The following is a 144,179-nucleotide window of genomic DNA, read 5'->3' as shown; positions in this document are numbered from 1 at the left end:
CCTGCTGTGTCTCAGCGGTCCAAGTTTTAATCACATGTTGTTTTAATCTGCCTGTAGACTGGGGGGAGACGAAGAGGACAGTGGACAGAGTGTCTGAGAGCTGCGTGGTGCCGATCTTTCATTGCTTTGGAGAAATAGGTCAAGATATGTCCCTCTCTGGTCAGGTGTTTCATGTGATGTCTGTGTGTGGGTAGTTCATGTAAGGATGGTAAGAAGGGAGTCTGTCAGTCGTAATGCCTAAATCACACCAGCATGTGGCAGAATATACACACTGAATAAAGAAACTCTCTCTGGATAAAACAGTTTGCAGTTCATTAAAAGTGTCTCCGAGTCAGGTGAGCAGTCACTTCTAACACTGTGACTTCAGGACGTCAGCCCTGACAGACGTAGATGTCACCTCCTCTCGTCTCCTTCGTCACGGAGACGGCCCGTCTGGGATGAGCTCGTCCAGGTTTCCACGAAGCAGAGAGCAGCACAGTGAGGAAAATCCTCAGATCCACAGAGGAGTCGGTTCATCCATCATGACGGATTCAACGTCCCATGATGCAGCTCCAGCAGCACATCGTCATCCGTCTGTCCCTCCGTCTCAGTCAGAGAGTTGCTGCTGCGACTATGGAAGAGAAAATGTCTTGCCCATGTCCAACATCTGGGACACGATAACTTGTCTTGTGCATAAAAGTTCTTCCCCTGAGTAGCGGTGAGGGCAACCAAGAGGACAGTGGACAGAGCGGTGAGCTGTAATCTGCTGCACTGTCTTCATGCTGATGAGTGTCCAACATTAAAGAATGCATTGAGCCGCTGTTGGCCCAGAGGATAACTCACAGGTCTCAGAAGAGCAGACACAGTCTGTGGTTTCATAGCAGCAGCTGACTGGAAGGAGGCTTTTTCATCAAATTCAACCTTGATGAACTCCAACTAATAAACCTTCAGTGACCTCTGAGGAGGTGTCGGGCCAATAATTAAGGTCAGCAAGAATTGATTACAAACTTTACTTGTCCACATATTTTCCTTTAGCATGGTCACATCAGCTGTGAGGTGAAGCTGGAAGTGTCCCTGGATGTAGACCAGTGATGCAGTGAGCCGTGATGTTCCAGGAGCGGCCTGTTTACTGTCAGTGAGATTAATGAGGGCTTCCTGTTTGTTTGGAGCTCTGCAGGAGGCTCACTCATCCTTCACTGATGATTGTTTCGTGCAGGTCCTGGTTCCCTCCGGTGTGCAGTCTGCATTCAGTTATCAGAAATATGGCAGGTTGATACAAAGTGGAAATGTCCTTTAAGGTTAGGGTACCTTCGTTGGATGACAGGAATAATAACCGCATGATACTGGAACAGTCATGGTCAGAATTACAGAATCAAATGTTGACTGTCAAACAGCAGTCCGTGTTAAAGTGGGACATTTTTCTGGAGGACGGACCAGGTTTCAGTCTGCAGCCTCCTTCTCGGACCACTTAAGAGTCCACCAGAGAATATGTGCCGTATTCCTATCATAATTTTTTTGTCACCTCGCTCACCGAGGATCCCGTGTCGACCACAAACCAAAACCACGAGAACCCAATATGCAGCGGACGCAGAGTGGATCGAGTTTGATGCACATCCAATACACGTTTGATACGGCACGAAGCCGAGGCTCGCCGGCAGCCCTTCCAGCATGCAAAGTAATTCAGTTTTACATTTATGTGATGTTGATAACACAAACATGTTCATTTAAAGAAGAATAATTATTATAATTCTGCCTCTCTGGTCTGATCTGTTGGCCGATGGATCATTTTCACGGTGAGCTCGCCACATTTGGAGGTTAATGTTTTATCGGATGGTTTTAAAAACGGGAACAGACTGCAGACAAAATTCCAGACCAGAGACTTAAAGACTTTGTCCCTGCTGCCACTGGCCTTTTAAATAAGTTCATGTGATTTTGATGCAGTATTGATTGTCCTTTCATTATTCTTTGTTGGATGGTTGTGTAGTTACTGTTGACTCTATGAAAAAACTTTGATGTCTTCAAGTTTTTTTTATTACAGTTTATAGAAAATACCACATTTTGTTTTACATTTAAGACACATCTAAAGTCTTCATTCTGAATTTGTAAAGGCGTCTAATTTAATGGCGATCAAAACGGATTTTTATTTCCGTCCTCTCATTGTTGTATTTTTTGTTTTCTGTCTGTTAATAATGCAGTTCCTTTATCGACAGCTCTGTCCACGTTCATAATCAAATATCCACCGCCAGGGTGTCTGTTTCACAGTAACTACATGGGCTCTTCAGACTCTTTAGAGTGATGCTCGAGCCGCTTCGGAAGTTTTAATACAGATAATGAAAGAAGATTTGGATAACACTCGAGGTTAAAGCTCAACAAACAAACTGTGCTCTGAAATGTCATCATGGAGCAACAGATCCCAAATCTGCATGACTAATTCTGAGCTCTGTGTTCTCATCACTTAATGCCTGCAGGTTCAGATGACAGTTTCACATACTGGGTACTTTGTTAAATCTGATACAGCAAGGACGTGTTTTGATTTCATTCATATTGTCTCAATCAGTGCAAATATAACATCCGTGCTGAGCTTAAAAAAAACACTATTGTGGTTCATTTCTCTGCATTATTTACGTGTAAGAAAAGAATGAACAGTAAACAATACAAAGTACATTACAAACAACTCTCTGAACGTACCTGCAGAGTAGAGAGGAGGACCTCTAATCCGCTGCAGGAGCTCAGGGCGGCCGTCATAGCTGGTCGACCTCGTTCTGAACCGGACAGCAGTCGGTCAAACAGATAGACAAATAAACAGGCAGAGAGCTGAACACACTGTTGAAGAGGTACACACACACAAACAAATGACAAGAGGAGGACTTGGACAGACAGAGACTCTGCCCCTCGGGGTGGACGGTGTGTCCTCAGCACTCAGCTCACACTGCAAGCATCTGTCTCTCGTCCTCTCTCACACCAACACAGACGCGCACGCTGCAGCAGCGCGGTGGTGTGTGAAGGCAGCGACACGGAGACTCTCCCGGACTTAACTGGCCTGGGAATACCCAGTGGGGCCGGTGAGGGGGCAGCGGAGGGCGGGGAGAGAGGGGGGGGGGGTTATGTTTGTCATCGCTGCACGTATGTGTATAAGCCTGTACTGCATGTGTTTGTAGGTGTCCTCTTAAGAGTGTGTGTGCTTCCTGCTCCATCTTTTCCGCACCATCTTAACGCACACAAGAAAATCAAAATACTTTAGTGGCAAATTATCGGAACAATGTTTTTTTTGTTCATTAACAGATAACAGTGCTTGAATGTGTACGCTGCCGTGCACACACGTGCCTGCGCATGTGTAACCCTACCCCTGCAGGATAAAGTGCTCCAGAAAACATTTGTGAGGTGGTGTTGAGAAGACGGCCACTATAAAAAGGCCTGGACAAGACCAACTGGGCAGCTGCAGCACAAACTATATTCAGTGCAAAACAAATAAGAGGTTTGGAGCGGAACACCAAACTTCCAACTCAGAAAAATCACAACAGTTCTCTTCTGAACCCGAAGCTGAGTGATCTCACCAGGAAGACAGCACCGTGTTGTTCAACTGTTCTTTTATTCAGCTTCAGATCAACTCTCCATCTTTGATTTGCCTCGATCTGCAACCTGCGAACCTTCGTGCCTCACTGACAACAACACTCACGTCAGCTTTGATCATTCCTTTAAAGCTGCATGAAACATCACGTATGATAGCACACTCACCTTGGAGCGTCACAACAGGTAACACGAGGGAACAGCAGCGACCTGCTATTAAAGACAGCTGAGCATCTGAGGCTGAACACAGAACATGTTCTCAGGATGTGGTTTCATCACAGCAGGCTTTTTCAGACAGGTGAGCAGGAGGATCAGAGGTATTACTGTAACGGCATGAACCTTCAGGTCCACCGCTGCAGGGTCATAACACAGAACTCTGATTTAACTGATACTGTTTGAGGAGAACACAACATTGCATATCATCCACTCCCACATTCAGATGGTGAACTTGTTAAGAAACAGCTGCTTATTTCCACATCCAGCTCTTACAGCCAGGTGACAACCAAACAAAAAACACATACATGGAGTATGTATCAGAACGTTTCTGTTTAGGATTGATTTTCATATTAAAAGATCTTTATATAAACTCAGGGATCTGGTGTAAATGTGAATTTTATCTTCAACAGATCATTTTGACCAGATTCAGACTAAATAATATCCGATTGATAGGAACCACTTTTCCTTCCACCTGTCCCACTCGTATGCAAACTACAGAACTTTTTCAGTTCTTAAATCCCCAACAACACTAAGTATGTGTGTGCGTGTGCAAGGACAGCGAGGTGCTCTGGAACATTCTGATCTTTAATCATGACACAGAACATGATGAGGTTCTGCAGCAGTGTCTGAAGAAGAGGAGGAGCTGCTGAAGGCTGAGTCCTGTCAGTGGCAGGAGGCAGCAGGTATACAGAGAAAGAGAGCCTGGGTCTGACTAAGTGTCAGAAATCAGAAGGAAATCAGGCGGATCGCAAATCTCTAATTCAAAGGCTTAGAGGAGGAATATAATTAATAAACATATTAAACTGAATTACCTTTAAAGAAAAAATGTAAAAGGTTGAATTGTCTTATCTGCATTATAAGCTGCGGCAGACATCAGCCTTTTCAACTCACTTCAGGGTCGATCAAAAGTTCAGAGGCTGCTCCTGTGCAGGAACACGTAAGCAGCACAGCGAAGCTGGAACCTTCATGAGGAAAGTACTCCAATTTCCATCACTTCATCATCATCATCGTCATCACAATCAACTCAGTACCACACGTTTCTCTGAGTAACAGGAAGTGAACAAGAGCAGGATTTGTGACATCACAACTACCTTGGATATATGTGGGGGACGTCCTGCTTCTCCTGATGTGGAACACACAGTGACGTAGTTTGATTAAAACCAGCTGTTAAAGTTAAAGCATCACATGTATGATCCGAAATGAAGATCACATGTTGAATTTTAGACATATAAAGGCTTTCCTCTGAGGTGAATCCAACCAAGTACAACCACCTGAGGGCGACATAATGACTGTGTGAGTGAGTGGGAGACAAGAGAGACATCTCTGATAGCATCTGTTTTCTCACATTGTTCAGTTCGGATGAACATTAATGTACTGAGGATCTGTGATGTTAACAAAAAGAGAAGTTGTTTTTGTGTGTGTGTGTGTGTGTGTGTGTGTGTGTGCGTGCGTGCGTGCGTGCGTGCGTGCGTGCGTGTGTGTGTGTGTGTGTGTGTGTGTATACATGTGTGTGCCCTCATGACAACAGCCAGCATGCTGTAAAGTTCATGTGGGCTGGAAAGCTGGCTTTGAGCTGACTGGCTGAAATTTAGGATTAACGATGGGTATTCTCAACCAGTGTGTGTCCTTCAGCGTGACCCGGTGAGTCTCACACACGCACAAACAAACACTGATGCTAATCCACATGTGAAATCATACACCCGCTGCCGCTCCAGACAGGATTCCCCCGGCTCGACACACACACACACACACACACACACACACACACACACACACACACACACACACACACACACACACACACACACACACACACACACACACACACGTCCCGCACCCTCACCCTCACACAACTTAATTTCCTCGGTAATGAGGGAAGACCCTGTGTGTTGCTTCAGCTGTGTGTTCATTGATGCCTCCAGACAGCAGGCTGTGACAGTGACGTGCATCTATTAACCATCACTGCTGCTTCTATCGGCCACATCTTCAGGGGACACCTACTCAGCGGCGCATGTACGGTCACTGCTTTTATTTAGGAACGCAAATAAATCTATTGTGGTGTTGCCATGTATCCTGTGTGTGTGCGTGTGGCAGCTGTGTCTGTTTGCCTCTCATCCATCAGGTCAGAGCTCCTCTCTCAGCTGTTGCTTTGGTCCACAGAGATTACATTCAATCAGACAGGGAGAGTCTTGGTCCGAAGGCAGCATCTCAAATATCAAGTGTACAATCCTGAACATGAAAAGAAATGCTAACAGGCAGTCGAACATTCAGTGAGACAGAGAGTGAATCCAAACAGGAACTAAAATCCAGGACAAAGACCAAAGAGCCGACAGGGCCACAGGACGTACGTGAAACGAACATGCACAGGAACGAACAGGCAGCTGAGACGAACTGAGACTGAAGGGAGAAGGTGAGCTCCACAGTGAACACACCAGGGAGAGGAGGACAACGAGAGACAGAGGAAACTAATCAGGGTGGAACAGGAAGGTCAGTGGACCGAGACATAGCGAGGGAGTGATGACAAAGTAGAGCAGGAAACACAAAACTCATGCTGCGTTCACTCACATTTAGTACTACAATGTTAGTTCTCCTACACATGTTAGTACTCCTACATGCAAGTACTCCTACACGTTAGTACTACAACATGTCAGTATTCTGACATGTTGTAGTACTTGGCTATGGACAGAGTAGTGTTGTCTCAAACTGCCGTTCTGCACTGACTGTAAATTAACATAACATATGAACACATCACCTGCCAATATATCTGCAGCTTTAATTAATTTACCCAGAAGTCAACGTGTTTTCGTGCCAACACACAGTAAACACACTGATTCTTGCCCTGTGTTCCAAATGGCGTATTTATGTACTAATAATCAGTATTTTGAGTACATCAGTGTGTTCACACTGTCCAGTACAGAAACATCAGAACACTACAAGTACCAGGATGATGCACTCAAAACGGTCCAAAATAGAAGTGAGAAACTCTGGACACTTTCCACCCTAAAACTGCCATCGTGGTACGTAGAGGAAGGGGGCGGGGCCATAAAGGATTTTCAAATTAAAAGCTCTGATGAAGCTGCAGCTGTTCCTGAACACTAAAGTGTTTCTTTTCCACTGCTGCTGCTGGACAGAAGAATCAGTGTGTTTATTGAGTGTTAAACAGAGGACACAAACACACGTTGATTTCTGGATAGAATAATTAAAGCTGCAGATATTTTGGAGGGTGATGTGTTCACATGTTGAGGTCATTTCCGGTCAGTGAAGAACGGCAGTGTGCAAATTGAAACAACACCACTCTGTCAGAACTCCTGCTCTACACAAGTGAGAGTCCTGACATGTAAGAACACTATGTTTTCGTGTACTACGGGAAGTATTTCATCCGGAACACAGCATTGTGTTCAGCAGCAAGATGGTGGTTATGCTGTTGTACAGTTTGTTGTTCAGAAACAGCTGCAGCTTCCTCAGACACTGCGGTTTGAAAATACGTCGGTGGTTCCTCCCTTTCTGCTCCGTAGCCGTGATGGCGACCGTTGAGTGTGGAGATTGTTCAGCGTTGTACATTCAGTTTGTGGATCATTTTGAGTGCAGCATCATCGTGCACTACGCGCTTCCATAACTGACTGAGTGAACGCACTTATGCTGCATGTTTGCATCTAGTAAGATGTTATAGTGTAAATCAGTTTCAACAAAAACCAGGCACCAGTGAATACGTGTGAACACGCACCATGTTGACAGCTGATGACAGCTCTGGTTGCCATGGCACTGACAGAGAGCCCAAAATCTGCATCTGCACTGACTGCAGACGCTTGACTGTAGCTGACAGACAGGCTTCTACTCATACCACACTTTGAATGTGTGTGGATGAAGATGAAAAAGCAGCACACACTTATGAGAAGCCCCACCGAGGACACAAACATCTCTGATGGAGACGCTGACTCGGCAACGAATGCTGCAGAATCAGGAAAATGTGCATGAAAAAGTTGGCCTTTGTCATATCGCCCTCACATGCTTCTGTCTGCCCTGTTTTTAAAGTCCTCAGGAAGTGAAAAGGATTCAGTTATTTACAGTCACAGACTTTTAAAGAGAATTATAGAGAGAAGTGTTTTTAGTGGTAATGGTTGTTTTCATCAGCTTTCCTGTTCATCAAGTGATAAACCTAAATCAGCAGACTGACAGTCGGCTGGTCCTTTGATGGTGCCGTGTAAAGAGTATTTCAGCCTCTAGAGGATGATGGTGTCCTTTCAGACGTGGCGCCTGGTTTATTTATGGTGCGACAGCTCCGTGGCATCCTGCAGCATTTCTGTTGTAAAACCGATGCCCCCTCTGATGTAAATCACACTGCAATTGAAACTTGAAGCATGGGAGGCCCTCTGCGATTAAATGTACCCATAAATCAGCAGCCGCTTCCATGCAGGCCAGAAGATCTGGACAGATACATGGACAGGAGGGTGGACAGACACACTTTGTCTCTAACTTTGATCTGAGATCGGGTTAATGTTAGGCTCCGACAGACAGTTCTCCCCTGAGACACTGATATGTATGAAACACTTGCAATGCACCAGAATGATCTGCAGAACAGTTTCTATTCAATAATCATCACAGAGAAAAACATTGTGTGACTCAGGAGTGTTCTTTTAAGTGCGGGTTTCCATCCACTGAGTCACCGAGGGGTCAGCAGTAAAAAAAGCACTCAGCTGTTGTCAGCCTCTGTAAAGAGGCTCTCAGTTTCCCTGCAGTCACCATCGCTCACCACAAACCACTCATCGCGAACCGCTCACCACAAACCGCTCACCACGCACCGCTCACCCCGAACCACAAACCGCTCACCCCGAACCGTTCATCCCGAACCGCTCACCGCAAACCGCTCACCGCAAACTCAAGTGGTGCCATGAAAACAGACTTTCAAACATTCTGCAAATCATGGACTCAAACTGACCCTCTGCACAACATGGATATCAGTCACTTTACAGTCGAGTTACTTCAGTTTGGAAGAATCTGCAGCTCTTTTTAAATCTCTGACAGAATCAGATCTTTAGATCTCAACATGATGACATCACACACTTCAACAACACAGAGAACGACAGAGCCTTGATGTCAGAGGTTTAAATCAAACAGGTTCCACCTGTCAATCAATAAGGAGGTTCTGATCACTGGAACCTAATCTGGAACCCTGATTCTGATCTGATGGATCTGACTGTGTGATAAATGTAGAAGTGGGCTTACTTTTCTATGGAATTGACCTGTTTTTTATTCATTTAAATTTTGGATATACTGTAATTCTAAAATATAATTTGTATGCGTGATTAGTGTGAGTACGTCACCTTTATTAACATGTTGAAAACGTCTACTTTTCTATGACACACTGATGTTTTCATGACCATACATGGAGTTGAAATTCCTCTTCATCACTGGTCATATTAACTGGAAGTTATGTCAGTATTTGCTCATGTGTTTCCAACCTGTTGACCCAGTGAGTGTTTGCTGATAGAAACCAGCCCTCTATCTCCTCTGCAGATGGTTTTATCGACATCATTCTGTGGCGACTTGGCCAAATCCAATTATTCTATTTTGGTGCTAGTGGAAGTTCAGTAGAGGCACAAATGCTGGACGATGTCCACTGGCTCTGATGCACTTTCTGACCAACATGCATCAGATCTGAGTAATAATCTGTATAACTCCAGATATACACTGAGTGAGTGAGACGTGAACGTAACTAAACATGAACTATTTCTTCCTGAAATAAGCTGAAGGTGTCGAGGACAGGGAAAAGCCTCATGAGGATTCAAGTACAAAAGTAAATTATGTCTGTTATGCTCAAATTTCCAAAATTTTACATCAAAAACTCACTTAAAACTCCACAAATTATATCAGAATGTTTGCAGCAATAATCAAACTTTTTTTTTTTTTTTTAATCAAAACAGTCCAAAACGAACTCTGGACAGACTATTTTACCCATAATTCAACATCCACGACTGACATTTGGATTTCCTCAAAAGGTGTAACCTTGCAGCTTGGAGGTACTGCTGCGGGTCAAAAACACTCAATTATATTTAGATTTTATATGAAAGACTTTGATCGTCATTGGCTGTCAAACTGATCACAGCTAAAAGCCAAGACTACAAAGCTCTGTGCGGTGATAAAACAAACAATAGCTGCTACAACATGCCAAGATTTAAATCTTTGGGTTCAAGTGCAAAGTGATCTATGTTTAGTTTCACCTTTCTGTCCAACAATAATTTCCAGTTCAACACCTGTCTGAATACTTAAAGCAGCATTTCTCTTACTTCTATTATTAGATACAGATCTAATGAATCATGATGTGTTCAATCTCCGTCTGATCAAAGCAGAAACAATGCGGAATAATTTGAATATCAACATTAACTGGACCTGCTGCAATTTGCGTACCAGCCTCGTGTGGGAGTGGACGACGCCATCATCTACCTGCTGCAACGAGCTCAGTCTCACCTGGATGGAACCGGTGACTGTGAGAATCACTTTCTTTAATTTCTCCAGTGCATTCAACACCATCCAACCACTGCTGCTGAGTGAGAAGCTGCGGGTGGTGGGGGTGGACACGCCCACCGTCTCCTGGATCAATGACTACCTGACAGGCAGACCACAGTTTGTCTGTCTGGGCAGTGTGCTGTCTGATACGGTGGTCAGTGGTACTGGAGCTCCTCAGGGAACTGTTCTGTCTCCCTTCCTGTTCACCTTCTACACCACTGACTTCCAGTACAAGTCAGAGTCAAGACATCTGCAGAAGTTCTCTGATGACTCTGCAGTGGTGGGATGTATAAGGGACGGACGGGAGGACGAGTACAGGACAGTAGTGGAGGACTTTGTGGAGTGGGCGGGAAGAAATCACCTGCTCCTGAACGTGGCCAAGACCAGAGAGATGGTGGTCGACTTCAGGAGGAAGGCGACGGCTCCACAACCGCTGAGAGTTCTGGGAGAGGAGGTGGACCTGGTGGAGGAGTACAAGTACCTGGTGTCTCCATGACAACAAACTGAACTGGAAGACCAACATCAATGCTGTCTACAAGAAGGTGATGAGTCGACTCTTTTTCTTGAGGAAACTTCGATCCTTCAATGTGTGCAGCAAGATGTTGGAGATGTTCTACCATCTGTTGTGGCCAGTGCTTTGTACTTCACTGTGGTCTGCTGGGGGAGCAGCATTGGAGCCGGAGACACCAACAGACTCAACAAACTGGTTAAGAAGGCCGGCTCCATCATCGGCTACAAACTAGATAGTCTGGAAAAGGTGGTGGAGAGGAGGACGCTGAACAAACTATTATTATTATTATTTTTTATTTTTTTTATTTTATACACTTTATTAATCCCCGAGGGGAAATTTCTTCGCTACAGCAGGGGGGCTCTCAGGGGGGAGATGCTGCAGCAGGCTGCCACTAGCGCGGCGCCAGGTAACCTGACCTGAGGTGCATCTTGGATAATCCTGTCCACCCTTTCCACCACCTGCTGCAGGGACAGCGGAGCACTTTCTCCAAAAGACTCCTTCAGCTCCGCTGTCACAAGGACAGATACAGGAGATCATTCTTGTCCACTGCAATAAGACTGTACAATAACTCACCTCTGGCAAAATCCATCACACAACAATAACACTGTTGTCTGTTGTTCTTGGTTGTTTAAATATAAAAAAATATAAAAAAAACTTTGCACTATTGTTTAGTTAGTTTTAATTTAATTATTCTATTCTATTGTATATACTGTGCATTTTTATATGTAATATATATGTAGTTATTTTATTTCTTTCCTGTATCTATAAATGCTGCTGTAGTGAAAAAATTTCCCCTTGGGGATTAATAAAGTATCTATCTATCTATCTATCTATCTATCTATCTATCTATCTATCTATCTATCTATCTATCTATCTATCTATCTATCTATCTATCGTCCAATCAGAAGTGACCTTCAACGAGTCTCGTTGGTTGAAGCCTTTATTGTCCAATTACCATGAAGGACAGATTAATGAGAGCTCTTCTGACTCCCATCAGCCAGGGAAGACAGTGTGGGACTGTGTGCGTGCAGAAAGTAACAGATCAGCTGAGTTATGATGTCCACCTGTGTCTGTCACACACACTCGAACACACACACACACACACAGAGAGAGAGAGAGAGAGAGAGAGAGAGAGAACTTCCTGGACACCTGTCCTAACCAGAATTATTTCTAGCCATAACCTTAATGTCCTGATTTATGTTCTGGGAACTTTTTGTCCCCCAAATGAAATGAGTCGCCACAATGTGACTGTAAACGGACTAATGTGTCCATGTTAAGAGTTAATATGAACACACACACTCACACAGTAGTCACAATACGTGTACAGTATACTCATGGACTCAAACCCAGCATCTCTTTCACAGCGTCTTGTGTAACTTCTCCGTGACGTTGCCGTAGTAACGAGGTGTGTGAGGAACGCACATGAAGTAACTGCCGAGGTTGGGGTCAAACCACTTTGCATGCCTGTGTGGCTAAAGGAATGCCAGAAGAGCAGAAATCAGTGTAACACACAATTGGCCTTTTGCTAATCCTGCGGTCACGAAGCGCTCATTCAGTAACCCAGATCATAAACAGCTCCTTCCAAACATAGAAGCTGCTCACTAAATGTGCCGAGTGGAATAAAAGTATCCTCTCACCCTGCAGAGTGACCGTCACTGTGGGATTTAAACTGCTCTGCAGATCAGCAGACTGAAATGGCTGACTCGAACTTTTTCCTGTTCGGGGTTCTGGCTTCAGTCAACAGCGGAAGTTCTGGTGCTGATATTCTCATTGATTATTATCTTCTTCTTGTTTCATCATTTTTTTTATGTGTCTGGCGATGACAGCCACAGCCATGATCCCTGCGTTCCCAATCGCAAACAATTTCTTTTCACTTTTAGTGTGTACTACAACTACCCTTAAAAAGTATGTACTGTTGCATGTATGTGTACAATTGGGTCATACTACTTTGTCTTAAAAACGCACCTTCAACTTTGACCCACTTACTCATATCCGTCGCAATCTGTAGGTCGACATAAAAACAAAAAGGATGTGATTTGGAACGAGTACGCTTCCTTGTAATTCATCTTCTTCTCCTCCTCCTTCTTCCTTTTGTGGTCGGAGCATGAGCACCACCAACTGTCTCTGCAGCTCAGTCGAGGTGACTTATCTTCCACCGCGCAAAGAATTGTGGGTCAGAACAGCCGGAGTAGCATGCCGCCCTGCAGACTGTAAAATCCGACTGGATGCTGTCGAACATCCTGGTACTTTTGGCTTCCTACATTTAACATACTATTTATTGGGACATATTAAATCTTTTCCTGGCATACTAAATAGTCTGGTTGGTAGTATGGAAGTTGGAACACAGGTTATGTTTACGGGTTGTCTGCGCGTCCTTTAATCTGTCTGTCTGTCTGTCTGTTCCATCTTTGTAAACGTGAAATGTTAGGAATGCCGTGAGGAAATTTCTTCGCTCTTGAAAGAAAGATTCACTGTTTTTTTTTACCCAGTTTGACTGTTGGTTTTGAAGGTTTTGGTCGTCCTGCTCGACACACCTGAGGCAGTGAAACGTTTGGAGCATTTCCTGCAGTTGTGCACCTGTCTGCTGAAAAAAAAAAAAAAAAAAAAAAGACGGAAGAATGACACAGACTGAGTTTACTGAATGACTGTAAATGGACTTTTGTCCACAGCTTGTGTGACATTTTAACCTTCTGATGGAGGGCTGAGTGTCCTCTGACCATTGGGGATTTTTTTTTTGCTGATCCAGCAGTCTCAGTCCACCTCAGCTGTGGATTTCCATTGGACAGAAGAGCTTCACATCTTTTTGAACGCTGTGGCCGGGTCACGCTGTCTCAGTGTTAATGACAGTGAGAGATATTTACTGGGTTCACCCTGAGGTGCTAGTTTTTCTACAAACCTGCTGACAAACAAACAAACAGTTCCCAGGCTGAAACTAAACACTGCTGTGTTTTATGTGCCCACTGGCAGCCACTGGAGTCGATGTTACGAAACCCTGCACAGCAATGATATGTGCTCGCAGGGAAATGTTTGATATCAGCAGTTCCAGCCCGCTGCCACTGTACAACTATTATAATTTGATGTGCTGGGCAGCGTTTGTGTGTCTGAGAACAGCTGAGCTTGTGCACGATGTCGGTTTGCGTTGTTTGCATGTGAAACTAGCTGAAGTGGTAAAGAAGCTAAAACAAGATCGGAGATTTAAGTGGTCAGAGGTCTGATGACAGAAAGAATTTGATACAAGAGTGAAACTGTGGATCCAACACGCACGCACACACTAACACACACACACACACACACACACACACACACACACACACACACACACACACACACACACACACACACACACACACACACACTTAAACCAATGAGATGCTTCAGAACTCCAACTGAGATAAACTACTCATAAAATTCTTCAGTCCTTACATTCTGTCTTTAGAGGAATAAATATTCCTAATGTCACTTTATTTTAGGGTGACGAGATGTCCCGCGTTATGATTGAAGACTGTTTGATGTCAATCAAACTTCACATGTGTCATGTGCAGGTTAGTCTGTCTCCATCTTTGCTGCCAAAACAGGCTTCCTTTTATCCTTCCTGTACAATTATTAACATAGCAAGAGACTTGGAAAAGTCTCGGACTCAGCCTGGAACCTGCACACTCTATCGAGTGGTTTATTTCGTAAGTTGAGTAGACGTGAAAATTCTAGACGACCTCTCAGCTTTGGTTACATGTCCCACACAAACGTACTCTTTGCCCCACATTCAGTTTGTTGGGATCTGGCCACCCTACTTCATTTGCTTTTTCCAAACCAAAAATCACAATTCAGGTCAACTATTTAACAAAGTGCTCAGTGTGTAGTCGTCCACTGCTGTCAGTCTTCTTGTTTTACAGCGGTTGGCATCAGGCTTATTGGTGTATTACCGCCCACTACTGTTGCTATGGTTGTTATTTTGTGGGGTTACAGACTTCAGGGCAGACAAGTCCACCGTGTGTCCTCCCTCCAGGATATTAAAGAGTTGACAGCAGCCACTACCTCTGTGGTCTCTCCTGCAGAGCACCATATCAGCTAACCTGAACGGATATAAAATAGTTCAATGATGCGTCTCTTTTAGACGTTCCACAGGTTATCGGATCACATGGATAAAATTCTGACACTTAAACAAGTCATTTCCCACTGAGAACATCTGACCCTCCACTTTACCGCTGCAGTAGCAGTGATGGAGTCGGTTGCCACGGAGGCCGTGATGTCAACATGCGGTGAGTGTCTCAGTAAGTCAGTCTGTCATCGCTAACACACCTGTGCTTTTCCAGCTCTGCAGGACGGGTTCATCATCAGGCGTCACCACTGACAGGTGAAGCTTCACTTCAGTGAATCAATAAATCTGCTGCAGTGCATCATGGGATTGTTTGCAGTGTACATATCATGGACATAATTTGTTTTGGGGGGAGGAGTTCAAACACTGAAATAAATCACTCCACAGTGAACGCTGTGCTTCCTGTGGAGCTTCCAGAGATTGTGTTCATGATAAATCTACCTGCTGCATTCGGACATTAACACTCCGACAATCACACACGCCCTGAATTTCCTTTGACTTGATCATGTCTTGTATGTGTCAATAGACCACTGGATGCTACTCTGCTCCTCCCTGGTATGCCTCTGATGTGACATCTCATTACGGTGCAATGCCAGAACGCGGACCGCTCACTCACATTCAGGACATAACAGAACCACATAGCTGGGATAGCGTTGCAGTCCGGGCCGCACTGTGCACATTAGCACTGGCGTGCAGGTAACCGTTCTATGACAAAGGAGGCAAAAGTTGCTGTTATTCTCTGCATCCTGTCAATCTGTGTATCTGGTCTCCGCCAGCAGCAGTTTGTTAGATTGTCTGCTTCTCTCAGTGAAGACAACTGTTAACGGTGAAGATGACTCTGTTTGGTTGTCAGAAAATAAAAATAAATGCACAATCAAGGTCCAAATGTTCAGTCCTCTCTCAGCTATACAGGAGGAGGCAATATGACCCCTCAGCTGCAACTGTATGCTGCTGCTGATATGCCAAGTCAAAGTCCTGCTTGGCCCTGATGTGCAGAAACAGTCACTTCTGCCAACTTCCCAGAGGCTGCCAGGTCGACGTTACAGTCCGCCTCTGAGCTCAGAGGGTAGGGGCTCATCATTGCAGCCAGGAGAGTCTGAGCCCACATTCATCCTGCAGCAGGACAATGAGCCCAGACATCTCCAAAACAATCTGCAGCCACAAAAACAACAGGAAGTCCTGCAGCAGAACCATCAGAGTCCGGATCTGAGCACCATGGAGTCAGTGTGGCTAACATGAGGAAACAGAAGACTCCAAGACAGACTGAGTCCACAGAAGAAGAACCATGGAACTGTTCTCCAACATGCTGCAGAGAACCTTGAAGAACAGAGTGCAGGTGCATGAGGAGAACTGGTGCTGTTTGAAGGACAAACTTATTGATCTGATTTACTTTGTATGAAAATAACTGAGAGGTAAAAACTGTTCATGGTATAACTCCCCCACTAAAACCCGTGCACAAGTTTGTATACTGCATGTGACACACACATACACACACACACTCTCAGTCTGCTCATACCTGTGCAGAAGGCTGGGTAGCTGCCCTTCAGCTCTCTCAGAGTTCCATTCCAGGTGAAATTACTGCAGCCGTAAGTGAACATTATGGCTGCTTCCACACAGTTCTCACAGGTGTATTTACCTCTCACCTGCCTGTCGGTCTGCTTTTGTGTTTGTTGAGTCTTATCTACCTGGTTTAGACTCTAAATGATAGACAGGCTATAAAAAGGGCTTCCTGCCTGCGTTAGCTCCTCCTCTTGAAAGGGAGTGGAGAGGAGAGGGAGTGTGTGAGCAGCAGTTACAAGCACCTGGCTGGGCTTTAAAAATGCCTGTGTGCCTCCTGCATGCCCATTGGTCGAAGCCAATGGCCAATGGGGGGTATTTCAGGGGTTGAACGTATAGCTGTTCTCCAAGCAAGTGAAATTATAGAAGGAAGACTGGCTAGATCAAGGGTGAGTCTCCAGGAAGTGCAAGTATCTGAACCAATGGGAACACAGCCGTGTGTGTGTGTGTGTGTGTGTGTGTGTGTGTGTGTGTGTGTGTGTGTGTGTGTGTGTGTGTGTGTGTGTGTGTGTGTGTGTGTGTGTGTGTGTGTGTGTGTGTGTGTGTGTGTGTGTGTGTGTGTGTCCATAGGCAATGAAGTAAAGGAACTTCATAGACTCCCATTCAACTGGTCTCATAAAAGTCATAAAATTTCTCCACAAATTATCTCAGTGTTGTTAGCTAAAGTCGCTCGTTCTTTTTTGTTTTCTGACAGTCCATCTGAAATTAATCCCGTCATTCATTATAAAATAAGCTTCGAAAAGATGTGGTTTTTTTTTTGTTTTTTTTTTTTTTTTTGGGGGGGGGGTCTGTTTGATTGACAGGCCTGTGGTGCAGTCAGGTTACAGCGGAACATAGTATGATTGGGTTTCCAATCAGATCAGTCAGATCCACCGCTGGCTCCTCCCCCAGCTCACCCAAAATTGGTCACCTCCGGCTCCAAACTGCTCCGAACTAGCAAGATGTCGCCAAAACTCGAGGCTTCACATATTGAGCTGCTTACATAAAGACTCAGAGGAGGTTCAGTTCCGTTTTGTGTGGAACATATTTATCATCTTGATTATTATCTTGTGCTGAAAAGTTAAAGATGCCCACATGCTTCCACATTCACACTGAAACGTAATGGTTTGTGGCACAGAAGGAGCAGCTGTCATAAATGGAGTCATTCAGCAGTGATTCAGTCTTTACCACATTAAAACGTTGACCTGATGATGGCGCTGATAAAAAGCCAGAGGACCACTAAAGTTCCTACAACTCATCCTGAGGTGAGTGTAAATGTGTGAAGCTTGTTTATCGACAGTCCATTCAGAGTTTAGAGACATTTCAGTTCCTGACATTCTCCTCTCCTGCACACCACCGACCGTAAATCCATAAATACACAGCATGTTGAAGCTCACTCATTCTGTTGCTGCCTTCCTGCTGCCTCAGCTCTATTGCTGCTGTCCGTGCCACATTTAACATAACCCCGAGCACTTTAAAGCAACCTGCTGCCACAAGCCTGATCCGTGTGCAGCTGAAGGAAACAAACACACCCGGTGGGGCCGAGGCTGGAGCTCCCCCACAGCGGTGGTTTCCATTGCAGTGTGGACAGATTGTTCCATCATGCCAATAAAAGAGAAGGACGATGTGAACTCTCCGAATATCTCTCATAAATTATTAAACTAACAAGACAGAAGTCTCTTGTGAGCTGAAGAGTCCTGACATGAGAGGGAAATTATAGCCAGCCATGAATCAACTGTGCTACCCTTTGGAGACTTTGTTCAGAAGAAGAACTGAAGACTCTTCATCCAACAAACTCAAACTGACGTTATATTAAACAAAATCATCAGAAATAAAAGAAGTCTATCTGTTTCCTCTATCTTCACTCTCCCACACACACAAACAAAGGGTGTCTGCATCCAGTTGATCTTACCTGAAACATAAAATGTCATTCCCTGAAATCTGCCGGGCCCCGAACACGTGACTCTTTTAGAAGGCAGCTTCAGTCTCAACTGACCATTTTGACTTTGGGAATGGTGACCCGGTCTGTTCTGGACTACATTCACACTGTGTGCCTTAGTGTCACAAGGAAGCTGCTCAATAGCTGACTCAAAGGGGACCTGAAAAACAGAAATGGATGTCAAAATGTTAGAAAGTCCAAAAAACTCAACGAAGACACCATGTGAGTTTGCACTCAAGCCAAGAGCTCTCTCGGAGTTGGACCGATGGACAGCCACTGGATTTCTTTAGTTTCCTTTGGATTCTGCACCTGTTGCACTAAGAGGCGCACTCCCAGCTGCACTATGTAGCCACGCCCTTTTCCATAGAGCTATATATCATGCTGTGCCCAACCTTATGTTCCCACTACAGTAGAAATACTTTTCCTGGCAAACTCCTCATAACACGTGGTGTGGCCACACTGCACCAGAACGTATCTTGTGTTCAAATATAGTAACCTGCATCAAACTCCATTAAAAACAACTCACTCTTAAAACATCAAACATTTGACTTCTTACCACAGACAGACGCCTTCCAACAGCCATGACAGAGGCCTGTGTTTTCTCTGGCCTCCGACAGAGCAGAACTAATCACAAATCACACACCTTACCTCCTTCGTTAGCTCATCCACCAATCAGAAAACAGGAAACAGGAAAACCCCAGATGCCACAAGTTACATGGGTTTACATGATTTGCAAATCATTGCATTCTGTTTTTATTTACATTTTGCACAGCATCGCAACTTTTTTGGAAACGGGGTTGTAATTAATTCAGTATAATTTGTATTTATTGCAGGGATGCTGCCAGTATTGATTTATTATCTCATTGTGTATCTTCCACCAACTGAGGTCTAAATTGACCCATGTAGTTATTGAATGTGTTCACTATATACAGAACTCCCTATGGGGGTTAGTGAACGAGTGTACCATTCGAACACAGCCTGTGATTCACCAATATCAGAACAAATGAGCGAACAAATCTGCAGTTTAAGAACAGGAATCTGACGCAGACTTTTTTTTAGGACCTCTCTCGTGATCAAATCTAAGACAACTTTAACGATATTAGTGAATGAGGCCCAATGTGCTGATCAGAATCACAGCAGGTGGCCGGACAACTGGTGCAGTACAGTCCTCGTCCTTTTTTGAACTTAATGAAGCCTTCTCATGTTGAGACTGAATCAGTGGCTCAGCCAAAGCCTGCTTTTACTTTATCTTGTTCTATAAAAGTTCATATGTGTCCAGTTAACATCCAGTCTAATCTGTACCTCCCTGTCATTCAAAGGGACGTTTCACTGCTATGCTGAGGAAATCCAACTTAAGCCAAACAACTAAAAGCAGTGACAGATGTGCTCCTACTCTGACAGTCCCTGTTTGCACAGAGTTCAGATTATATCGGACCAATTATCTCTAACACACTGTGTGGTATTGCCCAGCTGGAAGCCTAATGCCTTTCTCGTGTGTCTCTTATCAACACAAAAAAGATTTTAGTGCCGTGGAATCGTTGAAACACCAACAACTGTCTTTGTTACAGTCGTAGCATGTTATGTTTGGATTTTCAGAAGTCCAGCTGCAGAGATAGAGAGTCATACTGAGACATACTTGTCATCTCCTAGGCTTAAAAGAACATCATCTCGGTATGTGAATCATGCTCTGGCCTTGTATCTTGTTGCCCGCTGCACACAGTTTGGCTCAACAGGTACAGATCTGATGCCAAGTTTCAGTCTGAAATCAAGATGAATGGTAAATCTGGAGATAAATTCAGAGATTGTTATAGGACTGTCAGACCAAAGGATCCGTTGTAAACATTCGAATACTGCATGTTACTACTTGTGCCTCAACATTCAAAATACGTTTGTCTTAGAGAGATCATTTTGGGGTTTACAGAAGGATGTAACACTACGAGCTGCGTTGAGGATATTTCCAACACAGAAACTGTTACCTACTGCTGGCTTCCAGTAGCTCTCAGTGGGCTAAAGTTACTGAGCAGTAAAAATAATTCCTTCCACTGAACACAGTGTTCAGGGTAACATGGTTGCTGAGCAACAATGTCTCTTATGAAATGTGTACTGTATGTTGTGCAGGGTTTTCAAAAGGGTGGAGACCTTTTCATTTTATTCCTTCAGTTGAACCACTTGGTTTGACTGGACAGCATGAGAGGAAACGTGTCTGTGAACAGCATGTGAAAATGTACAATTAAGGTTAAGATTTGTATCTATTTCAGATGAGCTTATCAATTATTTCCATACTGAGTGTTTATGATCATGAAGTATTACCAGGTATGTTTACTGATCTAAGTGTTAAAATGGTTGACAGATAAAGGTGAAGATTAGTTTAGATGTCCTCCTTGTCCTCTTTCATTTGCACAGTTCATTAGGGGGACAGTTGATGGTGCCTGAAATAGCTTTTAGTGTAACTCAGTCCTGAGTGAAAATACTCAGCTTCATCACTTCATCTGGATCGTGGTCAAGTGGATCAAATAAGACGGTGTGTGAGCCAACTTTGAACACAGTTAGGAACGCAGTATGTATATGTGTCCAAAACATACATGGTGAAGTGTCAGCAGTAAGTCATATTCAGTACAAATGAGGATCATAATCCATTATTTAAGGATCCAGTGTGTTCACCTGGCTCTACCACACTGTCGCTCAGTCATTACAGTCTGGAAACTGTTAACGTTCTCTCAGGCGCTCTGAAGGCCGGACCAATCAAAGACCAGCATCGGTGGACTATTCACAGACCGGTGTCGGTGTCTCACTTTAATCACATTGTAGTACAGCATTTTGTTCTGTCGTTGCAGCGGTTGTACAGTTTCTGTGTTCTGATTGGTTAAAGCTGCATCACTAGTTACTAAATAAACCCGAGGTCGACGCCCAGATGGATGGAACGACTGTGGAGCGTATCAGGGTCGGCCAACACCAGGTTACTCAATGAGTAGGATTCAGGAGGCAGAGATGAAATCAAATATTCATAGTGATGTTTTCAAACTTTCTATGAAGTTTCATGGCCACAGCCTGGATGCGTGTGTGTGTTCCTCCTATACATATTTGGAGATCTATGTGGATCGCTGCTTTATCCTCACAGCTCAGTTATTTTCTTGGGAGAAAACAACCAGATCCTCTTGTTGTTTTTAACCCTCGTGTTGTCCTCGGGTCAAAATGACCCGCAGCTGTGTTCAACCAAGTTCTATTTTATTTCTATATTTTTATATTTTTTGGGATCATTGGTCATCATTCTTTAAAGAAACCCTCACAGCCTCCTTGTCACCAATGATCCCAAAAAATATGAAAATAAAATAGAACTTGGTTGAACACAGCTGCGGGTCATTTTGATCCAAGGACAACACGAGGGTTAAACTTCCATGATCTTTAATCCAGAGAGTTGTGCATTATGGAATCCTCAGGGGCCTGTGGTGCAGTCAGGTTACGGCTATCGGATGTAGGTAGGTAGGTATATACTTTATTAATCCCCGAGGGGAAATTTTTTCGCCACAGCAGCATACATACAGGAGCAATAATAGAAACAATAGAATAAAATAATAATAGAATAGAATAATAGAATAGAAAAGCAATAAAATAAAAAATAAATATAAAATATAAAATGCACAGTACATACAGTATATATACAGTACATTAAATATCTATATATATTATATACAACAAACCAATAAACACAGTCAACATATATATATATATATATATATATATATACAGTATATATCTATATATATAATATACATACAATATACAAGCAAACAAGAAACACAGTCAACAGTGTTTTGTACTGTGATGGATTTTGCCAGAGGTGAGTTATTGTAAAGTCTTATTGCAGTGGGCAGGAATGATCTGATCTGATCTCCTGTATCAGGAATGATCTCCTGTATCTGTATCCTTGTGACAGCGGAGCTGGAGGAATCTGTTAGAGAAAGTGCTCCTCTGTCCCTGCAGCAGGTGGTGGAGAGGGTGGACAGGATTATCCAAGATGGACAATAGTTTGTTCAGCGTCCTCCTCTCCACCACCTTTTCCAGACTATCTAGTTTGTAGCCGATGATGGAGCCGGCCTTCTTAACCAGCTTGTTGAGTTTGTTGGTGTCTCCGGCTCCAATGCTGCTCCCCCAGCAGACCACAGCGAAGTACAAAGCACTGGCCACAACAGATGGTAGAACATCTCCAGCATCATGCTGCACACATTGAAGGATCGAAGTTTCCTCAGAAAAAAGAGTCGACTCATCACCTTCTTGTAGACAGCATTGATGTTGGTCTTCCAGTTCAGTCTGTTGTCATGGAGACACCCAGGTACTTGTACTCCTCCACCATGTCCACCTCCTCTCCCAGAACTCTCAGCGGTTGTGGAGCCGTCGTCTTCCTCCTGAAGTCGACCACCATCTCTCTGGTCTTGGCCACGTTCAGGAGCAGGTGATTTCTTCCCGCCCACTCCACAAAGTCCTCCACTACTGCCCTGTACTCGTCCTCCCGTCCGTCCCTTATACATCCTACCACTGCAGAGTCATCAGAGAACTTCTGCAGATGTCTTGACTCTGAGTTGTTCTGGAAGTCAGTTGTGTATAAGGTGAACAGGAAGGAGACAGAACAGTTCCCTGAGGAGCTCCAGTACCACTGACCACCGTATCAGACAGCACACTGCCCAGACGGACAAACTGTGGTCTGCCTGTCAGGTAGTCAGTGATCCAGGAGACGGTGGACACGTCCACCCCCTCCACCCCCACCACCCGCAGCTTCTCACTCAGCAGCAGTGGTTGGATGGTGTTGAATGCACTGGAGAAATCAAAGAAAGTGATTCTCACAGAGTCACCGGTTCCATCCAGGTGAGACTGAGCTCGTTGCAGCAGGTAGATGATGGCGTCGTCCACTCCCACATGAGGCTGGTACGCAAATTGCAGAGGGTCCAGAGAAGATTTCACCAGCGGCCTGAGGTGGGCCAACCAGCCTCTCCAGCACCTTCATCACGAGATGTGAGGGCAACCGGTCGGTAGTCGTTGAGGCCAGATGGAGTCGTCTTCTTGGGGACAGGAACCAGGCAGGACGTCTTCCACAGCACCGGGACCTCCTCCTGCTTCAGGCTCAGGTTGAAGAGGTGTTGTAGGACCTCAGCCAGCTGGACGGCGCAGGTCTTCAGGACCACGGGGCTGATGCCGTCAGGTCCTGCAGCCTTGCGCTGGTGGATTCTCTCCAGCTGTCTCCTAACCTGGTCAGTCGTCACAGAGAGGGGGGTGAGGGGTGAGGGGGGATGGATGGAGGAAGAGCCCTGTGAGATTGAGGGCTCTATGCAGTTCACCAGGGGGCGCAGAGGGGAGAGGGGGGGAGGCAGCAGAGGTGTTTGGGAGGTGTGAGGTGTGGAGGAGACAGATGAGGGCGGTGAACTAAACCTGTTGAAGAAACAGTTTAGTTAATTTGACCTCTCCAGGTTCCCCCTGGTTGTTCCTCTCCAGGTTCCCCCTGGTTGTTCCTCTCCAGGTTCCCCCTGGTTGTTCCTCTCCAGGTTCCCCCTGATTGTTCCTCTCCAGGTTCCCCCTGGTTGTCTCTCTCTCTCCCCTTGAACCCAGTAATCTCCTTCATACCGGTCCACACCTCCCTCACGTTGTTCTGCTGGAGTTTGGCCTCCAGCTTCCTCCTGTAGGAGTCCTTGCACTCCCTCATCTTCTCCTTCAGGTGGCGCTGCACTCTCCTGAGCTCCTCCCTGTCCCCAGACCTGAAGGCTGCTTTCTTCTTATTAAGAAGAACTTTCAGGTCACTGGTGATCCATGGTTTATTGTTGGGGAAGCAGTGTACAGTCCGGGATGGTACGGTGGTGTGTTCACAGAATTTGATGTATTCTGTGATACAGTCCGTCCTGCTGTTGATGTCCTCCCCATGTGGTCCACACAGCACATCCCAGTCCGTGGACCCAAAGCAGTCCTGCAGGGCATCTTTAGCCTCCTGTGTCCACCTCCTCACAGTCCTGGTGGACACAGGCTGCCTCTGCACCAGGGGACATACCTGGGAGTCAGCAGGACCAGGTTGTGGTCTGATCTACCAAGGGGGGGAAGGGCAGTAGTACTGTATGCATCCATGGCATTAGCATACAGTAAGTCCAGAGTTTTATTGTTCCTTGTGGGGCAGTTCACATACTGGTGAACAGTTGGCAGTACTTTATCCAGACTGGTTAAAGTCTCCAGTAACTAACAAAAATGCACCGGGATGCTGAGTCTGTAGTTTAGCCACCGTGGAGTGGATGGTGTCCACTGCTGCCTCTACGTCAGCTGATGGAGGAATGTAAACAACGATAACAATGGCGGACGTGAACTCCCTCGGTAAATAATAAGGGCGCATCCCCACGGCTAGCAGTTCAATGTCCGAGCTACAGAAACGTTCCTTCACACACACGTGGTCGGGATTGCACCACCTCTCGTTCACATAGACTGCAATCCCTCCACCTTTCTTCTTGCCGCTCCGAACAACGTCTCTGTCCCCCCGAACAGTCCTGAAGCCGGGTACGGCCGCGCTGTGGTCCGGGAGATGTGAGTGCAGCCATGTCTCGGTGAAACACGTGATGCTGCACTCCCGGTACTCCCTCTGGGTCTTTACCAGCGCCGAGCTCGTCCGTCTTGTTGGCCAACGACCTCACGTTCCCCATTAAGATCTCCGGTACCGCTGGCTTGTATTTCCTCCTCTTCACCTTTAGCTTAGCTCCAGCTCTGTAACCCCGCCGTGTTCTCCGAAGTTCATCGGGGATCTCAGGCCTCGCTCCGGGCAGCAGCAGTAGAGGGCTACTCAGCGCGATCAGCTGATCACGCGAGTAAACAATAACAGAGCCCCCAGCCAGAAACGTGGAAAAATTACGGTCCATTACGGACCGTTAACTGAACACGAGAGAAAGAAAAAAAAAACAACTCCGAAGAGAGAAGAAAGGCTTAAAAATACTAATAATACTAATAACAAGGGGAGGGGAGCTGCTGCAACAGGCTGCCGCTAGCGCAGCGCCATCTTAGCTTTTGTAGTATCGTCGGTTTCCATTCAGATCGAATCAAATCCGACTGCTCAATCCTCCCCGGCTCGTCCAAATATGGTCACTTCCTGCTCCAAACTGCTCCTAACTAGCAAGATGGCGCCGGCCAAAATCCGAACTCGAGGCTTCATAACGGCTGTTCACAAACCAACGGGTGGGTGTGATATACAGAATTAGTATTGTGGACTGTATTCAACTAATGCACTAATAAAATACAACAGTGTGTCATGTGTTTTTATTGGTTCAAACAAAATGAAGCAGCCTGGAACTTTAAATATGAACTGTGTTGTTTGTTATTGTTTGCATCACATAATAATTTCATGGCAGCATTTCATTGTGTTGGTTTAAAGTGTGTCTGTGCGTCTCATGAAGCCTTTTGAAGTGAACTGTTTCCTTGTTGGGGTCCTTCAGGAGACACATGAGAAGACATGTTGTCTGTGTCCTTTTGTTTGTCCACAGCTGGTTAAATATTCCACTGGGCTCAGCTCTGGGCTGAAAGTGAGCGCTGCTCCATGCTGGCTGGACAGCAGCTTCTCTGACGTGCAGCTATCTATCATCCCTGAACGCACAACTTGAGCCTGCATTAATCGTCTCGGCACTTCACATGCCGAACATGGCTGAAATAGCATTTTATAAAAGGCCTGAAACCCAAGCTCCTCTCCAGGCGCATAGCCCGGCTCTAATACACACACTTCAAACACACACACACACACACACACACACACACACACACACACACACACACACACACACACACACACACACACACACACACACACACACACACACACACTCACTCACACACCTCACACACATACACTTCAGGTTCAAACCATGTGGCGCCTAACAATGTTTCTCTGCTCACGTTGATGGGAGCAGAGAAGAGAAGTCGGTAAAAGTGTGTGTTGATCTGTGTGCACACTTTAGGAGTGTGTTATCAGTTTTACAAGTATTTTATTAAAGAAATGTAAATCTGGAAGTGAAAACTCCAGATGTGTCAAAGAATCTGTACATTCATGCATTAAAAAAACAAACGCACAAAACTCTTTATATGAAGCACTCAGCTTCATGGTAATTCTTCATCTTCAGCACAGGTGTGTCTTTTTACACTTTTTCAGACTTCCTGAACCGGGTGTTCTTTCCCCTGAGCTGTGGCTCATAGGCTCAGACTCTGAATCAGGATCAGATTCATTGCTGAACAATTTACACATTTGTCATATTGCATAACAGTCAAAAACTAAAAAGGAACAGAAAAAACATAAAGTGAGGCAAATACAGCTCAATAATTATGTTTGATTTATGAGAAGAAGTCCAAAAGTACGTAACAGCTGTGTACAGCAGAACCAGTGCGCTTCATCACACCTGTCATCATTTAGCTTTTTATACTAGGGAGTTTTTTTATGGGGAATAACCAGATCTGTTATTTTTTATTATTATTAAGATCAATTCACAAACATGACATTAATAAGTATGTCTACACATTTGCTCCTGAGTTTACGTGTGTGTTGTTGTTGTTGTTGTTGTGTATTAAAATTGACCCGACATGGCACTGAAATGGAAAGTGTTCCATCTGCAGGTGTGTTTCCAAAGAGGACCGTTGTTTTGCACTTTGACAGTGGTTAGCTTCCTTATTCATTCAGCATTTGACTGCCTGCACACACAGCAGCTGCACACACTCTGATCAGACTGTGATGTGACAGGTGGGTAGTATTGTAATTGTATGTAGTGTGTGGATTGTCTGTGTCACTATTGGGGAACATCAGAACAAAGAACATGTGTAGGATGATTGTTCATGATGAAGTACGGGTGCCCTGCTGGGAGCCTTAAAGGGCACAAGAAACCCAGGAAGACGGGAGCGTTGTCAGATGATAATATAAAGAATGTTGGCATGAGTGTAATGAGCTGCGTTAGATGTGATGAGATCGCATGAACAATAACATAATTTCCAATGAGTGTGATGTGTGTAGCCTCTAAGGGGGACGGGGTCTCCTGGACCGCGTTGATGAGGCTTCAGTCGGGAGGAAAGACATCAGGCCTCTGAAGTCCTGCTGGTTCCAAACTTCACCCTGGATCACTGCATCACTGTACCGCCCTGCACACACACACACACACACACACACACACACACACACACACACACACACACACACACACACACACACACACACACACACACACATCTGTGCATAATGGCCTTCAGAAATGTCACCACCAAAGTTAAAACCAATCCCGGGTCCTCGGCGGCGTGTGTAAATTAAAGGATTGCATCCTCCATGTTTGTATGTTAAGAGGCAAACCTCTGGACTCAGCTTTCCCCTGCAGCCCCTCACAACCTCGGGGGTCTGTACTGGAGACAAACACACGGCCCATGTGTATCCTCTGAATGCTCGTGAGGCTGCGTGCCTCTTGTGACCCTTCATGATTTCTAGCTGGTGTCACATTTTAGGTCCAAAGGAAGAGGAAGGAAAGAGGGAACAACGCCAGCGAACCCCTGCTTTAGAACTCAGCAGGGAGTCGGCTCAAATCTGACTCCCCAAAATGGCTCTGATAACAAGGCACTCATGAGCACACGGAATGCCAAATGGCAAATGCCGAGGACAGTTATTCCTGAAGACAGGCAGAGGGTACACTACTGCCCCCTGTGTTCACAGACAGCCCTGCATGTGGATGTTGAAGACTGAATAAAGACCGTTGGACTCTTGCCAGTGTAGTGCAGAAATTTTGACCTGCTGCAGCTTCCTCAGACACCTTAATGTGAAAATTCCTCTATGCAGCCAAGATGGCAACCTTTTAGGGTGGAAAGTGCATTTCATACTTCTTCCTTCTTCCCATCAGGATGCTTTAAAGACACACAGAAAAAAACATGAATAATGATTATAGTAACAAACTGCACATTTTTCATTGTGTGTTCAAATGTGGAATGCATCCAGTAATAAGTGTCAAATACATGCAGAACATACACCATGCAGAATATACATCCCCTCCACCAGCTGCATGTCAGGTTCAGAGCAGTGCAGGAAGCAGGTCTGATTCAATTTATGTCATTACATTTCTTTTAGGTGACGCTTTTATCCAAGGCGACTTACAACATACTGATGGTACACCATCGGGAGCAACTTAGGGTTCAGTGTCTTGCTCAAGGACACTTAGGCATGTGGAGAGGAGGAGCTGGGGATCGAACCACCAACCTTTCGATTAGTGTCCAACCCACTCTACCGACTGAGCAACAGCCTCCCTGTCATAAAAGTCAGTCAGTCAGCATCCTTTAACTTAATCTGTAAAGGCAGATTATTTTATCAGCCCCGGCGAGCCACTGCTGATTTTAACTACATGAACGAGTTAAAGATCAGGAGCAGTGTATGGAAATCGCATTGAAGAATAATGGTGAAAAAACCTGAGTAATCTGTATACGACTTGGACATAAACTCGACTGAAAATAACTTTATTGCAAATTAAAGCTGATGTATCTTTTACAGGTATGTGATACCATCCTGTTGCATGCCAAGGAGCAGTTCTCCTTCACCCAGCATCTCCTCAGCACAGCAGTCCTCTCAACATTCCCACTCATATACCAACAGCAGAGTCGGAGAGATGTGTGTCTTCTGGGAAGATGATTGAGATCTTTCTGAGAAACACAGCGGGCACTATTTTAAACTCAATCCAGGCGTAGCACAAATTTAGGTCTCAGTTCTGTGTGCTGGGAGCGCATGTAGGTGCAGCCAACTTGTTTTTGATGAACAAAAATGCAGACACATCTGTGACACAGAGTTTTAAAACAGCCCTCATTTCCCTGCTTCCAACACATCAACTTTAAAAAAACACACTGTTCACTTGCTGCGTAATGCATCAACATGTTGTTACTTCACCTCTCAGTGGTTTTAATGTGCCTGATTGGTGTTTATATGTATTTTCTTGATTGATTGACCCGTGAGCCTGCAATAAAAGCTGGACGATGTCTGGAAGTTGGAGGAGCAGCTCAGCTTGTTGCCACCTCCTGCACAACATCCGTCTCCTGGAAATAACTTGAATTTCTCGCTAAATTGTTATAAACTTTAGACATCAGCACTTTGTGAAGTTAATAGAAAACATGCTCATCATGTTTCGTTCAGATTATAAATGCTGTTGCAAGTTAGCCAAATATAAATGTGATTTTAGGAGACAGGTTTGTTCAGTCGGCACATTTCACCATCTGATGACCACGTCTTGAGTCCAACTGGAAAGACTTCCGGTGCCTGTTTCTGCAAGTCTGATCAGTCTGACGTCCTGCACGGGGTGATTATGCAGCATCATAGAACAGGAGGAGGGACCGGTTCCAGACTGCTTTGGTAACCTCTGACATCTGCATGTACACCGCCCCCTGCTGCCGGCGGGGCTGTACTGCACCTCTCTTCACTCAGAGCTGCTGCTGCTGCTGAGGGATTAAAGGCAGCGGTTCCTCTGGATGAACAGACGCAGAGATGAGCTGATCCTGCGTCAGCAGTGGATTCAGAGGATGATTCATGGAAACGTCTCCGTCTCTCTGAGGCTTCACGCGGTCACGGTAACTTTAGTTTGTGTGGTGTTGTGTGTTGTTGTGTGTGTTTGTGTCACCCAAAATAGACATGACAACCATAATCCACCGTGCCTATATCAAGAGGTGACATGTTCAGAGTATCTATCAGCAGGTTCACGAATAGACGATAACACTTATCTGTCATCAAACTTATATCAACATCAGTGACATCAATGAAGCGATCAGGCCGAAGAGCCCAGTTTAACAAAGTTAAGCTGTGAGCTCGATAATGGCAGCGACTCCTGTCAGTCAGTCTCACTTCCTTCCTTCACCGGTGTCTTCTCCTCTTTGAGCCACTGCCAAAGGACAAGATGCAACTGTCCAACTGCTGAACAACTGACATAGTTTCCTCAGTACACGAACAAAAAGTACTCACACATGTCAGGATTCCTAATTGTGTAGTGCAGGTGGTGTTGTTTCAAATCATAAACTGCTGTTCTCCACTGACTAGAAATAACCTCAACATGTGAACACATCACCCTCCAAAATATCTGCAGCTTTAATTATTTTACCCAGAAATCAACGTGTTTTCGTGTCCTCTGTTTAACACACTCAATAAACACTGATTCTTCTGTCCGGCAGCAGCAGTGGAAAAGAAACACTTTGTGTTCAGGAACAGCTGCAGCTTCCTCAGACGCTTTAATTTGAAAATAATTACCTTCCTGTAAGTACGCAAGATGGCGACCGTTTAGGGTGGAAAGTGTCCAGAGTTTCTCACTTCTTTTTTGGACCGTTTTGAGTGCATCATCCTGGTACTTGTAGTGTTCTGATGTTCCTGTACTGGACAGTGTGAACACACTGATGCACTCAGAGTAGTGAGTGTTAGTACACAAGTACAACATCTGGAACACAAGTACAACACAGCAAAGATTCTCCTTCATACTTCCAGGACACCACTGAGCCCCAGAGCTCCATTTTTTACTCCACTACAGTACTTCAGAGCAACAGGTAGCAGTTACCTCGTAAATTAACATCCAGATAAACCAACCAAGCAAATACACAACAATGTTCAGTGAGTGCATCTCAACCAGCTCCAACATTAACGTGGATGCATATAAAACACACACAACACTCCAAACATCCTGCACAACTTGAAGGCAGTCAGCCGGTTTATTCCAGACAAGAAGAGGAGGCCAACAGTCTAATGTGTGTGATGATAGAAACCTCTGAACCAACCTTCCTTTCCAACGGGGACTGTTGATTGCACATTTAGTGTGAGCCTTACATGTGGTGATTGACAGACACACAACACAGAGATACTGCTGATAGATAGTTAACCCATTCATCTCCACAGTGCATTTAGCTCAGCATGAATCCTTTGAAATGATCTAAGGCTCTACATCTTAACATCCTGATTTTAGTCGTTAATGACAGAGGGTTTCTCTCTTTGTTGTTTTTCAGTGAATAATTGATGCTATTAGTTCCTTTGTGTGCACTTAATTGGCCAAAAGGACTCACGTTAGAATTTAGTATATCGAGATTTTCCAATGCACTTTCTGCCACAAATCATTTCATCAAAGCGAAGGTTGTGGATGTGAGGTTTTTTCCTATTAAATTGAGCTTCTCTACCCTTTGACTCACTGCCTCTCCTGATGGCGTTGTCTTTGACTTCACAAAATAACGCCAGTTTGGCTTCGTTCAACTGGAATGTGGGTCCTCTAAACTAAAAGGGAGTTGTGCGTTTTTACTAACAAATGCAAGGACAGCTGCTCCTCAGCTGGATGCAGCGGTGCGACTTTGATGTGTGGATGCAGGAGGATTACCTTGTGCAACAGACACACAAAGATCCAGAGGTACAAAGAGCCATCTGTGAACAAGCTGACCATTTCTTTTTTCTACACATACTGCAAATGCAGTAATACTTTGAAAAATGAACTCTGAAAAATGAGCAGAATTCTTGAGCTTCAGACAAAAATATAAGTAAAACATTTTTATCTGTGACACTGTTATGAACTGTTGTGCAACTGTGTGGGGAATCAATTAAATACGTTACTTTAACAGTGAAGTGATTCATGTTTTCATCTCAGTTTTGAAGGCCTCTCATGTCCATCTAACTAACAGTTCCTCTCTCTCCTGGTGGTGGCGCTCTCTCCTGTGTCGTCCATTTAGTCTCAATTAACCCTGTTTTTGAACTCATATTTTAACAATTTGACTGAGTAGGTGCTACTGCAGATGGCTGGTTGATGTTGCAGGTATCAATCACTGGTCACTGCCATGTTGCTCAGTCAGGGTGTCAGCTGGTCCTGGTTGTATAATGAACCAGCAGAGAGGTCAGAGGTGAATGTCACCGCACCAGGTGGGGAACCACGGCTTTCATTCAATCTGTGAATACCTCAAGGAGAGAAGTCTGCACCTGTGCAGATGGAGGCCGGATGAAATGATGATAGGTTACTGTATATGTGTGTGTTTGTGTTCGAGGAGAGTCCCTTTAATGATTCCACAGTATTTTTTGGGGAGTTTGCCTGTTGGAAACTCAAGTCAGTGCATGTTTATCATTTTTAGGAATATTTCATAACCTAACCCATTGCCCGGTCTCCACCATTTATTACATGACGTCTGCTTCTCACATCTGTCCAGATGTGGGCTGGCTCTGAAAAAGGACCTGGAGCCTCCAGCTCTAACCTTCATATTTCATTTTTTGAATGTGATAGATTTGTCCGTCCTTCTTTCAGTTAGAAAAAGATCAGGAAGTAGTTTGTGTGTCGGGTTGTGTGAGCTGAGAGCCAATACGCATCAGTTAGTTGTTTTTGACAACCACCATTGAATAGTGATCTTTCCTACACTCTGTGAAGGCAGCAGCGATACGGCGCATGCGCTGTCCGTGACGTTTCGACTCAATTCAAATAAACCGGGAAGGCAGCGGAGGACGCAGCGGAGCAGACCGACAGCACAGCCCCGGGTAAGTGACCTCCGGTAAACCTACCGACGTGGTGTCCGGACACGGAGGAGACGGAGCGGGGTTTTAATGTGATCTAACGGAGAACCGGGAGGACGGAGACCCGGGCTGTCTTTAACGGCTTCAGAAAGCGGTGGCGAACAGACATAAACACAACACCGGTCTGTGTTCACGGTTACACATCCGGTTTGATCTTTTTTTATTTATATTTTTTTACATTTTAAGATGCTTTTTTGAATTATATCAGAGTAAAATTGCAAGAAACACAAATACATCAGAAAGGAAGATGGAAAAAAAACCCAAGACGTTGTAACGCTAAAGGCGATCCAGATTTAACCTGATCTAGTTTTCAATGCTTTTTGCTTCAGTGTTGAATGGAAGGAACACATTATGTAGCGGAGGTTCCAGACGGTACTGCTTCAAAAACCTTTGCGTAATCCCCAAATGTTACAGGGATATTGTATTCTGACAGAGAAGAGCATTCCTATTAAATAACTGATCAACCAACACAATACTATGATGAAATCAATCATCCATAAATATAGATTTGTGTTTGTACAAGATGTCTTTGTTGTTCCATATAAAGGAGCTTTGAGGAGGGAAATTCGGATTATTCTCTGTATTATTTTGCAGAGTCTTAATAGCTGTAGAAAAATAATGACCAAAGCCAAATTTCATTAAACACGGTGAAATAATCTGATACTCCCCAGTATCAAAAGCTTTATAGAAGTCAAAGAATAAAATGAAGCCATTATCGTCCATCGATTTTGAGTAATCCAGAATATCGAGGACTAGTCTGATGTTATTTGTCATGAAATCTGATTGTGTTTCTTCAGTAATCGAGTTCATCACTTTCTCAAGTCCTTAAGCCAATATTAGAGCAACTATTTTATACTCATTATTAAGCAAACACATCGGACGCCAGTTGTCAATGAATAAGGTGTCTTTGTTGGGTTCAGTCTAATTCAGTTTAATTTAGATAGAAATCAAAACCAAAGTCATCTCGGGGCTCTAAACACAGAAACGTCCTGACAACAGAACCTTAGAACATCACAGAGAGGAACCAAACAACTCAACGAGCCACAGCTGGAAGGAAAAAACTCCCTTTTACAGGAAGAACCATCGAACAGAAGCAGACTCAGCGGTGGAGAACGTCTGCCTCGACCGGGTGGAGAGAGGGGAGAGAAAAGAACAGCATAGAGAGATGATAAACTGTTGGTGGTTCAGTAAGCACAGACCAGAAACATGCAGCTGCAGAGATACCTGCAGGAAGGTGCAAACAGAGAGGAAGAAGAACAAACTACAGCAGAGACGGCAGAAACGGGTGGCATGTAAACGCATTGGGAGTGAGAGAGAGAGAGAGAGGAGCAGTGCATCATGGGAGCTCTGTATGTGCTCTGTAAAAGTGCAACAAAAGGCCAAAATGAACAAATGAATAGACAAGCACTGACATCTTTACTTCGCTGACCTCATCAGTTGTGTTTATGTTGTTTGTAATTGTACAGTTAGATATAACTGTGTAACTGAGGCATTAACGCTGTATTTCCTCCCGTTCTTCTCGTGTAGTTTGGTCCATGAACGAACCTGGTGACTGTTCCAAAGTCTCTGCTGCTTTAAAGTTTGAAGGTCTCCCGTTTCAGGAGGATGAGCGACCTGGAGGACGTCAGCCAACACCTTCATGACAGGATCACCTCCTTACAGCGCATGCTGGACCTGTCACTTGTCGGTACGACACATGAAGTATATGAGAACAGACTGGAGGCGTCTCTCCTGTTTCATGTTGATGTAAAGTTACAGTTGTGCGTCTTTTGTCCCCTTCGCATTCAGAACTGCCTCAAAACAGGATGAAGAAACTCGGACAGGAGCTGTTTGCAATCGACCGACTTCTGGATGAGTTTGAAAAATGTCTCGGCCAGCGGAGAGAGCACCTGAAGCATCTGAAGGTGAAGCGGAGGCCTGGAGGTTGTGCAGCATGACATCAGCGCTTCATCATACAGCTGCTTACAGATGTGCACCAGGCGCTCTCAGCCACAGCTCTGTTAGTCTGCTGCATGCATGGCCTGATTGCTGCAGGTGTTTCATACCAGTTGCTCTCCATAGATTTTTATAGCATGAACATGCAAAACAGGATGTGTTAAAGCAGCAATGCAGAGTTTTTTTTGTCTCCCCCTGCTGTTGTGAGAGTAATTACAAACAGAGGGCTGGTGGAAGTGTGCGGCGCAGCGCTCTGACATTTACCCGCTGCTTTAATCAGCTCTGGGTCAAATGTTTTGGACGCTGTGCACCGCAGGTTGAAATGTAAATAAAGAAATCCTTCTGAGTGAAACACGTCTTAAAAAGTAAAACTGCACTTGATGACACCCGTTTGTCCGACTTTCAGGAACTTGTGGAGCTCTTCCAGGAGGATCTGGAGGGAGTCCAGCACATGAAGGACAACATCCCTGCACACATTCCCAGGAAGAAGGGTCCGGGCAGGTGAGAACACCATGGAGGGAGGGGGGGCATCGGCTCGGGTTTATTATGAAACTGTTGGAGCAGCTTTAACCAATCAGAACGCTTCCACACTCTCCCACCGCCGCAGCTACATTTAGAAGAAAAAAACCCGCTCAACTTTATTGTCGTCGTACGTATGTACTCCGGCCTCTGATTGGTCCGTCCTGCAGAGTGGCTGAGTGAACGTTAATGACAGTCCTGTTTCCAGATGACATGTTGGGATCAAAGAGTTGATTAACTTCAGTAAATCCACGCGGGGGTTTGTTCTGAGAACAGAAGCAGCTCGTTCATCTCTGCGTTGAAGTGATCAGGGCGACTCAGCACCTCGCAGCTCCTCCACACCTGCCCAGGTGTCTGAATCCTGACTGGCTGTCATGTCAGAAAATACAACTTTCAGTAGGACCAGTAGTCTCCGGATTCTTCAAACAGCCTTTAATCAACAGGTGGTAAATTTGATAAATTTAGACAGATTACATAACAAGATCCCTTTTTCCTACCTCCCTTTTTATCCATAACTTCCCACTGTGATTTACGGAGGCCTTTTATATCCGCTGATGGCCACGCTTTGTTTGGGGTGTCATGTTTCATTGTATCACCACATCTGTGCATCTCCGTCGAGCTCACTGTTGACCTGTTCTTGGACCTACTAGCGCTCCACTGTGCTGATGTCTCCCAGAGAACTGATTTAAATGCATTTAACTTATTTTAAAACACTCTAATTTACCAATATTTCACTGAATCCACCGTTATTTTCAGGACTTCCAGGCCTTAAGATGACAGAATAAATCCTGTACGGCCTCATTATGGGTGTATTTTCAACTTTGATCACATATTGAATCTTCAAAGCTCGATCACACCTTTTAAACTGATCACTGGCAAACGAGTGTATACATATACATGATCTCCCATGTTTCAGTGGGAAGGAAGCTGCCGCGAGCCGGAGTGACGCAGCAGACGTTCAGAGAGCCCAAACGGAGAACGCCAGAAAGAGCAGCCGGAGCTTCATCAGAGAGATGGAGGTCATCACCGTGCCGGAGTTCGAGAACATCCCTCAGTGAGTCGTCCTCCCGCACTCGTGATGTTCTTCAGACACTCTCCCAACAGCAGGGTGTTAGTAACTGTCCTGTGTCCCTCAGGTACATGAAGGGACGCGTGTCGTACGACCAGCTGAACGCCGCGGTGAGCTGCATCAACGCCGCCGTCACCGCCAAGTACAAGGTCCTCCATCAGCCGGCCAGAACGCTCAACAACCACGCACGCAAGCTGCACCAGCGCTTCAAGGAGCAGGAGACCAAAGACACCAAAGGTACACGTTGTTACTCAGGGTGCACTTTATTAGGAACACACTACACCATGCTGTTATCCTGTCAGCCAATAAAGAGAGAGAGCACATCCTCACTCAGTCGGGTGCAGCGACCGCTCTGCTGCTGCTGATGCTGCTGATGCTGAGTTTTTAAAGCCCTTTAAAGTGTTTCATTCGCTGCATTCTGAATTCGGTTCTGGTCCTGGTCCTGGTTCTGGTCCTGGTCCTGGTCCTGAGACTGACAGACTGACTGTCCTGTTGAAAAATGTCTTGCAGGTCAGTATTTCGTGGTGGAGGACGACATTCGTGAATTCACTCAGACGAAGGTGGACAAACGCTTCCAAGGGATCCTGAACATGATGCGACACTGCCAGCGGCTGCGGCAGCTGCGAGGGGGGGGGCTCACCCGCTACATGTTGCTATGAAAAAAACAAACAAGATGGCTTCTTTCTTTCTCTTCATCGCTATGGTAACACAGTTAGCGTTTGTGTGTGTGAGTGTGAGGCAGCTGTCAGACGTGCAGATGACCCAAACCGTGTGAAGCTGCCGTCGTCGGCCGCCGGTATGTGCACACGCACACACCTGTATGTGCACAATGTGTGTATGTTGTAGACACGTGTTGCGTGCAGTATCACATTGTTGTATTGTTGCTGATGCAGTGAAAACACCTTCAACTGTGTAAAGTCACTGCATTCCTCCGGTGTTTTATTATTAAAGGTGCAACACGTGATCAAATCATATAATTCAGTCATTACTAAGTTTGTATCCGCAGAGAGAAACAGGAAGTTCAGTGATCATGTTGTAGATTTACTCTGAAATGGATAAATAGCATTAACCTGAATTTAATAAACCTTACTGTAAATGTAAAACAGGTTTTTAGAAAGTTTTTGTGTTCAAAATTAAAAGTAAAATCTGTCATTTCCACCATGAAGGAATCTCCTCTCTGTGGCTGACCCAGAGTCAGTCTGGGGTTCGATCCCCATCCTGGCTTCGTTACACGTCCTTTGCACATCCGGCGTTTGACAGCAGGACGGTGAAGAAGATGTCCTGATGAGACCGGAGATGGATTGGCGGCCCGGTTACTGAGCTCATAGTACCGGCTGCATGATGGTGATGCTCTGGTGAAAGCGTGTTCGGTCTGCGGGCGACGTGTGGTTCCCCGTCCGTGTCCTCCGTTACCGGCGTGTTGCATGATGGGAAATCCAGTGTGAGTCAGACCTGTCACGATGCGAGGAACCAACGACACACTTCCTGATTTCAAACGGATCAGAACATCTGTGTCTGTCATGAGGTCAGATATCTGGCACGTTTTACTACAGAACTAATGACAGATGATGCAGATGTTTCAAACAAATAAGTAACTTATTGCCATGTGAACACTTTGGCGATTCGACCCCTCCGTGATGTCATCATCTTATTCTGAAAGGGTAGAGCGTTGAACAGGAAGCAAGAGTCAGGAGAGACATGTCCATCTTATTTGTTGTCATATGTGGTCTTTTTCTTTTGTTGGGTTAGTGACCGAAAATGAAATCTTGGTCTTATAACTCGTACGTCGGAGTACGACACTGTCACACTCAGCGGTGCAAACACTGTAAATCTTCTTCTCATTTATTTTTAGGAAGGTTTGAATAGAATTCCCAACATTTGAAGATACAGAGACAGAATTTCTTTTTTAAATTCGACTTTCTTTGACATTGAAAGAACTGGTCTGTTTGGTGGGAGACATTTCAGCTTCCCTCTGGTGTGTTAAATCTGTTACCCTGCAGAGTTTTACTGCCCTCATCTCTTCTGACCCTTCAGTCCTGATCAGAGGAAACACCTCATCCTCCTATTTACTGCCGCACATATTCCACCCCTCACCTCAAAACAATAAGAAAACCAAACGTTACTGAACTATAGCGTTCATCAGTGTATTGCTTCATCTTCCTCTTCCTCCTCCAACTGTAAGCAGGCCATTATTGTGGCGGTTCATGTGACATCAGTCCGTCAGAGCGTCTGACTGCTGCCTTCAAAGTCCAGCGTGGTTCTGCTCCTCAGATCCTGCGGTTCACCTGCTGGTGTCAGAAGAACCGGCTGCAAAGAGCTTCTGCAAAAACAACTTTCATTTGGTTTTTCTGGACCAATTTCAACGCAACAGGCCGACATGGAGATAAATAAAGGGGGAGAAAAAAAAGTTGCAGTTAACCCGTTGGATGACGTTTATAGGAGGATTTAAAACGCACGCGTGACCATTTTTGCTGAATTTGACTTTATTGTACTTGTATATACTGTAGATTTGTATACTATGTTTCTAACCTATGCTGCTGTAGCAAAACAATTTGGCTTTGTGGGATCTGTCCGTCCGTCCGTCCGTCCATCTATGCTGAGTCAAACTTCTCTCCATATCAAACGCGTGCTGGTTGTGAGAGATCTGCTGCACACCTGAGGTCAGAAGCCGCTTCATCACCTGGAGGGTCACATTTTGCAGAAAACAAGTAACAACCTGTAACATCACCGTGCTTTAAGGTGTACTTTGACTCTCCGTCCACCAGAGGTCATCCTTTCTTCTTCTAACCACCAGATCCAGTCCAGCCATCACCGTGTTCACACCAGATTCACACCACAGCAGAGATCTTCACCGTGAAATAAACAGGTGAACTGATGAATCACAGGGAAACACGTCACGGTAGGATCTAACAACTCATTATGATCGTTATCGGTTCGACAGGAGAACACCAGAGGGAACATCCTGTCCCCTTCAAAATAAAGTTGTAACCCAGCAACCGAACCGCGGCTGCTCCCACAAACCCGCTCGGTAGTCTCCGTGCCGGGTACCGGGAGCTCTTGTAACTCTGCTCGCGTCCGTCGGTCTGCGCCTCCAGTGCGTCACTATAACTTCAGGTTTGACTTGAAACATTTAACCGGAAATGTCGCGCGTCCCTTTCGTGTAACTTGACGCGAGGAGCTGCGGGACTGTGAGCACCGACCCAGGACCTTCAGCTCGTGACGGGATCTGAGGATGTGTGTGTGTGAACCCCATGGAGCCGTGCAGCAGGGTGGTGTGTGTGTGTGTGTGTCGCCCCGAGTGCGCAGAGAGGAGCTGTAAACTGTCTCCGGACGAGACCGGAGCGAAGTGAGAGGAACACCGCGCCGAAGGGAGTCAACTCTGTCCGCCTCCAGTCTCTGCAACAAGGTAAGAAGAACTCCCAACAAAACTGCGGAGCCCGTCACGGCGGGTCTCCTCCAGCTCCCTCCCGGCCTCCCTCCGCCGATCGGGGCTCTTCGTAACTTTATTCGTGTCGGAGATCCGCGAGGCTCCGCGGTTCGGCGTGAGAGGTTGTTTTTACTGTTGGTGAAGTCCACGTCACTTTCAGAGCACACGACGAATCGTGAAGAAGCTTCTTATAGATAGTACAGAAACCTCGGGCTCCTTCTGGTGTGTAATGTGTGTGTGTGTGTGTGTGTGTGTGTGTGTGTGTGTGTGTGTGTGTGTGTGTGTGTGTGTGTGTGTGTTGTGATTTTTTTTTAGCGACATTAGCTCACAGTCACACTGCGCTGCCCTGTGATGCCTTTATAACAGGTTTAACAGGATGTGCCATGTGTTTCTGTTATTTTGTCCGCCTGTGTAGACCTCAGATGTTGGACTTTATGTTAACAATGCAAACTTCGAGGAGGAGGGGTCAGCGGAGGGCGGGGTCAGCGGAGGGCGGGGTCAGCGGAGGGCGGGGTCAGCTACCTGTCTACCTGTCCATTGGCTCCCAGTTTCTGGCTGAAATCTACTGCAGTAGATGGACTTGCTTTAATCTGCACGCTGGCTGATCACGATGGCCGCCTCTCCTATCCTGCGTCTATTTGGAGCTTTAATCGTGCACAGAAATTAATGCAACGTGTACACAATATGCAACATACACCTGACCTGTAGGGGCGGTATGGAGGTGTGACAGGGTCAGAGACCTGCAACACTAAATGGAAACGAGTCCGAGATAGTTACGTCCGTGCACGGCGGCCCCCCCCCCCCTTCCCTCCCCTCCTCAATAGTCCCAGTGTTTATTGTTGACATCAGGTGAATCTGTAATTATATCCTTCTTATCTGGTGCGCCCTCTAGTGGAGTCACCCAGTAACACGCAGAGTACAGAGGAAAGTATGTAGGTGATAACGTTCACGACACAAACAAGCGAGTGGCTCAAAAGCAGGAATATCTCCGGGCTAAGGCTCAGTGGTTACATCAGTGGATCTCAACTTGGGAGTCACGAGATCATTTCCAGGAGTCATCAGAGGGTCTGGGAGAAAACCAGGTCAGAACCCAGTCTCAGGCTGGGCCGGGTCTGAAACGCTGGTGGGCTTTTAATGTGAAAAAAAAGGCCTTTTAATTTGAAACTGTGCTTCTGTAAATGATCCAACTTGTAGCCCGTGAGACCGTATCAGAGGAAACTCATCCGAAGAGCCACCGAACTCCTGAAGTCGTAGCAGCTTCTCCCAGCCTCTGACAGGCCTCATGCTGTCTGACCTTTGACCTCAGGATGGCGGACTTCATGCCACTCTGTCAGGAAACAGAAGCACTTTGGTCTGTTCAGGTGTTTTCAGAATGTAAACTCAGGTGAGGGGAGGAAACGGGTACAACTGAAACAGCCTGTCAGCTGCCACTTCATTTAGTGTCTGAGAATCACTTCAGTTTTATCTGTAAAGCTCCAAATCGCAGCATGTTAACACAGTAACGTCCTCACAATATCATATACAAGAAAGAGAGAGAGAGAGAGAGAGAGAGGAGCTGCAGTGCATCATGGGAGGTCCAACAGCAGCAGACCTGCAGGATGGTTCAGGGTCACCTAACTAGAAACTTTATCAAACAGGAAGTGTGAATGTTAAAAATAGAGAGAGAGGGAGTCGGGCCTCGGGTCTCCTGAACCAGAACTGGGGGCTGTTTCCTCAGAGGTGAAGGCTCTGCCTCCTCTTCTACCGCTGGATGGACAGTTTTAACAAACCTCCACATGTTTGACTGTGTAGAGCTTCTGTTTGCTTTTCTCTCAGTTCACAGTTCGGCTGCTTGTTCAGCGCTGCAGTCTAATTCCATTCATACCGCCGCTCTGATCACAGACCGGAGGAAGGAGGACAGACAGTCAGTGAGACGGTCAGACAGACAGTCAGAGAGACAGTCAGACAGACAGACAGTCAGACAAACAGTCTCACTCAGCGTTCCCTCTTCAGTTGATGTGTGTATTTAATCACATTACAAATGCTAAACGGACCTTTCTCACGCAGACACGTGTACCAGCAGGTAAATCACAGGTGTATTAATGACAGCTCAGTGATGTCCAACGTTATGTCCGGTCTGAGGGAGACCTTTGTCCTCCCTCCCCGTCCCGTGTCTGCTCTGTACAGTGTACTGTTTATACAAAGGTTACATCAGGTGTATATAAACGTGTAGGAAGTCTCCGGGTCTGCTAACGGGCTGATAAAGAAGTACTAAAACTGCAATACCACCGAGGGCCACTAGAGATCGGCTCCAAAACGCCTCCGACTCCCTAGACTCCCATTCAACTTGTGTCATGAAATACAAAGTCAGTAAATATTTTCCACCAGTTATCTCGGTGTTGTTAGCTAAAGTCTCTCCTTCTTATTAGTTTTCTGGCGGTCCATCTGAAAATAATTCGATCATTAATCAGATATTAGGTTTGAAGAAGACATATTTTTGGGGGCATGTATGTTTGATTGACAGGCCTGTGGTACATTCAGGTCTCTGCTATCGGTGGGCGGGAGGTAGTATCACCGGGTCTCCAATCAGATAGAGTCAGATTCTCCGCTGGCTCCTCCCCAGCTCGCCCATATATGGTCACTTCTGGCTCTGAGCTGGGAAGACGGCACCAGCCAAACTCTGAGGCTTCATAATGGGTGACGTCACTGTTGGTTGCCGAGTGGTACTGAGCTAATAAAGTGGATCAGGTTTTCACCTGGATGTGACTCGGTCCACATCAAATCCGGTTTCTCTGACAGCGTCACGATCAAATTCAGTGTTTTAGTCACTCAGTCGAGGCCTGTCTGGACATTATGTCCCTGTTATATTAGTATTGATGTGACGTGTCAGCATCCGTTTGGATCAGTGTTTGAGGTTCTCGGAGAGCAGCAGCGAGGTGAGCTCGCAGCGCTCACACACCTTCAGGCCCACCGGTGACGTCACCTGGTGGACGTTCTGTTTCGGACCGCGAGCGTCTGCTTCCACGCCGTTCAGTCTGAACTCGGACAAGTTCCTCCCGCAGCTCCTTTTTCCAGCCGTTTCAGATCAAGTGTGGAAATCTGGGAATGAGAAAAATGAACGGAGCTTCTCCACGCCGAGAGGAAGAAATCACAATTTTTCTTTATTTCCTCAGAAGAGGGATGAAACCCTGAGAACATGTTGGCTGTCAAACACTCCTTTATTTATAGCCCTCCGTTATCTCGCATCTCTTGAGCGCTTTAAAAGGCAAAAGTACTCGGAGACCCGCAGCCTGTTTTCTGCTGCGGTCGTCTCTGCCTCTGTCACACAGCAGTCGGCGGTGGTATGTGGGGGGAACAGCGCTGGATGTTTTACTGTTGAGTCACGATCCGTCTCTCACTCAGACACCGTGTCTTCTGAGCTCTGCGCCTTTTTTTTTTTCCAACTGCTTGTAGGACCGCAGTCGTGGGAATGTTGGTATTTTTATTTTTTTTAACAGCTCGTTGAAATAAAGCTTCATTTCTCCTGTAAAGTGATGAAATTAAATTCAGTAGTCTCAGTTTTCTTTAGTTAGTACATTCTGTGAAGGCCGTTTAAAGGGAGAAAAGTGGTCAGTGCTGTTTGGTACCAGGGTGTGCAGCACACTGAACACGGAGCAGAGAAGGCAAAGCAGAGAGCCGTCTGAGGAGATCAGAAAGAAAACGATGGAGCAGCACGTTAAAGGTAAAGGCTGGAAGAGCATCTCCGAGCAGCTTCGGTTCTGTTGTCGGCTCAGTCTGACAAAAGGTGTTTTGAATCTGTGCGGCTCAATGAAATCTGAAGACTATCAAGGCATTCTGCAGCGAAACGTGATGCCCAGTGTCACAAAGGTCATCGGTCCTCCGACAGGTCAATGAGCCCAAAACAACACGGCTGAAAGCAGCCAGAGCGGATCAGAATCAATCCTCGGACTGTTCTGAAGTGACCTCCTACGAGTCCTGATCTGAATCCTGTCAAACATCTGTGGAAAGAGCTGAAACACAGTCTGGAGACGGCAGCCTTTCAAACCTGAGGCCAGTTTGTTGTGGAAGAGTGGACCAGGAAGTCTCACTGACAGACACACAAGTCATCTGTTTGCCGTGAGTGAAGGTTGTAAAACTAAATATTAAGTTCAGGGTCCCTTCAATGTTTTTATTATTTCATAAATTTTGTCAGTTTTAAATCATTTCAGATAAAATAGTTGTTTTTTTCCTATTCTCGTGGGAGGTACCAACAGATTGAGTACTTGGGGGGTTACAGGTGTTGAGATTGTGTAACATGTTCATGCCTGAAGCCCCTTGTTTGAACTGAGTTGAGCTTTTCATCGGTGCCGGTGACCTTTTGGGGGCACGTACGGTCTGCGCAGGTGCGGTGAAGGGAAACGCCGCAAACAGCATCTCTTCTCGTAGCTTCTCTTCAACGAGCTGCGACTCCAGTTCCCATGAAGGCGCCTCCAGCTCGGCGTGTCGCTGCAGCTGTTTCTCACTGAGCGGAGTCTGAGGGGGGGAAACAGCTCGACATGTCTCAGTGCACGTATGAAGAACTTTCTCCGTACGGTTGACAGATGCGGTTTGGGCTGTGAAACTACTGCTACGTGTTCAGACTGAGGAACTTTAAGACGTGATTACTGCATTTCCCTGTCACTGACCAAAAAAACCATTTCCTTTAAGGCTCATGAAAGCCTCAGTCAGACCTGCTCACACTGTGGTTCATGTCCCTTCACCTTCAGTACGCCTTCATGTGTTCAGCCCTCCAAGATTTCACAGGATTATTTTGTGATTGTTGCGATGAAAAATGTTTGATTTTGCGCCGGGTTTTCAAAAAAATTACGATGTAATTTGTGGAGTTTTAAGTGAGGGTTTTTTTTTTGCATAAAATGCATTGATGGAATTTGAAAAAAATCCAATCGAGAAAGAAGAATGCATTTTTTTAATTTTTTAATTTTATTTTTTAAACACTACCTGATACATGAATAAATATGTAATCACTTCCTGTGATAATAATTATTCTGCACATCACTGAAATATTTTTGTACCGTTTTTTTATTTACTGAACTTAGAGAACACAGGGCTAAAAGACAGAGAGCAGGAAAAGACAAGAAAAATCCTGAAAGTGCCGCAGCTTTCCAGAACAGACAGTCTGTGACTGTAATATAGAAACAAGGACTACATCAGCTGTCAAAATAAGAGCTTTAGATGCTGTTTAATTCATGTTCATTCAACACATAGACCTGCTGAATGCACAAAAACAAAGTGACGTCTCTCACAACTTAATGTGCGTATATTTTGTTTAAAGCATTTAATTAAAACATTTTAATGTGAAGATCACATTTCCGCAAATCCGGTCCGTATTTTTCCACTGGTTCCGGTTTCCTTCGGTGGGCAGTTTTATTTGGTGATGAGACAACAGGAGCAGAGCCTTTCTGTGATTGTAAATGAGGAGTTATTTTCCTTAATAAAGCGAGTTTTGTTTGAAAAAGCCTTTCTTCATGCCATTAATACTTTCAGCACAGCTTCTGCTGACGACATTTTTTGTGGGAAAAAAAATCGCAGGAATTTAGAAAAATTGCAAGCTCCTGCAAATATTGCTTGAATTTGTGTTAATTATTGCAATCACAAGATGCCGATTTCCTGGAGGGACTGGTTCAGGGTGGGAGGGGCCGGACACAACCGCACTGTGACCCAGATTCACACCTGCACCAGTTCGGCTCGTCCATCACTGCGTGTGTTTGAGCTGTTAACCTGAACCCAACAAACCCGAGCTGCAGGACGAGTGACGAGACACACGGACAACACGCAGAGTCCGAAAAGAAAACTGCTGAAGAGCACACTTGGCTGTCCACTCCGAGTGTTTCTTGGTCGCAAATTACTCTTTTAACACGGGACCCTGGAAAAAGTCCAGTGAAGTGATGGGTATCACGGGTCATAGTACCGATCATGTCAGTCAGTCATCCTGGTTTCATTTCAGGAGCAGCTGAACCCTCGGCTCTGTCTTGAAGGCATGCAAATGAAATAATCTTTCATCAGGGAACCACAGAGGTCATGAAGCCTCAGTTGAAGTTAAATTAAGTTCTTCTGTACAAAAGTTGAATGAAGTTGCTCCCAGACTTTGTGGAATTTTTTGTGACTATTGTGATCAAAAGTTTTGATTTAGCAGCATTTTTTTTTTTTAATTTTTTTTTTTTAATTGTTTTGAAATTTCTACATTTTGGGGGATTTTACTTTTTTTTTGCAGGAATTGACAAAACTTGCAACCAGTGGAAAAAAACAGAATTTTATTTTACTTTATTTAACTACTACCTCGTAAAGACTCGCGTAATCACCTCCTTCGTTGGTGCATTTGCAGGAGAGGAGGCGAGCCCTGGTATTAAACTGGTTAAATTCCTGCAACAGACCAAAAGAACCAATCAGACGTGCTCTACTGTGTGATCTTTGTCAGAACATTTTCCGCCTGCAGGCTGCTGCTTGAGGTGGCTGCTGTAGTTTCCTGTTGTGACGGGGATTTAGAAAAATGGTGACACAGACAGAGGAAGAGGAGAAGAACGTCGTCTGACATACACAACCGATGGCAGGTTTACATCCGCCGAGGCAGACGAGTGGCGGAGTTGTTTCATCCCTCCATCACCTCCATCCAGGCGCAGTCATGCACAGTTGTGTGTTGGACTGTTGTGTTGTGTCTGTGCGCAGCGACTGACACGTACAACTAGAACAGAGAATACACAGCGTGCAGCTCCGGTGAAGTCTTTAGCAGCTGAAGTGAGGATGAAGGACTGCAGGCGGTGAGCTGCTCTGTCCGGCAGCAGTTTGGACATGCAGCTGGAGGTGCGGTGGCTTGTTGTGATAAGACTCGGGCCTGCTGCCGCTTCAATGTGCAGCCGGTGGAAAGCAGGGCGAGAGCGGCTCCGTGTGCAGCAGAGGAAGACGGCCGCTGTGCGCCGCGGCTGAAAGCGGGAGGTTGGTTTGGATTAGCAGCTGCTGCGCCCTCCGCTGCTTCCTGCCACTCTCTCCCTCTCTTTCAGTCTGCTTCCCCTTCTCCGCGTCATTCCTTCCATACCAGACATAACTTCTGGCCAGCTGAGTTCGCCTCGCGCTGTACTTCTCTGTAAAAGAACAGCCAGAGTCAGCATTCAGTTGTATAACACATAATTACAACAAGTTGTGGAAACATGCCCCCTCTCTGCTCCTCTCACCGCAGCCCTGTGTGTGTGTGTGTGTGTGTGTGTGTGTGTGTGTGTGTGTGTGTGTGTGTGTGTGTGTGTGTGTGTGTGTGTGTGTGTGTGTGTGCAGTGTCTGTGCAGTGTTCCTGTAGCAGTGTGTGTGCAGTGTTTGTTCAGTGTTTTATCAGTCCGGGGTCCAGATCGTCCTACAAAGTCCATCCCATAATCTGGCTACCAACGTTACACCATCTTCTCCAAACCTTAGTGTCATCTTTGACCGCAACCTGACGTTTGACCTTCAAAGAAACCTTGCTGTTGGAAACCTGCCAAACATCTAATCAGTGCTGTCAACGGCTGATCCAGCGGTCTCCAGCCTTTGTTAGACCGCTGCTCTAATCAATACCCTTATTTTTTTCACGTCTTCTGTCTGGTCTCAGCCTTGCAGCCCTGTCCTGTCGACAATTTAAAAACGCTGCAGTCAGGCTGGCAACCACAACCAACCGCAGATCCCACATCAGCACCAGACCATCGATCACAGCTTCACTTTTCTTCACTGTGATTTTATTCTGGAAACGCTGTTCGTATTAGGAATGGGTCACGAATTTTGAATATCAAATAGTCGTTTTAATCTCCAAAATCGATTAGTACGCGACTTTCTTTCTTCCTTTATTTTCCCTGTTTATTCAAAGAAAAATCAAACGAATCGAGCGAATTTGGAATCGTAGTTTTGCTTGAAATTCCCATCTTTAGTTCGTATTAGCGTTCGCTCAGCCACACTGAAGGGCGGCCCAATCAGCGACCAGGACCAATCAGCAACTGGAACCAACCAGCGACCAGTGTTGGTGGTAAAGCATGGTAAAAAAAACACTGAATGTTCAGCGCTTTGTCAAACTGTTCATTAAAAACTATTTTTCAAAAAGCACGCTGTGCTCAGGGAAAAAAAACCCGTTTGTGGACTCTGTTGGTGGTTGAGTGTCTGCTGGTTTGAGCACTTGGTGATTGGTTAAAGTTACCCGGAGGTCTACACCCGGTAGGATGAGACGACTGCGAGCGATTCCCTGGCCAGGCTAATCCTCACATCCCTTCAAATGCAGAGTAAGGAAGTTAGTTCAATAATTAAAGGATTTTTTTTTTTTTCCCCAAATGCTCGTACAACACTGAGAAGGTATGAACGGAGGAAACAACAGATCTAAAGCGAGCTGCGTTATTATGATTTCAGGTATCTGAAGCAGTGACGTGTTGGTTACCTGTCGACATCAGAAAGATAACAGAACTACATCAAAGCAAACATTACACAAAGTGAACTAAAGGAAATCAAATACAACAAAAGGTTTCATGTCGTCAAGTAGGGCTTTCTCCTCGTCAACTAGCACTGGTTAATGCACATTTATGATATTAATTAAGCTAGGAGGTATATATATTTTGGGGGCGTCAGAAAGTGGGTAATATGAACAAACAGTTTTATATCAGTCAGTATTAATAATCATAACTGTAAATATCAAATTATTGCTCCAGTCAGGTTTAAAGACAGATTTTTATTCTCCCCAGTGAAACTTCAGGAAACCAGATAGTTACGTTTTATTCTTTATGACAGAACATGACAAACAGCAGGACATTTCACAGATCTGAGATCATCGAATATTCAACTAAGATTAAGTCTTATTTCCCTCTACTGAATAGATTTATTAACAGTGGGATCCAACTGGCATCAAAGTTGACTCCGCCTGGATCATGTCAATAAAACCACTAAACTAACTGTGGTCAGGATGCCCGCGCCTTCATACTGACAGTTTGAAAAGTTTTCTGAGTCTTTTAATTGACAATCTTAAGAAAAAAAAAACCTCAGCTGTGGTCATGATCTTCTGTACAACTTTCAAACAAGCAAAGCCACGACTCCACATGTCTGTGTGTTCCCTCCTCTCAGAGGGGTAGCGGGTGGCCGGCTACAAATACGTACAAGTAGCGCTTTGATGTTGACTCAATCTTGGAAAGTTTCTCTCAAAGTTTCTGTCAAAGTTTCCCTCGAGGTTTCCCTCCACTGCAGGGTTGTGTTTACTGTGTGCATCTGGAGCCATGAGGTCGTTGTCCAGCTCGGCACTGATTGTTGGCACCTGGTTTTAGTGAGTACCTGGTTTTAGTGAGTAGGACCTGGCTTTAGTGAGAACCTGGTTTTAGTGAGTAGGACCTGGCTTTAGTGAGAACCTGGTTTTAGCGAGTAGGACCTGGTTTTAGTGAGAACCTGGTTTTAGTGAGTAGGACCTGGCTTTAGTGAGAACCTGGTTTTAGTGAGTACCTGGTTTTAGTGAGTACCTGGTTTTAGTGAGTAGGACCTGGTTTTAGTGAGTACCTGGTTTTAGTGAGTACCTGGTTTTAGTGAGTAGGACCTGGCTTTAGTGAGAACCTGGTTTTAGTGAGTACCTGGTTTTAGTGAGTAGGACCTGGCTTTAGTGAGAACCTGGCTTTAGTGAGAACCTGGTTTTAGTGAGAACCTGGTTTTAGTGAGTACCTGGTTTTAGTGAGTAGGACCTGGCTTTAGTGAGAACCTGGTTTTAGTGAGTACCTGGTTTTAGTGAGTAGGACCTAGTTTTAGTGAGAACCTGGTTTTAGTGAGTAGGACCTGGTTTTAGTGAGAACCTGGTTTTAGTGAGTACCTGGTTTTAGTGAGTAGGACCTAGTTTTAGTGAGAACCTGGTTTTAGTGAGCTTAGTTGAAACAAAAGCTGTAACTCTTCGATGTCCAGCATAATGTATGTACTCATAGAACTGAAGTTGTATTCCAGTAACATTTCAGTGAACTAGTTGCTTTGCAGTGCTGAGTGCAGCGTGGCCCAAAGTCTGTCCTCTCTGACTGACGACATTCACAACCTACACGCTCAGATCCCAGAGGCAGAGCTGCAGGTGTTGGCTTTATACTCATATAGTTTTTATCTTAATTTTTTCTGAGTATGTGTCACTTCAAAGTAAATCAGCTGCAGCAGCAGTGATAACAGCTGGTGCTGTATGTGCAGCAGACCACATTCATATTCTGAATTTGGTTGTAAATATTTCCATCTCTCCTTCACTGCTTCACCATCTGATTGTTCTAGTTTGTGCTACCTCCTATATTTAGAGCAGACAAGGCTTGTTTTATAAAAAGACACCATGAAACATGTTTGACTTCAGAGTCCAGAGGGGTCTCTTTACTGCCTGTTCTGAATATAGATGCAGAGGTGATAACGCTATTAATGCTGTCTGCAGTATGTGTCTGCTTTTACTCTGCTTGAGTCAAACCATGTCCACACTGAGACAGAGCAATGTCAACACAAACTAGAAGAATAAACCATGTCTCTCAGGATTAATGTTCAGATTAATGTCCTGCATCCTCACTGAAACCCCCAAACAACAACTGTTCAATTTGTCTTCTTATTATTGGTGCTTGGAAAAACGTAAATAGTCATTAGTGTTACTTGTGGCGGTGTGTGCTGGTTATTGTACTTTTGAGTGTCAGGAGGATACTGCTCTGCTCTGGTCAACACCAGACTCTGGGCTTTATATCTGGGAGCCCGATGGTCCAGCACCGATCACAGATCAGTGCAGCCTGCTCGCTGTGTCGGTGGAAATGCCAAGTGCACTTTAGGCCTTTATGCCTATAAATGAGGGCTGTTTGAGCAGCGGCGTCAGGGCTGAGATGTTCTCCGATATCAGGGCTCTGTGGATGTTTTTATGTTTCTTCAGGAGGTGCCAGTGAAGAAGGTTTATTTGGCAGCTGTATTGCATCTGCATGTCATCGTTGAATTTATTGGAGTGACACTTGGCATGCACCGTCTCGACGTGCGTTTCTTGACACCGGTCCGCAATCTCGTCTCACATTTGATATGACAGATATGACATTTCTCTATGAGGTTTACCTGGCAGCTATAGCTCATACGACCCTCTTGTGCCGAGTTCACTCGGCTCCAAGGACACATTATGCTCAAACTTGGCACATCTGCTTCAGATTGTCTCTACAGCCTGGAGCTCGATAGCATTTGGCTTCTTGAGTCTTTGCTGTCCTTTTGTATTCGAGGAGCAGAGGGGGTTACATTCCCCGTGTACTGTGTGTACCCACTGATACAGACAGCACTCCGAGTGACCAGTTGCTGATCTGATCAGGGCAGATTCTCTCACACTGGAGATCACACTCTCTCCTAGACAACAACAGCACACGTCTTCCTCTGCCTCTAAGGCGAGGGCACATTGGACCACATTGGACCAGGGGTGTGGCCTTGTCAGGGGTATCAGTGAGTGATCAAGCGGCAACCAACAGCGACGTCACCCGTTGGTTTGTGAACGGCCGTTATGAAGCCTCGAGAATTTGGCCGCTGCCATCTTGCTAGTTCGGAGCGGTTTGGAGCAGGAAGTGACCATATTTGGACGAGCTGGGGGAGGAGCGAGCGGTGGATCTGACCGATCTGATCGGAAACCCGGCAATAGTACCGCCCACCGATAGCTGTAACCTGACTGCACCACAGGCCTGTCAATCAAACAGACACGCGCCCAAAACACATCTTTTTGAAGCTTATTTTCAAATTAATGACGGGATTATTTTCAGATGGACCTCCAGAAAAGGAGCGAACCAAAATAACTAAATATTGAAGTAGAATTTTATGAGACTAGTTGAATGGGAGTCTTTGGAGCCAGAGGCTTTTTGAAGCCAACCTCTAGTGGCACTCTGTGGTATTGCAGCTTACCGCATCGGCCTCATTTTTCAGACCTTGAAGCTACGAACACTTTTCTGCACAGTCAATGAGTGACAGACAGTGAGTGGTGGAGCTGAGTCAGACGAGGGCTGAACAAATAGTAACAGTCCTGATTTAACCAACTGTTCCACTGTTTGATATGAACACATATCAACACAAGGCTGCTGCCTGAAAGTGGTCGCTGTTCTCTCCAGGCTCTGACTGTCAGGGGGAAACAGATTGATCTCCAACAAAACCCCTGCTGTGGGCTGAAGAGCAGACACACACACACACACACAGATGTACACTCAGACACACGCACACTTTTTACTTGCATGGATGTCACTGGGGGGTCGAGGATTATCTCTACCGCCAGACAGCCAGAAGGACAAGAGCATCTGATGCTGATCTCAACGTCTTTATTGAGTGAACTTCTTCGCACACTTACTGGCAACATAAGCAGTCTGCTGTTCAAACACAGGACTGAATGTGTTCAGTCAACACAGATCGGAGTACTCTTGACGTGCAGCCTTCTTTTGTTTAGAGAACAAAATCTGAATCATCTGATGTGGCTGTCGGCTGCCTCTGATGTTCAAAGGTTGTGTTGTATGGACTTTATCGTATCACGTGCACTGAGATGTTGTGATAAATAAAATGAAATTGAAGTGATTTTTCTGAGTATCTATGACTGCTGCAGTTTGTTAGCAGCTTTGTCAAGGCAGGTTCATGGACAGCCTAAATGGGGTCCTCGTGTTTGGGGGTGTGGTGCTATTTGTTGAAGTACCAGGTGTGCATGTGATACGTGTGCACATGGGGGGGGGGGGGGCAATGATATATACATCACATTACAATGTATGTTTCAAACACTTTAATATAATAAAATTAACAAAAGAATTCAACTGTTTTCAACGGTTGTTCTGGATTATTCATCCAACTTCAGTCACAACATCTTTCACAATAAAAGCCTTTTTACAAAATGAGAGGTTTCTGTCTGATGAAAAGTTTGAGGGCTTTTAATTTGAAATGATAGAGGGAGTGTTTGAGTTTGTATTGACGCAGTGATTTTGACAGCAGAGATTAATCACTAATTATATCTTCAATATAATTATGATAAATTTGACCATTCGTTTTGATGGTCTCGCTTGAATAAAACACGTTTGAGATCTTCAAGCACATAAAATATGTTCATGAATTTCAACCGGATCAAGAACAATGAAAACATGATTTACTCACTTGGAGAAAAAGAAAACATGGCGGAGCGTCGTTGCCGTGCGCTCCGGCGGCTCCGGACCTACTCGTGGATCATCACTGACGTGGGTGGATGACGAAATGCTGAGAGCGCCGTGTCTGTCCATTAATCATTGCTAAAATTCATCACATGATAATGTAGGCAGACACCAGCTGTATAATAATACTGTGTTGCATATTTCTGAGATGTGGACAACAGTGTTAGTGGGATTACATCGCGGTGAGGAGGGTCCTCTCTCTGCAGCCAGCAGAATGCTTTATAGCTTGTTTAAATACGTCATGTGATGTTAAAAGCTTCCTCAGATTCATGTATAAGCAGCTCGAACAGGCGAGTGTCTGTCTGCTGGGGTCTGTCTGTCTATCAGACAGTCAGCGCATGTGTGTGTGTGTGTGTGTGTGTGTGTGTGTGTGTGTGTGTGTGTGTGTGTGTGTGTGTGTGTGTGTGTGTGTGTGAGGAAGCCTTGTTTTGTCCTCCGAGTGTGTGAGGCCTTGTAAGGCTCCTCTGTTACCCTCGGACTTCCTGTTTCCTGCTTATGAATGGGTCGACCACATCAGTGCACGTAGCCGGCCTGGAGCTGGTGGTGAGCCTGGCTCTGTGTCTTGGTGACATGACATGTAATTAGGACTTTGCTTTGAACAGGGTGCCGGTTCTACACACCGCTGACTTCGAGGACGTGACGTGATGCCTCAACCTGCCCTCACTGTCTTAAAGCTGAGATTAAGAATCCGTCAGGCTTTTCAGCTCACTGCATCATAGCATATATGATATGCATGATTATACAACAAGTAGTTCCGACTCAGAGATCTGATTGGTCGGCTGAACATTTGGAACGTACTCAAATCAGCATGACATCGCACCCAACTCATTACTAGAAAATATCATGCCGCCTTCCCAATGAGAATATAATTGGAATTGAATTTCATATAATATGCAATATAATGTTGTTTTTACTTGTTATAGGTCTATTAAATGTCACCCATTTGGTGAAATCGGGTCTCATTTTTGTCGGTCTGAGCACCTGTACAGTAACACCACGGATAGTCGTGCGTAAGAATCCTTTGCTCCAGATTGAGATGATCTCCATCCTCAGTCCCTGAACTGTCATTGGAGGAAAAGTACAGGTGTGTTAATGATGGCTGAGTCCCACACTTGTGCACGCACACGAGCAGGAATCTCAGAACTTATCGATCTACCCTCGTAAGGAAGATAGTAGAACGTTTTTTTCTTCCCAAACTCACAAAGTTGTCGTGTGTTGTCGTTTGTTTATTGCGAACTTATTAATGGATATTAATGGTTGAAAGTAAAAGAACTGCTCTGAGAGTGTGGAATGATGCGATCTGGTTATGTTGGAGTTGGTGATGGAGATGAGCTCCTCCCTTTTGTTTCCATGACGATAAGAAGTCAGGTGCTGTGCAGGTTGAAATATGGATGTTGGGTGAAGCTACAAGTTGCCGGTGATGATGAAGTGATTTTAATTCCAGCCACCGGCTACTGTCGTTGTTGTTTTATGGGTCCATTTGATAAAATATTTGAGTTGATTTTAAGAAGTCGTGGAGAGAGTTTCATGCTTCCAGGCCGCCATGTGATTTTCCATTTTGTAACGTGGTTATTTAGATTCAGCTTTTTGCTGTTTTGTTTTGTTTTCGGGTAAAATTGAGAAGTTAAGGAGCCGAGTGCTTTAAAGCATTCGTCAGGGTGGAGGAGAGCATGGAAAACAAATAATTCATCTGAGGAAACTGCAGTGGTTCTCCCTGTGAGTGAGTGGAACATTGTTGTTTTGGTTTTTTTAGATAAGGGCTGGGACCGAGGTCACTCTGAGAGCCAAAGAGGAATATTAAATGGTCTGCACTTCTACTTTTTCATCTCAAAGCCCTTTACAGTCTGCCTCCCACTCTCTCTCTCTCTCTCTCTCTCTCTCACACACACACACACACACACACACACACACACACACACACACACACACACACACACACACACACACACACACACACACACACACACACACACACACACACACACACACACACACATGTTAAAGGGTTTGGCTGCTCTGTCTCTGACAACATGTGTGACAGCTGACGTACTCAGCTGCAGAACAATGTTCAGTTGTTCAGTGGAAAGAAGGCTGTCAGTTTTTTTTGTTTTGTTATTTCTGCATTGTCGTCAGTTGATAAATGACTGTCGGAGAGTAGGTCGTTTAATTCATCGTAATGTTATGGAGGTCTATTAAGTATTTCCATTCATTCTATTGCAGGCAGCACCACTGAGTTCACTGTCTGGAATTATGATTGACATATTCTGTCCTGTATAATGAACGCTCACATCTCTTTCCTGTGTCTTTCTCTTCTAGAGACCAGCACCATGAAGCTGAACCCCCAACAGGCTCCACTCTATGTAAGTATCTGTTGTCCTCCCACAGAATCACAATGAGCTCCGGGACGCTGTTTGTCGCAGTGTGAATGAATGTATAACTGTCCCCTTCTGCTCTCTGAGGAGACAACCAACCTTTCTGATGCTTCACGTGCACACAGCATCTCTTTGGACTGTAATCTATAGATATTATCTGCTGCCAATGAGGGAGTCAGCTGCTTTTTGTTAGCAGTCAATGCTAACAACATGTTGCTACAACACGACCACAATCACTTTTATTCTAATAACTGAATAATAATCTAATAATAACTGAATAATAAGTGTATAATAAACAAACAATAACTGAATATTAAACTAGTAATAATCAAACAAAATAATAATTCCGCATTGATTCCAAAGTGCACTGTTAAATACGCTATTTTAGTTTTCTTTTTAGTTCAAAGGAAAAACCACAGACTGTTTATAAAAGTGAATGAAGCTTTGGGGTCTGAAAAATGTGCCATAAGCTGCAGTACCAGCGAGTGCCACTAGGGGCTGGCTCCAAAAACCTCTGGCTCCGTAGACTTTCATTTACCTTCTTTCATGAAACACAAAGTCAATACATTTTTTGAAAGTCACTCCTTCTTATTCGTTTTCTGGCGGTCCATCTGAAAATAATCCCTCATTAATCAAATATTAGGCCTCAAAAAGCGGTATGTTTGATTGACAGGTCTGTGGTGCAGGCAGGTTTTAGTTTATAGGTGGGCGGGGCGTAGTATCATCAGGTCCCTCCAGTCACATTGAGTCAGAGCTACCGCTGGTTCCTCCCCAGCTCGTCCAAATATGGTCACTTCTGCCTCCAAAATAGAAAGATGGCGACGACTGAAATACTGAAATGGAGGCTTCAGAGCGACAGTTCACACACCGATGACTGACATCACGGTTGGCTGCTGCTTGGTAAAACCTTTTCTGTTTCAGTGGGGTGTCTTTTCAGTTGTACAGGCTGGTTGGAGCTCTGCTCCAAAGGCCTGCACTCATCCGTCATGTTTCAGGAAACACACCTCGAACATGGTGTCTCTCTGGAATCCGTGTGCTCATCCTCTCCGACCTGTGTGTGTGTGTGTGTGTGTGTGTGTGTGTGTGTGTGTGTGTGTGTGTGTGTGTGTGTGTGTGTGTGTGTGTGTGTGTGTGTGTGTGTGTGTGTGTGTGTGTGTGTGTGTGTGTGTGTGTGTGTGATCTCAGACATTCCAGTGTGCTATTGTTAGCCTGTGTGTGTTTGTGTGGGTGTGGCCATTAACAGGCTTTTAACTGCATGTTCAGTAAGAGGACTGTGTGTCTCCGAGGGGGCAGGACAGACCCACCAGGGACATGTACAGACACCGCCTCTCTCTGTGGGCTCCGTGCACCTCTTTCATATTGTTTTGTTCAGATCAAACACATGGTCTGTGTGGAGTTGCGCGAGGGTGACAGCTGCCACTCACGTAGACACACCCGTATCAGAGGTGACACGCGGCTCACACCATCGACGTGTTGAAATATCAGACACGTCGGCGTACAGTTGGACGGTTCCTGTGTTGTGGAAGCGTTAAACTGTGCACATGTGCAGGGCAAACAGCTCCGTGTTAATCACCGAGTCCTCCAATGAACCGAAGTGTGAATGAGGGCAGACTGAAGGCTAACTCTATTCCAGGCGACACATTCTAACTTCTAATGAGAGTGTGACGAGTGATCGGACGGGTTGGACCACTGATAGTATGTGCTGTGTGATGATTGCACCCGTCGGTTTGATCCGGTGTGTTGTTGTCTGTCCTCTCAGCTGTTTTAGTGTTTCGCCTTGATATCCTCACATGTGGTTCTGTGCTGACTCAGCAGGTAGAGCTAAACTTTCTGTCCGTTTCCACTGACTCTGTTCTATGAGATATGAGGACGGCTCATCCGGTCCACTGAACTGAAGTCAGTTTCATGCACAGGAGCAGGTCCTCCAGGTCCGGGTGGGAACAGTTCCAGCTCTGAGGGCTGTGACCATAGAGTGTATATAAAAGTGGACGTCGCTTTGAAAAATAAGGCCGATGCAGAAGAGCTTTTAGCTGCAATACCACCGAGTGCCACTAGAGATTGGCTCAAAATAGCCTCCGGCTCCATAAACTCCCATTCAACTTCTTTCATAAAATTCTAAGTCAATAAAATTTCTCAAATGGTTATCTCGGTCTTGTTAGCTAAAGTCAATCCTTCTTTTCTGGCAGTCCATCTGAAAATAATTGCGTTATTTATTAATAAAATAAGCTTCAAACAGTCGTGTTTTTGGGGGCGTGTCTGTTTGATTGACAGGGCTGTGTTGCAGTCAGGTTACGGCTATCGGAGGGCGGGACGTAGTATCGGCGGGTTTCCAATCAGATCAGTCAGATCCACCACTCGCTCCTCCCCCAGCTCGTCCAAATATGGTCACTTCCTGCTCCAAACCACTCCGAACTAGCAAGATGGTGACGGACAAATTCTGAACTCGAGGCTTCATAACGTTCACAAACCAACGGGTGACGTCCCTTTTGGTAGCCGCTTGGCTGTGACCCGTGTCGTCAGGCCTCAGAAGCGTTCATGCCACGGTGGCAGAGCTGCAGCAGGCTATTTGTCTTACTGTCTCAACATTACGTTTGTAAAAATGTTGTTCAGTTTGTCAAACTGAAATGTGAATTCGTTTTAAGTCACTGAATGACTGAGGTGAGTTTTCCTTCCTCCTGGTTTTTCATCTTTCTACAAATTCTTTTAAATACATTTTTGTTTCTGACTTCATGAAGTTCTTACTTTGCCTCCTGAACGACGACCCTTCCTGTCCCGAACCCCTGAGGCCGTCAGGTAGCGGCTGTGGTTCAGGATGTCTGGATGCTCATGCGTGTATCTGCGTCTCCTCTCAGGGAGAGTGCGTGCTGACTGTTCAGCTCGATGATGACGATGTGCGCTGTGCTGAGGAAGAAGAAGAGGAGGAGGACATGGAGTTTTATCTTGTTTTCTCAGGATCCACCCAAAGACATGTGAGCAGCACACTGCGAGTCAGCCACGTCACACTGCAGGCCGTGTGTCCAGGTACAACACACACACACACACACACACACACACACACACACACACACACACACACACACACACACACACACACACACACACACACACACACACACACACACACACACACACACGACTGGTCCTCCTTTGTGGTTGTATAACTGAAACAACTTGATGTTCTTGAACCGATATTTTATTTCTCAGTGATTTAAAAAAATAAATAATAATAATTTCAGTCAGAACTTTACAGCTGGATGAAAGTTTGTCTGTTAACATGAAACTTACACAGCGGTGCTGCTGCAGTCTGCTCATAGAATAAAGCTGCTGTAAGTACTTACTCCATGATCCGGTGAGAATACATGAAATGGTGAAGAGGTAACTAATATTATAAATAACTCTTCCCTGGTATTATGAGAACCGCTGCCCAGTGAAGGAAGAGGTTCAATGTTAAAAGACCAAAACCTGCATCTTATAAACATCAAACATGGGCATGAATGAAATATCATGGTAAACAAAGAAGACTCATCCAATACAGTGAAATCAGGTGCTGGAACGACGTTGAGGAGTGAGCAGAAGTAAATTATTCACACTTAAAGCTCCCGATGCGATTCATTTATTAACAACACTGATGAAGAGCAATGTGCTCCAAACGTCACTGATGTTGTGGTGTTAATAAATAGACTGATGTTGTGGTGTTAATAAATAGACTGCACCTTGAGTTTTGAGTGTGAATAATTTACTTTCCAACCATTAATTAAATTCCAACCTTAAATTACAGTGTGTAAATTGTTCATCCAATTCAATAAAGAGACAGCTTCATTTTTTTATGATTACATGAAGCAGAAGGTTGTATTAAAAAAAATAGTTGTTATTTTAATTATGCTTACTTGTTATTGTAACTTGTAATTAGCTTACAAGTTATTATTTGTAATAATTTATAATTTAATAATTTATTTTCTTAGATGTTTCTTTGTGTATTTATTTATTTATAAGTCATATAATTTTATATAGTTTTATTTAATTGTTCTATGAATGTGTGTGTGTGTGTGTGTGTGTGTGTGTGTGTGTGTGTGTGTGTGTGTGTGTGTGTGTGTGTGTGTGTGTGTAGCCCACAATGTGTGTGAGCAGGTCTTGGTGACGTTATGTTTGGCTCGGCCCGGTGGACCAGTGGACACGCCCTCACAGGAGACCTTCTGCTTTGTCCAGGTAACAGCGTCGTCCTACCACTGCATTAAACTATTAAACTGCTGCTGTGTCATGTTGGGACTGTTTACAGTGTGTGTGTGTGTGTGTGTGTGTGTGTGTGTGTGTGTGTGTGTGTGTGTGTGTGTGTGTGTGTGTGTGTGTGTGTGTGTGTGTGTGTGTGTGTGTGTGTGTGTGTGTGTGTGTGTGTGCTCACCAGACATACACAGCCGTGGATGAATTTGTTGAAAATGCTTCGTTCCTTCTGTAAAGTGATGAAATTAAAATTGGTAGTCTGATGTGGACCTGCAGCCGTTGGTCTGCCAGTGATATTTTAAACTGTTTGCTTTAATTAATACCACATGTGTGTTTAGTCTCGTAGTCAGTCATTGAGCCTGTTTAAATGGAGAGAAGTGGTCACAAGAAAAGATGAAGTTCTCCAAGAAAAGAACACGGTACCTGCTGTGAAACACATGGAGGAGGTTCGGTTCTGTTTTAGAGCTGCTTTGCTGCGTCTGACACAAGATTCCTTGAATCTGTGCAGCTCAATGAAATCTCAAGAATATCACGGCATTCTGCAGCGAAACTTGATGCCCAGTGTCATAAAGCGCCGCCTCAGTCACAGGTCATCGGCCAAAACACACAGCTTAAAGCAGCCAGAATGGATCGGACTGCTCTGAAGTGGCTTTCTATGAGTCCTGATCTGAATCCTTTTGAACATATGTGGAAAGAGCTGAAACATGCCGTCTGGAGGAGACAGGCTTCAAACCTCAGACAGCTGGAGCAGTTTGTTCTTAAAGAGTGGACCAAACTACTTGCTGACCTGCTGTTTCTAGTGAGTGAAGGTTGTAAAACTAAATATTAAGTTCAGGGTCCCGTCAATATTGTTATTTGCATTTGTTTTATTATTTAAAATATTTGGGTGAATCAAAAATCAAAGTCAAAGTCAATTTAAAAAAAAAAAAGAATAAACAATGATGGAGGCTGATTACTTTTGTCAGATTTCAGATTTGTTTTTCATGGAAGGTACCAACAGATCCTTCCACGTCTGTAAGTAATGTGACAGCAAGAACTGATTCATGAACAACAACACTGTAGGTCACGGCTCAGCTGTCAGAACGCATGCAGGTCATAATGATGAGCTCCTCACCGTTATCACAAAGACCTCCTGAGCTTTTCACAATGATGACTGCAGTGTCACCGTGTGTGTCCACTGTAGGACCTGGCTCTGGACATGGCCCACTTCCTGCTCGACAGCACCGCCCCACAGGAAGCATTACTACTGGACGATGAGCAGGTGAGTGGCAGGTGTCGTAAAGGCTCTTAATGTTGCGTTGTTTTTCATTGAATTCAAAATGTTTTTTTTAAATTTTTAAATTTTTTTAAATTTTTGATTTTATACACTTTATTAATCCCCGAGGGGAAATTTCTTCACTACAGCAGGGGGGCTCTCAGGGGGGAGCTGCTGCAGCAGGCTGCCACTAGCGCGGCGCCAGGTAACCTGACCTGAGGTGCATGTTTTTGGATTTTTGGATGCAAGTTGTACAGGAGGTCCAGTTCATGCTGCTTCATTCAGTGGTTTGATGTTAAGAATACTGGATTAGAGTTTCTATGAACGAGGTGTCGCATAACTTAACTACTGTTTTCCTGAAGGGACACAGAGACAAGTAATAATAATAATAATAATAATAATAACATTACCTTTATTTGTATAGCACCTTTCATACAAGAAATGCAACTTAAAGGGGGTTACAGCAAGACAATTACAGACAATGATGTTTTAAGCTTCCCTGATATCTAACAGGTAGTTTGTTCCACAGCTTTGGAGCGTAGTTGACAAAAGCTGAATCCCCAATTTTCTTACAGCTGTTTGCTGGGAACCTTCAATAAACCAGCAGCAGATGATCTCAGTGTTCTTGAAGGCTCATAGTTCACCAGAGAGTGAGAGATGTAACTCGGTCCAAGCCCATTAAGAGCTTTGTATGTGAGGAGGAGGACCTTATATCAATCCTGTGTTTCAGGTAAACAGTGCAGAGCAGCTAGAACTGGACTGATGTGTTCTCGTCTTGTTTCCGGTTCATAGCCGAGCTGCCGGGTTTTGGGATGAGCTGAAGTCACTCTGTTGTTTTCTTTGGGCGGCCAGTAAAAAGTGCATCACAGCAGTCCAGTAGTGACGAGACGACCTCTCTGTGTTTGTGTTAGATTCCGCTGAAAGAATGTGAGAGGCTGGATGAGCGGCTGGCCCTCGCCCTGAAACACCTCCGCCTGCCACCGCACCGGACCGCACCAGCACCACCCTCAGCGGACGGGTCCTCTCTGCGGGACAGCCACCCCGGTGAGTTCGCTGCTGCGCCATCAACCGAGCGAGACGATGTTTTTTTTAGAAACCAGAGTCCACAGAGCTTTTTTTTGTGCTTCTGCATTTCAGAAGTGCATTTTTATATATAACAGGAGAAAACCGTGTCCGCTCACATAAACAACAGGATCACGTGACACTCTGATATCCACAGAATGATGACACAGTGAAGTTTAGCTCCAAGACAGGATTTCCAGGTGATGTGGTTTAAATATGGAGATAACAGACAGCCTCTGCAAGAAGAACTCAGCTCAGAGTGTCGCAGTCTGCTGTTCGCATGAAAAGTGATGGAAGTGTGTGTGAAACAAAAGTTCAAACCTTCACATAGCTGACTGTCTGTGAATGAGGTGAACGCTCCGGAGAAGGTTGGCCACAGACTGGTCTGTACTTCCACAATGCTTAAAGTCTCCTTAGTGGTCTCAAAGTGCTTTAACATTTTGCCTCACGTTCAACCTCAAATACGATCACACCTGCACAGATGAGCAGCTGTTAGAAGCTACATATGAAGTGAAGTGCTGCTGGTCCCAGATCAGTGAGTGCATGCGTGGATTTGACTTCTCCTGCTGCTGAATGATTCACGGCCTCTGTTTGAGTCTTGAGTATCGTGGAGGTAACATGAATTCATCAGTCAGCAGCTGGATGTTTCCCTCCGCTGTTAACACCATGGTCTGACGCTAACAGGCAGCTGACTGGCTGCATCTCATGTGAATGGTGGATGAGGCTGAAAGTTTAGAATCAGTGGTGATGTGTGAAAAAAACAGAAAGAGGATTTCTTTAGCTGAAATGGAAACTAGAAGTGATGGTAAGGAAGACCAAATTTAAAACTGCATAAAGTCGTGCTCAAAAGTGAACCCTTTAGAACTGTTAATATTTCTTTATAAATCTGACCCTAAATCATCAGCAGATTTCCACACACGTCCTTAAAGTTTTCCAAGTAATTCATCATTAGCAAACCATGCGTGACCTGTTGTAACAAGTGCATGAGACAACCAATCAGATTTCAATTTCATTTCATGTTTTCTGGCCCCGTGACAAGCTGGCAGCCATGTTTCAACCATAATCTGTCTGATTTGTACCGCCATATGTGTCTAACTCTCTTCACACTGTTATCAGCTGAGTCTCACCTCACCTCTCTCCTCTCCGTTTCGTCCTTCCAGGTGTGTCCGAGTGCCAGCAGCTCTCAGGCCTGCTGCACTTGGCAGCCAGTCACGGTCTGAAGACGGTGGCGTCGCTCCTCCTGCAGCAGCCGGGGGCGAAGGAGGCCCTGAGGCGGACCAACACTCGGGGTCAGACCCCGGCGTGTGCAGCGAAGACCAGGGGACACCAGCAGCTGGTGGAGCTCCTCACACAGTGAGTGTCACAGTTTCTTTAGATCAAACAGTTTCTTTAAGACAAAGCTACTTGTTTGACCACCAGAATATTATTAGTCATCTTAAAGCTGGCTGTACGGCATCATTTGGAGACACATGATGGTTTCCATCGCCAGCCAACAGCCGCTACCAGGTCGGGTTCATGTACCAATTTCTTATTTTTTTTCCTGCATTATGTTCCCATTAGCTTGCTAAATTGTTGGCCTCTTTGGCTTCTAGATGTTGTCTGCGTTGCCTAGCAACAGTGTTTTTACGAGTTAACCACTTGAATGCCAAGCATGCGGTGCAAAAGGCTTCCCTTTCTGGATGCCGTGGCAGAAGGTCCGTCTGGGACGGCAGTCACCGACGTGTCCTCCAGTCGACGTCCCAAACGAGGGGACACACCTGCACGTAGGTCCAACACTGCGTATGCAGAAGTGTCTGCTTTGGATCGTTGTTCCCATGAAGTACCTCCTCCTCAGAGCTCGCTCCAGTCAAAGGGACTTCCTCCGAACTCGGTGCCGTCAGAGGGACGTCCTCCTCACTCCACCGCTGTGTGGTTATTAGCATTATAAGAACTTAAGAAGCTGATGAGGCTTCAAACTGTCCTACAAAACTGCCTGTTTATCATCTGGCTGGAAATATACGACACAGTTTTGTACTTTGAAAACAAAACTCTTAACTGACTGCACACAGTCTGCAGTGGACTGTGGCGGTATCCTGCCTGCTTGTGCTGCGGACGCTCTCCACCAAAGAGTCTAATGTATAGAAGCACTAGCACAGTAAGTCTTTGATCAGAAATCCAGTGTTGCAATTATGCTGCTGTTCAAACCGTGCATCATCATGTCCACTGTGTACTAATGTGTGTTGTAGCAGTGGAGACAGAAGGGATTATCATTGCGTTAGCGCCGCCCCCTTCTACTGTTCCCCTCGGTGGGGACAGGAATGTCAAAAGACGGGTGGAGGACACGGATGAGGACAGATGAACATGAGAGGAGCTGACAGTCAGGAGAGTCACAGCTGCTTTTTATTCAGAGACACAACTTCAGAGAGACAGGAAGCTGAGGGGGAGGAGGAGGGTTGTGTTTTCTCTGTCTGTTATTATTGCAGAGATTTCTCAGAATATTATTGTATTTTTTTTTGCTCTACTTGACCACTAACGCTTCACACTCGGTGCTCCCTGCTGTGTGTCTCACAGTCAGTCTGGGAGTGGGAGGGATCACATCTTTGTCACTCGGAACAATGCTCCTCCACGTTGTGGCCAATCAGGGTTTGTCAAACTCTCCTGAGTTGTCTTGATAATAATCACGACTTACTTGTTTATTACAGACGGATTCTGTGAATACCTGTGGTGCTGTTCGGACCTTGCAGCCCACAGAACATCCTCAGCTCTGCAGACTGTTTTACTGTCTTTCAACTCAGAGTTCATTCAGTGTTCTTCAGATTCAGTCATCAGCTGGTGAACACAGTGAAGTATTTAGCAGCTAAAGAAAGCCGTCCAAGAACTGGTGATATTTTGGCCTGTTGTTATGGAGACGAGGCAACCGCCCATCGGTGACAAATATCTTTTCTGTGTTTTAATCAACAGACAAAAACTCACAACACTAATGTCATCACAATGAAGAGAAACTGCTTTATGTGTGTCTGTGTGTGGCCTCTTTGTGTGTGTTGGCAGCTACTAATGACAGACATACCTAAGAAAGCAGCGGTGTGTGATGATGTCAGCAGTCTGTGCATGAAGACACATACCAGGTGTGTGTGTGTGTGTGTGTGTGTGTGTGTGTGTGTGTGTGTGTGTGTGTGTGTGTGTGTGTGTGTGTGTGTGTGTGTGTGTGTGTGTGTGTGTGTGTGTGTGTGTGTGTGTGTGTGTGTGTGGGTGTGTGTGGGTGGGTGCTTACTTGAGTACGTGAGAGGAGCTCTGAGATCTGTGCTGGTGAACATGAATCAGACCCTCTGAGAACACTGTTTCAGCCCCTCCCATCTGGGGGCGTGGTTTTATTTGAGAGGGGCGTGGTTCTGAAGTCTGGAGGAGTGATGCCATGTCCTCCACCAAACAAAGCTGTGTGTGTCACAGGTGTGAGGTGGTGTGTACTTGTGTTGATTTTTCTAAACATTTTATTTTTTCCATTAATGTTTCCTCTCACACAGTTTCAGTTAGCACTTACTTCCTCATTGTTTAGTTTGAAGTGAAACTTGCAGCCAGGTGACTCAGAGAGGACAGGTGACTCACGGAGGTGTTGGAGCGTCCTATTTTTCTGATTTGCTGTGTTGCTCAGAGACATTTTGTCTCACTGCAGGTACGAGACGTCCTCGGGTGTCCAGGCGGAGGCGGAGCAGAAGTTTGGCTTCAACCCAGGAGGTGGAGATTTTCGCCACCATGCCAGTCTGGGTACCTACAGCCTGACGAGTCCCGTCCTCCTGCAGAGGGACGGGGGGACAGACAGCAGCAGCAAAGGAGGCTGCTGTTTGCAGGAAGAGGTGGACGCGCTGAGGAGACGCATGCGCCGTCACCGAGAGACAAAGGTGAGCAGAAGGTCTCTGAGTGGGAGACATGAGACACCTCTTCATCTTCCTGCTGCAGAAGGTGTGTCTCCACGCTGTCACCTCATTGGTTCCTGTCCCTTATCTGAATCAGTCCTGTGGCGGTGAACTGGAAGGCGTCCTGATCATCGTGGTCATCTTAATGAGCATAGTTGTGTGTGTGTGTGTGTGTGTGTACACAGTTTGGATTATAAAGCTTGTAAGTAAACACAGACACTTTTAATACGCCGGATTTCTACTTGATGCAATATTCCTGTAATATTGCAGACACGGTGACTCCTCACCGGGATTCACTCCCTTTTTAATGAGCGACTCGGCTAACACACCCCTGTTTGAGCTCTTTTTCACGTTCATTGGGAAACACCCGGCGTTCACATGTTGATGCACGCAGAGCTGTAATGACCTCAAAATGGGCAGGAAAAAAATAGGAAGAGAATCCTGATGATTGATGTTCATAAAGTAAAATGCCACACAAGTCAGATTTGGATTGGGAACACTGTGAGTTATGAGTTTAAAATCTTTCTTTATTGTTCTTCTGTCTGCAGGTGTTAAACTGCAGTTTGTATTTCTGACAACAGGTGTCACAACCAGACTGTAAATAATTAGGACATGGTCCGTACAATGCTGCTTCCACGTTCATGCAGTGTTCTCGGGCCAATTTGGTTTGCTGACTGATACTTGAGAGGGTGAATTGTCTCGTAGAGTGATGAAGAAGAGTCACTGTTGACCTCTTCCTGTGACACAGACTCATGCTGTGTTTTAAATGACAAACTTCCCTCAGTACACTAATAAGTAGTTCTCTTACATGTGTGGACTCTTTCTTGTGTAGTGCTTGAATTTTGACAGAGTAGAGTCGTTTCAAATCAAGTAAGTACACAAGTACAACATCTGGAACACAAGTACAACATCTGGAACACAAGTACAACATCTGGAACGCAGCATCAGGCTCCTGATGCTCTCCTCTTATATTTGGTGACTTTCTGCTCTTATTTTTGTGCCATGCTGATTTCCTGTCCCACCAGAGTTTGGTTGGACCTTTTCATGTGATTATTGTGGTTATTTGACAGCTTTCACACCAGCATGAGCACAACACAGTATAAGTATGTGGGGTAGTTTATGCACGGTGACATTTTTCCGTCAGCTCTTCATTCACATTTCTCTTCCCTCTTTCAGGAAACGTCTGATTCTGTACCGGCACACGTCTCCATCGATCAGCAGCTGCTCAGCGCCGCCTGCGGGCCGCAGTATCGCTTAGGGCAGGATGCAGGCCTCGCCGTGGTAACCACAGACAACTGCAGCACAACAACAGAGGAACAGGGAAGTTGGCCCTGGCAGGGGAAGGACTCGGCTGCTGTCACTCACACATCCTCTGCTGGTGGGCGACTTTGTCAGAGCCAGGAAGTCGTAAGAGAACAGAGGGCTGCACCAGCTGCCAACTCTCCTTCTGTCTGGAGCAAGAAAAACAAAAGGAGGATTACCAAAACCACAAGACCCACGAAAGAAACTCACGGAAATACCAGCAGCACCCCAGAGGCCGGCAGGGGAACTGCACATGACCGCAAGACAACAGGAAGTGTTTCGTCTGAAGACGGAGCGACGACATCTGTGATTGGTGAAAGAGGAGACGCAGAGAATGAGTGTAGTCCCGAAACACACAGGACTCCGTTACCCATAAAGCCAGCATCGGGATCAGGTGGTAATGGGAAACATACTGACAGGGAGGCCGTTACTGTGCTGACGACCCCCGTTGTAGAAAAACAGGAAGAAGAGAAGTGGAAAGTTGAGCTGTTGATGTGTGAACGAGTGCCGAAGACAGGAAGGGATCCACAAACCGAGCAGGAGGACTCAGCTGCAGAGAACACAGGTACGTCTCAGAGGGTTTAGAGGGGAGGCGGCAGATTCATGGTGGGACCCAACATGGACGTAGAGAAAGACGTGGCAGTGTGCAGGACACATTTCTTTGTAGTTATTTTATGCTACAGACCAGAGATCGAAGCACATGGTACCTGCTGTTGAACATACCCGGATTTAAAAGCATCTCATGATGCAGAGAAGAAGGCGGGAACACCGAGCTGCTGTTTTCTGCCTCCGTTTATTGTCGATGAACTTTATGTTGGGTCAGTAGTGACTCTGAATTCACATGTTATTATTTCATCTTGAAAAGTCACGACTTTCCTGACAGTAAAGAAAAATAATCAAACAGATGCACTAAAATGTGGAGGATCACTTGGAAGCTGCTTTCATTGAGGCGCTGCAGTAAACATGCGCACAGACACATCCTTTATTAATATTGTTGTTGTTTTTGTTGTTGTTGTGAGGCCCTGCAGTAAACAGTTGTTTATTTCAACATGCAGCAGTTCCCAAGCAACAGGTTCTCTCCTGTGAAATGATGTTGGATGAATTCAGTGTCTGTTAGCTGCTAAATGCTCCTCTGTGTTCTCCAGCTCGTCTCTAATGCTGCATTCTAAATGACAAACTTCCCTCAGAACACCAACAAATCGAGCTCTTCCATGTCGGGACTCTTACTTGTGTAGTGTAGGAGTTTTTAACAGATGTTTAGTTGTTTCAAATCACGCACTGCTGTTCTCCACTGACTGGAAATAACCTCAACATGTGAACACATCATCCTCCAAAATATCTGTAGCTTTAATTATTTTACCCAGAAATCAACATGTTTTTTCGCCCTCTGTTTAACACACTCAAAAAACACACTGATTCTTCTGTCCAGCAGCAGCAGTGAAAAAGAAACACTTTGTGTTCAGGAACAGCTGCAGCTTCCTCAGATGCCTTAATTAGATGCCTTCCTCTACGGAGCCAAGATGGCGACCGTTTAGGGTGGAAAGTGTCCAATGTTTCACATGTCCTTTTGGACCGTTTTGAGTACATTATCCTGGTACTTGTAGTGAAATGATGTTAAAACCAAAGTAGTTTAATTATCGGCTGTAAAATCAAAACAGGGAGCTGAAAGACAGAAAAACACTCGGGAGTTGAGGGAACCGGAAAGCGGATGATAGCTGGCGAGCTAGTGTTTGACCTATGGTTATTATAAAAAAAAAATATATAGATAAATTAGGATTGGTGTGGCCCTGAATGAAAAACCCACAGTAGCAGTCAGACAATCCGACAGAAAGAAGAAGAACGGCAACATTGAAATGATCTCCTGAGGATCCATCACAGCGTTACAGCACTCCACCTGGTTCAGCTTCCACCTGTCTCACTTCCCCCAGCAAACTCTGCGCAAGTCTCCAGATCAGATTCATGATGAGTCAGAGATAGAAACAATGACCACAGTTCTGACAAGTTCTGTCAATCTGTAATAGACCTCAGTTCTTATTTCGCAGTCCTTAATCGAACCCTTTCTCCCTTTCAGAAATCATGGGTCAGGACCAATCCCAGAATCCCCAGGAAAGCCAGTCAGACCCAGACGAGCCGAGCCAGCCTAAATCTACGGACAAGAGTCCTCCGCCTGCCAGGAGGACGAGCTCCAAGTCCCCGGACGCAGACAGAAAACACAGGAGAGCGCTGCTACGGCGGGATGGAGGCCGGATGGGATCATCAGCTCCTGGAGCAGAAAGTGTGGCAAATACAATCTGGTATCAAGATGAAAACTTGGACCAGAGCTCCAACGAAGACTCCAACAAAAAGGAAGGAAACTGCCAGTCGTTTTGGTACGACGGCGACACAGCGGAGGAGGGAAAACAGGAACAGCTGCAGCAGGGAACGAGTGAGCAGAGAGCTGCAGGTCTCACTTCTTCACAGCTGTTCCAACAGGGTCCGAGCTCTCCACAAGCGGCTGCAGCGCTTAGTCAGCCACATGCTGCTGGAGCACCGCCAGCACTGTCACATGGGTCAGACGCACAAAGACGGGAAGTACACAGATCACAGCAAGAGGAGGAAGTTAGGTCAGATTGGAAGAAGGGAGGAGTGGAGGGAGGCGGACAAGGAGTCAGCAACCGAGGGACGACTTCCAGCAGAACGAGCTCTGTCGGAGAGGCCGGAGAGCAAAAGCCAGGGAGCGACGAGAAAGGAGCGACGGTCAGTAAGAAGAGGAGGAGGAAGAGGGGGAAGAGAGGAGGTGCAGAGGCCAAACTTAGCTCCGGTTCCAGTCTAGAATCTCCGAGCCAGACGGAGATACAGAGAGAGCCAGTGACAAACCTCAGCGCTCAGTCGAGGACAGAGTCGGCAGCCGGGGATAAAAGAGAGGAAGCCGACATGCACCTCCCCGGCCCGGCGGAGGTCCGCACCGAGGACGCTCACGGACCTAACACCGACAGAACCAACTCAGATTGTGTGTTTTCTACTCCGGAGCTCGGTCCGACGGACCACATGAGAGCAGATGTGACGGAAGATTCACAGATACCAGAAACAAAGGACCTAACGGAGGATGACGCCATCGACTCTCACGGACTTGATGACTTTAACCCGGATTCTACCGTCGAGGTTTCAGAAATAGACATCAGAAAGGTAGACGGCGAGGAAAGTTCAACCGTCCAACCGACGGCAGCGGATGTACTCAAACCTTTCGACCTGGAATCAAAGGGGCCCGACGGTCCGGTCGCTCTCGCTGGTAAAACTGTAGCATCCGTGGACCCGACAGATCTGGTGAAATCCGATTGTCTAAAGAAACTTCCTGTCCAACATTCAGACTCGACAGAGCTCACGGAGGATTTGTTTCGCGTGGACTTTCCCGAACAGAATTCCCAACAGTCTGTGGACGTCATGTCTGTGGATCCCACAGAAGCTTTCGGTTTGCCGTTTGAAGACGGAGCAGATGTTTCAGAGCTTCAAATACGGGAAGGAAGTGCTGAGACAACCGCGGGAGAATATTTAGAGCATTGTCCGCCCTCTGAGACGCCGAGAGATCGGCAGCGGCGGGAGGAAAAGCGACTAGAGCTGTGGGTGGGTGAAGAGGAAGTGGGTAAGAAAAGAAGCTGGGAGAGGAAGAGCAACGAAAACGACAGTAGGATGGCGCATGGCGATGAGTTATGCTCCGTGGAGAGAGGGAAACCGGAGAAGGATGAGGACTTTCCTTCCTCAGATGGAAAAAAAGAGCAGAGCTGCAACAAAGACTTGGTTGCTACGGCGGTAGCAGTTGTAGCGGTAGCGATAGCATCAGCCGTGGCTAGCCTGGAGCTGAGCCAACAGGGAGCAGGCAGGCAGTCAGGGGAAGAAGAGTGTGCTGGCACAGAGGTGGCAAAGGACACCGGTGTGGCAAATGAAACAGAAACCCAACCTTCACCTCTCTCACAAACTGAACCCACTAATCAGAGCAGCTCCAGGGAACGAGCTCGCGTTGAGATGTCGGAGGAGTCGGTACGGACGGAGGCAGCGGCTCCCGGTTCACCACGACGAGACAACAAGGAAGTTCAAACGGAAACCGCTCAAAACACATTTGGCGCATGTTCACTGAACGTTTGTCGGAAACCCGCGCTGGAGGAAAACGAAGCGACTCCAGCTCGGGATGACCGCGGTGGTCGCACGCACACCGACATCCTGCCGCGCGAAGAGAGCCACCGTCCCGTCGTCGTTCCGGGACGGGATCCGGAGGCCTCAGACGTATTCTTCCCCGGTTCTGCCTCTCAGGACGATGCCATGCCGGGACACCGGAGGGAGCCCAGAGACCGGGCCGTGTGTCAGAGAGAGGGAGACGGACAGCGATCGGGTTCACATTTTCAAAAGAGTGAGGCGTGCGATGGGATCGGCGCTCAGACCGGAGGGACGGCGCCGGAGGACAGCGAGAGCCGCGAAACAGATCTCACGTCGGACCGTCCGGCCAGAGAGCAGGACGGCCCTCCGCAGCAGCTGAGGACACCACGGGAAGAGGACATTCCAGCTCCGCCGACGTCTCTCGGTTCGGCACTTCCTGTTACCCACGATGACTCGGACGACGCGGCTGACCCCGTTCCAGAGAAGCTCACTGCCCCTGTGAACGTGGAGACAGGTGAAGTCCCGTCAGACCAGTCGTCAGCCAACGAAAAGCTTGTAACAAATCCCAGAGAGGGTTCGGAGTGTGTCGCTGTGGATGATGTGGACGGTGTGATTGAAGGACAGAGGACAGCTGATGGACGGGAGGAGACGGAGAGGAAAAAGATGAAAAGAGAAGCAGGGATGGAGGACACATCCCAGACTGGTAAAAACCTCTTTTAAAATCCGCTGTCTTTCCGTCTCCGCACACATCACATGCAACCCTCTTCTCTCACTCTGAACTTTTATTTCTCTTCCTTCCACCTCTTCTTTGGGTTGAGCTGACTAATTATGAGAAAATATGAAACAGATAAATGGAAGACGATGACCCACCAGTAAAACTGCAGCAGGTCACTGTCATGGCAACAATCCACCACTTTATCTCATCTTACGCTGGGCATTATTAAACATTAAGCACGACTTCAAAATCTTTTAGATATTACAAACCTGCTTTCTTTTTGTAATTGCTGCTGCCTCTCCTCGTCCTGTCCTTGTCCTCTCTTCGTCCTCACCTTGTCCTCTCCTTGCCCTGTCTTCAAACTTTCCGCTCTTCGTCCTCATGTCTCATTTACGCCACGAGACACAAATTCAGAGGCACAACCAGAGACACAACCTGATACAGGATGGTGTGAGATTTATTTAGTCTGACATTTAGTGACCTTTTTATTTCACCCTCCATTGTTAACAGTGAGTCGAGGCAAGTTCAGAGACACCGCAGACTAATGTCATTAAAACTGTGTGTGTGTGTGTGTGTGTGTGTGTGTGTGTGTGTGTGTGTGTGTGTGTGTGTGTGTGTGTGTGTGTGTGTGTGTGTGTGTGTGTGTGTGTGTGTGTGAGAGAGAGAAAGAGAGAGAGAGAGAGAGAGAGAGAGAGAGAATTGTTGATCCAGATCCACTATTTGTATTGGGCACTGTATCCAGGCAACCTGATGATGTCATCAAAACTTAACAGTTGACAGTGAAACTAGAAGTGGGCTGAGATATGGTTGTGATGTGTGTGTGTGTGTGTGTGTGTGTGTGTGTGTGTGTGTGTGTGTGTGTGTGTGTGTGTGTGTGTGTGTGTGTCTGTCTGTGTGTGGTGTCTGTGTGTGTGTGTGTGTGTGTGTGTGTGTGTGTGTGTGTGTGTGTGTGTGTGTGTGTCTGTCTGTCTGTGTGTGTGTGGTGTGTGTGTGTGTGTGTGTGTGTGTGTGTGTGTGTGTGTGTGTGTGTGTGTGTGTGTGTGTGTGTGTGTGTGTGTGTGTGTGTGTGTGTGTGTGTGTGTGTGTGTGTGTGTGTGTTAACTCCTATGGTTTGGGTCTGTGTTGTTCACTGTTAAAAATGATGCTATTTATAACGTGCTTTAATTTAAGCACGAGTTACACAACTCTTCATCCCACCGTTACCATGGTTTCAGTCCAGACCGGGAGTCATCCTCAGAACCGAAAACGATTCCTGTTCTACACACTGTCCTGTTTTTTAAGAGCTGAGGATGTGCGGGATCCCTCTTTAGTTATACGGATTAAAGAGTAATTCCACATAATCACGACTTGGATCTTATTTTTGTTCATTTGTCTATTTGTCTCTCAGGAGTAATAAGACTGTAACCACCACATTGCTTGTGAGAAACCCAGTGAGGAGGAAACTTCCCTAAACATCACATGTGACTCTTCCTGACTTTCAGATCCTCCACCTCGGTTACAGAACAGTTCCACTTATTGGCCTGTTTCTTCCCACCAAACATTGTTTTTGCTGACGTGTATCGATTCACCACCTGCCCTGTTAGCTCCAGCTGACTGTAATGATGTTCTCTAACTGTTCTTTGCAGAAGAAGCAGAGCCGTTCCCAGCAGAAGAAGAAAAAGAAACGAGAGACTCGGACAGCACACACACTCTGCAGGTGAGCTTATGTTTCCACCTGACCAGACACTATGTGAAGCCGCTGGCCAGATGTGATTGTGTGAGGGCCCTGTTGGACGTTCTGTCTGGTACTTCCTGTCGGGAGCCGACTGATGTAACTGCCTCCCTCTTAAAATAACCGTGCCAGAGGCTGCCGTTCAAATACAAGCAGTGGAAAGTGGCCCACAGATAAGAGTCCACTTCCACCGCCGAGGCTCCAGATAGGAGCAGAGCTAAATGCCAGCTCGCAGGTCCCGTGATGCGGCCTACACACTCCCCCTACAGACCGCATGAACATTACTCCTGGGGTTACATCAGACCGGGTCAGAGCCAGGGTCAGACACATAAATCCTTCTCTAATGTCTCCTAATGACGCAGTCGTTGGTCTCCTGGAGCTGCAGGTCACAGTAAGAGGTATGGGAACGTTGAGACCTGGACCGGGACCTGGACCGGGACCTGGGCTGTATGACGTAATGAGGGGAGGAAGGAGGAGGGCGGTACAAATAGGTGGCAGAGACTACTTTATTCTGAAATTCCTCTTCCTACTGAATTCAAGACAGACAGTCAAACAATCGAATGTTTGACGGCCCAGTTAAGCCTCTGTATTCTGATCCAGATGTTGGGGTTAGTGGTTCATGTTTTTTTTCTGTATCTGTCAGTCATTAGAAGGCTCACAGTGGAACTTTGATTTTGATTTTTCATGGATCATTAAGAGTTCATGTTATCTGGAAAAGATTGGAGCTATCTGGCTCCAATATTTCCTCTCTGGAGTTGATTCCTGTTCCTGGCTATATTAGCAGGTTAGCTGCTCTGATGCTAACACCACATCGAGCCTGATGGGGGATGGCAGGTTCTGATTGCAGATACAGTGTGTCATTATCAGTGTGTTATGTCATGTATTAGTGGCAGGTAGTGTGTGTGTGTGTGTGTGTGTGTGTGTGTGTGTGTGTGTGTGTGTGTGTGTGTGTGTGTGTGTGTGTGTGTGTGTGTGTGTGTGTGTGTGTGTGTGTGTGTGTGTGTGTGTGTGTGTGTGTGTGTGTGTGTGTGTGTCTCTGTGGGACCTCAGCAGGGTTCAGCTTTGCTGCCACCCTGTGGTCTGAGCAGGTATAAGTGTTTCCAGATGTCTGCTCTCCACAGCGTCACAGCTGGATAATGTTTGGCTGCTACCATGGTGACTGCTGTGTTTGTGTGCTGCCAATTGTTTGCACTTATTAGCTATAAGTTCCAGTCAGTGAGTAACGGCCGTTTACACTTTAACATATGAAGAAAGGCTTTTCATCGTCTGAAGCCATCAGCAGCGTCTACATCCTCGGAGCAGTGTGACTCAGGTTTACTGACAAGTATTCACATGGCTGAGCTCCACCCAAACCACACACACACACACACACACACACACACACACACACACACACACACACACACACACACACACACACACACACACACACACACACACACACACACACACATACTGACAGACACAGACAGATGCAAACAAACACAGTGTACTGTGCTTGCTGAGAGGGATTTTGTCGGGCCCAGATTAGCCTGCTCAGGGGCCACAAGGCAAAAATGTGTTGTCTTTCCCTGACTGAGTGCACAGTATGAGGCAGCTTTATTTTCCAAGGCACACCCAAAGCATTATGGGAACTGTAGTGCCAAAGCGCAAAATACAAAAATATTCTGACCAGAATGTGAAAATAGGAAACCAGAGAGAGGATGAAAACCAAGAAAACACACACACTGACTCCTCTGACATCACACACACACACACACACACGGACTCCTCTGACATCACACACACACACACACACACACACACACACACACACACACACACACACACACACACACACACACACACACACACACACACACACACACACACACACACACACAGACTCCTCTGACATCACACACACTGACTCCTCTGACATCACACAAACGGACTCCGCTGACATCATGAATACCATCTATAACGTGTCATTTGCCTGAACACTGGGAGGCGCTGATTGTTCACTCTGCCCACTTTTCTCCCTGCCACTCCACAGATTCAAACTCACGACCCTTTGGTCCAAAACCCGCCTCACACAGTCGGTGTGCCAGCGGCTGAGCGGATACCTTTGATCATACATGTGGGTGTAACAGTCTATTATAAATGGAGCATATATAATAATCACGCCGCTGTTATAACATCATTAGAAAGAAATTCCACGCTTCCTCTGCTGCTCCAGCAAATAAGAGTTTCCTCTGGCTCTCATGTCGTGGAGCTCCGTGATCCCTGTGATGTGGGGCAGCAGCAGCAGAGTGAATGGATGAGAAGGAGTCAGTTTCAAAGTGAAGGGCAGATGTGAAGGGAGGAGTCCTGAGAGACTCGGAGAGAGGGAGGAATGGAGGCCCTGAAGGAGAAGGGAAGAGAGTGGAAAGCAGGGATGGAGGGAGGGGCCGCTGCTCCGAACAGATGTGGGCAGAAGGGCTCATTTTCCAGCTGCAGCGAGAAGGACGCAGATCCGTTGACGTTCACGGATTACATTTCAGACTGTGGACGTTTAGGACTTCTGCTTTAAGTTTGTCGTCAGCATTTTGATCTTGTTGGTTCGGTCTTTGTGCGGGAGAGTTGATTTCTGCCGTTGACGTCTCTTTCGGCGGACGTTTTCTTTTTTTGGGGTGGGGGGGGGGTGGGGGGGACTCCACCCTCAGCTGTTCACATGATAGGGAGTGGAAGACGCTGTGATCGCTGAGGTTCGACCCGCACACGGGCTCACAGTCGCTGTGTGTATTAACACACACACGCACACACACCGTGTATTAACGCACACATCGATCAACCCTCAGCTGCAGCATGTATGAGAGACACAGACGGAGGTACAGCTTCTGTGCCAGAGGAGAGACAACTGTGGATGTGGTGCTCATTAAGGTAGGAGAGTGTGTGTGTGTGTGTGTGTGTGTGTGTGTGTGTGTGTGTGTGTGTGTGTGTGTGTGTGTGTGTGTGTGTGTGTGTGTGTGTGTGTGTGTGTGTGTGTGTGTGTGTGTGTGTGTGTGAGAGAGAGAGAGAGAGAGAGAGAGAGAGAGAGAGACCAGTGCTGTCAGTTAGTTTGAAGCTTCAAATTGTATTTGTTGTGTATCTGTGCCAAATCTGTGTTGTTGTCTTTGTTTGTTTACTGTGTTTGTTCCACCCCTTTTGGACTTTGGCTCGGGCTGGATTGACGAAACAGAACCTCAGTACAGTCGTGGAAACAGTGATTGTATGTGCAGCCTCTCCGCTCAGGCTGCTGCGTGTGAAATGTGAGATTTTTTTCCAGCTCTGATTCCCTTTCAGTCCGAACTGAGGGACTCGTCTGTTGTATTTGGTTCTGTGGAACCGTCCGAGCCGTGGATGAGTTTTTATGGAAGCAACATTAAATGAAACGCGAGGGTGTTTGGCTGCACGCTCCCAGTGGTTTCAGCACACAGTAAACATCTGTCTTTGAGTAAATTGGAGGAGAGTCGCGTGAGACTTGTCATGAAATGTACCAAAAAAAAGACAATTTAGTTCTCTTATTCATTCCAGTTTTGTCATTTTTTATTCTTTCTATTTTGGAGAAACGCTTTGAGAGTTTTGGAACTACAGTTTCCATCATGCTCTGGGTGATGCAAACAGGAAGTAAAATGTTGACAGTGGGTGCTTCCCGGTTCGCTGAGCTTCCCACACTCACATCTCAACTCCTCCCAGCGGGGACGAGAGAGAAACTCATGAAGGAGGAAGTGTGTTGACCCAATGAGACGTCCTCCCTTCCTCCAGCATCTACAGGTCAAAAAGAACCAAACATGACACATCATCACACACGGCATCTCAGCTGTCAAATGTGTATTACTGAAGTGTTTGAAAAAGCTATGATGACTCCTGTTCTGAATACAGATCTAAGCGGTTCCAGGGGGTCCCATGATGGCACTGAACAGAACCGGCTGCTCTCTCAAGCAATAGATCTTTGGACGTTGCAGTCTGTCCTCCTAAGACTTTTATTCCAGGTTCTGCAACAGATCATTTTTCTCATCTACAGCACTATAAAAAAAAACTAATTTGTGCATATTCAAAGATAAGCTTAACGTCATCTGGAAGAAGTCATATTTACTATGTTTTTAGATGAAGGGATTTAAAAAGAAATTTCATTCCTGATTATTTTCTCATGTAGTAAATGTGTTTCTTTCAGTTTTATCTGGTTTTTTTTTGTCTTCTTGGTATTCATGCAGAGCTTTTACATACAGAGCTGTGGGCACCTTTTTTTGCACCCCGCAATCCAGGCCCAGCGCAGATTTGCATTTTGGAACAACGCAAGGGGCTTTTTTTCCTTATTCTTGGGTAACACTCAACCCAACATGGTGAAATCAGGTGCTGGAACAACGTTGAGGAGTGAGCAGAAGTAAATTATTCACACTTAAAGCTCCCGATGAGATTCATTTGTTAACAACACTGATGAAGAGCAATGTGCTCCAAACGTCACTGATGTTGTGGTGTTCATAAATAAACTTCATCGGGAGCTTTGAGTGTGAATGATTTACTTTACAGTCATTATTAAATAAATGATTGATCCAAACACTCTGTGGTATTACACAGCTGGTAGATTATTAAACCAGACAAGCAGGTGAAAAGACTTTTGATTTTAATTTTTTTTAAAGATTTTAAAGTACCTCTTTATATGTACTTTAACTGCAATTGATTTGTAGTTAACCTGAGTGTCTTTTATATTGTATTGCTGAGATCTGCTGCTGCGTCATGACGCACTTCAACTGACTCATTCAGATCCAATTCAGTCGACAAGAGTCAGCTTCAGTTTCTTATATGATTTGATTTACTGAATCCGAAGGTTGCATTAAAACAAATTCTGTTTTTTATCGTGTACAACTCCGGTTCTAAAAAAGTTGTGTCCCAACTTTTTTGGAAACGTTGCAGAGCTTTACAACATGGTACAGAGAAACCCAACAATTCAACAATTCCCACATAAGCTATGAGGGGAAAAAAACCCTCCTCTTTAAGGGAGAAAAACCTCCAACAGAGGGAAGAAAAAACTCCCTCTTAACAGGAAGAAACCTCCGACAGAACCAGGCTCAGGGGTGGGCGGCCATCTGCCTCAACCGGTTGGGGTGAGAGGAGAGCAGAGAGAAGAAAAGGACAGCATAGAGATAGAAGAGAAGAACTGTTGGTGGAGACGACAATCAGAGACATGCAGCTCCATGACGGGACATCTGCAAAAGAAAGAAGAGAAACTACACAAGCGAGGAAACTGAATGGAGACAACAGACAATAAGAAAAAGCTATGGAAGAGAAGAAGCATGAAGTTAATGAGATGTGATGGTGAGATGAGTTATAGAGAGTTGAGAGGAAAGAAGCTCAGTGCATAACGAGGTCCCCCAGCAGCGTCTGCCTATAACAGCATAACTAAGGGTTGGTTCAGGTCTACCTGAGCCAGCCCTAACTATAGGCTTTATCAAAAAGAAACGCTTTGAGTCTAATCTTAAAGCTAGAGAGGGTTTCTGCCCCTCCAACACAAACTGGGCGCTGGTTGGTTCCACAGGAGAGGAGCCTGAAAACTGAATACAACTTTTCAGTTTCAACATTTGATGTTGTCTTTGGTCTACTTGTAATTAAATATGGGTTTATATTATTATTATTATTATATCATTACATTCTGGTTTTAATTCGATTTTACACAGCGTCCCAACTTTTTTGGAAACGGGGCTGTAAAACATTAAAAATCCTTTGAGAAATCTCAAGAACATTTTGATGCAAAATATTTAGTTTTTCTATTATTGTTCCATGTTTGCAGAGATTCCGGTAAGAGCAGGGTCAGAAACATTTCCATTCATGGTCATTTTGGTGAATTAAAAAGAGAGTTCGCCAAGTCTGCACTCTTCACACAGACATCCAGCATGTGCTGCTTGAGTGCAGCGTGATAAATGCTGCCTGTTGTCTCCTACGTGTTGGAGAGGCGCTCTTTTGTGCAGACCTCTTTTTTTTCTGCTGGATGCTGATAATAGACAGTGCAGGCAGCATGGAGTCGGGACAACAGATCCATTGAGACAAGGGGACGCAGGGACAAAGGAGTTATTGGCTTCACTGATCCACAATCAAACAGCTAAATATGAGGTCACTGTGACGGCCCGGCCTCCAGGACTTACACAAGAAAGCAGTGGCGAGATCTTTAAATCCATTAGCTCAAACACGCTGTTATTATCCAACATGTATATATTTTACTGAGTCGTGGGATCAGAGGACAGATGTCCTGGCTGTCATGTCCCTGTCATGTCCCTTCAAAACAAAAGGATGCCATTCAGGAATTGTACCTATGATCAGAATACTGGTGGGAAAGGCCATCTGCAATAAACTGTATTTTTAATGGTTAATGGCAGTTTTTATGCTTCCTCACTTTTCTCTCGTGGGTTTAACGACTTACATTTTTCAATAAGGATTCTTGAAAACTACTTCAAGGTGATGTATGAAAGTCAAATATTTAAAAGTGCAGCCTCGATATAATCAGGATTTTTATACATGATTATTTATATATAAAGTAAAGAACACAAAACAACATTGCATAAAACCAAAGAGGCAAATAAATAAATAATGTTGCTAAGGACTTCCAACATTTCTTCTAATCCTGTCTTCAAAATAACATTATTCTCCTGTCCACCATTACAGGTATGCTTTCCATAATACCCCGAGTTTAACATTCATTAAATTACAAACTGATTCAATCCACACCTGTTGAATATGTAATTCAATCCAAGGATCTGATTGAGCTGATTGGACACCTGGCAAAACTACGTCCCGCCCACCGATAGGTGTAACCTGACTACACCACAGACCTGTCAATCAAACAGACACGCCCCCAAAAACTCTTTTGAAGCTATATTTTAATTCATGATGGGAATATTACCAGATGGGTGGCCAGATCACTAATCTGGTAGAGTGAATTCAGTTAATGACATACAGAAAACTTTTGGAAAAATGTTATTGACTGAGAATTTCATGAGACGTTGAATGGGAGTCTATGGAAACTGGCGCTTTTTGGAACCAACCTCTAGTGGCACTCGGCGGTATTGCAGCTTAAGGGACTTCCACATCGGCCGAAGCTATGTCCACTTTTATATACAGTCTATGCCTATAACGCACAGATAAGGACGCTGACAAACTGTATTGAGCTGTTATATACCTGAATTTAAATATCTACGCTTCAGTGAGTGCACTGCTCAGAAATCTCTGCTAGGTGCCGCTCACGTGTCTTTTGAGAAAAGGACGGGTTTTAATTGGGATGCCACTTTCTTTCCCGCAGACGTAGGAGTCCGAGGGTGGAGGGTTCAGGGTGGTACTGAAGGGAAAACGTTGAGAACAATTCCAACCAGCAGCTGCCTGAATAAGCGAAGAATTGCAAATTGCAGGCTGGTAGAGAAGTCTTCCTACGTCCCTGTGACTTCACACTGGACGGGCTTGTGTCTGGTTTTTTGGGGGTGGAACAATCGTTTCCTTGTGAGCCATGAGTGTGTATCAGTGTGTGTTACTGTGTGTGCGATTGTGCGTATGGCGGTTTTCTCTGGTCCATGTTTACTTAGCTCAGACATGTAAATTACACACACAACCGTTGCACACAAAAGTCACATGTGGAACCGGGGGTGTGTGACGACATCATATTGAATATTGATGTGACTCGGAGAACGCTCGCACGCAGAACCAGACGGTGCATCTTAGTACTGCAACAGAAACTTTACAGTTCAACTCAAAGAGAATGTTTTAAAGCACAAATCTCGTACTCCAATCAGTTCCTTTGGCCTGTCCCTCATCGTTCCTCCTTTTCTGCCTTTGTGTCTGTGTTTGTTAGATCCAGAGGGAGAGGAATGTTTTCTACCCGGTCCAGGCCGCTGCTGAACTCAGCGCAGTAACACCGTGTACAGGTAAGACTGTCCAACTGTCCATCCACCGGGTTGAAAAGAAACCAAACCGACAAACACACATACAGACCAGAGTTCACAAGACAAAGCATCTCAGGGCACTTTACACAGTGACGTCCTCACAACACAACCTGACAACGTTACAGAGACCCACACGAGTTCCTTCAGTTTGTTTCTAAAGGATAAACGAGTCGCCTCACCTCAAGCAGACATTTGATGGACTGTTTTCATGGACACACGACAGAGTTCGAGGTTTGTGCTTTGGAACCTGAGAAAACGGTCCATGTGAGGAAAAATGTGGAAAAATCCTAGAATTTAATTTGATGAAGATGGTAAACAACTTTTTTTTTTTTTTACCTGATATGTACCCAACTAATAATTGTATTGTTAGTGTATTAAGAAAGATAACGTGTGCATCGAATGAAAGCTCATTGTAGCTGCTGATCAGACCGACTCATGATCTCCTGAAAGAGAAAAACGTCAGAGGTCACGGCTGTTCACCGTCTGCTGTAACGTTCATTCAGCTGTGATGCTGCAGCCATGACATCATGTTTAGTAGACCTGCTGACTCACACACACACACACACACACACACACACACACACACACACACACACACACACACACACACACACACACACACACACACACACACACACACACACACACACACACACACACACACTCAGACACACACACAAATACACATAAACACACACCAAAAGACACACACACACTCAGACACACACACAAACACATTGAGACACAAACACATACACACACACACACACACACACACACACACACACACACACATTGAGACACAAACACATACACGCACACACACACACACACACACACACACACACACACACACACACACACACACACACACACACACACACACACACACACACACACACACACACACACACACACACACACACACACACACACACACACACACACACACACACACACACACACACACACACACACGTTGTTTCTCTGAGGTTTGAATGATATGAGGTGATGTAAACTTCCTGCACTGTGACATGCCGCTGTCTCTGACATGCCGCTGTCTCTGACATGCCCCGCCCCCTTTACGTCTCTCCAGATGTCCTTCCAGACGGAGGGGACTGTGTGTCGATGTGTTTGTTGCACACAGCGGCCAAAGACGATCTGACAGTCGGTGCTGAACGGGATGATGGTGTATTTAAAAAGGTACTAACACACACACTCAGTAAAATATATAAATGTTTGTTCATGTACTTCTTCCAAAATAAAACACGTGAGTGATTGAATCAGATCAGGAGGCTGGTCTGTTGTCTACACATGATGCTCATTCATTTATTCTGGATCAAATACAACACTGTGATGACACCATAAACGAGAACAGGTGAAAGCCGAGCATGTGGCTGGACCGGGTATGAAACACTAGATTAATTTGAAACAGATACAGGAAGTTACGGCATTTGGCTGACCAATGGTGTAACTTCAAGATCCAGTCAAGTCAATTTATGTGTGTAACACTTGAACTCAACACACGTTGACCAAAGTGTTGCACAACTTCAGACAAAAAGAAAAGGTATGAGGTAGAATTCAAACATGATGCCATTAACATTAAATGTCAGTCAGTGACACGTATTCAAGTTTAACACAAAGACATTCACACCATTATTGACTCAGTCTTTTAGTTTCTCTGTCTTACAGGATCCTTTCAAATCGCACTCCAATACTCAACTTTTAAAACAAATGATAGGATTAATACAACAGGAAGAGGTCTGCCATATCGTGTCACTCTCACTGTCATTTTCAAAGTCATATCGTGATAATGGCAGCATCTGGACGATATGACACACGGGATGTGTGTATTTTATGTTCAGCGCCAACAAGAATCTCACTCTGACAGAACTTTAATATTTGAGGGTAAACTGTTTCCTTTACGCTGACATGAAAAACTATAACACTTATTGCAATTGTATAATCTTGAAATTTAAGATAAAATATTTTTCTAGCGTCAAGAACTACCCTGAAATATCGTGACATCATTTTAGGGCCATAATGCCCAGCGTGAATACGAGGCTTTATGTGCTCTTTAGGTGACCTTGAATAAAACAGGATGGAAATATTTGTAATAGTGCACACACAGGAACGTTTTTTTCCTCATGTCTCTTCTTTTCCCCTCCAGCCTGAATGTCCTCCCCCCTGTGTCGGACAGAGGGACAGACAGCTTCACGTCTTCCGGTCCTCCACTGATGGTGCACTGATGCAGGGAGCTTTCCATCCCAGCGAGGGGGCTTTGTCAGCGGGCACAGCCGACACTGTGGCCCCTCCGAGCTCCAGACTGTCCTGGCAGTCAGAAACAGAGGACCGAGGTAAAGCACACACTTTTATGTTTTCTAACAGAAACTGTTCTAGTTTTTCAGGAGAAATTCAGGAATTTTGTTGACAGGAATTGTTTCATGTGATGACCTGGATCTTTAGTGGCTCTTTAGTGGCTCTTTAATGACTTTTTAGTGGCTCTTTGGCAGCCATTTTATTAGATCTTTAGCAACTCTTTAGTAACTTTTTAATGGCTGCTTAGAAGCTCTTTAGCGTTGTGTGCACATTCCCATCCTCTCTGAAATGATAGGAAATCCTGCCTGTAAACGTCAGTCTGACAGCAGGAAAAAGAAACGTGTTAATGAATGTGAACTAAAATCCAAATCAAAGATGTGTCACTGATGCAGTGTTGCTATGACAACCCTGTTTTTGTTTTTTTTAAAGAGTTGGGACACGTGTAAAATGGAAATAAAAACAGAATGTGATGATTTGTAAATCATGTAAACCCATATTTAATTTAAAATAGACCAAAGAAAACATAAACAATGTTGAAATTTTGTTTTATAAAAATATTTGCTCATTTTGAATTTGGTGGCAGCAAATTCTGTTTATTTACATTTTACACAGCATCCCAACTCTCGTAAAACGTTGTTGGAAATCAGTGTAAAGTTTTATAACTCCTATAATTCAAATGAAATAAGGTTTAAAAATGAGGTCTTACAGTTTAACCCATATCCTACTGACAACTAAATGCATCCAATCATGCTTTATATCTGTAACATATAACACGGATGTGCTCAGGTACGATGTGCTTTCATTTGCGTGTTGTTATTTGTACTTATTCTATGCGTACATATTCTTTTTCCATATTTTATTTTGGTATATCTGCAAATGTTATACACAAACTTAGTTCAGATGTATCTTACAGTGTATTCTCTGCATCTTCTGTCTTAAAGTTTTCTGCTATTTCTGCAGTGAGAGAACATCAAGCATTGATTATCTGGAAGTTCGTAAAAAATAAATTCCTCTGAAGGTCTCAGTACATTCTTCCTCATTGTATTTATCTAGAATGGATGGTGATGTGTGGGTCACTAGTAGTCTGGGATTAAGTGTTCATGTTCATGATTTTAATCAAGGATTTTTTTTTCTAAATGTCACAAAGAATAACAGGCTCATATGTCAATATTTCTATTTTAAATCCAAGGAGGAGGAGAGACAGAAGGAGCAGGAGACGAAGAAGAGAATAAAGATCAGCTTCTAAAGAGTCCTGTGTCGTCAGCCATGCTGCGCGCCTCCATCCGTTCCCTGTCTCCGTTTCGTCGTCACAGCTGGGAGCCGGGCCGGAGCAGCACCGCTGCACAAAGTGACGGCACACAGCGCAGGTACTGAGTTTCAGCACCCTGAAAGACAACATCCAGGCCTCACGGCAACACATAGAACTGGTCAGGCTTCAAAGAGCCCTATCTGCCAGCATGTCATCCCTCGATCTCTACAAATACAATCCTCTCAGGTCTCAGCTCCCCTCACATCACTGCAGTCTTCTCTGGTGGCTCCGCTCCACGTTCGTCCTCCAAAATGTCCTCATGTGATACTTTCTGATCTTAGAGTGTGGTGGGAGTGGCCCCTCAGTTTGTTTGTGTTGTGTGAGCATTAGCATGCGTAAATTTCTCTAGAAAACATGAACAGAAAAGTGATTTACAATCAAAACTCAACTCAAGTTCTCGTAAGAAATGGGCATAAAATGACACGAGAAACTTCAGCACGTGACAACGTCGGCTTCATTCCAGTTTCTGAGGGAGCAAACGACTCATTCGGGAACAACGTGTTGCTTTGACATGAACACGATCGTGTAAAACATCAGGACTCATCCACAGCTGGCTCCATGAGCAGGTCAGCAGGTGAGGAGGTGCTTTAACCAGATGTTTCACAGACACCCACACCAGTGTTTGTCAGACACTGGCAGGAGAACATCCTGAGGAAGTATTTCAAGCCTCTGTGAACAGAATAGAATCAGCAGACCAGCATCTCCCGTTCCGCTCTGAGAATCTGACCGTCTGTCCCTCCTTGTCCTCCCACTGACCGTCCATCTGTCCCTTCTTTCAGCTCACTGAAGAGCCTGTCCGGAGAGGTGAAGAGAGCCAAGCCGCCCCTCCACAGGAGAAGGTACACCATCCATCCATCCATCCCCCGCTTCACCCACGCTTCCCTCTGTTTCATTACACGGCTGCATTCTTGTCCTGATGGCATGTTAAACTGCGTCACTGTGAAGGAACGTTCTGAGAGCGTAATATCAGGCCCAGTGTTTGGGAAGAGTTTGCTTTCTTGTCTTTCGTTACCGGGCTGCAGTGATTCTGTGGTCTGTCCAGCCTCATTCTGCTCACATGACAGTCTAGACGCACACACACGCACGCACACACACACACACACACACACACACACACACACACACACACACACACACACACACACACACACACACACACACACACACACACACACACACACACACACACACACACACACACACACACACTCCCTGGCTCATGCACGGTGCCCAGTGGAAAAGTAATTAATGGAATGGAAGCAGCAGCTCGACACAGTATCGATATAAAAGTCCTCTTTAAGTCATTGTAATGTGGTGCTGTGTCAGGTCCAGCTGATCAACACTGGAGACAAACATGAGTCTGCATCGAGTCGTCTCACAGCTCAGGCTCACCTTCGTCCACGACATGAACGGACACATCGCTGCCATCATGAGAATATCATGTTTAATCCCTCTCATTCGACACCTCTTCGATCCAACGTCTCTCCATCCTTCATCTCTCCGTCTCTGCAGTATGAGCTGGTGTCCGTCCAACCTGCCTCGTCCTGACCAGGAGCACATGGACAGCAGAAGGTAACCAGCGCGGGTCAACAGTAGAGCACAGATGAGCATCGTCAAGACAAGCACATTCAGAACAGCAGAGGTACACGTTAATGTCTCTTTTCACCCAGCTTCAGTCTGGAGGGTCTGGAGACGGAGAGGCCCGCGGTCCAGACTCAGTCCTCCAGCCGCAGTGATCCGGAGGGGCAGGACGCCGGCAGGAGTTCCTACCCAGACAGCCAGGAGAGGGGCTCTCTGGTGTCGCTGACCGAGGAGGAGCAGGAGGGAGACAGCAGCAGCATGGATAGCCAGGTGTGTATGTATGTGTGTGTGTGTGTGTGTGTGTGTGTGTGTGTGTGTGTGTGTGGACTATCAGGTTGATTTCTGTATGAACGTGTTATTTCTGCCTCGTGTTCATGTGTGTGTGTGTGTCAGACGTCACATCAGGTTGTGTCAGTGACCAGCAGCTGTTCCACCATGTTTCATCATCCGACTCTCACCAAATCCATCTCCATGGTAACCATCAGTCAGCGCGATGTCGACGGTGAGTTTCTGTTAAAGAGTCCGTTCTGCTCTCGTCTCCTGTTGTTTCATTTCAAGATAAACATTCTTGAACTTCGTTCAGAAAGATGAAGGTTCTTGTTCATGTGTTCATCCCGCTGCCCACATCAACCCATCTGTTCATGTGTTCATGCCGCTGCCCACATCAACCCATCTGTTCATGTGTTCATCCCGCCGCCCCCTTTGATACCTTTTAGTGGGTGGATTTCCTCAATCAAAGCGACGAATCCGCTTCTCTCTCAGTATCTCCCCGCTCCTCCCCAAAACTAGACGCCTCTTTCCTATTGGCCTTTCCTCCAGTGATGATGAGGAGGAGGAGAAGGAGGAGGGAGGGAGTAAGTATAATGAGTGTTTCTTGTGTCAGTCTGGTGTCCTGTAACGACCCCACCACCCCCCCAGCCTGCTTCTGGAGCTGCAGACCCGGAGAGCTTCGTCTGTCCGCAGAAGAATAAACTAAAAGATGTTTTAATGTCCTCAGTCTGAACACCTGACAACTGACCTCTGACCAGCCTTTAAAACATTTCACTGATGACCATTATAAAATACAATATGGTGGTCCTTTAACTGAAAATAAAAAAAAGTAATTATACTAGCCACACCTTAATTATGGATTATCTTCAGTCCTTCAAACCTCACTGTTTCACTGAGGGTGCCTGTGGGTGAGAGGATTAGTTCAAAGTACAGACACATAAAGAGACATGAAGTACACATAAAGTACAGAGATCTGCAGGAATGAATCCACTGAAACTCCCAATTAAAACACAAGAAGTTTAAAATGTCCTCTACCTGCTGGATGGTGCTGTACTCGTGTTTTTTGGCCTGGCTGTATTAATGGTTTTGTAGTCTTGTAGTTATCTCATGTTCTTTTTTCTTTTTGGATAACTGGTAATAGTCTCGAGCCCACATGTCTTCCTCTCTGTGTATTACTCAGCTTTGTGTTAACCTCTTTAATTCAGCCTTTAACCTCACGCTGTGGCCACATGAAGAGCCGATCCTTTGTCTTATCATGTCATCTCTTTGCATCCCGTAGGGGGCAGCTCGTTCACCTGTAACTCCGGCTCACTGGGATACAGGTACGAAGGCAAATTGACTAAACCAGCAGCTGATACCTTTCCAGAATATTTACTGATTCGCTGTAACTCAGTGCAGGACACCGGTGCTCTGTACCAAATGAGTGACTAACATGTCAGAATACAAAGATGTCAGAAAACTAAGATGTCAGAGTGCTAATTTGTAACAGTACTAACATGTCAGAATACTACCTAAGTACTTCATTTGGAACACAGCCCATTATAGTTCTGGGTTTTTGTTTGTCACGCAGTAATTATTTTTCCATCAGACCACTAACTGTGATGTTACTGTGTGTACTTTAATTCAGTGGGCGTAACGAGATGGATGTATTGTGATGGTCCCCACTAACCGAAACTAAATTAAATTAGTAATTAAATTACAAAAAATGAGCCAAGTGACCTGACAGTTGCTTCTTTGCAGTATTTCCGAGGAAGAGCCGGGGCCTCTGCGGACGGACACTGAGGGAAAAGGAGGGCCTAAAATCAGCCGGACGTTCAGCTACCTCCGCAGCAAGATGAGCAAGAAAGGAAAGGTGAGAAACCGCGAGGGGAGTCCCGAAGTTTAGAGTCAGCTGTGAAACGAGCACGGCACCGAAATCAGCGGCACAGCGTCGCTTTCATCAGATGTTATGTAGACACGTCACAACGGTCCTTCTTTGATTTTGAGTGATGTTTAAAGCTTCAGAACCTTCAGTACTTTGTAGAAGCTCCTTTCAGCAGGTTCAGCCCTTGCAGGCTGGATTTGGACAGTTTATCTACCCGGCAGATTCTGTCAGGCTTTGTCAAATTGGATAGAAGTGTGTGTGTGTGTGTGTGTGTGTGCGTGTGTGTGTGCGTGTGTGTGTGTGTGTGTGTGTGTGTGTGTGTGAGAACCGCCGTCTTCAGGTCTCTCTGCAGTTCTTCTTCTGTGTTTAAATCTGGTTGGGCAACTTCAGGACAGTCAGAACCGTGTCCCGAACCCACTCCAGTGTTGTGTGGGGGTCACTGTTTCCCTCTAAAACTGCTCTGATCAGTTAGAGAGAAGATGAACAGTAAACACGTGGAGATCGGTCTGCAGTGCTGATGATGCAGGATGACATTACTGCAATTAATGAACTGTCAGTCTGTCCATATGACTCCATGAATGCACTTCACATATAAAACAGAAGCATGTTTATTGAGGCTGTATGTCCCCGCACATGTCCTGCTGTCATTAAGAAGCAATTTAAGCTAGCTTCATGTCAGGGGCTGCATTTCACTGATGCATCCTAATTCCTGCCGACCCCAGCCCAGCAAACAACAACAAAAAAAAGAAGAAACGAAACACAATAAAACTGAAGTGAAAGCAAATATTGAAATATTGACACAAAAGAAGAGAAGATTAACTGCGCAGTCTAAAGCCATCTTAAAGGAAATTAAGTGTTCAAAGATGGAAAATCGAGAACAAAAACACCAAAAATAGAAAACAACATCTTTGTATAACAATATTTTTAATTATGACCAATGAAATAAGATTGCTTTTGTCATGTCATCACATGCTGCGTTGGTTTCTGTGCAACTGTGCAACAACTCTGCAAAACTTTACAGTGTGAAAGAGGAAGTGTGTGTGTGTGTGTGTGTGTGTGTGTGTGTGTGTGTGTGTGTGTGTGTGTGTGTGTGTGTGTGTGTGTGTGTGTGTGTGTGTGTGTGTGTGTGTGTGTGTGTGTGCGCGCGCCCATGCACGCGCATCTGTGTGTGCCCACATCTGTGTGTGCTCACTTCCTGCTCTGAAATGATGAGCCAGCCGCAGGTTAAACAAAATACACTGAATCCAAACTCAGACAGAGACAGACATGACTTCACACGGAGGATGACAGATGGACACACGGACAGATAGGCAAAGTTCAGAGAGACAGTGAGCAGAGAGACGGACAGCCGAGAGACGGTTACCAGAGACAGGGACAGGAGGACGGTTGCAGCCATGCTGTGTAAGAGGTTCAGTCGCTCTATGAGGTGGAGAGGAGAAACTAAATCAGATGAGGTAGGAAGTGTGTGTGATGTTTATACTTGTATAACTGTTGTTGTGTAAACATTAATGTGGAAGTACCATAAACTGCAATATCACCGACTGGAGGTCGGCTCCAAAAAGCCTTCAGCTCCGTAGACTCCCATTCAACTTGTCTCATGAAATACGAAGTCCAAATTATGGAGTCATTCTCTAATGTCCCTCCTTCTGATCAGTGATTCCAGCATTGATTAGATATCAGGCCTCAAACAGAGCTCTGTGTGGGGGCCTGTCTGTTTCATTGACAGCCGTGGATTCCAGTATCCATACTTCCATACTATTTAGTACGCCAGAAAAAGATTGTAGAATGTCCAAATACATAGTATGTTAGACGTAGGATGCCAAAAGTACCAGGATGTGCTACTACAGCCGGTGGTACTTTGCAGTCTGCAGGTCAGCATGTCTACTCCAGCTGTTCTGACCCACAATCTTTTGCACGGCGGAAGAGACGTCACATCGACTGAGCCGCCGAAATGGTTGGTGGCGCTGATGCTCCGCCCCCAAAACAAGGGAGGAGGAGGAGGAGGAGGAGGAGAACATACTACATGCAACAGTACATGCTTTTTAAGGGAAGCTGCAGTACGTACTAAAAGTAAAAAGAAATAGTATGCGATTCGGACCGCAGGGTAGGTTTTACTTTCAGATGGGCGGGGCATAGTGTCCTCTGGTTTGTCCGCTGGCTCCTCCCCCTCTCGTCCTAATATGGTCACTTCTGGCTCTAAAATACCAAGATGGTGATGGCTGAGCTGAACTCGGACAATGTCGCTTGTTTCCTTCCCGCAGCGGATCTCTGCGTCTGTCTCTCTTTCATCAATATAATAAAAGCTTTGCCTTGTCAGGTATTGAAACCATTTGATGAGACAGCCAGATATTCCCACTCAGTTATTTCATCAAGTTTGTTTTCTCAGTGGATGATCTGTCTTCTTCTTCTTTTTTTTTCTTTTTTTTTATGGCTTTCAGGAGAAGGAGAAGGAAAGGAAAGCAGAGAGTAAACGAGAGAGTAAAGAGAGAGAGAAGAAGAGTGCCAGTGGTCACCTCTTCATCCCCATCAGTCCTCCCGCTTCCACAGCCTGTCACCACTGCACCAAACTTCTGCACAACAAGGAGACCTTCCTCTGCAACAGTAAGACTCACAGCGTTCACTCTTGTCTTCTCCTGCCTCCTTTCTTTTTCTCCCTTTAATTCCTCTTCTGTGATCACATCTGTGTCTCTTCTCTTTAATTCCGTTTTTTCACTTATCAACTCTGCAGTCATGACTTGCTGCATTTTTGCCGTAGCTGCAGGAAAATGCTAAATGTAGTAGTTTATTGGTGAATGCAAAAACAGGAGTGGCTGCTGCAGCAGTTTGGAGCTCCTCTCATCTGTCCTTCCACAGTGAGTGTAGAAAGTGTGGACATGATTTGTGTCACTTTGTGGCTCACACTGCAGTGTGTGTTCATAGAACAATGGAGCTCTGTGGCTGGTCCACACTTAGGGCTGCTTTGGGCTTTGATGACCGGAAGACAATGGAAACTCTCCTTTTAACTGACTCTTTACAGACCGAACTGTTTTGGGTTCAGTTGTTTGTTTGGAGAGTTTCAGACTTGAAATGAGAGACCTGAGTGTGCGGTTGAGTTTTGTTGTGTGAATGAAAGTGCAGAAAGTTTATGTTGTGTCACTGATGTACAAAACAGATGATTGGAGCTCTGAGTGTTTAAGATCTGAAGAAGATTTTGAACACAGAATAGTCAAACCCAGACAGAGGCCTACGCTTTCACAGTTTCCACTGACGTGTGTTTTTTAACATGAAGACTCGAGGTGTGTGTGTGTGTGTGTGTGTGTGTGTGTGTGTGTGTGTGTGTGTGTGTGTGTGTGTGTGTGTGTGTGTGTGTGTGTGTGTGTGTGTGTGTGTGTGTGTGTGTGTGTGTGTGTGTGTGTGTGTGTGTTTGTTCCATAAATAGCAGAATGAGAAGAGCGGCCCACTGCTAACTTCTCCATTAGTGTTACAGTCTGTTGCATCACTCTGTGTGTGTGTGTGTGTGTGTGTGTGTGTGTGTGTGTGTGTGTGTGTGTGTGTGTGTGTGTGTGTGTGTGTGTGTGTGTGTGTGTGTGTGTGTGTGTGTGTGTGTGTGTGTGTGTGTGTGTGTGTGTGTGCGTGCGTGTGTGTGTGTGTGTGTGTGTTTGCAGATTGTGGAATCCATGTCCATAAGAGCTGCACAGAGAGTCTGTCTGTGTGTGCAAAGAGCAAAACAAAGGTAGGTCTTCATTGTTTCTGCATTCATATCTCTAAAATCATCATGTTTCATTTGACTGTGGAATAAATGAAACTGAAATCTCAGCTGAATCATTTATTCACTTCGATATGTTCAGGATTTAGATGGACTCAGATTAACGTTATAATCAGTTGTGATCAACAGCTGCATGTGTGATGACATGAAAATCCTAAATCAGTTTGCTGCTTTTTACAAAATTGGCTACTTTTTAGTCAAACTCACTAAAAACTTGGCGTTATTATTGATCAACATGAGTCCTCAGGCCTCACAGTCAACATACTGTACGCTGTCAAAGATCAAAATTAGATGGAGGCTACTTTAACTTTTACCTTTCACCGAACAATGTCCTGTCTTTGTCACCAGCAGCAAGCGCTGGTGCCAGAAGCTGGTCCTGGGTCAGCCGTTAACATGAGGAGTAAATGTAAGAACACAAACAAACTCACAAACACTTGTGGACAATGTTTGTGAGACAAAGATTGTCTTTTTGACATATAACATTTCCTGCCCCGTGTTGTTTTTATCCAGGCAATAACTGACTGTAAATTCATATTACACTCCACCGGTAACCTGAGAAGAGGATGTTGTATTAGTCAGGCCTACTTCAGATAAAACAATGTACCAGTTTCTCTCAGTCCTCTCTTATTGTGAAGTATTTTTAAGGTGGTAGGTAGAAAGCTGTGGTTTTAACTTGATTAGTACTGATTACTGACAGATAGTTGAGGTGAGACTTTCTTCATTGGGCCCAAAGACAATAACTTCAGTTTTGTTCTTGTTTAATTGAAGGAGGTTCTGGAGCATCCAGCTCCTGATCAGATTGATGCACTGTCCCAGAGCGTTGACTGAACTGAAGTCATTCGTTGACACAGCCCTGTAAATTTTAGGTCATCTACTGATGTTGCCATAGAAGTAGGTGTAGGTGTAGAAGTCTGTGTTTTGAAGGGCCGTGTGAGCGTGCCACAGATCTATTGTTGAACACACATCAGGCTCAGTGAGTGTTCAAATAGAAATCTATATTTTCTGTTTTGATGTTTATATCCAGCTACGTCCTCAGCATCGTCACTGCCATTGGCGTCTTTGTCATCGTCACGGGAGCGATGGTCTACGGCGACCACCCCTGATGACCAGATTCCTGTGATGTTTCCACGGAGACACCCCAGCATCTTCAACTCACACAGCAACCTGGCAAAGAGCATCTCCACCAGCAACATCGCCGGGTGAGGAAGTGACTCGGCTGACATCCGTGGCTTTATGCACGCCGTGAACTTTAACGCCGTTAAAGCAACAAATTGCACTTCATTTCCTGTCAGTGCAGAGCACTTGAAACAACACTATCACTGTCAAAATTCCTGCTCTACACAAGAGTCCTAACATGTAAGAGCACTATTTGTTAATGTACTGAGGGAAGATGGGCGGGACGCTGCAACAGCTGTGTTGGTAAAGACGTCCCAGTATATTGCAATTTTGGTGTCAATTTTGAGGAGAACTTACATCTGCACCTCCATCAACTCAGACCAGGTCTGAGTGCAGGACAACGAGCAGAGAGCTCACATGAACAGACCTATCCAAAATCCCGCAGACAGCTTTGGTGGATGTTCTCCATATTAAATCACACTTACATAAACAATTAAACCAAGATTTTTTTTAATGCAACCTTCTGATTCAGTTAATCCTATAAAAATGAAGATGACTCTTGTCTATTAATTTGATGTGAATGAGTCAGCTAGTGCGCCTTATGACGCAGCAGCCGATCTCCAACCATTAAATATAATAAGACACTCAGGTTAACTACAAATTAATTGTTATTAAATTAAACATAAACAGGTAACAATTCAAAAACATGTTCATCTACTCCTCTGGTTTAGTAATCTACCAGCTGTGAGACCACTTAGGGTGACACTGTGTCATTTACAGACAAAAGGTTAAAGAAGTTTACACACAGCAGCTTTGGTCATTTAATTAATGATTGGAAAGTAAATTATTCACACTTAAATCTCCCGATGCGGTTTATTTATTAACACCACAACATCAGTCTATTTATTGACACCACAACATCAGTCTATTTATTAACACCACAACATCAGTCTATTTATTGACACCACAACATCAGTTTATTTATTAACACCACAACATCAGTCTATTTATTAACACCACAACATCATTTTTATTAACACCACAACATCAGTCTATTTATTAACACCACAACATCAGTCTATTTATTAACACCATTTATTATTTATTAACACCACAACATCAGTCTATTTATTGACACCACAACAACATCAGTCTATTTATTAACACCACAACATCAGTCTATTTATTAACACCACAACATCAGTCTATTTATTAACACCACAACATCAGTCTATTTATTAACACCACAACATCAGTCTATTTATTAACACCACAACATCAGTCTATTTATTAACACCACAACATCAGTCTATTTATTAACACCACAACATCAGTCTATTTATTAACACCACAACATCAGTCTATTTATTAACACCACAACATCAGTGACGTTTGGAGCACATTGCTCTTCATCAGTGTTGTTAATAAATGAATCGCATCGGGAGCTTTAATTGCGAATAATTTATTTCTGCTCACTCCTCAACATCGTTCCAGCACCTGATTTCACTGTATTGGATCAGTGTTTTTTGTTCACATTGACATTTAATTAATGCTAGTGTTTGGTGTTTACAAGACGCAGGTTTTTGTCTTCTATCATTAAACCTCTTCCCAGTATCAAGCAGCCTGCATATCCGCTGTTCAATATTAATAACAGTTATGTTCATATTTGTAGGAAACGAAACCAGTCAAATCTTCTAAATCTTTGTGGTTTTGTTCATGTAGGTTGGATGATGTTCCACTGAAAGGCCTGAAGTTTCTGTCCCAGTCCACCGACTCTCTGCATCAGGGCAGCAAAGTGAACGCCTCGACGGAGTCCCTCACTGATGAAGGTAGCGTACTCATTACACACACACACACACACACACACACACACACACACACACACACACACACACACACACACACACACACACACACACACACACACACACACACACACACACACACACACACACACACACACACACAGTGAAAACATGTAGAAAAACTGGAGAGTGTTTTACTGACAAAGCTGATCGATCGTGTGTAGGTACTGAGATGATTGACAGCCAGCTGATGGGAGAGTTTGAATGTGACATCAGAGATCTGGAAGCAGATTCTTGGAGCGGCATGGTGGATAAAAAGTTCTTGAAGATGCTGAAGAAAGATGAAATCAAGAGACAGGACGTAATTTATGGTAAAAATCAGTTTTAAGATGAATGTTAGATGTACAGGCTACCGTCACGTCCACACACGAAGATCAGAGTGCCGTCTCTCTCCACAGAGTTGTACCAGACGGAGGTCCACCATTTGAGGACGCTGAAGATCATGTCGGAGGTTTATTATAAAAGCCTTCAGAAGGAGCTGCAGCTCGACACCCAAACTCTGGACAAGGTCGTTAATGAGTTGCTCCACCTGCAGCACCAATTCCTCTAATGATGACTAAAACGCGCACATTAAAGGCCATTTTTATCAAACCTTCTTCTGCAGATCTTCCCTGTTTTAGACGAGCTGGTGGAAATGCACACACACTTCCTCACGCTGCTGCTGGAGAGAAAGAGAGCGTCATCAGCAATGGGACAGAACAGCAGCAGCTTGTACATCTGCCGCATCGGAGGCATGCTGGTCAACCAGGTGAGCAACGACACACGGGACGTCCCAGTTCGAGACGCGCTACGCAGAGCGGTGTTCTCCTCAGGAAATATTCACCACCGTTTGTGAGTCGGGGAGCAGGTGCTGGTAAACGCTTTCAATCCTACAGTGGCTCGACCGCTACACCCAGCAGGACATGCATGTTAGTCTTCGACCCTCAGCAGCAGTCAGGCTAAAAGAATCACAGCCAAAAATAATCATCACCCAATCACATCTTTTTAAAGGATGTGTCACCTAGCAACGGGGCCAACCACACTTCCTCCCTAAGATCGGGGTTTCTGTTCTTTCCTTGGTCAGAGTTGCTGACAAGTTTCCTCTGAGAGGATTTCAAAGAATCTTTTCAAATACGGCCCCCGGAGTTTAATTTGACTTTTTAACCTGGCTGTGTATTACAAGCTGCGTGGAGTATGAATGTGCTCAGTAAATGTCTGTTCATGAGGTTGGATCCTCCGGTGTTCGAGGGGAAATATTCACAGTCGATTTTATGGGAATCTGCTTCGAATTTGAGTAAGTTTGATTCCAACTAAAAATGTCATTTCTTCGTGTTCTTAACTTCAGTTTTCAGGCTGCAGCTCTGATCGTATGAAGAAAGTTTACGGGAAGTTCTGCAGTCGCCACAACGAGGCCGTCAGTCTTTACAAAGACCTGCATGCCAAAGACAAACGCTTCCAGGCCGTGGTTAAGGTGAGCACCCCCCTCTCGGCCGCTCCCCTCCGCACGGCGCCGTGATGTTTTTTTTGCGTGACCTGTGTGTGTCTGTGTGTGCAGAGGATCATGAGCAGCAGCATCGTGCGGAGGCTCAGTATCCCAGAGTGCATTCTGCTGGTGACTCAGAGGATCACCAAATATCCCGTTCTGATCCAGAGGATTCTTCAGCACACTAAAGGTAGAGATGAAGAACGGCTCCTCAGCATGTAAAGCAGTTCCTCCAGGATTTCACGGAGTTTTTTTGGTGACTGTTGTGATAAAAAAATATATATATTTTGTGCGCGGATTTTCTTAAAAAAAATTAAAACGTTTTTTTTTAGCGTTAATTTGCGGGAATTAGAAAAAAATGGCAACACTAACTAATAAAGGAATAAATATCGAATCACTTCCTGTGAGTATAATCGTTCTGCACATCACAGAAATAACTAGTTCTAACCTTTTGTTTAAATGTATTTATTGAACTTAGAAAACCGTGGGGCTAAATGTGGCAAAAAAAAATAAATCATGAAATTGCCGCAGCGTTCCAGAACAGACGGTCTGTGACTAATATATGACATCAGCTGTCAAAATAAGAGCTTTAGATGCTGTTTAATTCATGTTAATTCAACAGATAGACCTACTGGATGCACAAAAACAAAGTGCAGTGTCCCACAACTTGACAGTAACATACAGTAATATGTAATTAATCCATTGATAACAAGTATTTAATTAGAACATTTTAATGCGTTTTTTTTCCCAGAGTTTTGTTTGAAAAGAATTACTTAAAACTTTCAGCACAGCTTCTGCTGACGACATTTTTTGCAAAACAAATATCTGGAATTTAAGTAAATTGGTGATTGTGACGGCGTCAGATGATGAAGCTCTGTGCTCTGACAGACACCGATGAAGACCACAGCTGCGTCTCTGAGGCTCTGCGCTGCGTGAAGGAGCTGATCCTGGCTGTGGACTGTAAGGTCAACGAGCAGGAGAAGAAGCAGAGGCTGAGGGAAGTTTACAGGTACTTCAGTCCGACTACAAACCAGACACGTCATGAATGTAGAGGAGCTCCTCGGGCCACGTGAGGCTCTGACACTGTAACATGTACAGCTCTGATTGGGGAGGAGCTCCCACTTCCTTATTTACCTTTTGATTGAGTTTCCTTGGTGGTTTTTTTTTCTCCTGTCCATTTCTGCATATTTTCCATGTTCAAATATTTGGACAGCTAAGAAAATGTGAGGTGTTGCAAAAAGTCCTCACATGCTCCACACTCAAATGAAAAATAAGACCATGAATAAATGAGAATCAGAACGGGACTGTGTACAATCAGCCCTTCTGTCCATCGCACGTTTCCAGTTGCATGAACAACAAGAGTTTCCGCAGTGAAGCGGAACGATCAGCTGTTCCACCAGTGCACCTCTCTGAGCCTCCGTGTGATCTCTGTGATCTCCAGTCGCACCGACAGTAAGTCCATCATGAGGATGAAGAGCGGGCAGATGTTTGCCAAAGAGGACCTGATCCGAGGGAGGAAGCTGCTGCACGACGGAGCGCTGCAGCTGAAGAACTCCGCGGGACGACTCAAAGGTTGTCCCCCGTTTCCGTCTTCAGACACATCTTCTGTTCTGTTCTGCAGTGTTCACGTCTCCTCGGACAGCCGGCAGCATCATCTTCTGTTTGTGTTGCAGACGTCCACGCCATGCTGCTGTCTGACGTGTTGGTCTTCCTGCAGGAGAAGGACCAGAAATATGTCTTTGCCTCGTTGGTAAGTGGTGCATTTAAAGACGCACATTTTCCAGTCGGTGCATAATATCTGCTGCCATGGAGATGGAGTTTGATTCGGACCGTCTTGTCCTCAGGACCAGCGCTCCACAGTCGTGTCTTTACACAGTCTGATAGTCAGAGAAGTGGCCAACGAGGAGCGAGGTCAGTCTTCTTTCTTTTCTCACCTTGTTGCGTTTGTTTTGTGATTTCCCTCTCCGTCTGTACGCAGCGTTACAGCCGCGCGTTCAGCTTGAACGTCGCTGCGGCTGGATTTTCAGACAATCTTGCTGTGTTCTAAATGACGTACTTCCCTCAGTACACTAACAAAGAGTGATCTTACATGTGAGGACCTTATTTGTATAGAGCAGGAATTTTAACAGAGTAGTGTTGTTTCAAATCTGACAGGAAATTACTTCATCATGTGAACACATCATCCTCCAAAATATCTGCAGCTTTAATTATTTTACCCAGAAATCAACGTGTTTTTGTGTCCTCTGTTTAACACTCAATAAACACACTGATCCTTCTGTCCAGGAACAGCTGCAGCTTCCTCTGACGCCTTAATCTGAACATTCTTTATGACCCCGCCCCCTTCCTCTACGTAGCCAATATGGCGACACTTCTCTTTTGGAGCGTTCTGAGTGATTCATCCTGGTACTTGTAGTGTTCGGATGTTTCTGTACTGGACAGTGTGAACACACTGATGCACTCAGAGTAGAGAGAGTTAGTACACAAGTACAACATCTGGAACACAAGTACAACATCTGGAACACAAGTACAACATCTGGAACACAGCATGTGACTCATCCACAGCGAACGGCGTCTGTATTGGTAAAAGTCAGTGACTCAGGTTGTGTCTCCTGCAGGTCTGTTTCTGATCACAGCTGGCATCGCGAAGCCAGAGATGGTGGAGGTGTTGGCCAGCAGCAAGGAGGAGCGCAACACGTGGAGGGCCATCGTGCTGGAGGCCATGCACTGCATGTGAGGAACAGACACACATCATGTTCAAAGATAGCGCACACTGGCAGGAAACACCGTTGTCCAGCGTGAACATGCATCGAACTCTCGGGACTGAAAGCGAGCGGCGGTCGTGGTTACGATAGGATGTCGCCTCCTGTTGCTTCACAGTGGCTGAAAAGAAACTTGTTGAAAGTGACGAGTATCCGGAGCCGTCCCTGTAAAGATGAGATGAATAGAGGCAGCTAAAACGTTCACAATATGAGTACAGCAGCACCGTGCTGTTAAATTCCACTGACCCGCGTCTTCTCCATGACGAAGGACGGTGTCCTTTCTCTCTGCTGCTGATGCTCACGTGCTCTTAGCTTGTCCCCACGAGAGATCGAAGCAGCAGCTCACTGACAACAGGACACTTAAAAAATAGAATTTGAAAATCACACTGCTGTTGTGTTTGTGTGCTGACAGAGAGAAAGACGAAGACGAAGGAGTCCCCAGTGAGACGGAAGAAGACAGGAGGCAGCAGGAAAACAGAGCGAAGGAGATCCGAGGTGACCGGCCTCCCTCTGTCGGACTGGACGGATGACGTCTTTGTGCTCACGTTGCTCATCCGTTCACGTGTCTTTCATTCCAGAGCTTCTCCGCAGGAAGGATGAGCAGATCGTCTCGTTATTGGAGGAGAAGGTCCACATCTTCAGAGAGCTGGGCGACTGTGGCCCCACGACCGACGACACAAACCCGCCGGTCAGGGAGCGGATGTTATTCAAGGCCACGCCTGATGATGTCACAAAGGGGGAGCCAATCATGACTGATGCCCTGAGAGAAGGTGAGAGGTGGTCTGAGGTGTTATCATATATTGTGTGTTTGTCAGAGATGACGTGTGTATGATATTGTCTCTCTCTCAGTGGAGGCCCTGCACGCTTTGGTGAGCAGCGGCGTCGGTGGAGCAGGCTGCAGTGCTGCCGGTGGCCTGACAGGGGGCGGTGTTGGACCGGTGTGTCTGCCCAGGCGAGCGGAGACGTTCGGAGGCTTTGACAGTCATCAGATGAACAGCAGCAAGAGTGAGACAAACACACACACACACACACACACACGCTCCTTCCTCTGGTTACATATATCCGTTTTTAAACCTTGCAGTGTCTTTTGAGCTGACAGCAGGTATAATCCAGTCAGTTTTATCCCACCGGCTGGTTTCTGATCACCTGCTGTGTCAACACATGACTCACCTGTAAACCCCTTCAATCCTTCAGATGGAGAGAAGGAGGAGGGAGACGAGTCACTGGACCTCCGCAGGACTGAGTCAGACAGCGTGTTGAAGAAGGTGTGTGTGTTTGTGTGTCATGAACCTTTGCAGTTTGTATTTGTGTTATATCTTCTTACTCGTGACCCTTCACATGAACTTATTATTCATTTCTTTAAGACATTTTTACAACCAATGAATCAACAGTGAATCACCTCCTAAACAATTATCTGTCGGATCAGGAAGTCAGTTTCAGAACTACAGACTGTGTTAAAGTGATGACAGAAGTGATAAGATGAGTGTTGAGAGACGCTGTGGTCCAGAGGACGTCCTTCCTGGAGTACACTCACATATAGTACTCTTACATGCTAGTACTCTGATATGTGGAGTACTTTGACATTTCTAGTATTTTTACACATTAGTACTTTTATGTTAGTACTCTTACATGTTCGTTGATACAAATTATTGATCTTCCGACTTTTAATCAGTTACCGTCAATAAAGTATTAACATGAACTGTGTGTGTGTGTGTGTGTGTGTGTGTGTGTGTGTGTGTGTGTGTGTGTGTGTGTGTGTGTGTGTGTGTGTCTCAGGGAGCTACTGCCAGCTTACAGATGATGCTGAAGAGGAACACTGAAGTAAGTGTGTGTGCTGCGTTCACTGACATCCTGTGATCACATCTGTGTTCTAAAACTGACATAAAACCACACCTCTACATAATCAATATGGCAGCAGCCATGGCAGGAAAAGCAGATGAGAGTGCAGGTAAAGTATTTAAAGACTCCACAAATGAAGAGAGAATCACTTCAGTCAGCAAAGATGTCGTTCTTCGAATGTGACACTGAAACATCGTTTCGTTGTTTAGCTGCAGGGTTACTGTAGTAACGTGTCTGATTTCTGACCTGGATGAAGTATTGAGTGAAAATCTACTCGTCTAAATCGAAAGTGAACCGGTCCAGGTCAGATGGATGCCGGGTCTTAAAATAGTTGAAACTGTACTGTACTGACTGTGTGCGATGCTGCGTTTCTCCAGCAGGTCCAGCACAGTGTGACACATCTTCACGGCCTGCTGGTTTCACTGCAGGTACCACAAACACACCTGCATGCCGTTTACAGTCAGTAGAGAGATTTTAGGTCCAACGCTGTGTTCGCTCTTCCTCTCAAACCTCCGTCCTCTGCCCTCCAGGCTGTGGTGGTCCAGCAGGACTCGTTCATCGAGGACCAGAGGCAGGCCCTGAACGAGCGGCTCGCCACCAACTCCTCCAGACATTCATCCTCCTCCTCGCTCTCGTCCTCGTCGTCCTCCCGCCCCTCCTCCATCATCGAGCAGGAGAAACACAGGAGTCTGGAGAGGCAGCGACAGGAGGCGGCCAGCCTGCAGGTTAACTCTCACTGCTGCGTCCTCACCACTCCAGCTTCTTTTCACATCGTGAATCACGGCTGACACTCATCTCATTTGAAATATATCCTGTATACCTCACACATGTTAATCCAGTACACAACGTCTTCCAGTCGAGATAATATCTCCTCACCTTTTGTGGTTTGTTTCAGAAACAGCAGGCTGCACACCAGGATGAAAAGAGGAGGAGAGAGAGGGAGTGGGAGTTCAAGGAGAAAGAACTGGCAGAACGGGATGAGAGGCTAAGGGAGGAGGAGGAGGAGACCAGGAGGAGGCGTCAGGAGCTGATGGAGGAGACGGAGATGATGCACAGGAGGAAAGAGGAGTACCAGAGAGAGCTGGAGAGGCTGAGGGAGGCACAGAGAAGGCTGGAGAGAGACAAGGAGGCTCTGAGGAGAGACACCGAGAGGCTGGACGCGAGGAGGGACCAGGTCAGAGTCCGGGGGAGCTTCTCCTGTGAAGAGTCCATTTATGAAGCAAGCAGCTGCACTAGGCTTTGAATAGAAGCCAGGGCTCAAGATAAGGCAGTCCCTCCAGCATGAGGTTTTTTTGTGATTGTTGTGATCATAAATGTTTAATTTTGCGGCAGATTTTCAAAAAAATGTTGGTGTAATTTGCTCAGTTTAAAGTTGAGCTCTTTGCGAGAATTAGAAAAAGTTGTAAATCGAGAAAGAAAAATGTGATTTTTTTTTTTTTTTTTTAAACACTACTTAAAAAAGGAATAAATATGTAATCACTACCTGTGATAATGATCATGCTGCACATCACAAATATTTTAGCTCAAATTTATTGAATTTAGGAAACAATTGGGCTAAAAGTTGCAAAAAAAAGATCCTGAAAGTGCCGCAGCTTTCCAGAACAGACAGTCTGTGACTGTAACATAGAAACAACGACTACATCAGCTGACAAATTAAGAGCTTTAGATGCTGTTTAATTTGTTAATTCAACACATAGACCTGCCGGATGCACGAAAACAAAGTGCAATCTCACAACTTAACGTGTGTATAAAACTATTTTAACATTCAGTAATATGTAATCACTTCCATTGACCACATTTCCCACAAACTCTGTCGTTTCCGTGAGAAGAGCCTTTCTGATTGTAAATGAGGAGTTATTTTTGTTAATAAAGTGAGTTTTATTTTAAAAGACTTACTTTATGGCTTTAATACTTTCAGCACAGCTTCTGCTGACGACATTTTTTGCTGAAAAATCACGGGAATTAAAAAAAAATTGCCAGCTCCCGCAAATATAGTTTGCTTGAATTTGCATTAATTATTGCAATATTGCAAGGTTTGATTTCCTGGAGGGACTGATAAGGGGATGATATTAGTACAGGTTCAGGTCTTCTACACACACACACACACACATTGACATAGTCCACACGATGAGAAGCCGTTTGGGCAACAGTGAGAGGAGTTGGGCTCACACACCTCCCATGTCGTGTACCCATCTAAAAACAGCGGGGAGGGTGGAGAAGGCTGTTACAGCAGAATGTCATATCTATCGAAGATAAACTGTTTATTTCCGACACACTTCATAAGGTTGTGTCTGTGTGTAGAGAATCAGACTGTAGAACTGTGGAGGATTAAATCTCAGTGAGGGATGGAGAGAATTATCCTCAGATGTTGTTGACAATCCACTTCATTTTGTTTCATTCAGTTTTTGTCATCTGGCTTTTAATGCTGGTCAGTGGTGGCCGGAGGCAGAATGCTGTCAGGTGGTCCGTTATGATGAGGACACAGCCGGTTTAACTCGGTTACAGCAGGGCAGCCTCACTGCCCGGAGCAACAGACGAGGCCCAGACCCAGTGTGTTTCAGGAAGTACAGCGTTTGTCTGTAAGGACAAAATAAATCCTGAAGACATGACTTCTGAATTACTGCAGTTCATGATACTAATGATCGCTACGGGACAATATTGAAACCTCAGCGGTGGATTGTGCAAAGTTTTCAAGATGCACAGAGCCATGACAGCCATATTGATGAGATGGTGGGGCAGGTTGAAACAAACTAGAATTTCCTTTGATTCTTTCTCACATCGCTTTGTATTATTTTTGATTGTTCCAGTCAGAGCAGCTTCGGATGTTGCAGCGGACTCCTTCCACCACCTCAGAAGACTCGCTGAGGTTCCACAGCTCCGGATCTCTGGAAGAAGCAGCAGAGCAGCAAAAAGAGGTAAAAGAAAAAAATAATAAATAAAAATAAGTCCTCCACATGTGTTTGGTGCAGTTCAGTAGGCTGTCCCAATACAAGTCTAAGTTTGTGACTGTGCTGCAGGTGGAGCTGTCTTCCTCTGCCCCGGCCAAAGAGTCCTTCCTCCGCATCGGTTCCAAGAGAATGGGCAAGAACTTCAACCCCTTCTTCTCTTCCTCCTCCTCCTCGAAGCTTCAGGGTGCAGAGAAGGAGTCCCAGCTCCCCACCAAACTGCTCCAACTGGCCAAACCCAAAGAGAAGAAAGACAAGAAGAAGAAAGGAAAAGGAGGGGAGAAGACACAGACAGGTGCACTTTCTACCTCTTCTAGTGTAACAGATTAAAAGATTTTTTTTTTTCCTTCCAGCTGTTGCTCCTCATTTGTTTGGCGCGATATAAATAAAAGTGACTTAAAATTTTCTTAATGTGAAAATGGCCACCTTTACGTGGTGGAGGGGTTGGAGTGTCGAGGTGATGCGGTGAGCTGTGTTGTCGGAAGAATCAGCCCCAGGCAGGTTCTTCCGAGGCAAATTGGTCCCAGAGGAGAGGTCCGACTCAGAGTGGTTCAACATAAGCAGCCGACGGACTGAAGCCACCTCGCTCAGAATCGGGAAACCAGGCCACCCTCGTGGAGCCACACCTGGGAGGGGAGCTCGCCAGCGAGTGTCTGGTGTCTGGGCCTTTGCTCCGGGCTCCGGTCAGGTTCACCCCAAACAGGCAACATGGTGCCACCATTGCAAGCCGGGTGGCAGACCAGGCCGGGGGCCCAAACAATCCGATCGCCGGCGGTAAAGACTAGTTCTAGGGACGTCACCTTGCTAGCAGGGAAAGAGCCGGAGCTGGTGCGGGCGGTGGAGCGGTATCAGCGGTCCCATTTTGAAAACCAGGGGACTGGAGAGTGTGCTACAACTGTCGGGGTATCACACTACTTAGCCTCCCGGGGAAAGCTTATGCCAGGGTGCTGGAAAGGAGGCTGCGACGACTGTCGAACATCCGATTCAGGAGGAACAGATTCCTTCCTGCAGAACGGTGGAACAACTCTTTACCCTCTTTACAAGAGAGGTCGTGAGTTCGCCCGTCCGGCCTGTGACCGGGTCCCTTGGGGGGGATTTGGGGTGGGGTGAGTGTGTGTGTGTGTGTGTGTGTGTGTGTGTGTGTGTGTGTGTGTGTGTGTGTGTGTGTGTGTGTGTGTGTGTGTGTGTGTGTGTGTGCGTGCGCGTGTGTGTGTGTGTGTGTGTGTGCGTGGCCTTCATGGACCGGATCACTAGGCATAGCAGGGGGAGGAGGATATCAGTTTGGGGGTCTCAGGATCGTGTCCTGTTGGCCTCATCAGACCGTGACCTTCATCATGCACTGGGGTGGTCTGCAGACGAATTTGAAGCAGCTGGGATGCTGGTCGGCACCTCCCAAGTCTGAGGCCGCGATGCTCTGCCTGAAACCGGTGGAATGCTGTCTTTGGATGTATGACCTGTTTACGAGTGAGGGTAAGAAGGAGCGTGAGATTGACAGGCAGACCGGTGTGGCGTCAGCAGTAAAGCCTGCACCAAACCGGTTTGGATCGAGCCACTCTTACGTCTGTGAGGTGAATGCTGAACGGCACTACGTCAGGCTATGCTTAGCTTAGCTTAGCTTAGCTTTGCATAAAAACTGGAAACGGGGGGATGCAGCTAGCTCAGCTCTGTCCAAAGGTAAACAAACCCACCTACCTGCAGAAAGCTCACTTAATATGTACTGAATCTGTTTGTGTACGTATTTACATGCCGGACTACTTGTTGGCTAATTATTATTTCTTTCTCTGTGTTTCTTTTCAGAAAATAAATGTACAGTGATGTTGGATCCTCAGAATGAGGGAGACATCTTCTTCTGCTGACAATCTAATTAAGGCACATGAACTTCTGACCAGACGATCGGCCAGTGCAGCGAGCGAGACCCAGGGTGTCTCTTAACTTTCTCTTTGGATGGAAAAGGAGACGTACACAGTCCGTCTGCTGGACACTGTCCCCACCATCGTGGATGAGAGGCCAGCTCACGATCACAGACTGACTCACCTGAAAGTGTCCCAGCGGTAAAAAAAAAAAGTCCTCCGGAGACACCAGGTGAAGTCCCGTCGAGCCGATACATGGGCGTTAATCAACAAGTGTGCCAAGAATACCCCGACAACCTTCCAGCAGTTAGAGATGCGGTAGAAAGCCAAGAAGCATCAAACAAGAACTGTAAGTCCGACAGACGTCAGACGTGGTGCTTCAAATCAGATCTCCGCTCTTCTAACTGTAGCTTTAACATGAACTCATACCAAGTGCCATTTCTTTCACGTATTTCTGATGACTGATTACTTTGAATTGCGGGTTGTGATCACGACTCCTGAGTTTCTGCAAACGGTTTCGCAGTCCGTGTCCTCGGCGGAGCAACTCGAGGAATCAAACGTATGACGCGTGTCTCTACATTTGCTTTAACGCCAGATTTTTTTTAACTGACAGAGAAGACAAACGAGGGAGTAACAGATACCACTGGACACGGTGTTTGCTTCCAACAGGCAGTAAGCCCTGGACCAGTCCACTGTTTCTCACTGTCCACACAGCGTTGCTGAGGTCAGCGTTCATCAAGTCCTACAGACTCCCAGACACAATCAGTTCAAGTCAATGTCTCCAGAAAGAGGAAAATCAATCTATATATATATATTCCAGGGATGGGTCATGATGATCCAGTTTTCAAATAGTCATTAAATCATCAAAAAAAAATCTTGCTTTTAAAATATATTTTGCCTTTGTTTTTACTAGCGCCTGGTTTAAATGCATAACTACTGCCAGAGGGTGGCGGTAAGACAACAAAATGAGGAGAGGACGAACACGTTAACTACCAGGCACCGGTAAAACACGTGTACGTTCCAATTCCTGCGCTTCCAGACTGTTTAGTGTTGCAGAAAAAAAAGATTCAGTATGTCCCAGTGCACAGTGTGTGAAATGCAGTACGCCAAAAGTACCAGGATGTACCACTACATCCGGTCGCATTTTACAGCCTGCAGGCCGGCATGCTTCTCTGGCTGCTCTGCATGTGATGCGTCGCGTCGACTGAGCTGCAGAGAGACTTGGTGGCGCTGATGCTCCGCCAGGTGGCAATTCGCAAAAGGAAGAAGAAGAGACATTAAAAAGAAGCGTTCTCGTAGTAAATCGCATCCTTTTTCCTTTTAGTTCAAATGCCGCGCTACAGATCGCAACAGATAGGACCGAGAGGGTCAAAGGTCAAGGAGCATTTTTTGTGATGAAGTAGTGTGTCCCAGCTGTATACACGCACGCAACCGTACATACTTTGGGACTGTAGCTGCAGAGTAAAAAAAGACGGTGTGCTCACGTGTGTCTCTGTGTGTACAAACAGCAGAAACACAAAAGAAAAACAAGAAAACAAACACACATTTCATAAATCTACCACAGCTCTGGAAACACTTATGTGAGAGCGAAGCACCGAGCAAAGTCCATCCGCAGATCGACAGTCAGTGGCCAGACGAAGTAAGTTTGATGTTGGACGTTGTGCCGAGAGGAGCGGATTCGCACTGACGCTGAAAGCATCTCTGATTCAGTGCACTTCCTCTCCTTTCACTCTCACCGTTAGTTCTTCGGTCTCCTGAGTCGGAAACAAAGCGTTTCCCATCAGAGTTCCTTCAGCAGCATCGTGTTTGGGAGTGTTTCCAGTCTCACGCAGCCTCACAGCAACGTCACGTTGTATTGTACGTTAAAGTAACACACGCATAGCGATAAGATTTTGATGGTATACGGACTCGTAACAAGGAGATCGGCTTCTTCTTGCACTGTTAATTTGTACAATGTAGACGTCGACGGAGGAAGAAGAGGTGATAATGATGGAGAAGAGTAAATCTTGAATTGGCTTTTTTTGTCATTGGTAAGAGCTTCGTGAAGTAAAAGGCTGCGAGACAAACGTTTGCCGAGCCGTCAGTCTTGCTGTTAGAGTCGGTGTCTCCGGGCGACGATAGGAAACCTGCTCGTCCCGGTAACGAGGGCTCCCGCATCGGATGCCTTTCCGCAGGGAATCCAGGTTTTGGAGGTTCATTTAGTGCACTCGCTGTAATTTGTCTTCTTGCCTCCCGTTGTACTCTGACTTGACACGAGTGTGCAGCACAGGCGCTGGTTTGTGTTGACATTTTGGGTTTTTGTGTACTCACCACTCATGCATGGCCTGCTGCTCAGCAAGAGTCGCATGATGTTGCTCTACCAGAACATAAATCAGACTAATATGTAATTATACATCAGAGCTTCTCTGCTCCAGCCTAACAAACCTGATGTGTAGATCAAGTTTGGGGTTTTGGGGGTTTTACGACAGCGCCCCCAGCCTGTGCATTGACCAGGAAGGGCGGAGACACTAACTGACTAAAAAAAAGAGACTTAGAACAAGGTGCTTTAGCTTTCTTAATGTCTCCTTCTCCTCAACACACGGACTCGTCCGTTGCCACGTCTCGGCTGTTTCTTTCAGGTGGAGCTCTACCGGGGTGCCACGCACCACCAATGTCAGTTTTAAGCTACGTAGCCGATTAGCTCGTTAGCACCAGCACACTGGACATGGACTGGACGTCATGTGGGACAGGTCAACTCATGCAGCCAGGATTTTTACACACTCAGCAGCACCGGTGAGACAGGCGTGAGGAGCATTTCCGACTGTTTCCCTTCCTTAAAATAGTACCATAACTACAATATTCAGTTGGACTGAAATATATATAGATGTACCCCCCCACCCCCCCACCAACACACACACACACACACACACACACACACACACAGACCAACACACACACACACACACACCAACACACACACACACACACACACACACACACACCACAGCAGGCGATATGTTGTAAAATTGATCAGAAAAACCCAAGATGTTATTAATTTATTACATCGGTTCTGTTCGTGCGTTTGCCACAAATACTCTTCTGAACATGCTTTAAAATTTGGAATGTTTTATTTTGAAACTTTAAGACCAAATACGTAAACCAAATATCACCCTCACGAAACAACACCAGTGGTGTGGTTTTGTATTTTCTTCTAACTAAAGGCACGAGTGAGGTTTTCTCAGCAGAAATCACAGCGCTGCTGTGGAGGACATCAGTTTTAACGCCAAACAACGCGTACCAGCGTCACCCTCAGAGAACCGGGTGACCTCCACCCTTCAGTCCAGCACAAACCTCAACAAACCTTCATTTTAATGAGCTCAAGTGAGTTTTGGTGAGAGAGCGTCCGTTCTCTGCCGTGTTTCCCGCTCTGTCACACAGTTCGCTGCACAATCTTACGAATTCGGATCGCTCGACCAAAATACGCCTCCGATCATTGAGCCCAGGAGGAAGTGAAGTTTTGCTTTCTCTCCTCCCCTCTGCATTTCTTCTGACACCGTTCAGATGGAATTGCACCCACATTAGGCCTCACAGTTTTGTCACTGAATGTCAGAGCTTGTTGAAATGTATTTGTACTAAAAAACCCAAGGTACAAAAAAAATTCATTTTTCTCATTTTATGTACAAAGGAAAAAAAAAAAAGGGCAAAGCAACACATTTTGTAAATATGTTTTATGTACAAATTTGAGCTTCCAAAGTATTGATGACTGTGGATTTTTTTTGTTTAGTTGGATGGTTTTTAATAAATGATAAAGCTTTATTTATCTGTCCTCTTCCTGATTTGGAAATGTACAGTAATTTTCTCCCTTCAATAAATAACGATGCCATTTTATCATGTGATGCGTGTTGTGTGGCTCTTTTAATCTGGAGGCGGTTCAAACTTTATGACTGACTCCACACTGAGTCGTCTGTGGCGTCTCATTACAAAATACAGCAATGGAACAACACTACAAGTAAAAGTGCCATTGTCCCCTGTCACCACTCTGTCTTTTATCTTTGGACACTCGTGGAAGTGTGGCGGGTTATCAGCTGCTTCCTTTGACTCTGAATTTTCTGATCTAATAATCGAGTGTGTTAATGTGAAAGAGGAGTTATTAATTATCAGAATCACAAACAGTATACGGGACATGTAATATAGATAATAATTTGTGTGTGCATAATGGATGTAATTAGCAGGTTTTGATCTGATTGGCTGAGGGTAACCTGCTCTGGAAGTCTTGCTGTGTGGTACAGGTTGATCATGCTGATTGACTGTTTAAAGGAATCAGTGTCATGAGACAAAACAAGTTGTCACAACTCATCTTTGGTTTTCTTCTCCTCTCATTTATGTTTGTTTCCTGTTTTTCTTGGAAACTCATCTTGCCCCTCGTTTCAGGTGTCATTGCTTCCTGTCCTCATCTTCCCGCCTTTGTGATTACCTTCCCCGACCCTCCGTTCAGTTATCTGAACCATTAAAACCCAGCTCGAAAACTGATCATTTAACAATGCTTTGACCAAATGTATTAAATAGACTTAAACTTGAAATTGACGCCCTTTGATTCTCATCAATTATTGTCCTAATTAAGATATTCAACCATGCCAGGTGAATGTCCCGCTCAATGCAGTGTTATGTAATTCTTTTTTTGGCCCCTAAAGTAAAGGCCTGTTGGTTGAACTGAGAGGAACAGTTTAAGGAGGGCACCTCAGGCTTATTATTTAAAGCCGATCTTGAGTACACCATTAAACAGATTCACAGGAGCAGCAAAATGTTTGTTGAAAGTAGAAAATCCCTGGTGTCCCATGATCGTTAAAGATAGCATATTGATTTTAGTTTACAGTAACTGCTTTCCAGGATTTTGATGGATTTGTAAAAGAGCCGGAGAATAATTCTCTGTAAAAGAAAATATTGACTTTTGCTTTTCTCAAGGAGTTAATGGGCTGTTTTCCAGTAGGCCTCACCAGAGCCCAGCTGCTGTCAATCACCTTGAACATCACTGATAGCTGGAGAGCCAGGGGCTTGATCAATCTTTCACCCTCAACTTTTTTTCTTTTTTTTTTTAAAGTTGCATAGCAAGTAATGAATTTGTAAAATATTCCAATGACAACTGCCCATCTGGTATTGCACAGAGGAAAAGACAACCCAGAGCTTTCCTTTCTTGCAATAAATCCAACCCCAAACCCTTTCAGATGCAGTCATTTTGTCCTTATTGGACAGAATCAAATCTTTCAAGGCAGAATTTGAGGGATCCTTCAGATGAGGTCTGGTTGGCTCATCTATCAACTGGGACAGATTGAGATTTTTAGGCTGAATCACTGTCAACCAATTCAAATCAAAGGCTCCTATAAAACCAGCAGCTCTGAGCAAGTCAGCTCATTTCTTATTTGCACTACAGAGACAGCTGGAGATGCTCTGTATGTACCCACCATGTCAACTGAATGTTTTAAGTTTCCTTCGATAAATCCGAAAGAACTAAATACAGTTGCAGCATTTAAACCAGCTGCAGATAAACTTCAGTTTCACCAGCCCTTCTTCCGACTCTGTTTAAAACCCGGATATTGCTGCCAATGATACAAAAATTCTCAGGGGAACTGATTTGATTTGACGGCACAGATTTCTGATATTTAAATACAGTAGGCCGTGCCTGGATTTGAAAGCATGCGGGTTTAGAAATACTTTTTTTAGACTCACAGCAGGGATTTACTGTCACGAAAGTTGAGACCGTGAATACCTTGCAGAAGTGCAGGGTGTGTTCCACTGTGCATCGACGAAAGACCAGATCTTGCATAATGACGGCCGTCATGTTTGAAAAGATCCCTCCTGCTTATGAAATGCATGAATTACAGTTTGCATATATTAAGTCGGTGACCACTGCGACGAAAGCCGGAGGACGGTCTTCACATTTGTGTCAAGTGTCAACGTGCCATTGTTTTCTTGCCAGCATGAATTCCAACGGTCTGCTTTCGCTGATTGGCTGACACAACCGTCAAAGTCCCGCCCACTTTGAGATGATGTATTCACTCATAGACATATATACGTGTATGTACACATGTCTATGTAATCACTGGTTTGCGTTTTGGGATTTTGTTTTGTTTTGTTTTAATTATTATTATTTAATAAAAAGAACCACGACGGTTGGACCAATCACCTGTCTGTCGCGTCGACAAATGCCTTAAAGCTCCGCCTATTATGAATGTGATTGGCTGAGAGATCAGCCCGCTTTCGGCTGTCGCCGTTGATTGGTCAGAAAAACGCCAGTCAACTTTCAGTCCGAAGCTATTGGCCGTTGGTGCCGCTGCAGGTTTAAGGGCTTTCCACCACAGGCAGCCAGACGGGCATCGATGAGCAGAAATACTCGGGCTATTGTCACCGAAATGTGATGTTTTTGTGAAGGAGCGGCCGCTGTTCGTTTTGTGGATTCAACTTCCCGTCGGCATCTGTCTGAAAAGTGAGTACAGAGTTGGTGTGTTCGTGTTAGAGAAGCAGTGAAGCTGTCTGTCACAGAAAGGAGCGAACTTACCGCGTTAGTTACAGCTCCTCAGACCACGGTGTGTGTGTGTGTGTGTGTGTGTGTGTGTGTGTGTGTGTGTGTGTGTGTGTGTGTGTGTGTGTGTGTGTGTGTGTGTGTGTGTGTGTGTGTGTGAAGCTTTGGCTCAGCCCTGTTTACAGTAAAGCGTTTCCACCTCAACTTAGTTGTTTCCTTTTTCTTTGTTTTTAATCCCGGACCGAGCCGCTCCGAGCCGCTCCGAGCCGGGCGCAGCGGTCCCGTAGTGGCCCCGAGGCCGGCTCAGCATCCGGCGTCAAGTCCCGGATCACAACCCGGTGTTGTGGGACCAGTTCACCTCAATGGGAGCAAGTTCCTCACTAATTAGCCGGAAGGCCGATCGCTGGTTTCCAGTGGCCTCCCAGTTCTCCCCAACACCTCTTTACAAAGACTCCAAATGTTCATTGTTTTGATTATTTCCGGTCAGTCAGTGCAGGTCTCCTTTTGTATTCCCGGGCAGCCGTGATTATTTCACGTTGGATCGACATGCACGTGATTTAAGCTGCACACACCTTTAAACCTTACACACACACACACACACACACACACACACACACACACACACACACACACACACACAGATTTGATGTTGACTGACTGATCCAACCTTCAGGTTGATGAAGGAAATGATTTATTTCTATGTGTTTGATTCCGTCTGTAGTCTTTTTATTTTCTGCGTGTTCCTAATTTGATTTACCGTACGTGTTTTTGAACACTTGTTATGGACATGAGAGTCTGCAGACTCTCCTGCGAGAAAAAGTCCTGTGACAGACTGTCGGCCCTCAGGAAGTCAACCGCTCCATTGATTAGTTGTCTGAGCTAAACAAGCAGATCAGTAAGTACAGCAGTGGAAAGTGTGTGTGTGTGTGTGTCAGTGGTAAAATAAATAAAGTGTTCATCCTCTTCAGTGGGGCCCTCAGGGGCCACTGGACCCCACCATTGTGTGTCTCATAAAGCCCGGTTGACTTGTCGATGGAAAACGAGCAATATTTGATTGCCTCAATGATGTAAACAGCCGTCGGACGGAAAGGAAAGACGATAAATCTTCCCCTCTGCTCCTGTGAGTTATTAGGATTCAGAAGAATTTAGTGAGTCGTATTTCTGTCTCTCAGCTGACTGCCGGATCGGTTTTGTTTCTGCTCGGCCTTCATCTTTTCCTTTAAATGACTCGCAGCTTTCTTTTTCTTTCGCCATGTTTGTGTCTTTTACTGCTGCTTCTCTTCTGTCTTCTTCATTTCTTCATTCACACTCTGGACATGTATAAAAAAATAAATGTTTGGTTGTGAAAATGGTGGCTGGTGTGAGTTACGTGGATGTCACGGGACCGCAGGCTCGAAGGTTTGGAGCGACTCTCTAAAGCAGCGGGTTGCTTGAATAATCAGAACTCGCTGCTTTACCTTCTGATCTCTAATTTCACAGGTTACTTCACCTGTAATTAAAATGTCATGCAGCAGCTGCAGTGTTTACAGCCTGCTGTTAGCTACGGCACAAAGGGTGTGTTTGTTTTAAGGCCCGTGTCGTGCAGGTGGGTGGATCATTGCTCCGTTATCAGTATAGCGGTGATTCCAACACGTTTGGAGGAACTGGTGTGATTGTGAGAGAAGACGTGATCCCTGCTGGCTGCACTCGATGCCTCTCTTACTATTTTGTCAGTCTGTTAGTTTGGGTTGTTTTGTTTTTTTCCCGCTTGTGTTTGTGCGCCGGAGCGCGTTTAACTGAACCTTTTTTTGGCTCTGACCTTCAGTGAAGCATCAAGTGTTGAGATGCTCTGAATTATTGATCGTTTGAAAATCCCACATGTCATAACCTCCGAGGCCATTACAGAGAAAGTAAAACCGTTGGAGAGGCCGGGCTGCGTTCGGTGTGCACACTTAAAACACTTGTCGGACGCGGCTCGGAGAACATTTGATGAAAATGCTGAAGTGCCGTGGAAATGTCAAGTTAAAATGTGAACACTCACAAAAGAAATCAAATAGAAATGGAGCGTCACAGAAATGCTTTGTGGCGACCATTTTACTTTGAACCATAACAGAGTTGAGTATTTTGCATCGTATCAGAGGAGAGGTGAAGTCCGCTCCTTCTGTTTTGATGATTGCAGCAGTGAAGTTCATATCCAACATCATAAACTGTTCAGGCGTTAAATACCTGATGTTGAATTCACAAACATTTTGTGAAGGAAGTCCCAGTACCTCAGAACCAACGCCGGACTTCATAACATTATGTCTTCTGCTGCTAACACTGAATCCTTTTTGTCCAATTATCCTCACAACATGGTGAATGTTCAGAGACATGATTTTAAGGAAAAGGAAGACACAGATTTACATACAAATGTGTTTCAGAAACACCTTTGTACTCCAAAGTCTTCCACTCATCTCCCTCCAGACACTTTTCCTGCGTTCTGAATCGCATACTCTTTCTTTTTTTTTTTTTTTTTTACTTTTCGTACGTTCTGCAGCTACACTCACAAAGTACCTACTGTTGGACGCAGTATGTGTACAAGTGGGGACATACTACTTCATCATAAAAATGTGCCTTGAACTTTGACCCTCTTTGTCATATCCGTAGTAGCATGCTGACCTGCAGACTGCAAAATACGAGCGGACGTAGGAGGACATCCTGGTACTTTTGGCATCCTACGTTTAACATACTATGTACCGGGACGTAATGAATATTTTTCTGGCGTACTAAATAGTACGATGGTGTTGATATTGGAACGCTGGGTTGTTTTTAATGGTGGTGCTGCAGAGCCCGTTGGGCACCTTCCACATAAAAGACTGATCCCAGTCTCTTCCACACAGTGAGACATCCTGCCCGATACTCGATGCTCAGCCCAGACACTCGTTAGTAACCCTTATTCTCACGAGCCAGTTGATTCATTTACAAAAGGTCCAGGTTTAAACCTATCGAGCCAATCAGCCTAAATTATTGACATGTGAAAAGTTGGAGATTGCTGGAGAGGATAACTCTGTTACAGAAACACAGCAGTGTTACAGAGTAATGCGTCTTTACTTCCAGAGACACAAACCAACATCAACCCGATTAGATCTGGATCCATTATCAGGTTAATCAGGGCTCATTAGTGACGGCTAAGTTATCCTAAACTGCAGCGATCAGCTGCTCAGATGGGAAGCTGCTTCCTGAATGTTTCTACTCTGATCTTTGCTTATGAGAAATGGCGAGGAGAAGTAATGGATTTTGGAAAGCTAAGTGGCTCTTTGAACTTTGCCAGGCTGCAGTCAGCACACAGCCGAGTCCGATTAATACAGGGTCACGTTTAGATCGGGTTTCTATTGGCCAATAAACAATCATTTGAAATAAGCCTGGATCAGCCCAACACTGATCCTCATCTCCATCAGCACTGAAATTTCAGATCAGTCACCAAATATTTCATGATACTCGAAAAAACAAGAATGAATGTAAACTCTGCAACTATGTTGGATTTAAGCGTTAAAATGTATGTTTAAGTCCGTGTGAGCTGTTGGATGGACTGTGTCTGCTGTTAAAGTGAATGTTAGGGTTGTGTAGCTGGAGTCTTCGTGCACCGTTAATGTTGTAGAAGAAGAAGGAAACCTCAGTGACGTAAAGCCGTCGGACAGAAAGGAAAGACGATAAATGTTGCAGTCATTTCAGAGCAGCTTCCACTCTCGTCGCAATACTCGGGATCAGAAGATCCGGAGGTTATTGGTCCCCAAACCTCTGACCAGGTTTTCTGTGTTTGTAAGTTGTATTTCCGTCTCTCAGCTGACTGCTGGGCGTCTTCTGGATCAGGTCAATGAACGGTGTTGTCACTCTGGATCTACAGCCCCGAATGTCTCGGTTTTTAGTTGCCTCTGCCTCACGTGCTCGTCGGTGGCTGGCTGTTATCCAGGTTAGCTGACTCAGCGTTTACAGAATGGACTGCAGCATGTGAATCGGGGCTGCAGGGCTGCTTCGACTGACCTCTGCTAAGCCTGCAGGACTTTGTCTCCGGTCAGGGTGCAGAGGGACTGCGGACTGCTTCCCTGTGGATCACTGCTCTTTTCAGGTCTTCATGTCTGGTTTTAGCACCGGCGTGTCGCGCTGCACTCTGAAGTGCATGACGAGCCGGTCAGCGCTGTTCGACATGTGCTCACTAAAACTGTGATTACTCTTCTTATCAGCCAACCCGCCGCGCTTCGCCTCCCGCCGGCTGAAACCAGACCTTGTTCGTTCAGAGTGTGCGAGCGTTTACTTCAAATCTTCGCCGTCTCTTTTTGATCACAACCTAACAAACCAGGTTGCACTAAGCGGTCACACAAAGCTGGTTAACAACGACGTCAACTCGGAGTTTCACATTCAAGAGGAGTTTGCAGCATCCGACCAATCACAAACACAGACAGGTGTACTGATATCAGAGCGACATAATTCAGAACCAAACTAAACTGTCGTGTTTGAAAAATACGAGGAAGGAAGTTAAAGAGATAATCCATCTGAAAGCAGCACCTCCCCTCAGAGGTCCGTCTCGCCCCTCAGAGGTAAATGGTCCGTACTTGTATAGTTTTATCACCTTTCGGTCTCAAAGCGCTTTAACATGGTTTTCCCATTCACACACTAATGAGACGGATCACCATGCAAAGTGCTGCCATCAGGAGAACATTCACACAGCGATGGTTCACCATCAGGAGAACATACACACAGCGATGGTACACCATCAGGAGAACATTCACACAGCGATGGTACACCATCAGGAGAACATTCACACAGCGATGGTTCACCATCGGGAGAACATACACACAGCGATGGTTCACCATCGGGAGAACATACACACAGCGATGGTTCACCATCGGGAGAACATACACACAGCGATGGTTCACCATCGGGAGAACATTCACACACCGATGGTTCACCATCACCATCGGGAGAACACACACCGATACACACACACAGCGATGGTTCACCATCGGGAGAACATACACACAGCGATGGTTCACCATCGGGAGAACATACACACATGGTTCACCATCGCATTCACACAGCGATGGTTCACCATCGATGGTTCACCATCGGGAGAACATACACACAGCGATGGTTCACACACAGCGATGGTTCACCATCGGGAGAACATACACACAGCGATGGTTCACCATCGGGAGAACATACACACACCGATGGTTCACCATCGGGAGAACATACACACACCGATGGTTCACCATCGGGAGAACATACACACAGCGATGGTTCACCATCGGGAGAACATTCACACAGCGATGGTTCAGAACACACACAGCGATGGTTCACCATCGGGAGAACATTCACACAGCGATGGTTCACCATCGGGAGAACATACACACAGCGATGGTTCACCATCGGGAGAACATACACACAGCGATGGTTCACCATCGGGAGAACATACACACAGCGATGGTTCACCATCGGGAGAACATACACACAGCGATGGTACACCATCGGGAGAACATACACACAGCGATGGTTCACCATCGGGAGAACATCGGGACACACACAGCGATGGTTCACATACACACACAGCGATGGTACACCATCGGGAGAACATACACACAGCGATGGTACACCATCAGGAGAACATACACACAGCGATGGTTCACCATCGGGAGAACATACACACACCGATGGTACACCATCGGGAGAACATACACACAGCGATGGTACACACACACCGATGGTACACCATCGGGAGAACATACACACAGCGATGGTACACCATCGGGAGAACATACACACAGCGATGGTACACCATCGGGAGAACATTCACACACCATTGGGAGAACATTCACACACCATCGGGAACAACTTAGGGCTCAGTGTCTTGCTCAAGGACACTTAGGCATGTGGACAGGAGGAGCTGGGGATCGAACCACCAACCTTCCAATTAGTGTTCAACCCACTCTACTGTCTGAGCCACAGCCTCCCAGGTCCGTCCCGCCCCTCAGAGGTCTGTCCTCAGAGGTCGTCCTCAGAGGTCCGTCTCGCTCCGCGAGATCTTCTCCGATTGGTGAAGACATTTTCAGAGAGACCTGATTGATCAGTGCTTTTGTGCGTTTCGATCTGTTATCTTGAACATAAATGTAATCTTGAAATGCTCTGCAGCATCAGTTACCATGGCGATGTATCCTGGTAAGAAATGAACCGGTTTAGTAGTCCTGAAAACCTCCAGTTAAACCTGAAGTTGCCTCGATAACCGTAAATCTTATTTTGTGGAGTCCGGGCCTCTGGTCCACGAGTGGAAACGGGAAACAGCGTTTTCTTTCTTAAAAACGGTTTGAAATGTTCTCCAGAAATAAATCACTTACTCTCTCTCTTTCACACACACACTCTGAGTGTCACACACACTCTCTGAGTGTCACACACACTCTCTGAGTGTCACACACACTCTCTGAGTGGCCCGGGGCAACAGGTTCAGCAGTGCAGCTATGCTAGCTGTGGGTAAACAAGGCTCGTCTCTTTAAAGGACTCCGTCTATTCAGCGGCTCTGTTGATATTCTACTGGTGAGCTGTGCTACTGCCAGATAGGTGTGTGTGTGTGTGTGTGTGTGTGTGTGTGTGTGTGTGTGTGTGTGTGTGTGTGTGTGTGTGTGTGTGTGTGTGTGTGTGTGTGTGTGTGTGTGTGTGTGTGTGTGTGAGCTGGCGGTGTAACAGTATGTGTATTTGTCATTGGGAACAGTTTGAGGCTTCAGTTGAGTACTTCTTGTGATCCAAACACTTCCTGTCAGAATAGTTTGTTGTACCAGTTGTTGTCAGCTTGTTGATGAATTTAATTTTAATTATGTGGCACTAATGAACTTTTCTTTGTTTTTTTTTGTTTTTTTTCATTAGTCCATTTTCGCCACCAGGGGTCCCCGACAGCGGGATAGCAGGACCCGTGGTATATGAGAGTTTGCATGTCAAAATATTCACTTCATCAATTCGGGAATTATTAATCAGCAAGGACTTTGACTACAGTTCCAGCTGAGATGTTCCAACAGTTGTTAGTTTTTTGGGGGGCGTTACACAACGTTTCCAGTCTTTCGTTGCCCGACTTTTTTTCTGAAAGCAAGTTGCTGCCGTCAAATTCAAAATGAGCATTTTTATTTTTTTTTTTTTCTTTCAGAAAACAATAACATTTCTCAGTTTCAACATTTGATACTTTGTGTTTGGTCTATTTTGAATTTTAACATGGGTTTATATGATTCTCAGATAATCACATTCTGGTTTTATTGAGGTTAACACAGTGGGACAACGGGGTTGTACAACACAGCTGTTTTTATTTAAGTTAACAAAAGGAGCCATTTGAAGACGTCCAGCTGTGTCTCTGGGCTGCCGGGTGTTTCTACAGCGTTGAGCCGGACTGACGGTTTCATCTTTTAGCTAATTGGATCAGTTCTGCACTGCAATCAGCTGCTCGTCACAGCGGAGACTCGTGGGACGGCTATCGCAGACACTCAGCTTCTCTGGGACTCTTTGTGGAACGAGATCAGGACTCCTAATTCTATTGGCAATGATATATTTATGTACAATATATTAAACGTGTCACAGTTAGATGAAAAGTTTATATTTGAATTCATATTCATCACCAGCAAAGCAAGTTTAGTAATCGTGGAAGCTGCCAGTATTGTATCGGACATTATTGCAACCAACTGCCAACGTCGTTTAGTCAAATACTGTTTCACAGACTGCTGGAGAAGCTTGAATTCCAGTTCTGTGTCTCGTAAAGTAGAAAGAAAAAAAAAGCTCTCCTCTGTCTCCGCCTCTCTCCCAGCTCCTAGCTTCACCTCCACGCACGGATTTCTGCCTCCGACCCGACACGTGATCGCTGACATGGAGGCGCCACGCCGAGGCGTTCGCTCTGAGAAACAGGAGCTGAATCTCGGGGAGAAGAACGTCGGCTAGAAAAACGGCCATCTTTGGCTCTCGGGGAAGCGAAGTACCGATCGTGAAGTCATTTTGATTCGCGAGGGTCAGCTCCCAGTCCCTTCAAAACACAGGTGTTACGTCTCGCCTCGGCGACGTCCTATTATGGATGGACCGAGTGTTCAGAGAGAACTCCGCGCTACAGAGGGAACCTTTCGCGTTCAACACACAGGAACACGCAACAGCGCACAAACACGCCAAACCAAAGTTTGTGCGTGATGTTCCTGTGTGTTGAACGCGCTGAGTGCCCGTGCAGCCGCTCTGTACAACCTTCTTTGAATTGCCAGCTTTTAGCTGATACACTCAAGAATGTGTCCATATTTACAAACTTGTCTAACTACGGCAGCGTATGGTACAGTGTCATGTTTTTGTTGTTGTTATTATGCGCTGCCTGTTGTTATTTGAATGATTAGAGAGGATACACACACACAGTCAAACCCAAAACCATTCATACCCATGTCTAATTTTTTAATAACGAGTGAATTTGAGCAAAAAAACAAGTGAAACATGATGTTAAGACATTGTGCTAGAAATATAAATGAAAACTATTTTCTTGGTTGTGTTTTTTTTTTTTTTACATTTCTACAAAAAATATCATGTCCATAATGTAAAGCAGCCACACTGGGCTCCTCACTCAGTGTTTTAGTTTGAACCATGACTTGCAATGGCCAAGAAAACTACTGCATATGAGCTGTTCTCAATTTATAGTTGATAAGAACGCTGAGAATTTTGGACATTGCTATTTCAGTAAAAAAGTGTATCAAAAAACATGGACATTTTCGGATTTATTATTAACATCTGTTCCAATCTTCTTGTCACTTGTTTAAGTCATTTACAGATGATGAAACTTACTGAAAAATGAATCTTACATGGGTATGAATATTTTGGGGTTTAACTGCATACATATATTAGTTATTTTTTGAATTACTAATGTGTATGGGAGTAGTGCCGCCAGGCGAAAATAGGTTATTGCAGCACCAAGCGGCGTGTTGAAAAATGTAGGTGCATCTGTACGAGAAAGTTTGGTGCACAAGTGCAACCAGTTAAAACAGGAAGTCTGGAGCACTGCTGTCACGTGATTGGCTGATGGCATAAAAGCATGAATAAGCTGGCGCTCTGCTGTCCACAGCAGCTGAATGCACATGCATGTGCTCATCCATTGTACATTCACAGCACAGTCCAAGCACACACACACACACACACACACACACACACACGTGCACACACGCATACTCTTTACACCCTGTGACTGATCTGCTGTGGCTCTGCTCTAAAACTGCACATCAGCAAATGTAGATTGATGCGCGCACACACACACACACACACACACACACACACACACAAAAGCCGAGTTGAGGCTGCTGAAACGGCATTCCTGCTAATCGGTGCTGTGAAGATGATTCCTGTTCCTGTTTATGAGTCAGCAGGTAGATTTGTGACAGCTGATCATCACAACTGCGTCACTGACTGCACTCGGTATCAGACTGTATGCTGGTCTTCTCTTCATTTACAGAGGTCACACCTTCATTTCTCGTCTCAAGATGTGGAACTTATCAAACCCGTTTTCTTCCAGTTTCCATCAGTCGGCACTGAGCTCGGAAAATCGTCTGTCGGGTGTTGTGCTCCGTTTTTACACTTCCAACCTGCTGTCCCTGAGCACAGTCAGAGACCTCAGTAAGGACTGGCATTATTTAAATGGCAATACAGATGCCAGTAATGATTAAATCTAGAAAATGCATCGGTGTCAGTAGATATCTGGTTCATGTGCATTCGGTGAGTGAGCAGTGAAGTACATGTGCAGGCTGGTCGGATGGATCTGGACGCCGTAGATACACAACACAGCAGGGTTTTAATAGCTTGTCAAAGAGTTGAAACATCCGCATCCAGAAAGGCTCAGAGGAATTAGAATAACACTGCCGTGTCCTGATTAATATGTGAACGTATATGGACGGATAGGAATCCTACAAAGTTTTAAATCCAGATGATCCGCTGTGATCAGACACAGGTGAGGGAGACATGGGAGACAGAAAACTTCCTGCATCCATCGTTTTGCCATGTGAGTAAAACCTTTGGAGACTTTAGATCTTTAGAGCCCGTTTTCTACAGGGCAACATTAACGGCTCTTTATTACCAAAAGGAAAAATATTGGATTCATTCAGAGCGAACTTTTTTTTATATATATATATTTCAGGTTTTGAAGGGAACATCTCTGCAAATGATGTTTGAAACCAGAAGGGTTGAAGTTTTTAATGACTGTTTCTGTAAACGTTGGCTTTGGTTTGACACTATATTCATTGAGCGTGTAACTCTTGTCTTGATGGAAATGTTTTAATCGAATAATTGTATAATTGAGAGTAAATAGGGCAGAGTCTTGATTCACGAGTATTAGTCATGCATTTTTTTCTTCCTGACAGTATTTAACATGCGAGTACCTGCACTGTTGAGACACCGCTGAATGTTTCCGTTCTTTCATGTCAATGTGTCTTAAGAGTTCAGTTTTGGGTTTTTTTTGCGCCCTGATTTCCAGGTTCAACTGTGAAAGTAGATCAAGCATGTTGTCGACCATTTAAAATGCGTACATGCATGCGCGGTGAATATTCCCTGCTGGTTCGATGTGACATATTTTCTCTCTCTCTCTTTCTCTGCCCTCATTGCCGTTGAACAGGAGGAGAGATTTTTTTTTTTTTTTTCCCCTGCAACTCCCCGGAAGTGCCAAACGAAAGCGGCCATGTCGGTGACCGTTCACGAGAACCGCAAATCCCGCACCAGCACGGGCTCCATGAACATCTCGCTGTTCCACAAGCCGTCGCATCCCGACAGCGTCCTGACCCACCTGAACACCATGAGGAAGCAGAGCCTGTTCACCGACGTCACCCTGTGGGCCGGCGACCGCTCCTTCCCCTGCCACAGGTAACGAGTCGCAGCCACACGCTTCTCTGCAAATACCTTTTCACACCGACTGCTGCCGCGACCTGCAGACGTTCCGCTGCCTGACGGCCGGCTGTGTGTTTTCGCGTCCTGCAGGGCAGTCCTCGCCGCATGCAGTCGCTACTTCGAGGCCATGTTCAGCGGAGGGTTACGAGAAAGCCTGGACAGCGACGTCAACTTCAGCGACAGCATCCACCCGGAGGTACGGCCGCTGCTCCCGGGCACCGCCCGCCCGTCTTCCTGTTGTGTCGATGCTGTTCGACGAGTTGCGTTTCAGCACGTGGTAGAAAGAGAGTTTTAAGTTTGTGTTCAAACTCTGACCAAAACATCTCGTTACCAAACGGGTTCGAGTGTGATCCTGCACTGTGGCTGTTTTAAAACCACCGCAGACCAGGAATGATTGATTTGTATTGGCGTTCGTGTGCAGGTTGAACAGGGCTTACAGCCAACAATTTCATAAAACACAAATGCGTCCGGTGGCTGCTGTGGAACGTGGATCCTCACAAAGGCATCGCGCTAGAAATAGAAGACGCTTAACGAGGATACAAAACTACAGTTGCACAAGTCCTCGTCCAAACTCTTGTAGGTGCGTATGCATTAAAGTCATAATAAAAAAAATATGGACAAAACTGAACAAACTCCAAAGCAAATTGTGCACGTTGAGATAAACGTGTTCATGTACAGGTTGAACTGGAATGAGGCAGCGAGCGTCGTTCCCTCACGGCAGCCGCTGACGTCTCTTAAAGGGACAGAACACCATTTCAGAAAACGCACCTCTTTATGCGGTGGAAGCATTATTAACCCCGTTACACATGCCTTCATTACACACAATTATTATGGGACAAGCACATCCAGAAATACATAACTAAAATGGGAAACACTGTCAATAAGTAAAATATGTGCAACAAACAAAATACACAACAAAATAATCGATATAGTTTTAAAAAGATGCTAAAGAGCACCACTTTCTGGGGTGTGCAAGCGTCCCATTGGGCGTCTTCTGTTAAATGATGATATTTATCTAGTTTATCACGGTAGATTCAATCAAGCAGGCCTTTGTATTGTCTTTGTCTTTGTGGCATTTACTTTTTACTTTTTTATTTGGTTGGTGAAACGATGTGTTCCGATTGTGTATTTTTAATGAGTTGTTATAAAGTGTCTTTGTATTATTACTATGTAAATTATAAAGACCTCAGGAAGAGTAGCTGCTGCTATGCAATGGCTAATGAGGATGTAAACAAACAAACAAACAAACGCAGCTAAAAATACAACTACGTTTCCCAAAGAAGTTGTGACGCTGTGGAAAACTTAAATAAAAGCAATGTGATGATTTGTAAATCATTGTAGACTCACGGTTTTGAAAGTAGACCAAGGACAACATGTCAAATGTTGAAACTTAGAAATTTGATTGTTTTATGAAAAATATGTGCTCATTATAAACTTTTGGTAGCAACACATTACATAAAGGTTTGGACGGGAAACAAAAGACTGGAAAAGTTTGTGTAATGCTAAAAATAAATACCTGGTTTTATATTAACTGGCAACATTTTGGAGCAATAAAATAAAAGGGAATTAAATATAAGCCCACCACATCATTTTTATATGTTTAAATTAAATAACCATTTTTTCCAGTGCCTCTTTCCAGCGCAGATGATCTGCTGACTCTTTGATTTTTCACTTTCTCCTGCTTCAGAATGTCATTTTGTCTCGTTGGTGTGTTTTGCTGACTCATCACTGCTGACTTTCAACTCGCTCTCGTACTCGAGGCTCACCTTTTTGCTTTTAAAGTTCAGAAATGTCTCTTCCTCTTTGTAATATTAACACATGTGGCACCGCCAGGAAGGAATGGAGTCGTACACAAGTTGAAGCAGCTTCCAGATCTTTTGTTTGACCGAGCAGAGAAGTTCATTCCTTTAAATCAGAGCAGGTCGAGTTTCTGCACCTGCAACTGTCCGTCAGGAGCTAATTTAGTTTGAAGTTCAGGTCCTTCAGTTTCTCAAAAGGTTTTTCGTCCTCCGGGAAATTTGTTATTTCATTTATTTATTTCAAAGAGTAGGATAGTTTTGTGTCATGCACTTGTATGGAAGCAGTTTTTGAACCTCACATTGAAAGTGTCACCGTGGTTTTTATGTGAAAACACAACTCCTGTTTTTCTCCTTTGTTCTTCTTGCTGTAATGTCTCATTCTCCACTCTGCTAGGTCCTGGAGCTCCTGCTGGACTTTGCCTATTCCTCTCGAGTCATCATAAACGAGGAGAACGCCGAGTCGTTGTTGGAGGCGGGCGACATGTTGCAGTTTCACGACATACGCGACGCAGCGGCAGAGTTTTTAGAGAAAAACCTGCATTCGTCCAACTGCCTGGGGATGATGCTGCTGTCGGACGCCCACCAGTGTAAAAGGCTGTACGAGCTGTCGTGGAGGATGTGTCTCCTACACTACGAGACGGTGAGAAGCGCTTCTTCTTCTCTAGAAGTTCGACTTGCATCAGGACGAACGTTCCTGCTTTACATGCGGGAAAGTGTTTTCTGTTGCGACAGATTTTTCTTGTCTACTTCCTGAGGAGGGAACTTTTCCTTTCAAAGCTGTGTGTTTAGTTGGACTGCGTCTGTATGACCTGGGTGTGGTGGTGCTGCCCGAGGTGCCACGAGGAAACGGTAACTTTGTGATTGTAGGTCAAACATTCCTCTTTTTTTTTTTCAAGTCCTCCTGTTTCACGAGTTTCTGTTCCTGCACCATCCTCCAGGCAGCTTTTCTTCTACTGGGCTTGCTGTAGAAGTAAAATGTGTCATTACGACAGTATTTTATATTTGAAATCAGTTTGGACAACATTAAGTAATGACTTTTTCGTTCCCAGCAGCGCGAGCTCTCTGGACTAAAAACCGTCAGATCTTTTTTCAAAGAAATCCTGTGGAGCCTTTTAACTTTATTAGAAATGATGGAGCAGAGCCGCTCACTCTCAGTAATGTCCTGCAGAGATTCCTTGAGATGAAGCCTCGAGAGGTGAAGGATCCTCAGGCGCGCACACACACACACACACACACACACACACACACACACACACACACACACACACACACACACACACACACACACACACACACACACACACACACACACCCTGCGTTTAGATTTTACTGCTGTTGGATATAGAAACTGAAAACAAAGCTGGCGTGTTTGTTTCAAAAGGAAAATGCTTGGTTTAATAACAGAATCTGTTTCATGTGTGATTTAAGAGATGACGTCACAGCTCACAAAGAAAAAAGGCTGAGTGAAGCATTTTATTTTCTGCTGCCGAGCGCGACTGATGCAAACTGTTTTACAGTCCACATCATCTCTTCACTCATCATCTGTGACCAAGTCTTTGGCGTGACTTTAAAGTTATTGTGATTGTACAAAATGAAAGCCTGCAGTTGGACCCTCTCAGTCTTCATCTCCGCATCGTCACTCGAGTACAGCAGCACGATCACAGGAGATGTAGAAGTCGTCAATGTTCAGCTGTCAAACATGTTTGTTGTGTAGGTCAGAGAGTCGGAGGATTTCTACAGTCTGTCTAAAGATAAACTGCTGGAGCTGATTCTGAGCGACGAGCTGGAGATCGAAGATGAACAGGTGAGTTTTTAACCCTCCTGTTGTCCTCGGGTCAAAATGACCCGCAGCTGTGTTCAACCAAGTTCTATTTTATTTCTATATTTTTATATTTTTTGGGATCATTGGTCATCATTCTTTAAAGAAATCCTCACAGCCGTCCCAAAAAATATGAAAATAAAATAGAACTTGGTTGAACACAGCTGCGGGTCATTTTGACTCAAAGACAACACGAGGGTAAAAGGCAGAATTCAATTATCATGGTAGTTTAGTTTTATCCATCGTAATAAAAGCCAACAATGACGAAGCTGTCCAAGTGCTTCGTCTGAAATACTGACCGAGTCCGACTTGTGGCAGGTGGTGTTTAACTCGGTGATGCGGTGGGTTCGTTACGACCTGGACGGTCGACGGCTTCACGTCCCGGAGCTGCTGCGGGGCATCCGGTTGGCTCTGCTGCCGTCGGAGTGCCTGCTGGAGGCCGTGGCTTGTGAAGAGTTGGTTATGGCTGACAAGAGGAGCAGGTAGGTTCTGATGAGTCCGTGTCGACGAGATTCACGTCTCCAGCGTGTTCCCTTTTTTTCACTTTGCTCAGTTTCACATTAGAAAACATGAAGTTTTAGATTCTAAAGAATCTGTAGCTTCTTTGCAAGCAACATCCATATTTGCAACAACCCGTCGATTCTACGTCCCGCCCACCGATAGCCGTAACCTGACTGCACCACGGGCCTGTCAATCAAACCGATACGCCCCCAAAAACACATCTTTTTGAAGCTTATTTTCGAATTACTGACGGGATTATATTCAGATGGACGGCCAGAAAACTGAAATGGAGCGACTTTAGCTAACAACTCCGAGATAACTGGTGGAGATATTTTTTGAATTTTGTGAGACCAGCTGAATGGGAGTCTATGGAGCCGGAGGCTTTTTGGAACCAGCCTCCAGTGGCACTCGGTGGTATTGCAGCTTCAGGCACTTCCACAGTGGCCTCATTTTTCAGAGCTGGAAGCTACAAACACTTTTCTATTCAGTCTGTGGTTTGGACAGACATGACAAACTAACAACTGAGCGGTGGGAGGAGGGAAACTTTTTTTCTTGGCAGAGTTTTACTGTCTTCTTAGTTCTCTCTCTGCTCTTCTCTAAGAGAATAAAAGCGTTGCTTCTTTTCCATTAATGGATTATTATTATTTTTAAGACTGCTGCAGAGGCTCAGAGTCTAGTATGTCTTGAGAGACGGGGAAGCTGTGGAGTAAACAAAGAATAATTAACAAAGAACGCTAATAAATGCACATCAGAAGAAGAGGGACAGTGAATGCAGTTTCAATTCAATTCAACTTTAAACTAACTTTTGACTTTTGGTTGATCACATTTGTTGTAATGTGACAGAACTGCAAATAGAAAGAAAAAGAAGTATTGTGCAGATGCGGTCACGTTAGCAGCAGTGCTTTCTGCGAGGAAGATAAACAGACGTGTCATCATCTCTCGGCTCGTGTTTCATCTTTGTTCTGCAGGTCAATAGTGGAGGAGGCGATGCAGTGCAAGAAGAAAATCCTTCAGAATGACGGAGTGGTAACGAGCCCCTGCGCTCGACCTCGCAAGGCAGGACACACACTGCTGATACTGGGAGGCCAGACCTTCATGTGTGACAAGATATATCAGGTAAAAAATAAATAATAGACACGGCTGGTTCCCCTGACATCATGTGTTCAGCTCAGTTAGTGGAGAGCAGCCATTGTTAAAACATGACTGAGTTAACCAAAGCGTAACTAAAGGTCTTCATTCACAAAGTGACTGCAGGAGTTTAGCAGAAGGATTAGTTTCACTTTAATCACTGATCTAATTCTCTGTATCTTGATATCCGGTCATTCCTATTGTATTTATGACGTCCTGGTAGCTCCATGCGAACCTGACCCAATTTCACTGAGTGGATATGGGTCAGGCGACCCGCCAGAGAATTGTTTTTAGTCGTTCCATCCTGCTGGCCGTTAATTTCAACCAATCAGCAAGCGCCAAAACCGGCCGACACCCTGCCACCGCTGCAACTACCTACCGTGTCCAGCAAAGGGGTTTTTCCTGAGTACAGCATATTTTTAAAAGCGTTTATTGCAACGTTCAGTGCAGAATAATGTTTAGTTTAGTTTCTCTCCATAACTTGACGGTCAGCATCTTCTTCTTCTTCTTTAAAATATTTTATTTTATTTTAGTTTAGTTTTTGTTTTCGTTCAGCAAGAGTTAAAAAATGTTAACGCTGCACTGTCACCAGCCGTCCAATCCCAGTGAAGGAAGGGTGGGACAAACTTGCTTATCAATCGACACCGGTCACTGATTGGTCCGCCCTTTACAGTGGCTGTGCAAATGCTTATATGAGCCGAGTTCACAGACTGTTATCAGAAAACTGAAGCTGTGAGCGAGGTGGAAGATGCACTCCAGTAACCATAACAATAAATCCAGAGTCTACAACATCTCAGGGTTTGGACTGAAGCACTGAAAGACATGCATACTTCATCTGTGTGTGTGTGTGTGTGTGTGTGTGTGTGTGTGTGTGTGTGTGTGTGTGTGTGTGTGTGTGTGTGTGTGTGTGTGTGTGTGTGTGTGTGTGTGTGTGTGTGTGTGTGTGTGTGTGTGTGTGTGTGTGTGTCTTCTTCAAACCCTCTCTAACGGTCTTACGGTGTTATACACTCTGCATCCTCAAGCACACACATCAATACTCCTTTAAGAAGAAGATGCTGACCGTCAAGTTATGGAGAGAAACTAAACTAGCGTCAGCCGCTAAGGCTACGTTAACTGGTCCCCATGTTCTCCCAGTTTAAAGCAATACAGACACAGATGCATTCATGAGACTGAGGTGCACGTCGCTTTGTTTTTGTTGTTGTTCCTGAGCTCAGTGTTGAGCTGCACTTCTTTGACCACATAAGAACATCAGGAAAACAAGTTCTGAGGATTTATTTCCCAACCTCCTCATCCCATCTGTGAATTTGTGGACATTTTGTTTTGGATTCTGAGCTCTCCTTTTTGTTCACGCAGTGTGTCTGCCGACTGTTTTTTGTTTTTGTTTTTGTTTTTTTAGGTTGACCATAAAGCCAAGGAGATCATACCGAAGGCTGACCTGCCCAGCCCCAGGAAGGAGTTCAGCGCGTGTGCCATCGGCTGTAAGGTTTACGTGACGGGAGGAAGAGGATCGGAGAACGGCGTGTCCAAAGACGTCTGGATCTACGACACGGTCCACGAGGAGTGGTCTAAAGGAGCTCCCATGCTAATAGCCAGGTGAGCAACATGGTACTCTGGGCACTACGTGTCGTCATGTTTCATGTAGAGTTGTACGAATTCATTTAGAATAGTAACAATTCATGTGAAGTGGTATAAACTGGAGTAAAAGCCTACATTTGAGTAAAATCCATACAAGTGATTATAACGTTCTGTGTGCAGCTGATGAAGTCAGAATCTTTCTAACCTTTCTTGTCAGACGCATTGATGCCTTTTATGAGATTGCAACTCTGCAGCTGAATGTTCAGACTGAGAAATTGTGAAGCAACTAAAGCAAATGGATGTTGGCTCATTGCACAACAATCAGAGGGATTGTTTTTCCTGAGGTTGGAGTTTGCTGTGTACCAAAGTTCAGCAGTCACACATCAACCAGACACAAGAAGCAAATTGTTTGTCAGAGTTTCATAATGCCTATTGTCGGCGGTTCCAGAATGTATCAGAATATTTGGACTCTGCTGCATTCAGCGCACATTGGTAAAAACAAAAAGTAGAAATATAAACACAGGTAACATAACGCGTGTTGTGACCTGTATCACATGTCTGGGCTTCTGACAGAGGTGGAATGTAATCGAGTACATTTACTCAGGTTACTTGAGTATTTCCATGTTATGCAGCTTTAAGATTTGACTTCACAACATTCGTTTGACGGCTGTAGTTTCTTTTCACATTAGAGTTTTTCAAGCTATGTATCTCTGAGTTTGGTGATTTGGAATTTGAGTTATTCTGATAACCTGAAGGATTAAATGTTCCTTTGTTGTGCTTCTTGATCTAAATAAACCTTCTAAGAGCAGCATGTGGGAGCTGCCATTTCAGCTCTGCCTAAAACCTCCAGACCTGAAAACTGATGAGAAACGGTTTCATGGTTTAACTCCACAATTCAGAATAACATGTTTCAGTCCTTTGATGTGCTTTCAGATACTATTTTCTTACATTTAAAATGTGTGTTGAAGCAAGTCTCTGAATTTACTTCCCAGTCTTTAAGTTAAAGATTTACTATGACATGTAAACTTAACAGCTACAGACCCACTGCAGTTTGTCTGTGGCTCAGACGGTAGAGTGTGTTGCACACTAATCAAAAGGTTGGTGGTTCAATCCCCAGCTCCTCCTGTCCACATGTCTTAGTGTCCTTGAGCAAGACACTGAACCCTAAGTTGTTCCTGATGGTGTACCACCAGTGTGTGAATGTGCTCCTGATGGCAGCACCTTGCATGGTGATCTGTCTCGTTAGTGTGTATGAATGGAAAACCATGTTAAAGTGCTTTGAGACCGAAAGGTGATAAAGCGCTATACAAGTACAGACCATTTGCCATTTAAATGGAAATTTAAACATCCTGATGTGGCGCCTCACACCACACACCACAGCGTTGAATGAAAGGTCTAGTCGTTGTCTCTCACACACACGTTCCGTGTTTCTGTGTCTTCTTCAGGTTCGGTCATGGTTCAGCCGAGTTGGAAAACAGCCTTTACGTCGTTGGAGGCCACACAGCCATTGCTGGAGTTTTCCCTGCATCTCCATCTGTCTCTCTAAAACAGGTTTGAAAATAACTGACGACTTTGTGAAAATAGTTTTACTATGTACTAATTTATCTATGAATGAAGAGTTAGGACCCTAATTACCAGGATGTAAGTATGTGCAGCTTGTAATTTGATGTTATGAGGAGAAATCTCTTCTGCTGGTTTGACTTTGACTCAACTTCGCCACATTAAAGGTTTAATTTGTAAGTATTAAATCCCATAATTTTTTTCACCTGCCTCAAGCAGGCATTGAGGCCGGGCGGAGTCAGAGAGGACGGGACTATAGGAGGAGATGAAGAATCAACTTAGTCACAGCAAAGTCAAAAACAAGAGCAGAAACACTGAGGATATATCAGGCTGGATGGTAGTAACACCAACTGTGATGCAGTAATGACATGGCAGCGTGCAGATGGCAGATCTGAGGATATGTGGCGGTCTGGATTTATGTGAAGTGCAACTGGTGGCTCCGCCCCCGACTTCGACACACCTGATGTTCCAGTGGCAGATGCACCAATCACATAGGATTATATGTAAACACCAGATTATATGTAAAACTCATGTATGTTCCTACATGAAACCATATATTTATGTCATGTGAAATCCATCAAACTGCTACAGAAGAAGAAAAAACAAATATTTGATACAAATCAAGTTTATATTTTTAAACATGCAGTTCAAATGTATTGCAACAAAACTGTCCATAAAAAGGCTCAAATACCCCAAAGATCAAATAAATGACGTATATACATGTATTAGGTTAGGGTAGGTTAGGTAGTTACTTTATTAATCCCCAAGGGGATTACTGTGTACATGTACATGTAATGTAACAATCCAAACCTTGTGCATGTACATATGCAGTAAAATAGATTTGGCCTCTAAAACAAACCCAACTCATCATGTTTTAAAATGTCTTTATTTTTTTAAATACAACTCCGTTTTAAAAATCCAAATTTGAAGTGTTTCGTGTGTTTAACATGGATCCTGTGTTTCTGCCGTGTCGTGTTTTGCAGGTGGAGCGGTACGACCCTCTCAGTAATAAATGGACTATGATGGCTCCTCTAAGAGATGGAGTCAGTAACGCAGCGGTGGTCAGTGCCAAACTCAAACTCTTTGTTTTCGGGGGAACCACCATACACCGAGACAAGGCCTCCAAGGTGGGTGCATCTCCACACGTACCTCCCTCCTTCTTTACAAGGCGTCTTTCTGCAGCTCGCTGTAGAACGAACTGACACGTTACAATGACCGAACCAACACGGGTTCATTTCAGTCGTGTTAAGGTGACGAGTCCATCTTCGACTGAGAGTTTTCATCTTTAAGAAACACTTGTTGTTAAATGTTTTTTGTGTTTTTATGTTCAATGTTGTACTAAAGACATCCAGAGGAAAGTGAAAAGGCTCCACATCCTACTGAACAGTCTGAAATGTTCCTCATTTCATATCTTTGACCACAGACCGATGCTGTGTTCCAGATGTTGTACTTGTGTTCCAGATGTTGTACTTGTGTACTTACTCTCACTATTCTGAGTGCATCAGTGTGTTCAAACTGTCAGTACAGAAACATCAGAACACTATAAGTACCAGGATGATGCACTCAAATGGTCCAAAAAGAAGTGAGAAACTCTGGACACTTTCCACCCTAAACGGTCGCCATCTTGGCTCCGTAGAGGAAGGGGGCGGGGCCACCGACGTAGAGAATCATCAAATTTAAGGAGCTGCAGCTGTTCCTGACCACAAAGTGTTTCTTTTTCACTGCTGCTGCTGGACAGAAGAATCAGTGTATTAAACAAAGGACATAAAAACATGTTGATTTCTGGGTAAAATAATTGAAGCTGCAGATATTTTGGAGGATGATGTGTTCACACGATGAGGTTATTTCTAGTCAGTGGAGAACAGCAGTTTGGGATTTTCAAACAACACTGTTCTGTTAAAATTCCTGCTCTACACAAGTAAGAGTCCCGACATGTAAGATCAGTATTTGTTAGTGTACTGAGGGAAGTATGTCATCTGGAAGACAAGGCATTACTACAGTCAGTGGAGGAGCTGGACCTGATGGGTGTCAGCTGCATTATTTCCTGTCTTCTATTTCCAGGTCCAGTGTTACGACCCAGTGGGCAACCGCTGGAATATTGCAGCCGAATGCCCGCAGCCTTGGCGCTACACGGCAGCTGCTGTGTTGGGGAGCCAGATCTTCATCATGGGCGGAGACACCGAGTTCACCGCTGCGTCCGCTTATCGATTTGACTGTGAAACCAACCAGTGGACTCGAGTGGGCGACATGACGTCCAAGCGGATGAGCTGCCACGCCGTGGCCTCGGGAAATAAGCTGTACGTGGTCGGCGGGTATTTTGGGACGCAGCGGTGTAAAACGTTGGACTGTTACGACCCAACGTCAGACAGTTGGAACTCCATCACCACCGTGCCTTATTCACTGATCCCCACCGCCTTCGTCAGCACATGGAAGCACCTACCTGCCTAACGGGGAGCCGCCAGGAGCCGCTGATCCCAGGTACGCTGTGAACGGGGACCTCCCACCTGTTGGGTGTCAGACATCATTTATTCACCTCAGAGCCGAGAAACACAAAGTACAGGCGTGAGATGGCTATGTGCGTGTGTGTGTGTGCGTGTGTGTGTGTGTGTGTGTGTGTGTGTGTGTGTGATTGTTCTATTTCTGTTATAAGTCAGACGTTTCTGTTATTTCCCTCCAGTCTGTCTGTTTACTTCGTCTCTGTGTGTCCATGACTCGGATTCATAAATCCATATTAATTTGAGTATTTTCAGGCAAGATGAAAACATCAAGCTGCCGATTCGTGTCTGTGTGTGTGGGAGGTGTTTCGGCTGAGTTGTTGGTCTGAGAAACAGCAGCTGGATCAGTCAAATTGAACGTGGGTGTAACGATCCTGAACTGAGTGTTTTTATAAAGTATGAATATTGAGTGTCAGTTCCCTGCTGACACATTCTGTAGTGCTGTTTGAATTCTCAACTGTAAATTTGATCTTTTACGTAGTGCAACACAAACTAATCATGTGGCCCATCAAAATGTAGCGGACAAAAGGTCTACCCTACATAGATCGTGTTACCATCATGGTAAATGGTCCGTACTTGTATAGCGCTTTATCACCTTTCGGTCTCAAAGCACTTTAACATAGTTTTCCCATTCATACACACTAATGAGACAGATCACCATGCAAGGTGCTGCCATCAGGAGAACATTCACACACCGATGGTTCACCATCGGGAGCAACTTAGGGTTCAGTGTCTTGCTCAAGGACACTTAGACATGTGGACAGGAGGAGCTGGGGATTGAACCACCAACCTTTTGATTAGTGTGCAACCCACTCTACTGACTGAGCAACAACCTCCCTGCATTGCAGCATATCCCATTAAAGCTGGGGTCTCCAACCTGTGGCCCATGACATGATTTATTTGAGGAACTCGCTGGAAGGTTCGAACAATATGCAGTGTTTCCCTCAAACATTTAACGTTCATTCACGATGAATTCATTATTTTACATTTCATTTAGCTGACGCTTTTCTCCGAAGCGACTTACAACACACCGACGGTACACCATCGGGAGCAATTTTTTCAGGTTCAGTGTCTTGCTCAAGGACACTTAGGCATGTGGACAGGAGGAGCTGGGGATCGAACCACCAACCTTCCGATTAGTGCGCAACCCATTCTACCGTTTGAGCCACAGCCTCTCCTATATATAGGAATATATTGAAGAATTAGCATATCGGAGCCTGGTTACAGCTGCAGTTCCCATCATGCCTCTGGAGGTGGATGCAGCGCAGCCAAAGAAAGTTGGAAATACAGTTACGTGTTGAAGACTTTCCTCCCAACATTGTGAAGAAGTGCACTGTGACAGGAAGTCAATTCCAATGTGTACTTCCTTAAAAATAACAATATTTACGTGTCTACGGTGCATCAGAACATGGAAATACTGTCTGAAATGTATCATTTTTTTAAATTTTATACACTTTATTAATCCCCGAGGGGAAATGTCTTCACTACAGCAGGGGGGCTCTCAGGGGGGAGCTGCTGCAGCAGGCTGCCACTAGTGCGGCGCCAGGTAACCTGACCTGAGGTGCATGTTTTTGGATGATGGGAGGAAGCTGGAGAACCCGGAGAGAACCCACGCAAGCACAGGGAGAACATGCAAACTCACACAGAAAGGCCCAGGACCGGATTCGAACCCGGAACCTTTTTTGCTGTGAGGTGACAGTGCTAACCACTGCACCACCGTGCCGCCCTAAATCCCTCATCTGCTCTTCGCCCCATAGTGAGTAGAAAACCCTGTAGAGTGAGTGAGTGGACGAGCTGGACGCAGCGTAAATGTCTCACTCGTCATCTGGACTGGACCAGAATAAAAATAGGAATCCTCAGGAAACAAATATAAATCATTAGAGCTTCATGTTGTTTGGATTTATTGTCCTTTTGCACTGGTGTTGGTGTTGACTCTGAAATTCTCCCAAGCAACAGATGGAAATGACCGCAGAGCTCTTCTTTGTCATTGTTTTAGTTTAAGGACGATAATCATTCACCATATAACAAAAACCAGCATTGACTAAAACCTGTATTTCAAAAGCCACGTCGTTGCTCTGAGAGTACTTAAAGACCCGTGTGTTGCTGAGGGAAAGCAGAGAAGAAGCTTCTTCCTCGGCTAATGTTCTCTTTATCCTCTCTGAGTGCACGGAGAGGCCGTCCAGTGGGATGGCAGCATATAAATATCCTCCATCCATCTCCACTCAGCGCCGCATCCTCTTCCACGCCGTCGGCCCCCTCCTTCCCTCGCTACCTTCCCCCACCCTTTCAAAAATTCATGTTATGGAAGTAAATTCCCAGAGCAGCCTCCTCCTCTCAGATCCATCTCGCCTGTCATACTTAAACCGTCTGTATTTGTGTCTCATTCCCTCCTTTACTCTGTGTGTACACGACTTACTGTCTGCGTGTATTGTCTTCTTTTATCGCCAGTTGTCCTCATTTTGATTCCCGTTGTTTTGGGCCTCCGTGCGGGAAAAGAGCACTCGGCTCTCCAATGGGCCTCGATGTTCAGTGGAGGCACTAATTACTTCACTTTGTTTTTCATAGCTATGATTTATTCATCATCAAAACAGGAGATTAGATTTAATAAGCCATAAAAAACTGTTTTAGTTCATTATTATTTGAATAATTGATTTGTTTTATCACCACAGATGTGTGTGAGCTGCACAAACTCCTCCAGCAGCGGCGCATTGCTCTTCCTGATGTGAGCTCTTGTTGGTGTGTTACTTTGTGGGGGAGAAAGCAATAAAGCAGCTCGTATCTGGAAGCTCACATTTCAACACATTCAGCACAGTTCAGAGAATCCAGTTTACAACTGTGTGCTTCGTCTGTTGTTCCCTTTACACATCTCGGTCTAACTGCCAGCTCCATACATCTGTGAAGATTATCGTTCATTCGGGTCATGGCCAGTCTCCGTCTTATCCCAGCTTCTTTACGACGTTCCAGCTCTTATCTGAAAGGCTTGTTCAGCTGTAACAGACTGAATGGGGGGGGGGACTCACGGGTGACCCAAACGACTCTGAAGGTGTCTGAATGTCACCTCTGAATAAGCCTTTCAGATGAGAGGTGAAGAATCCAGCTGCCTCTGGATAACCTGAGATTTTCCAGCTCGAGACACGTTCCAAGTTAATCAGCAATAAGCAAATAGACAAAAGATGAAAAGTTGGATAAAAGCAACTGCAAACTGTAAATCAGCTGATAGATAAGTTTAGTGGGGGGCTACATTGTAGGAATTGGGACCTGCGAATCTATACAGGACATATACTGAGAACAATACTGTGCACATTAACAGTCTTGAAGAAAATGAATGATTCATAAGGGCTATAGCAAGCAGAGTTTGAAATAGGTCTACATGGGAGCTATTTTTAGCAACACTGGTTGTGTGGCCTTCCAGAAGGGAATTTCTGTCCGTCAGTTGGCCCCCTTTCTCTGTCCAACACCTGTTGGATGGATTACGCCCTCAAAGTTTGGACCAATTTACCTGCAAAACTAATGATCATCAACTAATGACTGCGAAGCTTCAGAAGTCAGTGGGACTGTCGTTCGAAGTGAAGGTACAAATCCCAGAGCTGTAGTGTCCGTGCTCATTTCCCCGTCCTTTTGTCAATCAGAAACAAACTGGTACCACAACGTCGACATTTTGAAAATGATCCACGTGGAGGAAATGGGAACCCATTTGCACGAAATTTTGGTTTGCAACGGTTTTTGAGATTTAGAAGCGTTTTGCGGGGTCAAGTGTTCACACGGGCTTAAAATACTCCCAACTGTGATCACTTTAAAATATCCCTGCAGCCTGATATCTCTACTGCAGAACGCACACGCATGCGCACGCACGCGCTCTAACATAATCCTGCTTCTCATTTTGCAGCTCATGTTGTCACTACTTTTACTCCCAAAGCTGCTTTTCCAGTCAGGGGTCACAATATTTAGCAGAGCGGCAGCAGCAGTTTAAATTCAGAGCTCTTTCATATGTTAATTCATGACAGCAGATTAGTCAATGTTCGAAGCTTTGCCAAGTGAGACGCTCCGAGGCGGCACATGTGGGAGAGATGGGGGCGGAAGCGTAGAAGGTGTGGGTCTAACCGTTTCTGTCAGGGATGAATGCCGTTCAAATGCTTGTGTAAATGAGTTTTTCTGCATGTGTTTATCCCAGCTGCATGCTGGGAGTTTTGTCACTGTGTGTGTTCATGATGCTCGAGTCAGTGAGGGGATTAGAGAGCTGGCGAAGGATGTGTAAAGATTATGTGACTTGAGAGAAAGATAATCCCATAAATACTTAGCTGAAGTGTCAGCCTTTGAGACGGAAGTCTTAAGAAATTCTGTAGGGTTCCGTAAAGGAAAACGGCAGCGACTAGGGATAATAAAAGTTTGTTTTCCGACCCCCATTTTCCTCCCTCTATTCTGTGCTCGAAAAACTTTTAAAAGAACATAGTGTTCGTGAAGCCACCTTATGTATGTTTAAAGTATAACACAGAGCAGGTCGATCTCAGACCCTCAGAAACCCGAGGATGCTACGTCCCGCCCACCGATAGCTGTAACCTGACTGCACTACAGGCCTGTCAATCAAACAGACACCCCCCCACCCCCACCCAAAAAAAACAACAACTTTTGAGTGCTATTTTCTAATGAATGAGGGATTATTTTCAGATGGACCTCCAGAAAACGAATAAGAAGGAGCGACTTTAGCTAACAATGCCAGGATAACTGATGGAGAATTTGATGAGAGAAGTTGAATGGGAGTCAATGAAGCCGCAGGCTTTTTACAGCCGACCTCTAGTGGCACTCGGTGGTATCGCAGCTTAAGGCGCTTCCACATCCGCCTCATTTTTCCGACCCGGAAGCTACGAACACTTTTACAGTGTGTGGTGCTGTTCCATACATTACCACTTTAATGGGGCTGACCAAATTGATTCAACACTTTCTACTGTGGAAAAAGGCATTGTTGAATATTTAAGCTCCAACCACACCAACATGTTTCTGTTATAACAGCACAACTTCTGTTACATTTACACAGTAATCATTTCTCACTTGTATAATCTCTGCTTGGGCCGGCTGCCCTGTTAAAACCACTTAGTTTCAACTTGAATAGATTTAACGCCTTATGTCACTCTTTTCAAACTCCTTTCTGTCCACATGCCTGTCTGAGTGGGGACTGGAGACATGTATGGGAGGTGTTCAGGGGATATCTGTAAATTGTAGCTACAGAAAATAACTCAAACTAAAGATTTGTTCTAATTTTATTTTTGTCAAATGGGTTTTTGTAACATTGGTTTAAAAAAAAAAAAAGTCCTCCAGGAAGTGTTATGAAAATCAAATTATGGGTAACAGTATTGATCATTTTGAAACAATACCCAGCCCTGCTATGTGTAATCCACTTATAGGTCTGGTACTTAATCCATTGAAGGAGTGGTGGGTTTGGTCTTGGCTCATTCTTAGTGACTGTCTAACCCAATCTTTTTTGGATGTGGTTTATGAGGCTAACCAGTCACATGCTGTTAGCTTCAAGATGATTGACAGCAGTTCACTGTCAGCGTAACAAGCTACGTATGTCCGGTGGTAGCACTTAAAAGTTACCACCTTTCACACTGCGGCTGCTGTGAGCACCGCTGTATCCTTCAACCTCATGAAATCCACTGACTGTTCTCCTCTCTGCCACCAGGTGGCCCTCACCACCTTACAATCCACCTCAGATGGGGGGAGGGGGGCGAGAGGGTGTCTCTCTTTGGATTGGAGTGGGTTTTCTCCTTGTACTCCTGCTGCCTCCAACCATCCAAAAACATGCATGTTTGGTTCTTTGGTGATTCTACGTTGTCCGTAGGTGTGAATGAGAGCATGCATCTGTCTGTTTTTCTGGGATAGGCTCCCCTCCCCTCTGTGACCCTGCTCATGACGAAGCAGATAGAGGATGGATAATCTATCAAAGATCTCGCCAAACTCTTTTTCTTTTTCATGTACTTCACACCAGCTTTCCCTTCAAAGATATAATGTGCTAATTAACATATATATATAAAAAAAGAATGACACGTTGACTTGAAGCAGAACATTCTGACTGAATGTTAAAATGGTTTAATTTAATGTGGCGTGTGACCTTAAGTCTACAAGTTGTGGCACACATGTACGGTCAGGACGTTTTAATAGTCCTCAAACGTTGACCTTCAGGATGAAGATTCGGCCTCCATCCGTCTCCTACAGATTCCTAAAGAACGGTGATGTCAAAGTTTATAGCACATAGTTACCGAGCTTTTCCGACACGGAGTAAAACACAGAGGGAGAATGTTTATTATTTTGATTTCATTGCTAGAGGGGGTCAATAACCGCATTATAGCTGCGTTAAAGCTGCATGTTGTCACGCTGTGTGGCTCCATTACTTATTCACTGAATTTCAAACCTGCCGTGTCTAAGTATTCATTTCTGTATTTTGGACATTAAAACACCGTCTGCACCGTGCAGAACATCCTGACCACTAAAAGCGTGAAACATGAGGGCATGATGACGGCAAATCCCAGGCGTCAAAGTTACACCTTTTGAAAGTGTGAAAGTTACACAGACCTAAATATCATGTGACGTGGGATCATGTGACCGAGGTCAGTTTTTGCCGGTATTGAAAAGCAGGAGGGGTTGTTAGGTGGCCTTAGTCACAGACTGACGCGTGGGATGACGAGGTTCGAATCCAGGAGATGACAATGTTTTTGTAGAGTTACAGTTTTTTAACAAAAGATGGGGGACCCACGAGAATTCATAAATCTGTTACAGTGTGTTAAATGGTCTGGAAATACGGAGCGCTTCATCACTTCTGCAGCCTCAAAGTACTTTACACTGTTTCCCATTCGCACCGAGAGCTGCCATGACGGGACACTTTGATACTTGGAGAGGAAGAACTTTGAATAGTGGACAACGTTTTTTTTACAGAAAGAAATTGATTGTCCTCTTACTCCCCCCCCCTTATCCCCTTGTCCCTGTGTTTTTTTCAGCACTGACTGGAGGACAACGTCCTGCGACTCCGTCCTTCGGTCGGCGGCTGGCTGAAACAAAAGCTCCCCACAAAGACCGATCTGCACCTCACAGACGCTGCATCAGTCCTGAATGCTGCAGTGAACAAAGCCGGCAGCACATCACTCAGGTCTTTGCACAAAAGAGACGATCACACCGAACGAGACGCTTCCTAAATAATGTGATACAACTCTGAAACTCTGATGAATACTGACAAAATGGGCTTTTATCAGCTGATGGCGAGCTCATACAAACCTGAGTGGTGTGTGTGTGTGTGTGTGTGTGTGTGTGTGTGTGTGTGTGTGTGTGTGTGTGTGTGTGTGTGTGTGTGTGTGTGTGTGTGTGTGTGTGTGTGTGTGTGTGTGTGTGAGTGTTTCTTTAATGTATTAGGAAGTCATGAAATCTACTAAACCATTCCAGTGTAAAGACAACAGCTGTTCCAGCTGCCAGATGACATTTGACTGCGACCCCTTTATTTTTGATTCCTTTTGGGTTTACAGGAGGAGTTATGTTTAACGATCAAAGACAAATATCCGGTTCAAAAAACAACTCATGAAAATGATGTGATCTTGAACACTAATACAGTTTATTTTTTATTTGGTTATTTTGGCAAATTGTCCAAAACTAAATACTTGTCACTGCTGACGCTGAGCTGGATTTACTTCCACGATCCAAAAAGTCGGTTCGGTCCTTGAACGTCTCGTTGCTTTACATTGATTGAACATGAGTGGCATTCGAGCTGTCTGTCTGTGTCGTTCACTTATTCACCACTCGGTGCAGACGGCAAACTAGATAGTGATGGTGATAGTTAGTGTGTTATTAGTCCACCACACGTGTTCTCACTGAGACATCACTTCACAGTAAATAGTAGAAGGCTCAGTCACCAGCGAGCAGTGACGTCAAGGAGTGATGTGAGAAAGAGCCGGACCAAGCACAACGCTAAGACAACATGGAGAGATTCATGATGGTGGTGAGTCTGAAGCTGAAGGATGCAGTAAACAGAAAGCCTCCAGTCTGAGCGGTAAAAACTGGAGCCTCTGAAACTTTTTTGAATCACAATATTTACTTCTTGCTTTTGCCTTTCCTGGGTGCCAAAGTGTTGAGACCTTCGCTGAGCTCTAAAACAACATTTTTCATTAAAAGTGTTACTAAATGCATTTGGGAATAGGATCTGTAGATTTCATTAAAATACAAGTTGCACTTGTAGTCCTTCGTATTTCCAGTGGCGTCAGAGTAACATTCGACTTCAAGGCACTGGGCTGGCGATGGTACATCAGTCACAGGAAACGGTTTTATTTCCAGGTAAAAAGAAGCACGTTTTGTGCTTTTTTTAATGGAGAAATTATGAGAAGCACAGAACAGCCGTGTGACAGTGTGTCCTGCAGAAAGCATCACTGCCGAAGTGCTGTTAAACAACAAGAAGCTGAAATTGAAACTGAATCCTTATTTTCTAACATCTATGCATTTTTGATATTTATCAGTGTATTCATCAGCAGTAGTTTGTCTTTGTCCCACAGGTGTAAAACTAGTTTCCACATGTTGGAAATAACACCAACTGTCACAATATGGACAAACAAGGTTTCTGCAGCACACGGATGCATCATGACTGATATGTTGTATTATCTGTATAGTATTTGCTGGTGTTATAAGCCCTTTGCACTTGTCCCTTCTCCCACTGTTCAAAGATGCCATGAGGAAGCTATGAAAATGATAAACCTGGACATTCCTGATTTGTATTTGCCTGGATTTGATTCAATTTCTCAAAGTCGATTTCCAGCTGCTCAGAAGTGACGTTCCAAAATCCTCTTCAGCATGCTCCCACTGGTTTCTAAAATCTTTAGAAAGACGTGAGGTGGAACATGTTTTTGAAATAATTTGGGGAAACTAAGAGAAGAAAAAATGTATGATACTGTTTGTTTTAACTGGTGAAAATAAAAAGGACTCGTTTTTAAACTGCGTCGCTCTTGAATGTGAAGAGGTGGATGAAAGCACGTCGTTCGGGAGATTCGGGAACATTTGTGTGCCTCGTTTTAAACACGGATGTCAGACAAGGAAAAAAAACAAAAAGCAAACACATAAAAAAATGACTCTGTTCATGATATAGTTTCTGTGATGGTCTTCCTGTTTCATGTTCTAGTCTGCTCTAGCTCTATGTCTTAGGTGGCAGAAGCTGTCCATCAGTCTGATTGGAGACGCCTGGCCTCATCAAACTCCGCCTTTCCTCGGACCGAGTGGAACTCTTTCTTTCCCCACGCATGTTTTGTCATGTCACTCAACACAGCTGCACATCACACCACTCAGCCATCCGTACCAAACAAAGGTCACTGCTGACCTCGTGTATTTTCCGTTAGTTTTTGGGTCAACTTGTTTTTAGTTTAATTCATCTCATTATTGTTTTGCTGCGTTTCCTCTGTTTTTGACATGGCGTTTTGAGCCGGGTCGTGACATTTCCATCAGAGTCCA

At 45.1% G+C, this 144,179-nt stretch overlaps 4 protein-coding genes across 7 annotated transcripts in view; 3 read left to right on the top strand and 1 right to left on the bottom strand.

The window, feature by feature from the left end:
• The window catches only part of LOC138632784 (cytosolic carboxypeptidase 4), a 90,960-nt gene extending 74,361 nt beyond the window's left edge, over positions 1-16,599 (bottom strand). Inside the window, 2 exon segments of the mRNA XM_069718605.1 lie at positions 2,668-2,741; positions 16,387-16,599. Of these exon segments, the coding sequence (XP_069574706.1) occupies positions 2,668-2,741; positions 16,387-16,468 (156 nt within the window). The 5' untranslated portion in view covers positions 16,469-16,599.
• A 13,221-nt stretch (positions 16,600-29,820) lies between these two features.
• Positions 29,821-37,497, top strand: ska1 (spindle and kinetochore associated complex subunit 1). Of its 3 annotated transcripts, none has more exons than XM_069718617.1 (7): positions 29,821-29,925; positions 34,474-34,559; positions 34,661-34,776; positions 35,214-35,308; positions 36,243-36,380; positions 36,463-36,632; positions 36,906-37,497. In XM_069718617.1, the coding sequence occupies exons 2-7, from the start codon at positions 34,478-34,480 to the stop codon at positions 37,052-37,054; spliced, it is 750 nt and encodes a 249-aa protein (XP_069574718.1). In that variant the 5' UTR covers positions 29,821-29,925; positions 34,474-34,477; the 3' UTR covers positions 37,055-37,497. The 3 variants fall into 3 exon arrangements, with proteins under 3 accessions (XP_069574718.1, XP_069574717.1, XP_069574716.1); XM_069718616.1 differs by lacking the exon at positions 29,821-29,925 and adding an exon at positions 32,799-32,836; XM_069718615.1 differs by lacking the exon at positions 29,821-29,925 and adding an exon at positions 32,800-32,836 and having other exon boundaries at positions 34,400-34,559.
• Positions 37,498-39,564: 2,067 nt separating this feature from the next.
• akap13 (A-kinase anchoring protein 13) lies at positions 39,565-110,332 on the top strand. Of its 2 annotated transcripts, none has more exons than XM_069718604.1 (47): positions 39,565-39,801; positions 55,272-55,315; positions 58,180-58,348; positions 59,436-59,533; positions 60,729-60,806; positions 61,712-61,844; positions 63,023-63,215; positions 65,512-65,737; positions 66,929-67,619; positions 69,126-71,885; positions 73,523-73,593; positions 81,443-81,515; positions 82,630-82,736; positions 83,704-83,890; positions 85,042-85,219; positions 85,941-86,000; positions 86,674-86,733; positions 86,832-87,012; positions 87,136-87,244; positions 88,292-88,334; positions 88,753-88,864; positions 91,315-91,477; positions 92,521-92,588; positions 92,973-93,027; positions 93,646-93,820; positions 95,460-95,566; positions 95,767-95,913; positions 96,001-96,110; positions 96,207-96,350; positions 96,927-97,052; positions 97,137-97,254; positions 97,953-98,073; positions 98,506-98,636; positions 98,738-98,814; positions 98,909-98,975; positions 99,680-99,794; positions 100,236-100,318; positions 100,402-100,593; positions 100,673-100,828; positions 101,018-101,088; positions 101,600-101,644; positions 102,040-102,090; positions 102,193-102,387; positions 102,558-102,836; positions 104,470-104,577; positions 104,680-104,902; positions 106,405-110,332. In XM_069718604.1, the coding sequence occupies exons 2-47, from the start codon at positions 55,283-55,285 to the stop codon at positions 106,461-106,463; spliced, it is 8,748 nt and encodes a 2,915-aa protein (XP_069574705.1). In that variant the 5' UTR covers positions 39,565-39,801; positions 55,272-55,282; the 3' UTR covers positions 106,464-110,332. The 2 variants fall into 2 exon arrangements, with proteins under 2 accessions (XP_069574705.1, XP_069574704.1); XM_069718603.1 differs by having other exon boundaries at positions 92,970-93,027.
• A 2,457-nt stretch (positions 110,333-112,789) lies between these two features.
• Positions 112,790-143,763, top strand: enc2 (ectodermal-neural cortex 2). The gene is made up of 12 exons (XM_069718620.1): positions 112,790-112,917; positions 123,563-123,807; positions 123,922-124,027; positions 126,025-126,270; positions 127,345-127,434; positions 127,768-127,931; positions 128,919-129,066; positions 130,475-130,671; positions 132,099-132,204; positions 133,197-133,340; positions 134,275-134,691; positions 141,698-143,763. Exons 2-11 carry the CDS (start codon positions 123,626-123,628, stop codon positions 134,659-134,661), a joined length of 1,770 nt encoding a protein of 589 aa, XP_069574721.1. The 5' UTR covers positions 112,790-112,917; positions 123,563-123,625; the 3' UTR covers positions 134,662-134,691; positions 141,698-143,763.
• The last annotated feature ends 416 nt before the right edge of the window (positions 143,764-144,179 follow it).

This window comes from Brachyistius frenatus, unplaced genomic scaffold (genome assembly GCF_029030835.1).
Source record: "Brachyistius frenatus isolate BFR_SWC_R1_liver_20210118 unplaced genomic scaffold, ASM2903083v1 Contig_194, whole genome shotgun sequence".
Taxonomy (NCBI): domain Eukaryota; kingdom Metazoa; phylum Chordata; class Actinopteri; family Embiotocidae; genus Brachyistius; species Brachyistius frenatus.
Note: the sequence above shows the minus strand (reverse complement) of the source record. Positions and strands in the feature narration are given on the sequence as shown.

Coding starts and splice junctions, on each gene's coding strand:
- ska1 (XM_069718617.1), top strand. CDS start 34,478: ATGAGCGACCTGGAGGACGTCAGCCAACACCTTCATGACAGGATCACC. Junction 36,381..36,462: donor GAGTTCGAGAACATCCCTCA/GTGAGTCGTCCT, acceptor TGTGTCCCTCAG/GTACATGAAGGGACGCGTGT. Junction 36,633..36,905: donor GGAGACCAAAGACACCAAAG/GTACACGTTGTT, acceptor AATGTCTTGCAG/GTCAGTATTTCGTGGTGGAG.
- akap13 (XM_069718603.1), top strand. CDS start 55,283: ATGAAGCTGAACCCCCAACAGGCTCCACTCTAT. Junction 100,319..100,401: donor CAGAGCGAAGGAGATCCGAG/GTGACCGGCCTC, acceptor CTTTCATTCCAG/AGCTTCTCCGCAGGAAGGAT. Junction 101,089..101,599: donor CAGACAGCGTGTTGAAGAAG/GTGTGTGTGTTT, acceptor TGTGTGTCTCAG/GGAGCTACTGCCAGCTTACA.
- enc2 (XM_069718620.1), top strand. CDS start 123,626: ATGTCGGTGACCGTTCACGAGAACCGCAAATCCCGCACCAGCACGGGC. Junction 123,808..123,921: donor CGCTCCTTCCCCTGCCACAG/GTAACGAGTCGC, acceptor CGCGTCCTGCAG/GGCAGTCCTCGCCGCATGCA. Junction 129,067..130,474: donor TGTGTGACAAGATATATCAG/GTAAAAAATAAA, acceptor TTGTTTTTTTAG/GTTGACCATAAAGCCAAGGA.